This window comes from Nesoenas mayeri (assembly GCF_963082525.1).
Source record: "Nesoenas mayeri genome assembly, chromosome: 8".
Lineage (NCBI taxonomy): Eukaryota > Metazoa > Chordata > Aves > Columbiformes > Columbidae > Nesoenas > Nesoenas mayeri.
In genome coordinates this window covers 5,360,331-5,465,816 of record NC_137554.1, presented here as the reverse complement: position 1 = coordinate 5,465,816, position 105,486 = coordinate 5,360,331, and the positions used below count along the sequence as shown (strand labels likewise).

The 105,486-nt window shown below is 41.5% G+C and overlaps 4 protein-coding genes across 5 annotated transcripts; 2 read left to right on the top strand and 2 right to left on the bottom strand.

The window, feature by feature from the left end:
• Positions 1–27,849: 27,849 nt before the first annotated feature.
• Positions 27,850–32,249, top strand: RNF2 (ring finger protein 2; the record flags this gene model as incomplete). The annotated part of the gene is made up of 6 exons (XM_080348639.1): positions 27,850–27,936; positions 28,268–28,428; positions 29,257–29,472; positions 30,040–30,312; positions 31,408–31,579; positions 32,148–32,249. 6 exons carry the CDS (start codon positions 27,850–27,852, stop codon positions 32,247–32,249), a joined length of 1,011 nt encoding a protein of 336 aa, XP_080204765.1.
• Positions 32,250–36,449: 4,200 nt separating this feature from the next.
• TRMT1L (tRNA methyltransferase 1L) lies at positions 36,450–52,299 on the bottom strand (the record flags this gene model as incomplete). 2 transcript variants are annotated; one of them, XM_080348378.1, is made up of 16 exons in its annotated part: positions 36,450–36,868; positions 36,965–37,091; positions 37,301–37,360; positions 37,850–38,013; positions 38,773–38,851; positions 40,339–40,529; positions 41,221–41,433; positions 42,239–42,485; positions 43,196–43,275; positions 43,791–43,911; positions 45,508–45,637; positions 45,972–46,036; positions 47,017–47,130; positions 48,510–48,620; positions 49,363–49,512; positions 52,176–52,299. In XM_080348378.1, the coding sequence occupies 16 exons, from the start codon at positions 52,297–52,299 to the stop codon at positions 36,553–36,555; spliced, it is 2,292 nt and encodes a 763-aa protein (XP_080204504.1). In that variant the 3' UTR covers positions 36,450–36,552. The 2 variants fall into 2 exon arrangements, with proteins under 2 accessions (XP_080204504.1, XP_080204505.1); XM_080348379.1 differs by having other exon boundaries at positions 48,558–48,620.
• Positions 52,300–52,536: 237 nt separating this feature from the next.
• Positions 52,537–84,894, top strand: SWT1 (SWT1 RNA endoribonuclease homolog). Its single transcript, XM_080349108.1, has 19 exons — positions 52,537–52,644; positions 53,352–53,426; positions 56,315–56,373; positions 56,868–57,621; positions 58,569–58,634; positions 58,760–58,816; positions 59,410–59,539; positions 59,673–59,774; positions 61,224–61,412; positions 61,936–62,029; positions 64,008–64,144; positions 64,964–65,112; positions 66,400–66,538; positions 67,627–67,772; positions 68,004–68,215; positions 69,859–69,987; positions 80,336–80,402; positions 81,253–81,317; positions 83,790–84,894. The coding sequence occupies exons 2-19, from the start codon at positions 53,361–53,363 to the stop codon at positions 83,893–83,895; spliced, it is 2,667 nt and encodes an 888-aa protein (XP_080205234.1). The 5' UTR covers positions 52,537–52,644; positions 53,352–53,360; the 3' UTR covers positions 83,896–84,894.
• A 656-nt stretch (positions 84,895–85,550) lies between these two features.
• IVNS1ABP (influenza virus NS1A binding protein) lies at positions 85,551–94,821 on the bottom strand. The gene is made up of 13 exons (XM_080348501.1): positions 94,581–94,821; positions 94,075–94,244; positions 93,915–93,990; positions 93,052–93,225; positions 92,588–92,713; positions 91,096–91,203; positions 89,054–89,180; positions 88,226–88,450; positions 87,977–88,098; positions 87,678–87,804; positions 87,459–87,590; positions 87,146–87,319; positions 85,551–86,735 (listed from the first exon to the last, which is right to left on the bottom strand). Exons 1-13 carry the CDS (start codon positions 94,791–94,793, stop codon positions 86,482–86,484), a joined length of 2,028 nt encoding a protein of 675 aa, XP_080204627.1. The 5' UTR covers positions 94,794–94,821; the 3' UTR covers positions 85,551–86,481.
• Between the last annotated feature and the right edge of the window lie 10,665 nt (positions 94,822–105,486).

Below are 105,486 nucleotides of genomic sequence, written 5' to 3'. Positions count from 1 at the left end.
GCTGAAGGCATTGCTTGCATTGTTAGTCCATGGTCCAAAACAATATACGACAAAATATATATATATATATATATATATATATATATTTTGTGGGTGCCCGGTGATACCTTAAGATTAAGATTTTTCCCTGGTGGTGGACAAAGGTCTTCTTGCCAATAGGTTTTCACAGCAGTGAAGCAGACGTTTGAACGTGTGAATTTAAACATAGCCCAGTAAAAGTTTAGCATCAAGTGGTAACCTGTACAAATGGGTGAAGGGCCGCAAAAGTCCGCCAAGCGTGGAGATGTTTCTAAGAAGCGTGCTGTATTTCAGGATAGGACGGGTCTAAGTAGCTGCTGCTCAGTGCAGGTCAAGTAAATGCTGGATTTGCTGTTGCAAAAGGAATCGATTGACCCTGTCTGACAGTGCTCCTGTGTCCTGCCCCCTGAACACAGCCCTGAAAACAAACAGAGCCAAAGTTGTGACCTACCTGCGTATTGTCTAATTCAATATTTTGGGGGCACAGACAGCCAACGCTAAATGTATCAACTTAGAATCTCTGGAAGTGAATTTTCTAATTTAACAAGGCAATAGTTCACTGTAGAGACTGGTGTTGCGTGGCTGCAACTGAAGTGCTAGTGTGACACAATAAAAATAAAGGAGGCTATGCAGTTCCTACTGAGTTTGCTTTCACACCTCTAATTAGAGAGGAGCGATAAAGATTGTACTCCTAACGGATCAAAGGCTGGAGTTGTAGACAGGAATCAGATTTTGGGTCAATATTCATATATCCTGGCTGTTGCAATGAATGTGGAATGAGCTAGCCAGCAAAATCATAGATGTTCAGGTGTCCATAACCTCTCTGAGGTTATGCAAAATACAACCTCAACCAAAACTTTAAACTAGCTGTTCTGGTCCCCTTTTCTGAAGATGTTAGCACACCAAAAGTTACTCCTTGCTATCTGGCGCCCTCTCCCGCCCGTTTACTCATGTTCTGGTTACACAGAGATCTCCCACAACATCCTCCTTGTCTTCCCAGGAAGGTCCCTCAGCAGAGAAGTCCCTCTTGCCCCAGCAAGCCTTACCTCCCTGTTTTTCAGATACCTCGGTTGTGGCCACTCATTACACTCCGCAAGGCTCCGAGGCAACCTTAGCTTTGTTAATGAAGACTTACCAGGCAATTAATTCTCTTTACAAAGCAAAATTACTCCTAGCATCCTCAACTTACCGTGGTCCAGCTCTCTGCTGGTTGTCTCTGGTTTATTGACAATCATTACCCTTGCCACAAAATGCACTAAACAGTGTTGGTGTTTTTACCTCCACAACAAAATCCTTCTCCCTCTCCTGTCTTTCTCCTAATCGAGTCCAGCTGAAGTTGAAGCAAATAGATCTGAGCGCATCTGCCTCCTCAACACCATCAGCCTCCTTGCTACTCCATCTCTGTAGTAAGGTAGCAGTAAATACACAGCAGTGACTGTCCCTGCACTCGGCAAAGGCAAGAAAAAGCAGAGATTTTGCGTCTTTACTCCAAATCTACGTGTTTTACATAGAAGGCCCATTGCATCTGCAGCAGAAGTTCAGAGAGGTGTGACTTGACCCCCCAACAGCAGGTTCTCTGGTCATCCAGCTGCGATTAGAACAATCTGAAGCTGCAGCTCTGAGATGGAAAATTTGCTCCACATATGGATCCTCTTCCACCTCTTTTATCTGGAGACAAAAATCCACTGTCCCAGCTCCCACAAAAGGCAGGGAATGGGGCACAAACCCCGAGGAGCTTAAGAATTCATGAAAGAGGAAACAATAAGGGGATAGCACTTTATTACCACATTTCTACATCCTCCTCTCACCAGCTGATGGCCAAACCACTTTCTCTTCCATTTCCTTCCTCGCTGTTGTCTTTTTTTACACTGCCAAGTCGTTCACACCACTTCCTCACCCTCGCTCAGTGTTCCAAGGATTCTCTTTATCATATTTTTCTAGTTTATCATCAAAAAGCTGCAAGAAGCTGAGAAGAAGATAAGCTGTCTCTTAGAGAACAACACAGAGAACGCTCGGACTTCTGGCTAATGCTGTGCTGCAACATTGACTGGATTTGGTCCATACATTTTAGAAGGATTTTTACTTGTAGCCCGAGGATGTTTTCAGCAAAAATCCATAGATATTGGTCATTCATTTGCTGCTTTGAAAAACCTTTCTGCAGGGTGGCCTGTTTGATTATTCTCTGATCAATGGCTACACAATACTACTGTAAATTAATTCACAAGAAAGCACATTAAAAACTTATTTTCAGCTGGTTTGTGGCAACGGGTGCACACTCTATAGTTTCATCATCCAAGAACTCTGTATCACTGACTTTTTTAGGCACAGTTTTATTTCCTATAGCCTTCTTGGACAAAATGAAGCTCCCTAAAAATGCACTTGTAGCTGTTGATTGTCTGACTAACCTACCGTGCAATGTTACATCTCCCAGGTGAATAAGATGGTGTGGCCCCAACTCTTTCTGCTGGAGGTGTTTAGGACCAGAAGATTTGCTAAGCCTGGAAGTTTGTGAAAGCTATATCTGTATTTGTGTTGTGGATTTAGGTTTTCCTACCCCCAAAACCTCCTGCTGCACACCAAGCCACCAGACTTCTGCAAAAGAAACCACTGAAAGCAGTGGGAAAAGGAACCCACAAAGTTTCATGAATTGAAACCGCCTGTTTGTGTGATTTACTGCAGCATACCTGTTCCTCAAACACAGGAGGCAGTTCTGTAAATACAAAAGAATGTAACAAATCTTCCACCAATGCTTATCCTTGTGGCACCAAATATTTTGGTAGCTACTGACAATTTCCTCCCATGACCACGTAGCTTCTGACTAAGGACGCCTGGAACGGGTTTCAAACACTATTCTTTAAATCACTTCTAGAGTTTGAAGCAGATTTGTTGCAATGTTTCCTAACAAAGTGTTTATGTTGTTGTTAAACCATTATCAAAAGCACTGATTTTTGTGGTTCATGGGAAAAAAGCCAACTTTCTCCCACCTGCTTCCACCAACTTCACAGTGTTTCAAAATGTTTAGCTTTGACCTCTGAGAAGATGTAGTTTTCAAAGTGACTACTTTCTTTTTGAAAGTAGATGTGATATATGCATCTTAGTCACGTAAATACTATGGAATCACTACCTGAACAGAATCATTATGTTCTACTTTCTTTCTTCCCTCCTTCCTTCCTTTCCTTATGATTTTTTTTATTCCAAAATTGTAACTGAAACAGTTAAAACCAACCAACCAACCAACCAACCAACCAACCAACCAACCAACCAGCCAACCAACCAACCTACCAACCTACCAACCAACCAACCAACCAACCAACCTACCAACCAACCTACCAACCAACCTACCAACCAACCAACCAACCTACCAACCAACCTACCAACCAACCAACCTACCAACCAACCAACCAACCAACCTACCTACCAACCAACCTACCAACCAACCTACCAACCAACCAAACTACCAACCTACCAACTAACCAACCTACCAACTAACCAACCTACCAACCAACCAACCAACCAACCAACCAACCAACCAACCAACCTACCAACCTACCAACCAACCAACCTACCAACCAACCAACCAACCTACCAACCAACCAACCTACCAACCAACCAACCTACCAACCAACCTACCAACCAACCTAATGAATATCTGGATTTAAGAACTTACAATCAGGTTTTTGCTTTTCTGGTTAAATCTGTCGACTCACACCTTCTGCTGTTTCTCTTCCTCCGCTTTCTAAGCTCAACTTCAAATTGCATTGTAGTTCACTTTTACAAGTTTGGACCTGGGAAGAAGTGGAGACTTCAGCTTTAACTGACTCTATACATCTAATTTAGGTCTGACTCAGAGAACTAGTCACTCCCGAGGCACGCAAGCACAGACAGGACAATTCAGAATACCTAAAGTAGGTGCTTAGAGTGCATAGTGTGGAAAAAGATCCCGGCTTGTACGTTAAGAGTACCAAAAAACCCACCTTCTTTGACCTATTAGTCACCTTTGAGCACCCTCCACCATTCCTCTCTTCCATCACACTGCCTACACTGCTTCTAATTTTTATTGTCATTGTGTTCCCACTGTCGTGTTAATTAGATTAAGCCAGGCTCCCACTGAGACTGTAACAATGATAAACATTGTGGTAATCCGTCAACTCCCTGTGCAACCACTTTCCGTGGCTTTGTAAATGTGCTGCCCCAACAGACCACACCGCTGGGTAATGTAAATAATCTGCTTTGATCACACTTGCTCATATATGTGACAATAATCAATAGGGAAAATTAAATTCATAATGACAGGGAACCTGAGGCACGTCATCAGTCTTTCCAATTAACTAACCATGAAGAGGGTAATGGAAACAGAATAGTTTTAACCATGCATTAATACTGTTACTTTTCAACTACACAATGCAAATGTTGTGGGGAATTATCTCCTGTCAGAAGTTTAAAATGACTGTGCATTACAACCCATCGGTTTCTTTGTCTGGAAAAAAATGGCTTGTTCCATTTTTCCCCTCTTTGCCTCAAATAGTTTGTGGCCTTTGCACTGCTTGTTGTAAAGAGAATAATAAATTCTGACGACTTTTAACAAACCCCCAGTTTTACAACACTTCACTTCCAGCCAGTTAACATCTAAATCCATATTCTGACAGATTCCACCTGAGGAAAAAAGAACAATGCGAGAGCAAGCGCTGAACTGCCTTTCCTGACTTACAGTGTGAAGATATTCAGCGCCAAGGCACTCCACATTATCTGGCTGTATCAAGAAGCAGGGTGGGCTTCATAAATGCAGGTTCACTACAAATGACATGGAAACCATTATAACAAATACTAATATTTCTCTATTTCTCCCTGGCCTTATGCCTCATTTAACTGAATCCAAAAGGTTTAAGTCTTCTGCATCCAGCGTGCGTGCGTGTGTATGTATGGACATCTCTATATATAATCTGCTGTGTTCATAAACCTGTATTACACATCTCATTTCTCACTGCAAATTGGAACCAGATGTGTGGGGCTGTAGAGAATAGGTGTGAGCTGCTTTCCTCTAAACTGTTCCTGCTGCTCGTTTGGAAAGCGCGAATTTCCCAAACAGCAGAAGCACAGACTTTAAAAACAAGAATAACACACAGCCAAGATCTCACCTTCCCACCCCTCGGCCTGAAAATAATGAAAGAAGAGTAGAGGTAGAACCCAAAAAGAGAAATTATCTCTTCTTTAGACCTCTGCCCTAACACAAAACCTGCCCCCAGCACCTCTTGAAGTCCACTATGGATCCCTAATTCAGAATGGTGTTCAGAAGATTATCTGACAATTATTTTGTCTTCAGGTGTGGGAGGTGATTGTGGCAGGATGTAAACCCCCCTCTCTCCCCCTCCCTCCTTCAGTATGGAAGGAGTAGACACATCTCCCTCTCTCTCTGCTGTTTGAGGCCAACAGCTGCTTTTGTTTGGCCCCAGAGCCCCTGGCCAGGGCCGTCAGGAGAAGGGAGCGCCGAGGCGCCAGGAGCCACTGGGCACCTGTGGCCAGTGTGGGGGGTGTTTGGAGACTTCAGGGGCACCCACAGCCAGTGTGGGGGTGCAGAGAAGCTTCTAGAATGCCTACAGTCAGGTCTGATCAGCCTATATAAAAACGGGATTCTCGTTGAGACTCCACCCATTGTCGCGGGTCTCTCGGAGCACGAGCGAGATGCTGCCGCCGAGAGCCCCCCGGGATGGAGACGCCGCTTGCCTTACTGCCACGGCTGTGAGTAAAATAACCCTCGCAGGATTGTGAGTATATTTATACTTTTCATGCACATATGCACATGTAACTTTCCATGCACATTTGCACGCGTACTTTCCATGCTTAATACAAGCACGTGTACTTTCCGTGCACATTTGCACATGTAACTTTCCGTGCTCAATACGAGCACGTGTATAAATTATTTCCTCGCACAATCGTGAGTGTATTTTTCTCCCGTGCTTCCACATAAGCACGTGTAATATTCCGTGCACATTTGCACGCGTAAGTAAATTAACCCTCGCAGGATTGCGAGTGTATTATAAATTTACCCTCGCGGAATCACGAGTGTACACTTTCCGTATTCACCACGAGTACGTCTATCTCTTTAAAATAACCCCACACCATGTTCAGACAAGTGTGTATTCGTCTTAAACTCAGGGCTGGCTCCGGCATTGTTTTGGGTGAAGCCACACACTGTGGACCCCCTGTTGTATTAGTTGCTGCCCCTTAATAATTTTCCTCAACTGATATCCAAACCTTTATTTAAGTCACTTTGTAGTGCTAAAACCCTGTTTCTCACCGGTTTAATAAAAGTTGTTTTGGACCCTGTTGTCCCTTAAATTAACCTCGGGGTACCTCTGTGACAGTGATTCAGGAACCTGGAGCAAGGTGCTTAGGTTTGCACAGGTGGTCTGTAGTGCAAGTGGAAACCAGGCTGGGCCTCCTTGGAAAGCAACTAACTGCAAAATCCTCTTTAATATGTTGGACTGAAACATGAGCGTGTGCTATATATATATATATATATATATATATATATATGTACACCACCCCCCAATAAACTAGAGCTCAGACCTATGTGCCCCAAATTCAAAGGCTGCCCAGACTCCAGCAGCAGGACTCTGAGTGAACCAGCTCTTAAAAGGTTGATGAGAACAGCGCTGTGTTCTGAAGAAGTGAGCGGCATTGCTTCGGTGAGTCACACGCTGACTTGGAACAAGAAGACAGCTGTTATCAATCTATTTTTCACCGTTTCTTGAGGTCACTACTTAAAGTTCAAATAATGGAAAAACCAAATGAGTTAAAAGCAAACTTCTTTGAATCATATTTGAAACACGTTGCTCAGGGATAGTCTTGCAAAAATTAACCAGCCTCTGAAAAGTATGGTACAACTATCTGTTTAGCTTCTCCACTCATTAAAAATTAGAAGTTAGCCCGCACTTGATGATAGTCATAAAGGGACCGCATGCTTTGAGCAGCTACAAACAAAGATAAGTCTGTGCTACAAGAAATCCTTTGAAATACGGGATAAAGAGAGGGAGGGTGTAATCATTTGCTAGAACTGGTTCTTAAGCCAGGGATGATTAAAACTGTATCCTGCTTTCTCTTCCCCCTGCTCCCCCCTCTTTTTGCCTGCTTCTGTCCTTATCCTCGACTGTCTATTTAAAAGTATACTTCTGTTGATCTCGTTTAAAATGGCCTTATAAACATATCAGGTCAAGACATCCTCCCACTTATTTACTTCCTGCGTGCTTTTCAGTGCAAGCACAAACCTTCAGCAACTTCAGCACAAGTGCTCTTGGTTGGGCCATTCACTTCCAGGATTGTACTAATAATTGCAGAAAACCCCTCTATTTTTGCAGAACTAATAAGTGCAGAAAAAAAAAAAGCTCCATATTTGATTGCATCTGTTTAATATAGCTACAATTATAAATGTGACTAAACTTATTTGTGCCGTTCTTTAAAGAGACCTTTGCTGCTGCTGTGAAGACAGAGCATTCGTTCTGCTATGGTCTGATGTGATAAACTCCACAAGAGGGCACCAGATAGTTATCTCAAATATCAACCTGGCAGCTATTGTGAAAATGCTGTGACTTGCACCTAATTAGGTATCAATATCTGTATTAACCAGCTACGGGTTAGGCCTTCAATGTAGAAACACTCAGTGAAAAATTCAGGGTTTCCAGCTACACCACAAAGGAAAAGTTCATCAATGCAAGAGACAGTTTCATTATGGGTTAGTCTCCATCTGCAGAGCTATTCCCCCAAATGCTGCCACCTTCCGTGCTTCAGAGAGGCCTTTTACCTTGTATTTTTAATGCATATATAGTTATTTTTTAAATAATTTAAAAAAAAAAAAAATTCAAAACATTGTGTACAGAATTTCCCCTATGGGAAATCACATTTCATAGGTGTTAATCACACTTATTTCCTTACTGCAGAGGACAGAACGTTACAAACGTTTGCTGAATCACAAATTAAGAAGTCGTAAAAATGGTTTTAGCGTGTCCCTATTTCTGTTCAAATCACCTCTGTTAGGCGCTGGAGCTGAAATGTTCTGCATTCTTCTTTATCCTGAGACTACTCAGATCCTTCTAAACGTATGTGCAAAATGTCTTCAGCTATTTTGAGGAAACAAGAAGGTAAAAAAACAACCAAATAAAAGCACTAACAAATTGTCCTTCCCCTCAATCCACTTATTATAATGCAAAAGGTAAAGAAAGCAGTAAAAAAGGAGTTAGAGGAAAATCAGCTGCAGCTTGACACCTAGCCTGGATTGCATCTTATTTACTGAGAGAGGTGATGACAGGACCAGCTTCTGTTTCACTAAAGTATTTCAAAAAGTCATCCTCCTTTAGCAAACGCAACGGAGAAATGTTAACAGTCTTTAAAGCAGATTTACAATGATTCATTTGTAATTATTTTGAAACAACTGCTCAGTTGCAGAAGCCATGGGTAGCACACGAAACTGTGCGTAGCCGCTGGCCGTGACACCCGTGTTACGGGATGGTGGGACTTTGTCCCCAGAGAAGGGAAGAAAGGATTAGGAATCATTATTGCACATGGCTTGGAGAGAATAGAAGGTCAGCCCGTCTCTAATCTCCCTCAAAAGGGAACAGAAATGCTCAGTGGGAAAGGGAAAAGTTCTCCCAGGCGAGAAGTGTTAAGTCTCAGAGTAGTTACTATAGAGAATTCCTTTTCTGCTTTTGTTTCTAAGCATATTCCTAATTAGCAGACTCATTTGACTTAGTATTCAAGAGGAGCAACATCTTTCTTAGTCGCTTTTAACAAGTGATGACTTCTCTATCTCCCAGCCCTGGATTTCTGAGAATTCAATGGTATCCTTTAACAATTTATCTTCTACAGCCTGAATTTTGAATATCCATTAGCTACATGGAACAGGTCATAACGCACAACGCCCGACAAGGAAACCACATGTGTTAGCGTGTAAGCTGGACAAGAGGAATATTCTGTTCTCAGAGATGAAATCACTAGTGAATTCAAGCCAAAAACTTCCGCGTACTCTGAAATTACAGCTTAGGGGACAAGAAAGTAGGCTCAGACTGCTGGCTCCATGTGCAAGGACCTACACCAGGACGTAAAGCAGAACTGGTGAAGTCACGCCTATGTCAGGGTACCGGAACGGCTGTAAATACCATCAGAAAGTCACTTCTTTGGGCAGAAAAATGCTTCTGTCTCTTCAGTTCTCATTTTCTTGGCAGCGCATGCAAGAAGAAACAAGTATTACCTTTGGATTTACTGTGGCTAAACAATATGTTTTAGATAAATGGAATTAATTCTCTTCTCTTACCATATTAAAGGGATAAAGGAAATGCCGAAAATAAAGTTCCCACCCCATGAAAATATTTTAATAAGCTGTCTCGTTACCTGATTAAATAATTACATTCTTTGTCTCCCTGTTATAACACTTGTTAATATGCTGTCCTAGATATCAAAATCACAATTAACACCAGCCATTAAGTGCATGCTGCCCCACTCCAGAAGTCCAAATTAAGCATGTCTTTACAAATTATACCTCTAATTATCCAGCTTTGTTATTTCAGTCAAATGTCTTAATGTACCTTAAAGATATTTCACGAACTAAGGAGACATGTCTTCTCAAAGTATGAATATTCTGAAAACATTGTATTTTCGAGCACAAACCCTAAGGCTATAGAATTTGTAAATACTTTTTTTTGGTGAATTTTAAGTGAGCTGGGGTTTTTGCCTTCTGAAATGTTTAAGAATCTGAATTTCATATACGAATCTTTCATTGGCATAGCCTTTTCTGTAATTTGGGGTACTGCTGTTTTGAACTATCTCTCATTTTTTAACCAGGCAAAATCCTTTGGTCACTGCCTGAAACTTCATTTTCTGAAGTAGGTGACATTGTCTTGCAGCTGCTTCTGGAGTTCTTGGCTGGCTCTGACCTCTGCTTTTACTTGCTGACGTGATTACTTTCAGAACCAGAGTTGAGACGTTTTACCCTGCGCTTTCTCGTCTTTGCCTTCTGACAAGCAACCTGCATTACAGAACTTGACCTGATGCTGTTGCTATCAAAGCCGGTGAAAGATTTTACGCCCCTGCTCACTCAAAATCAGTTGCCGTTCACACTGCCTAAGAAGTGCATCAGTTAATTAAGGTTACGTTAGAGCCAGATACGGCAACATTTTTAGGATACATTGGAGGGGAAAACAAATTTTCAACCCTTCCTAAACAAGATCTACTACGTTACTATGTAGTCCCATCTCTGCTACTCCCAGCTCTTTTAGGACTTACAAACTGCTGTTATTAGCACTAACTTTCCCTCTTGAGTTAGTATTTGTTGTCCAAATGCTGGCTACATACTGGTTTCCAGCGCCTTTTTTGAAAGCAAGAACTTAATGATGGTGGGGCATGAATACTGAAGATCCTGGAGCATCTCATGCAAAACTTCTTTTCCAAGGGAATAAAGCTGATAGAATCCCTGATTTGTGCGCTTTGACCCTTGAGTAACACGGATTCTGCTACAATTCCCATGTATTCACATTGCCTCTGTGAGTAGTTAATATACCATGGTTTTCTCCTCCCCACTTCTTTTTGTCTACAAGTCTCAAAATAAAATCACAGTCTTTTAAAAGTTCTGAAAATACATTTCCAGGGTATTATTTTACTGCTCAATCCAGGAAATTAATACAGATTATGGCAGCGCTGACTGTTTCTGACACACATTGAATTACCTTCATCACATCTATAAACAAACATCCCAAATGCATGACCGCCTATGGAAACAGATAATAAACCTATGTCTCCAGATGTTTATTACTGCTGAGCAGAACCTACTACACCGTTAGCAAATATATCCGAAATCACTCCTTAAAATTATCTTTGGGATGTCAATTTGAATGCTGCATAAAGTGACACAATTTCTGCCTTGGCACAAAAAGTACCCTCTGTCACTGATTACTGTGGGCCTAGTGAACCCAGCTACAGCTGAGCAACTCTGTTTAATTTCCCTCCTCTCCCATTCATAACATCGAACATTTTTTCATTCTAGATCATGCAGCTTGCTTGCCTCTGCTTTATTTTTAAATGATCTAAAATGTAGCTAAAATGTCCGTTCTGGGCCAGTGTTGGTTTAGAGGAACAATCTCTGTGTCCTTTCTTCCTGCCTCGCTTGCATCTGCTCCAATCCTAAGGAAAGCCGCTTTGTACCGTACCATGTAACCTGCACAAAGTGTAAATGCCTCAGAGATCCCTCTTGCTCAGTTTGACAGGGGCAGTCAGCATGGGAAAAAGGATCAAGCATTTTACCGATGTCCGGGCACCACCAGTTACTTTACCTCACCTTAGCACTCCACTACCCATTGATTTTTCTCTTGCTATCACTTATCTATAGACTCATCTTTCTTTACTCTAATGGACCACAGCAGAGTAACACACCAAGACTGACATTTCCTCCTGCCTTCTCCTACTTTCTCTGTGTTATTTACAGTTCCCTGCCTCCAGACTTTTAAAATGGGAGTACTTTATTTTCCTTTTTTCTTCTGTCTATATATCGGTTTCTAAAAGGCAGTGAATGCGTGACCTTCAATCACTTTAACAGGTAATAAATATTTTACCTGGAAGGGGGGCATGGAAACAGCATGTCTCCGTTGACTGGAGTGATTTTCTTTACTATTATTTTGCTGCTGCCAGGAGCAGAATAAATGTTTCCATTACAGCAGGAACAGCGGAAAGCAGGAGCTGATGACAGCTTGTTCAGCTGTCACGCCGCGCCGTTTTTGATACCTGCTGCAGAGAAAGCTGCAAAGAACAAAAATTCTTACAAATACAAAGGTTTGAAATGCAGTATTATCCATATCCCAGGCTTCCTATGAGTGCAGAATCACAGGAAGATGGGATAACTTGGACTGGAGGTGACCTCAGAAGGTCCCAGTCCAAGCTCTTGCACAAAGCAGGTCAGCTCTGGGGCCAGACCAGGCTGCTCAGGGCTTGGACCAGCTGGGTCTTGGAAACCTCCATGGATGGAGACGGCACAACCTCTCTAAGCAAACTGTGCTGAGCATCCTTGTGGGGAACAGCTTTTCCCTGCATTCACCCCAAATCCTTCTTGTTTCAGTTTGTTGCACCTCTCACCTCACTCCCTCGCAACACTGAGCAAATCCTGGCTCCATATTCTCAATAACTAACAGTGGTACACAAACATAGGAACTTCTTCACTCACCACAGCACTGCAGACAATAAGTGAAGCAATTTTCACCAAAGGACACTTTTTGGTACAGCAAATAACTTGAGAGACGATATCTTCCTATCCTTGGCACTGAAGAACAACTGAAACATCAAGAAAATGTCAGTCATTAATTCTGACTAGTTTCATTCTAAAGAGTGGAACTTACCAGAATCTATCTTTCTGTTCTGTACCAGCTTTGAACATTAACATTTAGAGAGCTCAATGCAATCCACTTAAGAAAAATAATTCTTAAAAAAAATCAAGAACAAAAAAGGACTGTTAAAACCTGTCCCCAGTTGACTCCCTCTGAGATTTAGCTGAGATGTTTGATCTCACTTAGAAAACAGAGATGTTATTGCTGAACACCTTATCAAGCTTTAATTATATAGGCTGTGGTGCAGGTCACAAGGAGTGTGGAGGAGTGAAAACTACCACATAAAAACAGTAACTTAGAATGACCGGGAATAACCTGACACAAGCTAAAATTTATTTTAAAAATGTGAAGCTTTTCAAATGGGGAAAAAGTCCCAAGCAGGACTTTGTTAATATTCCAATTATGAGAATATTAACTGTAAAACTCTAGTAAAGCTTCAAATACTGCATATAGAATTGCTCCAAATACTCCATATTGAATCATCTCAAAGGATGTTGCTGTGTCATTAAAGACTGAAGTAGTAATTCCAATTTACACCTCACAAGGTGATCTCTGCTCACTTTTTACTCACACCAGATTTAATTACACTAAGTGAACTGCTGTATAAAACAGTTAATCACAAGACCAATAAAGGCACTGCCGGAGACCCAAAGCTCGTAAAAAAACTATCATAACATAACAAACGCTAAAATGTGGATACCAGGAGACAAATGCTTATTTAGTACAATGGCCCCAGAGATTAAAGATGTTTGGAAAACGTCTGATGTGAACTGTGGTGTCTGCAAGATGAGCACAATCAGGTCTTGCTTCAGTTCCTGGCCCCTGTTTGAGGAATATAAAGATAGGACAGAGCACCTTGATGTTGGGCTTTGTCTCACAGCTTCCAAACAGCGGGCATGTCCCTCTCTTCAGAAAGGCGGCCAGGAACGAGAAGCGGTGAAGAGCCACAGAGCTTGGAGGCCACGTTCAGGGAGAAAAGCCCAGCAAAGGCCAGACAGAGGCCATTGGTTCGGCCCGCTTGATCCTGAGAATGGTGGACCCGCTCTTGCGCAAAGACAATTTAACAGCCTCGCCGCATTGCTTCACCTGGTGATGAGGCACAGGCACTGCCCAGGGTCAGCCTGGCCACCGCCATCCCGTCTCCGCCCTCACGGAGGTACCAGCACCACTGGCTCCACACAGGCAGTCGGGTTGGGGAGGCGATTTGGAGTGGAAAATACAAGACAGCACTGACCATCCAGCACGGCGTCACCTCAGGGAGCATGGCCACCCCCACACAATCACAGGATCCCGGAATGTGAGGGGCTGGAAGGGCCCTGGAAAGCTCATCCAGTGCAATCCCCCCATGGAGCAGGAACACCCAGATGAGGTTACACAGGAAGGTGTCCAGGCGGGTTGGAATGTCTGCACAGAAGGAGACTCCACAACCCCCCTGGGCAGCCTGGGCCAGGCTCTGACACCCTCACCCCCAACAAGTTTCTTCTCAGATTTAAGTGGAACCTCCTGTGTTCCAGTTTGCACCCATTGCCCCTTGTCCTGTCACTGGTTGTCACTGAGAAGAGCCTGGCTGCATCCTCCTGACACTCACCCTTTATCTATCTGTAAACATGAATGAGTCCCCCCTCAGTGTCCTCTTGTCCAGCTCCAGAGCCCCAGCTCCCTCAGCCTTTCCTCACACGGGAGATGCTCCACTCCCTGCAGCATCTTGGTGGCTGCGCTGGACTCTCTGCAGCAGTTCCCTGTCCTGCTGGAACTGAGGGGCCACAACTGGACACAAGATTCCAGGTGTGGTCTCCCCAGGGCAGAGCAGAGGGGCAGGAGAACCTCTCTGACCTACTGACCACCCCCTTCTAACCCACCCCAGGTACCATTGGCTTCCTGGCCACAAGGGCCCAGTGCTGGCTCATGGTCACCCTGCTGTCCCCAGGACCCCCAGGCCCCTTTCCCCTGCATTGCTCTCTCCAGGGGCCGCGGGCTGAGGTACCGGGGGGCGGTAGGGAGCTGGGAGCCCCCCCGCGCTCGCTGCCGCACGGCCGGGCGGTGTGGGGGGGCAGCGGGAGCGCTGACAGGCGGCGGGGCGGGGAGCGGAGGGATGGAGGAGGGCGCTGGGCGGCCCGCTCTCGGCAGCCCCATCCATCCGCGCTCCCCCTGCCCAGCCCCGGCCATGAATATGTAACTCCCCTCTCATTTCCCGAGCTCCATTGCGGAGGCTGCCGCTCGCCATATTGTGCTGCTGGGGCTGCGGCGGCACCGCCGGCGGGAGAGGGCGACGGCAGCGAGCGGCGCGGCGGCCTAAGGGGAGAGCCCGGTGAGCGCGGCGCGGGGGCCCGGGCGGGCGCGGCCGTTCCCGTTCCCCTCGGGTCTGTCCCTCCGGAGGGGCAGGGGAGGGCAGCGCAGGGCGAGGAGCCTCCCGCCGCAGTGGGTGCCCCGGGGGGCGTCTGGTGCCGGACCTGAGGCGGAGGAGGGGCCGCCCCCAGCCCCTGACAGGCCGGGGCCGTGGTGCGGGGCCGCTCCCCCGTGGTGCGGGGCGGCGGAGAGCTCCGCAAGCCCTGAGGGAAATACATCTATCTATATCTCTACGCGTTGTGTATCTCTGCTCTGGAGGCTGCAGGCAGAGGCACCGTCCGCCGCATTCCGTAACACCACACAGCCAGATGCCTCCCTGGAGGAGGGAGAGCGGGTGAACAGCCACAACCCGTTACTGCTGTTTCAATAAATTTCCCCGGCTTAGCGTAGGATATTCAGTATGATTTATTGCCCTGCGTTCCCCGCCTTTTGTTTCTCCCCAAGCCGTGTCACCGTGTCACCGAACGGCGTTTGCGAGGCGTGATGCTGATAAACTGGCTGCTGTGCTGACAATGTCATCGCTCCCAACCGGGCAGCAAGTGCAGAAAGACACTGTTGGCGGCTGAAGATGCGTCTCCTCCCTTCACACTCGCTCTCGCTGCTTCCCATAGGAATTTAGAACCTTTTTCTTGCCAACTTCTACAGTCTGTCATAGCTGGCTCTTCAAAATAATTTGCTTTTCTTGGATCCCACCCCATAGCATAGTGTATATGTAAAATGGACACTGAGCGAGATTACTGAGATTTTTATTAAGCTGTTTGTTTTTCAGACACTCTTCTATGGGAAATAATTGGATCCGGTGCCTCATTCCATAGAAATCCGATGGAGAAAGATGATTTCCAGTAGGATAAGTGATAATCCACTCCTGTTTGGAGGTGGTTATAGCTCTGTGTAATAACTATGCATTTCACGCAGGCTTTTAAGGATTAGAGGAAATAGCTTACATTTGAAAAAACGTGACTGGTGCGCGGGTGACATTACTTTTGCTTGGGGAAAATTCTTTAATCAAATATGTCATTCATTCAGTGACAAAGACTCGATTTGTCATAGGAGTTCCCCGCAGAGGTACTCTCATTTCTATTCATGTATGTTTTCATTAAGAACTTTTGTAATGAGATAATTTGACATTTTTATATATCGTGTCGAGCTCAGAGCTGTCAGCCAAGACAGAGGCTCTCACTTTGACAGCAGCAGATATTGATAAGCAGTATATTTTGCATTAAAAGATGTGCTGGTTTGAAGGATTAGCTTTGTCAGATATTTGGAGATGGGGAGGCATTTTCACTGGACAGATGTGGTACACTTCAGTGATGATGCTTAAATAAGTTCAGACCATCTTTAGACCTTATTGGCCCTGGAATCGTTATTTACGGTGTTTAATAAATGCCTTATTATTTTCAGCATTCAGCTTTGTAATAGTAGCGTAATGCAGATTTTTTAACTTCTTCAGTGGCTAAAATGTTGACCTTTGGCTTCAAAGCTTTGAAACACCAGCCCTGCTGCAGTTGCCAAGAAAAGCTCTGCTTGTCATGGCTTAAACTTGAAATAATGTGCAAGTGCCAATGAAATAAATTGCGTGGGATGCTCCCTTTATCAATGACACTTTGTTTCTTAAGTGTGGTGCATGGTAATATGTTGAGTATAGAGACTTGGTTGGGCATCTTGGGTGATTAGAGCAGAATTCTGGTGTTTTCAGGGCTGTGCTGTCAATTAAATAGAAATACGGTTGGCACCTATAGGAAAGCCATCAGTCTTACATGAAATAGATGTTGGGATATGTGAATTTATTCAGCTTTAACTGTTTCTCTTTCCCTTGCTTAATAAAAATAATACAATGGGGGAAAGAAGCCGTGGGGAAAAAGGAGCTTCAAAAATAAGTCATAAGTCTGCAAGTGTTTTCTTAGAAGGAGCACTGGATCTACTGTTACTGAAGCACTAGTTCGAAAAACATGCATGAAAGAAGTAGCAGAGTAAAGGGATTCCTTCCGCTTTTTTTGCTTTTGCTTAAATACCCTTAGTCTGTTTTTAATGACTAAATCAACAGTTTAATGATGATGCAAACAGAAAAGAGACTGGAGCAGGGGTGTAGGTGAGCCTGACCTTGGTCCTGCTTGATGGTGAAAATAACTGGCCTTTGAAGCCGACCTTAAATTCTTAATTTTCTGAGGAATGAGCAGCGTTCGGTGTTACGGAGCTGCTTAGACTTGCTGCAGTGGAGAAATATTTGAGGAATTATCCATTTCTGCCTCCCCTCCACTTCTGGATTGTGCAGCTCTCTTGTGAACACCTGGGACTTAGCAGCAGTGGTCTGCTAACTAATTAAAAACCTCATCCATTCTTTACTCTTTACCACTCAGGGGTAAAATGAAACTGTTTTGGCTGATTACGGAGTCTAAACTGTGTAAGTATTGCTCCTGTAGTACTGTTTACCAAGTGTACGGTTTTATTTGAGAGAGAGTCTATAAAACACAAATCATTGTTAGCTGTCACCCGGCTTTAGAGAAAAGCTGGGTGCCAAATTAACAAATTTGTTTCTGTATATTTATTTTAAGTATTAAGTCAATCATACATAAGATTGCTTGAATCTTTCTTTTTGTCTCTCAAGTGTTGTGGGGGAGGTTATTTTCTCTTATTAATAACCAAGCTGTCTTGCGTTCTCATTAAGAAAACTGGTTGTGGCTGACTTCTCTGTGATCACTGCTAAGTGGATGAGAAATTTTTGTGGCTATCTAACATAGCTCTGGAAAAACTGAAAAAAAATAAGCGTATTTCTTGGTTTGATAGTCTCAGAATTTCTCCCACAATATAAACTCATTAGAATATTACTGCGTGCTGCCGTTTCTGTTAGTAAGTGTGATGGATAGTAGTTGTATGCTGAAGGATAACAAAGTGGCTCACTCGATGTGATCCCAGTAGGCCAGGGCGAGCAGTACGCCTGATTTACAGTACATTGGGCTTGAGCTTCTACGATGTTTCTTAAAATTGACTTAAAAGCACCTTGGATCCCAACAACCTTGGGGTTGTTCAGCCTGGAGAAGAGAAGCTCTGGGGAGACCTTATTGCCGCCTTTCTGGACTTAAAAGGGGCTGATAAGCAAGATGGGGACTGACTTTTTAGCAGAGCCTGATGCGATAGGACAAGGGGTGATGGTTTAACCTAAACGAGGGAGATTGGGGCCGGACATGAGGAAGGAATTTTGTGGCAAAGAATTTAACAAAGGAAAAAAAAGTCTGATTAAAAAATATCCTAAGGCAACAAGTGTCATTCCTGAGCTGTTCGTATGTATTTAGTTGCTGTAACAGATTAAACTTTTCTGGAGTTTGAAGGTTTACTTTTGTTTGCTCCCAAGAGTTTTCAGTCTTTTATCCCTCTGATCTGATACAGTACTGATGTGCATTTTAGGCAGGATTTTAGAAAGGCATTTTTGCCTTTCTCTATCACAGCTGGTTATTAATTCTGGAGTCTAATGTTGATTTAACTCTAAGAGCTTGAGAGCTTTGCTAAGAACTACAGTACCGTGCTTCATAAGCTGAGAAACTTTGCATAAAACTTAACCAATAACACAGAAAATGGCAATTCTGCTCACTTACCTACAGAATTCCATTGAATGTTGTTACTTCATAGGGCTGAATTACAGCTTGGTAATGGCTGTTTTCCATTTTTTATAAATTGTTGGCAAAGGTCTTTGGCAAATTTTAGGTCAAGCGCTTGTCTGATTTATTGGCTCATGTGAGGAGTGAAAAGATGCTTTTCCTCTATCAGTTTTGTTTTTCAGTCCTGGCAGAAGGTGCTACTGTTGTATCACATTTTAGTGAAAGGGCAAGCTTTAATGATTGATCTTAAGTACGTGTTGCATTAGAACAGTGGGCAGTGTTTGTGATCATGTTGCATATTCCAGTTTTTGCAGCTCAGGAGGGTATGATATGGGATTGTGGAACGCTAAGGACCAAGGTTATTGACAGTGACAGAGTGGTCCAGGAGGCAGTGTCAAAAAACCTGATGCCCCTTGCTGGGAATATGGAACTCGTTAAAATAAACTCGAGTTTGAGTGTCGGCTGTGTAAGAGCAATGTACACGGACATATAGTGCTTATATGCCATTATATTTTACTTCTAAGATCACATACATCTGTCATGTCCAAGAGTACGTGACTGTTCTTAACACTCTGATACCCTTGAGTATGATCAAAAGTTTAAATTGATACTATCTTTTTTTTTAAAGCTCTTCACATCTGAAATGGGCGGATTCTCTCTCGCTGGTCGCTTCTGTTAGCGTTAGATTCATTGCGTTTTTCTATAGGTGTACATGTGTGTAGCAGATGGTTTGTAGGAGGTCACTAATGTTTTGGAAGGCCAGGATGAGCAGCTTGGTGGCCAGACTGGAAATGCTGCCAGGGATCAATTAATCTCTGGTCCAGTTAATGGTGAGTGGCAATTAACTGGAAGATCCTGTGTCTTTGCACCAGGCAAAACCACTTTCTTCCTCAGGAGAATAAATACAGTGTAGAAACTGAAAGACCTTGTGCTAGCAAGCTGCTGTGTTTCAGAAATGCCAATAGAAGTTTTATTTCCCCTTCTCTTGTCAGACGTTATCTGAGCGGGAGCCTGCTGGAGGTTTCACGGTAATGGCATCAGGTGGCGTTACTTGGCTTTCAAAGGATTTATTTATTTTTCGCATTGAAAATAAATGCCTTTTAAGTTTATGGGGCAGGTTGTGGGAAAACTGGAGTTTGGGACTAGTTATCAGCAAAACGAACGAGCCTGATTGAGAGGGACAATCACATCGGGAAGACATATGAAGTGTTAGCGACTGCCGATGCTGTTGAGCTGCACCGGTGCCTCAGGTTTCTCTGCATTCCTGGGTTTTACTGGCTGCTTTAGGACATTTTGAGTCTGTGGTCTTGAATTAATTATACTGTTTTTTTCTCCTTTTTTTTTTGGTCCTGACTGGTAGTGCTCTGGGGCAGAAATGAGATTGATTCTCTTTAACTGCTCTGCATAGGCTGACAGACTTTGGATTCCTCAGTTTGAACATCTGAAAATGAAGAGCTTTATAACACTTTCTTTGGGAATAAACACGGCTTCCCTAGTCTTCATGTACTTCCAGTGTGGAGGTTTGTGAAATAGCTTCTGATGTAGTCGAGTGTCTTCTAGATTAAAAACTTCATTACTGAAAGTAATGGGATAAGAGGAACAAAATATGAGTCTTTCTAGAGTGACCTTTACAGTGGGTCTCAGTGAGCTTCCCATCTTGAGAAATCTAGACTCGATTTTTAGTGGCAAATGAGAGAATTTGACAAGGTATTTTACAGCTGATGTGCTTTCCAGTGAGCCTGAAGAAATGCATATGTATGGCTTCTCCTAATATACATTCTGATGACATAATACTATAAAGAAAAGGAGAACATGTCCTTTTTTCATACAGAACAGCCTGGTTTTATATTTTAAATGGGGAACTTGGCACAACTTTGAGTGTGGGGAACATCTGGCACTCATGTACGCACAAATAATTTTATTGTATTAGTAATTTTGTTGTGCCAGCTGATCACTTATCTAACGTTCAGTGGGAGTTGCATGTACTCATCTGACAGTGAAATTTGTGTTTAATTTTAATATTGGCTTTCTGGTTTAATTATAGTTAAATTGTTTTCTTGGCCATGATGTCATTGATCAAAACATTTGAATGGTAATCTCTTCATTCTGTAAATAAAAGTAGGAGAACAGGATGGCAGGGAACAGGACGTTGCTCAAATGGTATTGTCAGGGTGGTCGTCACTTTGTGTCCATCGCTTACACTTGAAGGATGGCGTGATGCACACTGATAATTGAAATTAGAGTGTCCTGGAGCAGGGCAGAGCTGCTTTGAGATGTTTATCACATTAAACATCGACCACACTGTGCACCACAGTCAGACTGCTTGCATTAATATACATGATTGTTTATGGCCATGTGTGGCCTCGGGGTAGTCCCAGCCAGTCTTTATGTTCATACATTTTTATTCAGAGTTAGTTTCTGTTTCTTTGGTTTAGCTCAAACACAGGTTTTCCAGGTTTGCTCTTGAAGAATGAAACCCAGCAACAGTTCGAGATCCCAGGATGATGCCCGGACAAGAATCAGATTTGTGTCCTATTTTCCAGCAAGGCTCTTGTCCCTGGAGCTGCTGGTGAGCTGGTTTCATCTCTTTCACAGAGATAGAGAGTAACAACAACTCATAGCTGTGTCTCCTCCCTCACTTATTTCTAATTCATTGTGTCTATCCCACAAATACAGTCCAAGGACGTGTTTGTTCGCAAGCTGATATACCTTGAGGGTGGAAAGCACGGTGTAAATACTCATTATTTGTTATCAGATTTGACTTCTGGAGCATGTAATTGCTATTTGAAGTCTCAGTTTCATAGTTTGTATTAATTCGGCATCTTTAATAGTCTTTTAATTGACTTTGATTGTGCTTTGCAGATGGTAGCATTTTAGTTAGTGTGTGCAAAAGTGTTTTAAACACTGGCTTTGTATAAGCGTTGCTAACAACTCCCTTTTAAATGCAGTAGGCATTTACAAAGGAGCTCTATGACATTATGATAGAGTATTAACTCATAAAGTATTTGGTAATAATTTTGAAATTAGCTCATTAATGTACTTCTGAGTGTTCTGGGATATCAGCTGAAACTATTCACTTGATAATATTTGTTTTGTAATCTGTATCTGATCCTCATGAGTTTGCATTAATCCATCACCACTTACAGCTCTTTTCTAACAGCCACGGGTGTTAAATTTGGGCAGATACCTTCAGCTCTCGAGAGCTTCAGTAGATGGTCAAAACCTAAGGCATTTTTGCTTACCAATTTATGTACAGAAGAGAGAAACTATATGATCCGAAAACATTTGTGTGATATTTTGGGGCTTATATGTTATTTTTCCAGTTTAGACAGAAATACCTAGTTGTGAATTTTACTCCTGATTCCACAAGTTCCCAGAAGATATATAAGGGGAGTGTTCTTTTTCTTCAGCATGTGGTTGGTTATATCATGTGTTTATGGAGGAAACTCCCAGCTTAAGCTGGATATTTTCTCTAACATCCTGCGCACCTAAAGGCTCAATTCCCTTGTTGCTGTTTTCATGCAGTTCAAACAAATGGATTCTGCTTTGTTTAAAGCTACTGGTCACTGCAGTCCCCAAAAAACCTACTGATGTTTCTTTTGTGGGTGAGGAGGATGTTCATATTGAGCCACAGAGGCTGTAAAAGACATGGGGAGTAGGAGAATGTCCTGCTCAGGTTTCTTCAGCTTTTTATGGCTGTGCTTTATTGCCCCGTTCGTAGTCGTTGCCGTTGGCTTTTCTTGGCTGTGTCACTTTCTATACAGCAAAACTAAGTATAAATTTGTCCAATAGCAAGATACCCCTGTAATTAGAATAATTTGGGTTGGAAGCGACCTGTAGAGATCACGCAGTAGAACCTCCTGGTACGCAGGGCCAGTTAGATGAGGTTGTTGGTGACACCAGTCGAGTGTCACTGTCCCCAAGGGTGGAGATCCCACCACCTCCCTGAAGTGACCTTTCATTAGTGATCCTCTCATTGTGGCTTGATGCTTTCAGCATGGCAATAGTTTCCCTTGTGAATTTTACCGCTCGATGCTCAGCAGTTTATTTTGTCCGCCCGTGTGCCTTTTGTCATGGCCAACACCTTCTTGTTTTCTTTTTGGTAGCTTAAGCAGTTGTTGCTTGAGGTCTGGCTCGTGGTACTCGTCCACAGGACAAGCTCCTAAAGAGTTTAAATCTGGTTTTAATGACTATCAGAAATGATGATGGATGCCAGATCATATCTCTCAGATGTCTGCGAGCCTGACAACTCAAACCTTGCACGTTGGAGGTGAGCTGCACTGCAGAGACTCTGTGTTTGATGGCAACTCTGTCCATGGGTCAGTGAGCTGGAATTTGTTGTTAGCACAGATCCAGACTGCTTGTGTCAAGACAACTGTACATGTGGCTAATATAATACTGAAGTCAATTTGCAAATATAAAGAAGTGAAAACCTTCCTTGTAAGGGATGTTGTGACACTGAACTTGATATTCAATGAACTTGACAGGACAAGGTCTGAAAGCTGAATGAAATAAACCCACTTTAGTAAGACCTTCCTCTCTCTGGCTTATCCCCTTTTGAGATCAGTTGTATCCTGATGATAGCGAGTGCAATATAAACTTGCTGAGAGATGATTTGACGCGTGGTGACAATAAAGGAGCACAGGAGGATGCGGGGGCACGGACAAACGCGGTGACATCCTTGTTCAGAATCATTGAGCGGTTCATTGCAGAGCTGGGAATAAAATGAGCTCCAGGCCAGGCCTGATTTGGCTGCATCCCAGGGATTCAGAGATCCGGAAAGGAATAAAACTTCAGGAAAGAGTGAATAGTAGAAGTATTAGATTGTAATCTAGTCCTAGTTGCCCTAAATTACAATTGAACATAAATGAATTATTGAATCGAATACTTTGTCAAAACATTCAATTTGTCCCTAATGCTATTTACAGTATTGGAGAGAGTAAAATGTAGAACTCTAATCCTGTTAAGCTTCCAGAGTAACTGCACCACGATACCTGTTCTTAAAAGAACTAATCCTTTGGAAAGTAAAAATGGAAATGGTTGAAGGTGCTGTTGAACTTGGCGCACCAAACAGAGCTCTAACTCTCCTACTGTTTTCAGTCTAAATATTTACCTTTTAACACTTGGAACAAAAATGAATTGATTTCTAAGGGTTCAATACTATGCATGTATTTTATTTTTTGAAGAGCCTGATGCTTTTTTTTTTTCCTTAAAAGTGTTTTTGAGGGAAGTATCAGAGCTCAGTAGACTGGTTAGTGTTAAATAGCAGCTCGTACGGTATGGCCAGAGCTGAGCTGGCTTTGTGGGTTCTCTCTTGCAGCTGCTGGGTACCATTCCACCCTCTGGTCTCTTTGCCTGGGCTAAAATAGGCCCTGCAAAGTGTTTTGGAGAGTAATTCATGTTGTGAGGGCTCTCTGGATGTCATCTGGCAGCAAGTCCCCCACTCCCTGGTTAAAGCGGGGCCACCATCATGGTTAGTTCAAAGCTAGACCTAAGGAACTGTTTAAATTGTCACCAATGACAAATTTTGAGAAATAAGGCTAATTTAGGGGTGGTAAATCTCTGGGAAGGTGAAGGGGAGAAGAGCAGGAGCAGTGTCACACAGTTCCGAGCTGGTCCTGTTGGATTTTATTTCCACTGGCCAGTTTCAGGACTGGGATACCCGAATACCCAACCTACCATGACTCATCACGATATTTTAGCAAATATTTAAGTGTATTTCAGTATAAAAGCTTGTAAAGCGTGTTGAAAGGACTTTCCGGCATCAATTCCCCAGTCAGCAAGCAGGCAGGAGATCAGAGGCTCTTTTCTGATCGGCTTTTCCGTACCATTATTTTTCCTATAACTGCCTCTTTTCCAGCGCTTCAGGAACAAGACTTATTTTGTTGTTATGTTTTTAAACCCCAGCTGTTAGTCTTCAATTTTCTTTTTCTAATATATATATATATATATATTTAAGAAAATCATCTACAGATGGATGAGCACAAAGAGCAACGTTGTGTAAGCCCCTTTTTCCAAGGAAATCAGGCTTTAATAGCAAGTGTTTCAGATGAAGCGATGCGGTGTATTTTAGTGAAGCCGGCAGGCTCGTCTACCGGCTCTCGTTAGGGAGCTATTCAACTTGTGGGTAAAGCTGCCTTGTGTAAGAATTAATGAAAACTCTTCAGAACAGCACAGGTGCCTTTTGTTTTCTTTTGATTTTAGTGTTCTGGCAACGTGGAGAACTGAGAAACATCCTGGGTACAAAGAAATACAAATTTACCCCTTCTGATCATTTTTAACAATCTCCCACTTTTCATCTGCCAGTTTTCTTCTCTAAACAACACGCAGCAACTCGGCAAGTTTTATGGCTAAATAGTAAATGTTAGCCTGTTTCTCTATTTTTTCAGGGAGTGAGGAGGAATCAAACCTGGAGAGATTCATAACGTTTGTGGCTCTCAGCTCTGTCATTCATTCTTGTGGCTCTATCCGCCAGCCCTTGCGTTGATAGCGACAGCTGTGTGTACTCTGCAATTACCAAGTTTGTGCTTAAATTTCACTGTCCTCGAAGACTGAGTCAGTCAGAAGGATTGTAGGGATCCTTCTTATATTAGTTAGGCTTGATTTTTGGTTTGGTTTGGTTTTTTGGACAAGAGTTTCCCTCTGGCTATAGCATAAATCACAACTAGTTGTGGCTCCAAGAGCTGACAGGAATGTGGCTTCTCCCCATCATATCACCCCGGTGTCATGTCACTGGTTCCTTATATCCGGAGGGCAGAGACAAGGCCAGAAAGGTAAAAAACGATGAAAAGTCTAAAGTTGTGGTGTATTAGAAGTTTTTCATAAACAGGGGTACCTGACTTTGCGTTGTTCCCAACGTTAGCACGTGTGACCTGCAAAGAAGAGATCCCATCTTCTTCATTTATAAAGTGGAAAAGATCTGAGATGTTGAACAGCTGAAAACTCGAGTAGATATTGCGATGAAATCCACTTTGTATCTTGAGCTGGAAGAACAAGCATGAGAGAATGGATATTTAAGACTTACAAAAAAATGCTGCAAGGGGTGCAGAGGGGTAGTGAAATACGTCTGTGACTGTCCAACTGATTTTAAGAATGTGAGATTTCAGTGGAATGAATTTCCAGACTGAAGAATAAATGTAAGGTTTTATATTTATACTCTATCTTCTCTCCCCTTGCCAGTAGTAGTTAACAAAAGCATGTCGTTCTCTTCATCCAGAAACTTTCCACTTCTATATTTTCCGCTCTGAACCAAGCATCAACAACAGAAAACAAAAATCTTTCTTGGGCTTATTAAAGACTTTTCCTAATTTTGTAGCTTTGGAAAGAATCAGCCATTCAGATGTCAGTAGAGCTGCCCAACTTTTTGCTGTTGAACCTGAGAGCAAGGGGCTGGTGCGATCTCCTCCTGCTTGGTCATATGGCTTGACTTGAGTGTTGGCCAACTCTAGAGGTTCTTCTGCCCTCTGTTCCCCGAGCGAATGGAGATCAGCCATCGATGAGAACATCTGAAGAGACTGGTTTTGATTTTGAGGCTGCTGAGTTGGTACGTGGTGCCTATTAGATCAGTGCAATTTTAGGTCAAAATGGCTCTCCTGATGGTTGAGTTTGACCTTTGATACCGACACCAGCTGCTGATGTTGCCGTATTAGGTTTCAGCAGCGTGAAGAAATGTAATACAACCTGATGTCCAGTAACGTGCTCAGGAAAAGAAGCCGCATCCACCTGCATTTTTCAGACCCAAATATACATCTGGAAATTGTAGGGGAACAGGGGAAAAAACAAGGAAGCTTATTCATTGATCATCAAGCAGATTAATGTGATTTTTTTGTGGTTGATTCTTCAGGGTGGGAAGGGGCTTTTCGGCATGTTTGAATTGAGAATGTGTCTACTTTTCCTCAAATTTTGCCTTCGGACATAGCAGAGAAGCCGATCGAGTGGACTACGTGGATCTCTCCAGCTTCCAGGCCAGCGTTTGTCCTCTTTCAAATTTGAAAGGGCTATCGCTGCCGACCCAAGGGTCTTACCCGAACGGCTTGACTTTCTGTACGCCTAGAATTACCTTAAATAGTTGTGGAAACCAGAACACAGAGCAATACTATGTCCTTTCTTTGCCACTTGTACACTTTTTCAACATTGCTGCTTTGCAATCTGTCATTTAATACCATAATTAAATCTGTACCTCTGGATAACTTAAATTGCTTTTCTGATCCACACAGAGAAACACGTCTCTTGTGACAAGTCATCTGTATCGTTAAGGCACAATATCTATATATTGTCAAAATCAGAGTCGATGGTCTGTCATCTATTTCTTTTGACGCCTTTTTGGACCTTTATTACTCCTTAGACATAATAGTGGACGTGGCCACTTCATGTCAGGCTTTTTTTCACCCCCTTCCTTTTTTCAGGAGAAAACTCTAATTTCAGTGCCTGGATAAAAGTTGATCTAATCATCTTTGCTGCACTGTTTCTCTTGCTTTTCCCTCAACAATTAATTAAAGCTTAGAAAGTAACCTCGCTCTCCGGAGAGGGTGACCCTTTTCACATGGAATTTGATGGATTGGAAGCCGGATTATGATGTACCTGGTAGATATCAATAGGATCTGCATTTGGCTGCGGGTTTGAAGGTCTGGAAATACAAACCTCAATTAACAAAATAAGTGTTACAAGAAGCACTTCTGCTTTTTCCACCCAGTAGAAATATCTGTATCTATAGAAATATCTTGCCTCTTCTGTGGTTACTTACACTCTGGCATAAGTTTTCCTGCTTCAAGGCAGCTATTTCTGGAGAGACAGGGAGGTCTCTCCCCTCTCCTCCAGTGTGCAAATACTTTCTGCTCAGAAACATCGTTTTCTTCTGATGTTTTGAGCATTCTTTCACACATCTGCAGTGACCACGCGTGGTAGTTTTGCCCCATCACATCCAACAATCCCACAATTTTGATGGGAAAACAACAGTTTCTTCACATGGTCTTTTTTTTTGGGTGGGAGAGGGGTTGTTTGATTTATGTTTGTGTGTTGTTTTTTAAATGAAAAGGTGATGTGTGCTTTTACCTGCAAGCAAATTCTGGTTGTGGAGCAGTTATTTCCATTTCCAAGACCGCTTGTCTGCCACTGCTGACACAAAAAATGAGCAAAACCCTGATAATCCATGTACGATTTAGGTAAAGCGGACCCGGCTTGACCCACATGCAGGTTCCCGAGTGGACGTTGATGGACATTTTCCGCATAAGGTGGCACTTGCAGCTCTCGCACCACGCAGCCCAAGTTTTCTGGCCTTGAGTTTCGTGTCGCTTCTGTTTAACAACCTTAATTGATGTTTGCAAAGCGTTCATGGCTCACCGACTCCTTTAGTTTCTCCAGAGCGGCACAGAGCGTGGGATTATCAGTGTGTGGGACAAATGTACGTTGTCCCCATTGGTGGCACAGGGACCGTGTGTCTCTGTGACCCGGGGACACCCCGCTGGCCCCAGGAGCCCTTGGCGAGGGAGCTGGATCCTGGAATATGCGGTTTCTCTCTCTTTTTGTCCCCAGGCATGTCTCAAGCCGTGCAGACCAACGGGACGCAGCCTCTAAGCAAAACATGGGAGCTCAGTTTGTACGAGTTGCAAAGAACGCCTCAGGTAAGCCGGGCTCAAGGCCTTCACGGCACAGCTTTTTTAATGCTTTCTAGAACTCAAAGCTTGATGTTTAACGTTTTCTTTTCCCTTTAGGAGTGTTAACTGCCTCTTTTAAAGGATACTCTTTAAAAAAGTCTTCCCAAATAAAAACCTGTCTTATAATATTAGAAAAATAAGCCGTTTTGATGTTTATTTCTTTTTTCCTTCCTTTAGCAGTGTATTTGATGTGGTTGTGTATGCGCATTCTGCCTTTTTACCGTCTTTCTCCTTAAAAGCACGGTGAACCATGCAGTCTAAATTCCATTAAAGAACTCCTTACCTTAATTAACGCTAGGAAGCAATCACCGATGGCTTGGAGATCGTGGTGTCGCCCAGGAGCCTGCACAGCGAGCTCATGTGTCCCATCTGCCTGGATATGTTAAAGAACACCATGACGACAAAAGAATGTTTGCATCGCTTCTGCGCCGATTGTATCATCACAGCCCTCAGGAGCGGGTACGGAATCATTACTACAGGGAAAAAGGATTTTACTCTAGACAAAGCTTTCCAGGCTTTGCTACTGAAACAACCTAAAGCATAAATGATTTTTCTCATATTCTTCAATTACAAGTTCACCTTTTCCCCCAGGCGATAGAACTCTGAGGTCACCAACAGCAATTAAGTCAATGAGGGATCTATTTCTGATAATGGCAATTACCTCTGTATAGAGGTCACACCTTATTTGCTGTGCCTGTGTAAATCGGACGAGTAATTAGCAAAAATACATTAGAAGGCAGCAACAAAACCATCAGGAGTAGACACTGGTGGTGCAGCCATTGACGCCTCTCACAGGAAGATAAGTGTGTGAACCTGACATTTCAGTTCAAAGACAACAAAATGGTAGGAAGGACAAGTTTCTGGGTTTAATTTTGCCAGGAATTAGTGCTTGAACTACAGAATAGGTTCCTTAATCTTTGTTTTATCGTCTGAGTGCCAGCAATACAATGCCTTAATGTAATTTCCACTGGATGTGCATCATTTTCTAGGTGAGAATCCAGCCAGAGGGTTAAGGGAAGAACTGGGTTGTGGAGTGGAACTCCTGAACTCTTCAGTCTAAATACAGTTTCCTTAAACATATGTTAAAAAGAAGCAGGGAGATACGCTTGGGGTTTTTGTTTCAATGTCTGGAACTACCTGGTCTGTCAAAAGACGGAAGCCTCATTCCAGACGTACTCTCAATATCGAGTCTTGGTGAGCGCTTTGACCAAGAATTGCAGCATTAGGGCAGACTTTGGTTATTGCCGGAGAGCTGTAACTGTTTTCTCCCTTTTTGTTGATATCCAGCAACAAAGAATGTCCCACGTGTCGTAAAAAGCTCGTTTCAAAAAGATCCCTGAGACCGGATCCCAATTTCGATGCTCTCATCAGTAAGATTTATCCCAGCCGCGATGAATACGAAGCTCACCAGGAGCGAGTGCTGGCAAGGATCAGCAAACACAACAACCAACAAGCTCTGAGTCACAGCATCGAGGAAGGATTAAAGATTCAGGCCATGAACAGGTATGTAACCCACCTCCTTTGTCCATGTGTAACCTTCTCTTCGATAGTAAACTGCAACACGGCGAATCCTGTACTGACGTATTCCCCTTAGGTGCAAATCAACGTACGTAATGCCAGAATTCAGGTTTTAGTTGCCAGTTAATTCACAAGGTTGGAATATGGGGAGTTTAAATTCTAAGGGTGACCTAAGAGAGTCAGCTGGGAAAGAGGCCCCAGACTTTGTGTTGTGATGAAACACGGTGTGATTTATATTTTTCATCACAGGTGGATTCACATTTAGATGAAAATAAAGGTCTCAAAAATAACTGTCAGAAGTTAAAAATTAGCTTAAAGGTGTTTGAGGGATAGGAAAAAGTCTGTAGTCTTGTCTATGAGTATCTTTTTATCAGAAAGATAGAATTTTTTGATTTAAATTATAAAATCTCTGAAATGTTTAGTGCTTGTGTGTGCCCAGGTCTAACTTATGGCACGACAGAGACCGGGAGCGTTGTACCAACCGCGTGGGCCTGTACACTGGGGAATCCTGAGTGTGGATTAGCTGATTTCTACCCATTTCTTTCTGCTCAGGTTACAGAGGGGCAAGAAGCAGCAGATTGAGAACGGCAGCGGCGCGGAGGACAACGGCGACAGCTCGCACTGCAGCAACGCCTCGACGCACAGCAACCAGGAGGCAGGACCCAGCAATAAAAGAACCAAAACGTCGGACGATTCAGGGCTAGAACTGGACAATAACAACACAACCGTGGCCATAGACCCCGTCATGGACGGGGCGAGTGAAATCGAGTTGGTCTTCAGGCCTCACCCCACCCTGATGGAGAACGACGACAGTGCACAGACGAGGTAAACACCCGCTTATGGCTCTTCAGGTCCTATCTGGATATTCTGCTCTTCTTTTTCTGATGCTTTTGTTTTCTGTCACTTCTTGGGCTTTGAAAAATCCATTGACATCGGTTGTACCACATCCTGTTCCTTCACATGCACACTTTCCCCCTTTCCATTGCAAGTCAGGTCGATACTCAACTGTGATAAAAAATACTCTGTTGCAGTAACAATCTGCTTTGATTTAATCACAAATAAAGATGTTGTTAAGGGTTTCTAGCATTGCAGTTTCCCAAGATAATGGTATATTATCAACCCCTTTCTACTTATAATAAGATTCTTTAGGAGTAAACAAACCTTGCATAAGTGCCAGCAGTTTTTAGAGCAGCTTTGTGTCAAAGGGATTTATAGGCTGGAAGCTTTTCCTGGCATTTTTTTCATGATCCAGTCCAAGCACTGACTGGAAATTTTGGATTGCAGCAACAAGGAGTCTTGTGGAGTTCCCTCTCATCTCTTCCTGGCTTTTGAGACATCTCCCTGTAGCGCCTACAAATACATTCTAAAGTTTCAGCCAGCTTTTCTTTTTGGTTTGGAATTGCAAAGGAGTTCCGGGGGTCATTCTGAAAGGCAAAGAGAAAACCAGGCTTCTGGAGAGGCATTTGCGTCAGCCTTTAATTCTTGCGTGAATAACTGAAGCGAAAACAGATAGCGAGACAATACAGAAGAGCGATGAGGCGCAGAGTGTTGCATGGGCAGCTGTCCCACCGTACGGCTTTCTGTCCGGGCACGTGAGGCTGTATCTATGCTCACAAGATTTCAGCAGCCGTGAGTAGCTCTGAAAAGCCCTTGCCATTGGGTTTTTCATTTTGAGATGACAGGGCATCGCTGTCTTCTCTCTCCCAAGAGCAGGAGGGCCTGTGGGACAAGTGTCAAAAGGACACTTTAGAAGGCTATACTTGGATAAGCTGCTTGCATGTCTTGGGGAAAAGCAATTAATATTCTCGTTTGTGAACTTTTCCAGGCCTTTTCACACTTGATGCTTAATATTTAGGGGCGTTCCAGATGGCTTTTCACCATACGTACAACTCAAATGTCTTATCGCTGTTGTTGCTGCAGATACATCAAGACCTCAGGCAATGCCACTGTTGATCACTTGTCCAAGTACCTGGCGGTGAGGTTGGCTTTGGAGGAGCTTCGTAGCAAAGGAGAATCCAACCAGATGAACCTGGACACGGCCAGTGAGAAGCAATATACCATTTACATCGCTACCGCCAACGGGCAGTTCACGGTGAGCAGTGCAGAACTGAGCTTTGATATGTCTTTGATACAGGTCTGATTGAAATACACGCAGCTGGACTTTTCCTGAGTTGGCTTTAGGGGTAAAATTCCCAGCACCAGGTTGTGCATGTAGGAGCAGATCAGTTCCTCTGCAGGAAAACACATTGAGCAAAAACTCGGTTAGTAGAAAAACAGGCACATAAATTACTTGGGAGAAATCCAGCAATGCCAGTAACAACCAGCTGACTTATGGCGCAATTTTACAGTTAAAATTGAAGAGGAAAATTATTGTCTGAAGAGCGGGTAGCTCTTGCACCAGAAGTGTCTGGCGTGCGGTGACGTTTCTCCTTTTCTGTGTGGGCTTTGAATATTCCCCTGTGAGCCGCTGTGGGTGCACTGGGGGCAGATCCCTCCGTTCAGCTGCCGAATTCGGAATATACAGATACAAAGTGGCACCGTCGCAATGGGATTGAACTCCAAGCCTGATCTTACACCTGGGCATTTATCGGAATGAAATAAGTCTTGTGGATAAAAGGCAGATCCTTTACATTTCTCTCATTTCTGTTTTGCTGTTCTAGGTACTGAACGGCTCGTTTTCCTTGGAACTCGTCAGCGAGAAGTACTGGAAAGTGAACAAACCCATGGAACTGTACTATGCACCCACAAAGGAACATAAATAAGCTGTGCTGGAAAACAGAGATGGGACTAACTCTTTTATAGCTACAACTTTAATATTAAAAGAAGGCACCACCCTTATCTTCATGGACAGCACATGTGATGCCTTCAGGCTCTCTCAGTATACTTATTAATACGGTTAGACAGTATTCTGGGTTGTATTTAATTTAGTCTTTGTTTTGAGGTTTTGCTTTGTTCCCTAGGAGACTAAATGACCTTCTCCAATGCATTCCAGTGGTTGACATGCTTTTTTGTTCCTAATGCATGATAACGAGTGTTCCGGTTTGGAATGTCTTCATTTTGTCCAGGTAAATCTGGATTTCTCGTCCATATGACACAGTCACAGTGGCCTCTGGGAAGTACTGAGCATTGGGTGGCCAAGTCGGTCTGTTCAGTAGTCACACATGCCAAGGGCTGTGTTCAGTGTTGTCGTTTGCTGATGGTTATCCGTATAGAAAATTGGTGGAGGATTGATTTCCGAGTCTTGCAGCTTGAGGTTGATTCTCTAGAGAAGATTGATAAGTCATTTTCTTGTGAACAAATAGAGCCGTAGTGAGAAAACGGACACTTTAAAACCTTCCTGTTTACTGGGCTGAATGCTTCAGTGCAAGGTGATTTGTGAGTCTGGCTTGCTTTTCAACACATATTTCACTCGGAAACCTTTTAACATCCCAAACCCATAACCCTGTGTAGAACACGCCAGCCTTGCTGCGCGCTGCAGCTTCCCAGCTGCGCTGTTACCCTGTCCTCACAACCTTCATCATTCTGGACATTTTATATCCCTGCTCTATTTCCTATAATAACAGATTTTTATTGTGAATGTATTGGAATGTTCTGTAAAGAACCCCCCGAAAACTTTTTTAAAAGCAAATCCCCCAAAATTCCAGCGCATGGACATAATAGAACGTCCAAACGCTTTGCTTTATGGAATTTGTGCCAGCCCAGCTGGGAGCTTATCGGGGCTCCAGTTTGAGGAGGGAGGACTCCAACCAGAAGCTGCTCATAGATTTAGTTTCTTTCCTTTTTTATTTTTTGCCATAGCTTTAACAAACGTGGCTTAGCACTTTGGAAGACAATTTTAGTACTTGACGAAGTTTACCATTTAGTGTCTTAACTTTAGGTTCAAGTTTGACGGACTTGGCAGCAGGCGGTTGTGTCTGGTCCCGCAGCTGCTGTCGGCACCTGAAGCAAAAGAAGTTGCTATGATAGGTGAGAAATCTTACAATACACTCTCCAGCAGATGGTGTTGCTGCTGCTTTGTCTTGCCCGTAGTTAGACTGGTTTTGGTACAGAAGTGTTCAGATGCTTGGGGATGCTCTTAGGAAGGAATCGTCCTTCTGTCGCGTCCGTCTTTCCAGCCTGGCACTTGTAAATAAACGTATCCACTCCGGTTGCTGTTGAAGATCAGCTTGATCCTGATGTGAAAACTCCGCGGTTTTCTTTGAGTAACTTAGTTATTTTCTCTTACTGGAAAGACTTGGGTTTTTCTGTGACATGAAACTGCAGTTTTCAGCCCCCAGAATGCAGTGGGGGCAGTTTTTAAGGCAATTCATGACTTTCTGGTGAAATGGTGCATTGTATAGACTAGTAGTGCATGTCCACTAAATATAATCTGGGGGGTGGGGGAGTGGTGATTATAAATGCTTTAAAATTGATGGGGAAACCTTCTAGCTTAGTCGCAGCATCCCTTCCTGGTGTGATTGCCCAGGGGACGTCCAGTCCCTTCGAGAGGTGTTTGTGAGGCCAAGAGGTCTGTCTAGGAGTCTGTCTGTCACTTTGTCCCCAAGTTCTTTAAGAAGTGTGGGAGAATGTGAAGCTTTTATTTTCATGTTGTAGTGAATTTACTGAATATTTATGTTCTTTAAATATTATTATATATATATATATATAATGTAGTTGTTTGATTAAACCATCGATTGCACTGTGACTCTCTAGTGCTATAAACTATTTTGTTTTCAAAATGACTTTACTCTTCCGCCTTTTAAAGCCATGTTATTTTTTAAGTACATAATGTGTTAGGTACGGGTAAGCCTCATAGCTCTAGTATCCAACTGAAGTGACACTGAAACTCTTGAACTGACAATAAAAGCAAAAGTGTTTTAACAAGCTGTTGGGAATTTCAGTGCTGCTTCCTCTGCTAATCCATAAAAGAAACCCTTTGGCCAGTTTTGGAAAGCCAGAGGCAGACAGAAGACATCAGCTGCCACAGGTGCTGCTCTCAGATCCTGGAGCCTGAGGAACAGGATGAAAAGATTTTCACAGCATTTGGGTTAAACCCAGTGACTCCGGTTGCATTTAATTGTATATTAAGCAGCTTCAACAGGAAGGAGCGTAGGTTAACTCCAACACCTCACTTGGGTTGAGGTACGTTACTAAAAAGTGAAGTCCTGTTCTTTGCTTTATTTCTACAGTTATTATATTACAACTGTTAAGCAGAAGGATGTAACCCTTCTAGCAGACTCTGGAAATAACAACCAGAAGCCCCCAACCAGCAGCCTTGAACCAGCACTAGTGTTCTGTTAATTCATTATTGCAGGACTGATGTGACCCAATGAACAACCAAGACAACTATTGAACAGAACAAGAATTCTCACAGGCCTGAGCTACAAATCCCCCTTCTGGTCACTCACACCAGGCAAAACTCCTTGTCCCTGATTGTATAATGGAAAAAAAACCCCCAAATTATATGGACAAGCCCAACCTTCATTTTCTCAGCCCCTCCCTGTACACAGGAAGAGTCGCTTTGACTTGGAAAATATGCACAATACCTTCTGTTACTGAGGGGAGAGATTCCTCCAACAGGCTTGAGTTAAACTTCCTTTTTAGCTTATTTTGTTCTAAATGGAATGCTCTTTTGCTCCAATTAGCCAACTTAGAGTGCTTTTGATCCCACTTACAATAACACTAAAGCGAGCTGTGTTAGCTGCCGGCAGAGCCTTCCAACAGGCTCTCTGCATCAAACAATTATTAAAACTTTTGTTCAGAAAAACTAAGGAACACCAACTTTTCCTTCTTCATTTTAATTTCTAATTTGATACCAAGTTACCTTTAGAAAAGAACTAGAAGCACTAAATTTTCAAAGGAAACTTAGTTTCATGCTGTATCACTGCTGAAGTGCAAATATTATCCCTTTAGTGCTCTCCTCTTTATTTTTAATTAGGACAGAATGAAAGGAACTCCTCAGTCCTGAAGTGAAGATGGTCTAAGAGGCAATAACTTAATTCTGGCCCAAGGGGAGCTTAGGAAGTTGTGCATGACTGGGAGTGTACTGGTCATGTTCCTCTTGGTTAGCACTCAATGAGAAGCAATAATCTCACCATGAAGTTTCAGAGAGAGATAAATCACAATAATAACCCCTCGTGTTCTGCTCGTAGATAAACCGAACACCTGGGGCCAGGCTGAACACCAAACTTGGGAAAAACTGCAGCAACTCCTTCATTTGTGAGAGTTGTTCCCAATTCAAGTGACATATACAGAGGTGTCAGAACAAGGTTTGGGGAAAAGAAAGGACGAAGTCAAGTTGATTTGACTGGAATGCTGCCATGTATTTAAGGAACCAGACCCAACTCCCACCGCAGCACCTCTTTGCTCGTTCACAGAAGAGATCTTATAAACAACTAAGACTTTAATGACAGATTCATAGCAAAACGTCACCTGGACTTAGGGTGTATCGTCACTGCTCCTTTTTGCGGTACCCAACCAAATGTCATCTCCGCACAAACGCCTACCAAGGGTGACAAACAACTCGCTAAGGTTTGGATAAACTGGAGTTTCAGGAACAGTCATGGAACCATTTCTTTCTGCTCTCACTTGAGTTAGGTCCTTGCTTGTAGGTAGGACTATGAAAACAGAACCGAACGCCAAATTACACGTGCCATCTAGAGCGAGCAGCACACCAAGGAAGGCTTTTCTGGATTTTATCCTGTCTTATTTTAGCATCTTAACTGAACTGTAGCCAGTCAGGTGTTAGGAATGATTCATTTCAGGAATACTGTTGAGAAATGCTGAAGACATTCAGCCCCATCCACCCTGCTGGGTTATGTGCTGGCAATAAGGCGTTACTAAGGGCTGGGGAGCAGCCACCAAGCCTCATCGCCAAAGTGGATGCAAGAAACTCCCTCTGAGACCTTCCCGCAGCAGCAGTACCTTGACCACACACGCTGTGAACCATTCTAAAGTGTCTTTTTCAAATTAAAATAGCAGGCAGCTCAAGTTTTCTAAATCCAGTTTGGTGAGAAGTACTGGCTTACTGAAACAGGGTGCGCTCGCAGTCCGTAACATCCCGCTCTGCAAACAGGCCGGGTTGTGTTAATCAGCCGCGCAGGGAGCGGGGCAGTCTTTTGTCAACAAGGCAGCGGCGACCGCGGATTTGTCGTCTTCCAGAAACTCGGCATCGTCCACCTTGCCGTCTGCCTTGCTGTGAGCCTGTTCTCCTTGCTGGATGTCCCCGGGTCGGTGGCCGGGACCCTCCGCCTGGCCCCCCGTGTACGTGGGGGTGCTGTACTTCATCAGGACGGTCTTAAACTGCGCCAAGGGCGCGTTCGTGCGAACTCCCATGGGATCAAAGTGGGTTCTGCTGACTCTGTATCCCGCTTCGGAGAGATAGTTTAAAAACTTATTTAACCTGGAAAAAAAAGGCATTAATGCTAATAAGGCTGATTCAATACAAGTTATCAGTTGTCACAGTAATATAAGACTGGAGCTTAAACAAAAACCTTACTTTGGCATGTTCATTCCTCTAATACTGTGTCTGTGGATATTGTAGTAAAACGCAGGGTGCTCAGCACTGTTCTCAGATTTTTGGCGCTTGGCTGCATTTCGAAGCACTTCATCACTTTTTCTTTTTCCTGAGCCACAAAAAATGCCAGTGAAACCAATGAATACTCAGCAAGACCACAAAAAATGGCAGCGAAGCCAAAGACAGGACACACAAACAGCCACATAGCAGCTACACCTTTGTGTCTGATTTTATAAGCTAGAATTTTGCAGGGCTAAAATCCAGGCTGAATTTATTTAACGTGCTATGATTGTTAGATATTAAAAATGATCTACTTACCATGTATCAAGTAGGATTCTGCACAAGTATTTGCTGTTTTAATATATACGCCACATTCTTCTAGAACACAAGAGTCAAAATTAATTGTACCGTGAGACAGGAAAATGGCAAAACAGGAAGAAATAGAACCACATTCTGGCCTAAAGAAGTGCAGGAAGGAAAACTTTCACATACTAACTTGGAATTCAGAGGCGATATTCAAAAATACTATTTAATGAGCAGAACAGCATTCCCATCCTGAAAGGCATTTTTCTGGGCCCCCTGATTTGCAGTGCCTGCGGAATATGCAGAGCACAACAACCCAAGTCCTCTCTTCTTACAGCACATCCTCTCGAGTCAGGATTGGGACACACCAAACAAACAGCAGACACTGCGTATTTCCAGCTCGCTCAGGGAACACGCTGGATTTCATGGCGCTTCACCCACTGCATTATTTGTTGTCCCACCCTGCATTCTGTTTTATGGACACACTAAGTTTTTAAAGAGCAGAATCTCCCTAAATCGCCCCCAAGCCGATCCCTTTTGTGACACGTCTGCCGTGGTTCTTACCTTGTTTGTTCTCATCAGAAGGGCTATGGGTAGAAAGTTTTGAAGTTGTACACTCTGCTTCGCAAACTAATGTCTTCAGAAGTGGCTGAGCTTCATCCAGACCATGCTGGACAGCCTCAACCAGCATTCTTCTGAGGAAGCCGCTGTTGAAGATGGACCCTGACCTACAAAACACAAGTGGAACATTAAGACTTCTTAACGAAAGCAAAAAAATTTGCTCCGCAAATCCCTTGCCCAAACTGATCAGCAATTACATTACACTGAAGCACTGCATCAGGCTGACTCTGTTCACAACTTGGCAATAGCAAATTGGTTTGCAATGACAGCAGCATTTGTATGGTGTTCAAGATCTCAAGAATGGTAATTCTATTTCTGCCCTACTATGTTGATAAAGTCATTTAGACCCCACAAGAAAAGCACTGTCACTTGTGAACCATTTTCATGCTGCTTTGACATGGTTAAAAGACAAAGATTTATTTGTCTTTCTCACAAGAGAAAATTCTAAGTATTAACTATTGAGCAGTGTAGTATTTACTACCATCAGCACATGTGAGGATTTATTAAATAAGTTCTCCACAAGTATAGAATAATAGAGAGTTGCTTAACATTTGGCAACTAGAGGAACACACAGCCAGGCTCCCCTGTGCAGGATGTATTACCTAAATTGCAGCAAATATGAAATTTAAAGGCAGTTTTTAATTTATTAACCAGACTGAACACTATGAACAAGAGCAAAAACTGAATACCCTACTAAATGCAAATTGATCAAACGTTTTCTGAACTCCTCCCAGTTGCTCTACCTCCTTTGGCAGCAGTAGAATATCCAGCAGCCTTGCGTTTTTATTATGAGACTGAGCATCTGACCTCCAGAGGTCCTTCCAACCTCGATTATTCTCCGATTCTATGTTGTGTTCTGTACTTACCAGAGAGGACCAAGAACAACTGCTGTCTTCCCGGGCATACTGCTGTGACAATCACAAGGCAGCTGCTGATACGGGTTTTCTACAACAGAAAAACAGGATTCAGAAGTTGTTTTGAAATAGTCAGCAAAGCCTGCCCTACTGAAGAGAGATGACATCAACACAAAGGCACTAAGTAAACGATTCATTTACTAATTATCCTGGTTTCAGCTGGGATAAGAGTTTATTTTCCTCCTAGTAGCTGTGTAGTGCTGTGTTTTGGATTTAGTAGGGAAAGAACGTTGATAAGATGCTGATGGTCTGGTTGTTGTTAGGTAGTTAGGACTTTTCAACCTCTCATGCAGTGCCAGGCGCACAGTGCCAAGACAGCTGACATGGACCGCCCAAAGGGACATTCCATACCATCCACCATCATGCTCAGTGTATATTTTGGAGGAAGAAGGAAGAGGGGGATGTTTGGAGTCATGGTGTTTTGTCTTCTCAAGTCACCAATAGGTTAGATGGAGCCCAGCTCGCCTGGAGCCAGCTCAACATCTGCCTGCCATGGGAAGGGGTGAATGAATTCCTTGTTTCTTTTGCTTTTGTGCGCAGCTTTTGCTTTACCTATTGAACTGTCTTTATCTCAACCCACGAGCTGTATCACTTTTCCTCTTCCGATTCTCTCCCCCATCCCACTCGGGGTGAAAAGTGGCTGCATGGGGTAGAGGTACCAGCTGGGGTTAAAACGTGACGCTAATGAAAATCTCTGCTATAACACTATACTTATCAGTTACTCATTTCTGTTCTTAAAACTTTATCCAAGGTTTTTTAATAATCTTTTAAATAACAAGCCCATTGCACACTCCTGCACCTGACTTGGAGCAGGACAGTCAAAGACCTCACCAGTTAATAGTCAGATATCCAAGAACCTGTAACTTTGAAACAAGCTTTTTCCTTTTATCTTCATTCAAACTAACATCTGGCTAGTAGCTACCTCTTAGCTTATTTTTTCTACTAACTTGTGTTTAAAGAGAGCCCACAGTCAGTTTTTAACCTGGAGGCTGCCTTGATTTACCACTAAGTGTTAGAATTATGCGTGTCTTTCCTACCACACCTGCTGAGAGATTTCCATCAGATGTGTGCAGGTCCTGCCCAAGGGCAGGGAGAATATATCCTTGTCAGAGGGAATGTGATACTGTTTAGTACACTGCATTTTAAGGTAATAAATGAACCGTAGAAAAGCTATCTGACACTTAAATCTATCCAGCTGCAACTGTGTGGTGGAGCCAAATGGTAGCTAAGACTGTCCCACTCTTTGTGCCTTTGCTCAAAATACAGCCCCATGTTTACCAGGCATTCCAGCAGCTTCAGCTAGTTGGTGTTGAGAAACAAATCCAGTATATTTACAGCAAAATTCATGCCGCCAACTCATCTAACCCACTACCGTAAAGCACCTCTCCACCTTCTCCACCTCATCTAGGTAATTATTACTTTACTAAGGGAGTGCCAATATAAGCAAGGCCTAAACAAACACAAACCAAACATACAGGAATCAGACCTTCCAGAAAGTGCAAAGGAAAAGCCATTTACCTTCTGCCATACTACCCTGTTTCTGAAAAATTCTCTCTTCGCACCACTGGCAATGGATGAGGTATCTTATTTTCTTTACTGAATCATCCGCGGTGGATGGTCCCCTTAAAACTCTGACCACTACTAGAACAAAATGTTCTAGAGCCACTGCGAGTAAAACTTCAATGGCTTTGTTACAGCGAGCTGCAGCTCTGTGAAGGAAAAACAAAACCAAATCGTACTCAATTTGGCAGACTCAAACTGCCACAGATACCTGAACCTGCTGAAAGATTCTTGAGCTCATCCACTTTCTAGAAAGAGATTCTAAAGATCTGAGGAAAGCGATCAGGACAAAACCTCATTTCTTAAATAGCTAGTTTTGTCTGCTTTCTATAAGGCTGAGAATATCTTATTTTACCTTATACTGAGAATATTGATATGCAAATGACTGATTTCACAAATTAGTAATCACATGTATCTTTAACCTCAAGCATGATGATCTAAAGTGAACATCAGCTTCCACCGAAGCAAATCTAACTCCAATGCTGAGCTAGAAGCCACTCAAGCAGTTTAAATCATATTTACAAAGTCCTACGCAGCACTAAAATGACCATAAAATTGATGGAGGAATAACAGAGTATGCAAATAGGCAAGTCTGGGTATTTTTACATAACCATCCCTCCCCATCACCAAAAAGCCCTCCCCACTGTCCCAGTCCCCCACCCTATTTATGCCTTTTCTCCCGGCTCAGTCTTTTAGTTTAAAAATCACCTTATCCCATAGCAGCACACAAATACAAAACATTAATTTTGTATCAAGAATTAAGGAAGTCTGGAAACCGCACATGCACAACCTACAGAAGCAGCTAGAAGCAGAATTTGAGCAAATTTGTTTTACCAGTACCTTGTCACAGCAGCAATTATCATTCTGGCTCCCAGTTCCTTGTAGTACTCTGTTCGGACAATGTTACACCCATAATGACGCAGGGCCACGTGTTGGGCCTTTGCGTACAGAGAACTGGTGTCTGTGGACGTCAGTGACACAATCCCGAGGTTTCTCACATTTCTGAAGGCAGAATCCAGGTAATTCACAGAAGTTCCAAAAGGGTCCAAATGGCTGAAAGGAAACGAAGCATCACTAAGTATCTATAGATGCTCAACGGTTTAGCCTTAAACTGCAGAAAACACTATTTTATAAGCCTCACTTATGGTCATAATTAAAACAAAATGAGAAAACAGGACTAATATTTACAGTACACCTCTCATTAAATACTCTGGAACTTTAAAGTATCAAATTGAAAGAGCTAGGGAAGCACTATGCTGGAAAATACACATCACAAAGCCAGATAGTGCTTTTTTTTGCATCCTGACCCAGGGACTCATTTAAGCTACAAGAATATTGGCCTGAGGCTTACCTTCAGCCTTAAAACAAAGGGAAACTCCCAAACCAAGAATGCATTCCAGTTTATGTACTAAATTAATACTCATTTTCAGCCTGAATACCTACAAGCTTATATCTAGACATTAATCAATCAAAAAAAAGAGAATCCAATCACTTATTTTGATGTCTGTATAGGTTTTGAAAGTATGCATCTATAAACCCAACTTGGAAGAATGAGTCTAGTTGAATATGAACACACTGCAAAATGGATTAAAACAGGAGGTGCAATGAAGTTCTGCACAATGACATGCAAAGGTATGAATTTTAAATTAGAAGTTCCAATTAAAAAAAGACTAATTTGACATTTCTCTTTCTCAAAAAATATAGAAAGAATCTGGCTTAAAATTTTCATGTACTATTATAGACCATTCTGTATGCCAGAAGGACTTAATATTTTCCCTAAATAACCATACACTGGGAGATGTGTGTGGTGTGTCATCATCAAACTAGGAAATCATTAACAGAAACATTCAAAACGTACATAAAATCAAATGCTCTCAAATGCATTATAACATTGGCGTCCATTCTTGTCACTTCAATGGTGTCAGTATTTTCTTCTCCATCTGCCATAGCTTCACCATTGTCTTCCTCCATAGAGTCAAGTTTCACCTTCATTTTGTTCAAGTGGCAGTTTTCCCGAATCATCATCACGGAATTTTCATTACAATCATTAATCGTAACTTTCACAGCACTCCTGAGATGCTTTGCCCACTGTAATCCCATGATACCTACAGAAAGACAGAATTGTAACCTTAGAACGGCTACTGCAAAAGCTGGCAAAACCATTAATTTTATAATAATTAAATAGTTAAACATTAACTAATATTTTTAGGCTGCCTCCAAATGTAGCTTTTGTTGTGCAGCCCATGATGACATAGAAGTGCAGGACAGGATGTGCTTGTGGAGTCCGGCCTCATTCAGAATGGGGATTAATTCACAATCAAGAATTTTTATGCAAAAAAGCTGAGCAGTTACTGTTCTCAATTAAGAGGCAGCAATCCAGATCTCTTTGGGTTTTTGTTCCAGAAGGCTAAATAGACACTGATATAATTACATCTAGTTCACATTCAGAATTTTGTAATCATTTAAGAGATGATCCTGCTAAAGACTCTTGGATTCATCACCATTTTTAAACCACAGGCTGATTTTACAGCCAAATTCCACAACCAGAGTCTCACAAGATCTGTGACCTTGCCACAAGTTCAGGAAGATGCCATTAAATGATGGACATTAAAGCAAATAATTGTAAGGAGACTGCTAAGCTTTGACTTAACATTATTTACAGTCTTTAAAACACCTAATACCACGCTCTTGATGGCATTTTTTGTATGGAAGCCAATGGCCTCCCTTTTTTTGAATACGTCATGTCAGTTCCTACTCATTTCTGGAGCTTCATACTACTGGATATTAACCAAAAGAGTAAAGTAATCGACTTTACCAGTGGCACCAAAAGCATCCAAACATTCTATCGGTTTACGTTCCTCAGCTAGAACGGCTAGTGCGCAGAATATCAATTGCCTTAAAAATAAAAAGGAACGGTCATGGTAAGTTGAGAAAACATTTTTCCTTCTTTTTCTTTAGTTATTTCCCTTGAACATAATACTAGAACATTTAAGCCAAACTATGTTTTACATGGAAAAACTAATGGCTCCATGTTGAAAAACATCATAAATTACTGTAAAGCAATGAAATTCCACTTGTTCTTTGAGACATGGCCATGACCTTGGTTGCAATGGCCTCCCCCAGAGTCACATCTCAGCTGTCACAGGTATATCTGAGCTAACTTTAAACTCAGCTCAAATATTAACAGCACTGAGACCATGAGGGGTCAGCAGGGGCTGAAGCCCAGTCCCATGCCTTGGTGTCAACACTCACACTTTGCAGATGTGGTACAGACACGTTTTCTAATGAAAACTATTTCTCCTGCCCTCTGAACTAAAGTTTCTCCGGGTTTGCTTTTCACAACATACAAGTATTTTTCACTATGAACTCAGCAGCTCTGTGGTGCATCTTCCCACTCCCTGTTCTCTTACCGGTTGAGTTTCATTTTAGGATTAAAATAGGAATCTGTTTTCTGAGGTGTGGAGTAGTTGGGAAGAACCTGCACATCTGTGGCCAACTCCTTCAGCACTTCAGAAGACTTGGGAGCAGGAACTAAAAGAAAGCAGTTGTGGGGGAAGGAAAGAGTTACTGACAACTGAAAATAGCATTAGCACATTTGATAAATTAAATTAAAAATTTGCTCTCATATAGGAAGAAGTCGGGGTAATGCTGTAATCTAACTAGCACACGGATCAGTTAATAAGTATGTGGGGGTAAATAAGCAGACGATTTATCTTCTAGTCCTACAAGTAGCAGATAAGGATCAAGCTCTACTATAATTTTTTCCCATAAAACATCAGATTTGTTTCTCAGTTGGGCTCCTACATACTTAGAAATTTCAGAAAGTGAGCCCCTGAGCCTGAGCACATTTGCTTTGCATGTTCTAACATAATACATTGCTAATTAATTAAAACACTAATGACATAGTCCTGAACGTGTATCAGTGAACTGCAAAAAGCCCTCAAAATCCTTGATCTAATCTCTGTAAATTATCAAACAGCTTCATGAAACGTGTATAGACAGCACAAGCAGAGGGACAATTTCAACAATTAAGCGTGAAAAATGTTCTGAATTTCTCCTCTGCCCATGAGGACAAGTAGCCACAAACATTTTGTTTAAAAAGTGCCAAATAGGCCATTCTTTACTAACAGTTCTGAAGGGAACCATACAGAGATACACGTATTTCACAACCTCTGTTAAAGGTTAAAGTTATGGAATTGAAAGTCCATATTAAATTAATGTTCAAAATTAAATTACTAAAAACTAAATTAATTTCACTATTTTAATACATATAATAAAAAGTAAGTAATTGAATTAATACATAAATAATAAAAATTAAATTTATGGAATGAAGTTGAACGTATAGTCTATGGTATGGAGGGTACTACTATCAGTTCTTAGACATGCAAACTGACTCCAAGACACTGAACTACCGCTCCCAACCTGCTTACAGGCAACAGCAAGTGTGACCCTCATAGCTCCCAGTCTCACCTTTATTACATTATATATAGGTAAAAATCCATATATCTACACAGAGACAGAAAATAAATCAGATCAATTTTCAACATCAATAGTCTAGGGTGCAGGAAAAGGAAAAAAGTTTTGCACATCAGCTAATCAATAATGTACCTTTTACTTGACAGCTATAGAGAACAGACAATTTGCAAAAATAAAGAGTTGGCATTCCAATTATTTAAAATGCTTCCCACCACCTTGATTGGTGTAACCACACTGATGCAGTTTGGATAAAAGACAAAGGATTTTTATATTGCAGAGATTTCCTCAAGACTGATTTACAAACACACACACAGCCAAATACATAGGCATTAAACTCTCTACACAGATTTTTGTTACATGGCTTCCACGTCCTCCATTCTTTTGGAGAGAGAGAAGCCTACATTTGCAACATTTAACTAATTGTGAAGGGAATATTATTTATCAATAAGTATAGCTAGCCAATGCAGAGGTTATATCACAAGGCCGCTACACCTTTGAGGAAAAAAGTGTTCTGAAATATTAAGGGCAGATTTTACAATAGTAAAGCTAAATCTGTTCCAGGATTTTTCTCATCTCTCTCACTCATTTATTAGAGTTAACTCCACATGCTAGACAGTATAAGAAGATTGAACGTTTTACAGAAGAACACACCTGTAATAAACCTTGACTCAGTTTCTCCTTTATTCACATGACGATTAATGTGACTTATCATGTCAGTTCTTCGCGTGATAGTTGCTGAGCAGATGATACAGTGGTAATGGGCTCCCATCTTTGAAAGTGTCTGCAAAATACAACATGTGTAATTTCAGAATAAACACAATCAAAGCAGAGCAAGAGCTGAATATAGGCAGATGAAGAAGTCACCTGTTACCACTAGCGCATACAAAATACTTTGATTTTACAGCCAGAGACTGTTAAGTGATACCCCCAGAGCCACCCTCTGCCGATGCTCTATGTATTCCACATGCAGGGAGGAGCAGACACATCCAGCACCTCAAATACTTACATTCTGGACTGATAAACTTATGCTGGATAGCAAGATGTATTTTGAAACTAAGTAGATGGCAGAAGTTCCCCCCAAAATACCCATTTCCCAGGCTAACAGCATTTTTTACCTGCTCTCCAACAAGGTTTGGTTTTACTGGATGGCAAGGTAAGTGGCAGATGCACATTCTGTACCCTGGAAAACAAATTATTGTCACATCACGGCACAGTAAGTCAACAGAATGCATGTGTCCTACACCACATACTCTGATTCAAAGTGTTCTGCATTTTCATCGCATGGTCTCATTGAAGATTCCCAGATACTGCCACAAGAAAACGTTACCACTTATTTCACAAACTCACCTTCTGCAGAGATAAATTAATCAGCTAATTATACATTATACATTTTTAAAACTCAGAAAAAATTACAAACAGGCAATTCATTTTAACAAATCTGTGAGAAGCTACAGTGAGTCTTCAGGCTATATGGTATATATGTTCAAAAATACTTTGAGTATCTCACAAAAGTATTGTTACCTGGCTAAAAGACTCGTGTGAAGAACCCATATATTTCATGGTTTACAGAAAAACAAAACTACCCCCCCAAACAAACCACAAACACAAAAGACATCTGCTAGCGCACACAAAGCCAGAACTCCGGTTGGATCATTTTTAAATCAACCTTCATCTTGTCCATATTCTGATTAGTTGTTTTATTTCCTGCAAACTCGTATTTCTGGTTCTTCAAAAACACATGCTGCTCACTGTCTTTTCCTTCTTCAACTTCCCATAGGGATTTTAATGCATCTTACAAGCAGATCACAGAGTTTATTAAAAACCAGATAAGTGACCATACTTGTGTGTATTTTTCATTATATACATATTTTAACTTTTATTGTCATTTTCATGACATGCCAAGCAATTGTTGTATTTTTTTTTAATTAGAAAATGCACAACTGTAACTATTTTGGCCTTTAAAAGAATACAGAGCTATTTTACATTTACATCTTACATCCCAGTTCAAGATTCATTATGTCAAAATGTGGTTCTAATTCAGAGCTGGTAACAAGATCCTTAAATCAAGAGAAATTTAAAAAGATGACACAAATAACAATGTCCTACAACATGTTCACAATTTCTTCAAGTATTTACTATTCAAATATGATTGTTAATTACCTTCAAATTCAACAGAAACTTTCCAGTGCAAATTCTGAAGGTGACGATGGAGCTTAGGACCATAACAAGCTTTTAATTTCTCCTCGGGACACAACGGACAAGGCTTCTTTTCATCTGAAAATACAAATAAACAAAAAGTATGAGAAACGTATGAAATGCAGCAAATACTCATGTTAACAGAGATGCATATCAAGAGAAAAAAAGAATGAAGGTGCTATCAATGGGAGTTAGAGATGAAGTCACCAACTTATATTCTATTTCAGGTGCACAAAAACATCACATTTGTTGATTGCCTCTTTCTACTCCATAGAATATAGACAGAGAATATAAAATATAGACAATAACCACTATAACTTTAAAGATCATTAACTTCTACAACCTCAGGTTTTGTTTTCTAGTATTTTTTTTACTCAAGCAACATATGGCTAATAGAACTTCTGAAGAGTGCTGCAGAATAACAATTTTATAGATGATGTTGAGACTGGCAACATTTAGAAAAAAAAATCCAACTGAATCGGTTAGAACAAGAAATCTGTCTTTCCATATCCTGAATCTTTTAGATAAAATCAAAACTCGCTATTGTGAAATGCCGTAGAGCTGTACACAGGAATTATGTATCAGAGCACGCATACATCTGCTGCTGGGTCGTAAACTCCTGAACGGCAAATAACCTTTCATGCAGAATTTAGCAGAAAAGCTTCGATGTGTTTGAACAGTACACAGTGAATTTTTAAACATGCCACACAACATGGGGATCTATAATAATAATGACATATCTTAGGCATGCACAGCAGCAAAATTCCTTTCTAATGACTTCTTTAATGAGTGGATTACTACATCCATGCAGTCCCACGCCACTGAAGCCAAAAGAAGCAGCCTACAGCTCCCCAAATAAATCTCTAATGCTGACCAGCCTCTTTTATTGACTTATGATTTACTGAGTATCAAATGCATGAGGCGATGGTAATAAATACAAGTCAGTCCAGTAACACATGTGGCAGAGGAATGCTACATAGACGGCACAAGAAAAATACTATTGAGAACAAGCAAAGGAATAATGAGTTTCTTACCACTACCATGGATTTACATCTAAATCAGCAACAGCTAAAAGTACCAGAATTCTGAGATACCTATGATCTATCTCCTCATTAAAAATGGAACAAACTCTCTACAGAAAACATTTATTTCAAATTTAAACACTAACAATTAGCTTCCCTGTTAGCACGGCACTTAAAGTAAAATAAAAATGAGACTAAACTGCTGATGGACAGCTAGAATTAACATTTTGCTGATCCATGCATGCTGCCAACATTAGAAATGCTACAATGCAGAAGATGAAAAGGAATCATTAAGGCCTTAAATTTAATGAAAGAAGCACAACAACAAGAAGGGGAACAAATAATAAAGGTATTTATTTGTCAAACCCCTAGTCTTCAAGCATATTAAATATATACAGTGTTTTAAAAATAAAACCTGAAAGAAAAAGTAAATACCTGTAATGTGCTGATCTGTGTTCTGGGATACTGCCATGGTAAACTCACCTTCTTTCAGATCAGCTAATTTCTCTAGATCAGCAAGATGTCTTTGAATTGAAATATGTTTCTCTAAAAAGCAGATATATTTAGAAGTTAGACATTCTTAGTTAATAAATGAGTTTACTGCTATTTTTCTACCCAGCATTTCAAATCTATTGCTGACACACAACAGATTTCTCAAGCTGGAAAGAACTTCATCTGAAAAAAAGCTGAAAAGAGCAAGTCACATTTGCTCCTGATTTTACTGCTTGGCATTGGTAGTTAGAGCGAATCAGGCACAAAGCAGTTTAAAAACATCCTATGAACTCTCTGAAAAAAACTAAAATCAGCTAGAAGTGTGCCAATTATAAGTAACAATTATTCACTGTACAGCTGGGATACATCACATTCTACCAACTTTTTCGCCCCCTTAAGAGTGTTTAACCTTTAAATTTACCACCTGACTTTTCAACTTATCAGTCAATGGGAACAGTGGAGAAATTGCTAAAAGCAAGAGAATTAGTTTATATAATAAGTCACTTTTATTGATTTCAGCACACAGAACACTCCAGTTTATAGTAATACTGAGTCTGTAGCGATTTTAAACCTCTACAATGTTTTTACAAGAGGAGTCTTCAGGTTTTCTGATGTGAAACAATGATACTCATTGATCCACGGGCTCAGGATAGAGAGGTGAGTTTTAAAGCAGCTTCTAGCAAGAGATTTCCTCTGCTCTCTGTGGTGCTCTTTGCGTCAGAACCAGATGTCCCTTTACCTGTCCCCCTCCTTTCCTTGAGCATGCAATAAATATTCTTAGACTTTATTAACCAACCTCTGGGATAGTCTGATGATACATCCAAAATGGTGCTGTCAGATTCCCTCATGGATTCTTGTTCCATTCCTTTTTCTTCCGCTTCCAATTCTGACTTAACTTTCACATCCAGGTTGTTGCTTTTCACTTCTCCAGAGAACTCTACACCATCTTAACAAAAATCAAACAAAACAGTGAAAGTGTTGTTGATACAACTGAATTATACAAATATGTTCATTTGTTTCCAATAATTTGGTGTTTCTTACAGGCCAAAATAACTACCAGTGCAAAGGAGAAAAAAAATTGTATGTTTGAGAATAATATGAGATTAATTATTGCTCATCCTTGGAAATCACTGTGAAATAATGCCATCCTGGACAGACAAAACTATTTGTCCATCTGTATCATCAGATGTCTGAAGTTAACAAAATAATATTTACACTTTATTTTCTGACAAAATGCAGTGCTAGCATGACAAAGCAGGCAAGGAGGGGGTCCAAATACTCATAACAACATACTGACAGCTAAGAAAATTGTAAATTAAAAGTTTAGAACCGTTTGTGAGTAATTGAGCATCTTGAAAAAAGAGGAAAGGAATCTGCTATCCTCAGGAGCCATGATGAGGGTTAAGTGCCGGTGCCATGAGTATTTTGCAAATGAATGACTTATCTGAGGTAGTGCAGAGAATGGGCCACCTGAAGAATTCCAGATGAATGACTTATCTGAGGTAGTGCAGAGAATGGGCCACCTGAAGGAATTCCAAAAGTACTTAAGAAGACAAAAAATAGTCAAGTGGTGGACTTGGGAAAAACACCCTCATCTTGATTTCACAGATGAATGGATGGATGGACTCTGAGCTGAGCATCAGCAGTCAGGACCACCACCTTGGGATCTTAAAATCCAGTTTTGGTGAAAGGAAGAGGTGTGAATCCTCAGAACAGTAGGTCATTCTCCCCACCAATTAACACTACTGGGAAAGCCACATATAGCGAACCGTATTGCCCCTGAACCCTCAAGCTTTAAAGGTAGAATCAGGTAAGTTTTTTTAAAAAAAAAAGCTATGGCACCACTTCTTAGCTATTGGGAAGCAACAGAGCCGGCTCTAACTTCTCATCCTGGATCCAACAGATGTCTATAAAACCATGAGATGCAGAGAGAGCACTCAAGTCAACCACTCACTGTCTACTGAACCTGGGATGCACCAACCAGAGATGTCAGAGCTGGAAAGTCAGAGCAGAAGAACATCGGTTTACACAAGAAAGCTGCAGAGCTCCATGCCAAGGATGGTGCAGGTCTACAAGTGCCCAAGTCAGAATTTTACAGAAGAGAAATCCACTATGGGATTTTAAACACAAACCCAAGCTCAAGAAAACAGGGGGTCACAAACTATTCATTTTTGTGTGTGTGAAGGCATTTCTGGAGGGTGCATTAATACATAGTTGCTGTGTTCTGCCATCTACTCCTGGCCACTAAAAAGATAAAACAAGGGCTGGAAGGATCCTACAGCAATTCTCACAATTCCCCTGGGGTATTTTTGTTTGTTTTCTTTTAAATATTGCAGCTGGATACAAATATTTGCTGTTATAAAGAAATAAAGAGGAAACTGAAGTAATACCTGAAGGCAGGGGGCTAGACGAATTGTTTGGAAAGACAATTCTAACAATTTTCTACCTACTTTAAAACACATCAACACCAGCATCGCTACTCAGAGAGCATCGCTGTATTTCTCACATTTTTAAGCTGAAAATTTGTATTAATATTTTCCACCTACTCCTCAATTAAAGTGTTGCAAGATGCCTGGTCATAGTTTCTACAAACTTTATCAGCAGAAAGAAAATTAAAAAGCGAAAGGATTTTTAGTAAGAGATCCATAAGAAGAATAATGATTAATTATAACTATATGTGCTGTGAGGAAAAACTGGTAACACTAATAAAAACACGTAAGTGAGAGCACAACAGTGACCAAAATCCACCCGAGCTGGATTATCTGCATCTTCACAACAAGTCTACAGTTTAAAATGCTTGAAAAAAAAAATTATGCATATATATGCACATAGAGCTTGTATACATATAGGAAGAACGGTAAGCTTTCACACTAAATCATTAACAAAAGCTATCAAAGCAAGATTGCAGGATTTTTAAAATACACATGAGGAATCACTGATCGTGCACAAACATAATAATGCTTCAAAGAGCCTAAAATATACTTTTTAAGAGTCAGTTTGCTTCAACTGTAAGATTACAGCAGCAAATAACATCAGTGCCACATTTGGCGCGGCTGGAAAACCGATTTAAACACATTTGGCAGAAAAGAAAAAGGCGAGGAGAAAACTCAGGGGGCAGGGGCGGCAGAGCAGCCAATTTAAACACATTTGAGAGAAAAAAACGAGGAGAAAATGCATGGGGCAGGGGCCGCATGGCTCCTACCGCCGCCAGGTCTGTAACAGGACCTTGTGAGACCGCGGTTTGAGATAAAAAAATACCTTTAGCAACCACAAAAATCTCTCATTAGATGCAAAGGGAGAAAAGGGGAGACACAAGCCCCATTTCGCTGTTGCTAAGGCGGCGGAGGCTCAGCCTCGGAACACGTGTGGCCCCTCACAGACGGGGCAGGCTGAGCCTACCTCACCCCGCCGGTCTCTCAGCGCGGGGCGGGAAGGCGCCAAGGCTGCTCGGGCCGCCCGGCTGTACGAGCTCAAGCCCCCGGTTCCCTCAGGGCGCTTCTCCCGCCCTCCCCATCTGCCCGGCGCTCCCCTCGGAGGAGAACGGAGGAGCCGGTGCCCGCCACACCGCCCGGTCCGCCCGCCCGCGGCCTCCCCGCGCCCGGCCCTCACTGAGCGCCGCGGTCTCGTCATCGCCGCCTTCGGGCTTCTCCTCAGCATCGTCCTCCCGCCCCGGCTGCCTCTGCTCGGGGGACAGCGGCGCTAGCGAGGCCTCCGCAGCCGCCTCCGCTGCCATCTTCTCTACAGGCAGCCGGGAAGCGCGGACAGAAAGACACCCCGTGGGGCCCACACGCCTCTTATGTGGGAGCGAGGCGGGCGGGGGGGGGGGCAGGCGGCGGCGGCCCCGCACGTAGGGCGGGAGGGAGGCGGTTCCGCGCCGCCTACATTTCCCAGAGCGCCTCGGGTGAGCTGAGGGCTGTCCCCAGTGAGGCTCCCGGGTGTCCCCACAGCGGGGAGGAGCCGGGGCCCGGGCGGTTTTTGGGGCGGGCAGCGCCTGACTGGGAAGACCCTGGCCCGGGGTGCCCCTGAGGAGCGTCCGAGGTGGAGCCGCTGCCCGCGTCGGCTTCAGCAGGGCGGTGAGGTGGGGCCCTCGTTGTCCTGCTGCCGGGGGTTAAGGAGGGAGGGGATGTGCTGGCAGCTGCTGGGCGGGGTCGAGGGGAGTCTGGGGGCTGCGCTGGAGGACCGGGGGGCTCAGCCCACGTTTCCTCACGCGTGGGGTTGGGGCAGGAGGCTCCTGCCCCCTCAGTCACAGCCGTTCCCGCCGTCACTCCGCCCCGGCTGCTTGAAGAGCTGTGTGTGTGCTCAACTCCGCCTTTCCTGTGGAAGGGCCGAGCTGTTGCTGTGCCTCACCTGCTCAGGCGGGTGATCTGGACTCCAGACATTCACCTCTGGAGCTCTGGGAGCTTCTGGTGAAGGTTTTTTACAGCCCCCTGAAATCTCTTCTTGTTTGTTTAGCTCTAAGGGCCAGTTTGTGTGTGGGGGTGGTGTAGCTGTTGAGAGATATCGCCGTGTTTATTACCTTCCCTCAGTGAAGTGATGAATTCTATAGCCTGAAACTCGACGTTTGTATGAGTAGCCATTAAAAAATGTTTGTCCCTCTTAGTCTTTGTTTGCTGGTACAACATAAATAACATTTAAAATCCACTGTGGTGCTGTAATCTGAAGAGAAAAGGGAGTATTGGAGTGATTTTTATTTATTTATTTTCTCTACCCAGTTAAAATTATTTTTATACCAGCTGGAAAACAAAACTTGAAAAAAAATAATAATTGCAGTACTGTTTTTCGTAGGATTTCAAGATGTCTAAAAAGAAACTGAAGAAGTTAACTGGGAAGGAAGACTGTTTGGATGGCCGGGATGACAAAGTAGGAACAGCTGTATTATTAATATTACTATTACTTTAATTCAAACCTCCACATTCAAGAAAAAGGCATGGATTATTTAGCAGGCTTGTGATACGAGGATTAATCAAATTTGAAGATGGTGTCATTAAGAGCAGCGGGATGGTTGAATTGTTCAGATGACTGCAAGTTCTAGCCTGGTAACTAGCTTAGGTTTTTCTCCAGAGGCTATGGGTAGTGTGGGTATCAGAAAATATGAGACTTTTTTGTTTTAACGTATCTTTCTGGTAGAAGACATGGACCTTAAAACTGCTGTCAAAACGACTACTGTTTCCCTGGATTGTTCTGTGTCTTGGATCACAGATCTTAATTTTCTGATTAATCACAATTTGTGCTTACTTGAGCAAGCAGCTCTCATATATTTCATCTTAACCATTAAGGTGTGAGTCAGTGACCAAAATCAGATGTAGATTCTTAGTATACTCTGCTACGTATTTGTGTTTAGTGATTAAGTTTTCATGGGACCACTTGTAAAATGCAGTTGCTACAGGGATGATAATCTTTCTGGTCATGCTTGTATGTAGCTTCCCTTTTTTTTTTTTAATTGTTTGTATAACTTTTTGGGAAGTTATTTGCTGCCAGTGGCATAATGCACATCTAATAAATCAGTAGTTTAATAAATCCATACTTAAGTTTGCTAGATTTTTTCACTTGGATTTTGTAAGGCATATATGAAATATGAGAGCTTTTAAGTGTCTTGTCATAAATGTGTTAAAAAAAAGTTTGGAAGTGTTTATAAATGAGCATGATATCTTGGCAATAGAAACTGAATTATGCACATAAGGAGCCTTTTGCTCGTGAGGAAAAAATTGTTCTAAGACAAATGCTTGTAACTATTTTTCTCCTGAATTATTATTATTCAATATGTCTTTTAACATTAACTTGTTCTAAGGTGGGGTTTTTTTAGTACTTCAATACAAAAGGTAAAAACATGGCTTAAACCCTCATACTATAGCTGTATTGCTAATGCCTATACCCATTTAAATAATAGAGTTTTAACTGTTGCGTGATTTCCATCTCTGTGGGACAGAATTAAATATTGCAGACGTTGACCAGTGCAAGCAGCAGTGAAAACCCAAACTATTAATAGCAAAAAGATAAGGAAATCTCTGAATAGTAGCAAGTGTTTCTTCAGTGTGATCACAGAATGGATAAAGAGGTATCTTCAGCTCCTACAGGTGAGAGTAAGCCATCTAAGTAACATAGATTGTGTCAGGGCTTTGGGGCTTTTTATGTGGTATAAGCATGGCCACATGTTAGAGAAAACTCGATGCCTGCTGGCTTTTAATATTTTGGCATATAATTCTGTAAGCAAAAGGACATTTGTCACAGTATGAATTAGAATAGGTTTAAACAGAGCTGTCTGGGGGACTAAAAGCACTGCTTCTTCTTGATAATGTTGCCCACATAATGTCAGATGATATGATAGCTCTGGAGTCGTGAACAGAACACCTAAAGCGGTCTGCTCCAAGGTGATATTTACCCCAAACTGATAATGGCTTAGCATTACCTCTTAAGATATCATTTTGTAATAGTCTATGATTATAATTTTCCTGTTGTATTGCTAGTATTGATCCTGAGTGTGTAGTTCACTGTTTGCCAGTTAATTGGGTTGTTAATAAACCAATAAAACACTTTGATTCCTATTTGATTATAATCATGCAAGTCGAACAGCTCTTCCCCCACCAAGCTGCACTGGTACAATACTCAGTGGCAGGAGCCTTCAGCTGCCTCCTAGGTCATAATTTCATTGGGTTTGCTGCTTTTACAACTCCAGAACCAACAACAGGCAGAAGTTCTCCAGATTTCCTTAATTCATTAGGACTCCACTGGTTTCTGCAGCCCTTTTATTTTTTAATGAAGTACTTTCTATTGGGGAAGTAGAATAGCTAAGGCCTCTCGTATTAGGGAAATCTCTGTGGCAGTGACCTAATGGCCTCACAGAGTCAGCATGACCCAGTTACCAAAGGAGTAACTTATTTGTAAAAGGCAGTACTGCCTAGAGCTTCCTTATCTGAAGTAATCCGTATGCTACCATTCCCTGTTGTAATTTCCTACACCCTGCTGTAGTTTTGGGAAAACTGAGTCCCGTAACCCAAAGGTATATAGAAATTTACCTGCCTCATTGCGCAGAATTTGTATCAGCAGAGTCTCATTTTGCTGCTCCGTGTTCTCTCCCATAGCTGCAATAATAAACTGCTTTTCGTTCTGACCTGATTGAAGTCGCCTTCTAGTTATTCCGCAACATTAACACAACACAAATTGCAATATAGGTATGCCAAGCAGTGATATAGCTGCTTTGTAAACAGGGTCTGTTCAAGTTCTTTGTTTGGGGACTATCTTTACTCTTAAGCAGGCCTATGTAACTGTGGTTTCACACTCTTCTACTAATTAGTAAACCTGATGAGAATTAACAACACATCTCTTCAGCACAAAAGCCTCCCATAGAAACAACCTCGTCTTTGGCCTTACCTAGGGGGTAGTTGGAAGCAGTCTTCAGGTAACTTTCTTCTCCCTAAGAATTGTTACAAATATGCAAAAATAGGTATTTTACACACCGATTTACTTGTAGCGTATATGAAACACATGAATCCTCAATGTGCTTAATTAGTTGAGCTTTCTATATTTACAACCAGGACTCTGTGCCACATTGTTTTTTCCTGTGTGTTGTTCTTAAATGTAACAAAATCTAAACACTAGGTCATAGCAAGGTGTGTGGCTGCTTTTTTCAAGATTAACTTAAAATCATAGTGAATCTAGGATGAGATAATAGCTTGTTCCATCCTATGAAGATTTTAACTGCAGTTTCCTCTATAAGGAAAAAATCACTTAGATTTTTTTTCTTCTTTTAGAACTCTGAAGACACGAAATCTTATAACCATACTGTGAAAGGCGATACAGAGCTTCAGAGGTAAAATACTGAAGAAAAAAAGTTTGTGTTAAATTAAATTTAAGAAATTTGTTTGACTTGTTACCAAATAAAATACTTTAACTGATGAAGTGTTGGCGTTGCATTAATGAGTGGATTCTGTCTAAGCCAAGCAGTTTGAGATAGTTGAGAAGACATGGTCCGGAAAAATACTCTCTAATAAGATGAAACTAGACTGATAGTGAATGCAGAAAAAGCTTTTCTCAGTTTTGTAATTTAAAACAGCTGTGCAACTGGTAAAAATGTAAATACTAAAACCACTGTATCAAACTATTTTAAAGGATGGATGTTGCTGCAAGTTCATATTTAAGAACATAGCAAACTAGTACTCATGAATAGTTAGCTGTAGCTGCCTAAATCAAGTGCAGGCTTTTTTTGTGGTTATTTTTTGGGGTTTTTGTTGGTTTGTTGGTGTTGTTTTCCTATTACATTAATTGAAGTAGATTACATTACTTTTTTTGGTAATATTTCTATAGGTTCAAAATAGAGAAAGACGTGCAAGAGAAGAAGCGAGACCAAAGTTCTAATATTTCTCACAGTACTGACGGAAGATCCCAAAGAAAATCTCCAAACAGAAGCAAAACCACAGGCAATTCTTTAATCCAAACTGAAAAGCAAAAGAAAATAGTGATACAATTTAAAGCCAAAGAAATTAAACATGGAAAAAGTACACACACTCCTGATGTAGTGACTTCTAGTAGGGAAGGTCGTAACAAGAGTCGTTTTGATGAAGCAGAAGGAAAAAGACTGTGGCATAGCTTTGCACTTCAGAGGGCGAAGGCGATGAAGAAAAAGACAGAGAAAGCCGAACTCTGCAAACTAAAGTTAAAAGCAGAACAAACGATGTTGGAAAAATTTAAGTTGTCTGCGTATGATTCACATGTACCACGTAAAAAGGCAGATGGATCAAAAAAACGGAGTGAAGATGTCAGAATTCCCAAAAAGCCATATGACACCTCTACAGGGACTGTGGATGACCATAGGTCTTCCACTAAGAAGTCAAATACATTATCTAGAACTTGGGAAGAAGAGTATGAAGAAGAACGTGAGGAGTTTTCAATGAAAAAACGGCATGTGAGTAAACGCACACCGTCACGTGCTTCAACTGAAACACCGGAACGATGGGACTTCAGTAAACGGAAAAAACAGCATGATGGTTCTGGTAAAGCTGCTGCTGCTTCAGGAACTGAAGAAGGGGACTTTGAAGCCACAGCGTCATGTTTTAAGCAGGTAATGAGAACTCTTTGCATTGTGCTAGTAGATCTTTCAGGCTACTTTCTGAATGGCAGGCAGTTTTTGGGTGAGCAGGCTGTCTTCTTACAAATTTATAACACGATTTCTTAGTTAGCCTGATAGATTTTCCTTGAACGCAGTGTAAACCATGTTTCTCTGCCAAATCGTTAAACAAACTAGAAGAATAAAGACCTTGCGTGTTAGGACTGTGTCTGCACAAATGCTTTTATAGTATTACTTTGCTGCTGGGGGTGCGCAATACTTCAGTTTAGGTATGAATCAACAGAAATTTTTTTTAACTCATATTGTCATATCATTTTCTGAATGAATAACCGGAACCAATGAAAATAGCGCCTGCCAAACAGGTGCTTATTGCTGACAAAGTGGTGCCAGGAGAACTTGCAGATGTTGAAGTAAATTTGTACATTTCCTGCAGAACTTCATCTTTGGCTGTGATGGGTTTGTTTCCAAGTTCTGGCTTGTGTTTGGCTCTGCACCTCAACTTTTTCTGGAGTCTGGTTCCATCTTCTTTACATTCTTCCATCAGATATTTATAAATATTGATAAGATTCCCCCTTCTTCAGGCCAAACTATCCCAGCTCTTTCAGCCTTTTGTATGACAAACTCCCAACTCCTTTAATCATCTTAGTGACCATTTGCTCAGCTCACTCCATTAACTTCACATATATCTTGTACTGGGAAGCCCAAAGCAAGAATCACATAATGACAAACCCACAAGAGACCGGAATAATAGGCTCACTGTGTAAGCCACTATATTTGTTTTAAATGAAAGCCATCCTTCTAAGCCCTTTTGAAATGATACTGTAGACATTTTTTTATATTCATGATGAATTATGTTTGGTACCTATTCATTTTACTTGGGAACATTCAGTGTTCTCGAAAAGACTGATAACTGTCCTGCTTCCATTCCTATTTGTTTCTAGACTTTTGAGGTCCCGTGCACATCTGACTCCTACCAAGACAGTGAGGACATAAAGTCTACCCAAAAGGTTAGTGATGTACTTGTCTAACACTGAAGAGCTATATTCCAAAACTCTTGACATGGGGTCACTTGTTCCTCAGTCTTTCTTGATATTTTGTAGTATTGGGATGATTTTTAAAATTCTTCCTACAGAACTTTGAAGTCTTTCCCCCACTTCAAGGCAGTCAGAATCCAGAAGCAGACCAAGAGGTTAGTAATGCACTTCCAAGTTGTATTAAAAATTCATGGCACCGAGTTTGCGTCACTGGACAATTGTCACTTTTCCTAGTATTTTGCCTTGTTTGCTTATGATCTACACTTCTAAAAATGTGGAGCATTTATTTTTCAAATACTAAACAAACTTGCTAAAGTGTCACTAATCAAGATCTTTCTGAGACGGAAATATTGTGTTTCTCTTACCTGCCTCAATGTAGGAGCCTTCATAGCTGCCTACATCCTCTAGATATTTCATTTTCCACCCTCTAACTTGTAAGTTGGAAAAGAGAGGAAACTGACAGTCCACATAGCAAAAAACAGAACAAAGTTTTTGGGTACCAGGTAGAAAGGACATAAAACAAATCTTCCTTCTAGGCTGTATTTTGGACAACTTTTGTGGACTTCTTATAGTGGAGGGGTGTGCAGAAGGTTCTTACAGCTTTACATTTTCTGCACCAACTTAAAAGTTTCCTGTTTCATTTTTAGTTAGTTTTAACACAACAGCATTAGTATAAAAGTATATTTTTGGGGAATAATTCATAACGGATTGCTTACAATTGATATAATGCATTTTTTTTTCATCGTAGATGCAGATAGTTGAAGATTTGCATGTTGCTCGTGTTCAAAAGAGGATGGCGCTGCCTGTCGTACAGACTTGTGGAGAGCTTACCAGTATGGAGATAGATCTTCCAGAGCAGGATTTAAATACTTCTGCTGGTATGTCAGGATTTGATGTTCTTTGGTATCTACACACACGTTGTTATTACAGTTGGTTAATACTCTGAGTAGAGAGTACACAACTGATTTTTTTCACAACTGTTTTTTTGTTGTGATTTTTTTTCTCCCCCAGAGGCTTTTACTTCGGGCCTGAACATACTAGTGGTGATTGACACAAATATAATGATTAGTCACCTTGAGTTTGTCAGATCCCTGAAATCTGAGGACATACCAGGTATGTGAATATGTGATGATCAATAAGACATTTTAAGAAAAAACCAGATGTTGTAAGAACTCCAGGCTACTTGAAGAAAAACAAACTTGAGCTTAAAAAGGCAGCAGGTTTCATATCGAGGCCACTTCTGTGAACGCAAACAGCCTGTCTCTTATACCTATGTACCTATAGAGCATCATGGTCGACATTCCAGGAATGTGTATGAATTCTTAGAGGTAAATAAATCTTACATACTCTAAGAACATACTTTTAAGCATTTAATCTGATACTAGTGGCAATGGTGTTTTCTATTCTTTTTGCCATTTTTTTTCCTAGAAATCTAAAAACACTTAAAATCTGATAAGCAGTCACTCAGTGCGTTATTTATGTCTTGGTAAAAGTCACAGAATTCATGAGATGTGTGAGTGATTTCTCAGGAATTCCACTTGCAAACCTTGGCTTTGATGTTTGGCTTTGATGTTTGTTGTGAGGCTTTTAGTGATTTCACGTTAGCAGGATTAGGATCATGCATGTCAGTTGTTGGTAGACATTTGGAATCTATTGGAGTATTTAGGGTCCTTTGATTCTTTCAGCTAGTGAGACCACTTATTCTGGCCACCTAGAAAATAACTTTAATAAGGGCCTGAGCAATTTTCAAGAGTGTGCCAGACTGTATTTCTCTTTCCCATGTTAGGAACTGTGCTGCATTGTGTAATACTGGGAGCTGCAGTCTCAAATGCCTTTTTTAGAATATTGCAGCTGTCAATTTCTGGTCCTACACTAGGCCTGTTATGCAAAAGGTTTGGAAGATTGCTCATTCTGCATCTGTTTATTACAAAATAGGTGGATATAGTGTATTTTTTTCCAAAATTGACTGTACAGAACAGTCATTAAGTTTCTGATTTGCTGTGTATATCGTATATAATAGTTAAGTTCAAACCATACCTACATCCAAATAAAACCATAGTTCAATGTTCACGCTTCCTGTTCCTTGCTTAGGACCTCTGGTTGGCAATCAGCACCACTCATCACCCCTTTTCTTTGACAATTGGTTTTGTACAGTGACTGTTGGTCATTCAGGCATTTTCAGCCTGTTCTTTCAGCTGCTGTCACCGTTTGCTTTAACATCTTACACTCAGTGTGTGACACGACATTAATTGCTGCAAATATATTTTACGACACTGCTGCACGCTGCTGTCTGAATATTCAATTGATTAAAATTGTTTATTCCTTTTGTTTGTCTATTTGGCGCTTTTACATATAACCAGTGTAGTGCCAGTTTAAGGTTAGATTAGAAACAGGGAACTTGACCTTTTTCAGTTGTTTATTTTTTAATATCAGATACTCTTGAGCACGGAACATGAAAACTACTGGCAAAAAAGATACATGGAAGCTTATGTAATTATGATATTGACTTTAAAGTTAAATGTAATAATTTGCATGACTTTTAATTCTTTTTCTTCCTTGCAGGGGTTAACAGACTTGCGTTAATAATTCCCTGGGTGGTTCTACAAGAGTTGGACAACTTGAAGAAGGAGAAAATGTTGCAGCACGTGCGGGACAAAGCAATCCCTGCCGTCCAGTTCATCTACATGTGTCTCAAAAACCAAGATGCAAAATTATGGGGGCAATCCATGCAGCTCGCTTCTCAAAAAATATGTAATACATGTGCAATCAATTTGCTTTGGGTACTTAATCCTTGCAGTACACTTAGTGTGAACATTTGCACTAAATTTTGAGTTTAATACAGTCTTTACTCTGCAGTTTGCTAATTAAAATTAGCTAATAGCTTGCAGCAGCCTCCAGGCTTTAGTGTGCAAATACTTTATTCACATTAGTGCTTTGCTTGCTGTTTTGTCAATTGTTTCTCTCTGAGGGACTTAATGAAAATTTATCTAGTTACTACTTTTGCTTATGAGCTAAGGATATGTTGTGTGCTTTTGCTTTTGACTTGGTCATCACAAAATCTGACATAGTGAAATTTGTGTGGCTCACTTGACGTTTTCTGGCAAAACCATGGAGTAGTATGAAAGAATTCAAGGCTCACATTTGTGCTTAGGTTACAATTTGTGTCCTTGCTTGGGGAGTGTTAAACTGAAGAACAGTACCATGACTACACTGAAGTATTTCTTACATTGAGTTCTTTTTGAAGACATCAGCTCTCTCTTCACTCAATTTGCAGATGGCCTGAGTGACGAGAACAATGATGATCGCGTTTTACAGTGTTGTCTGCAGTATCAGAACCTCTTTCCTCAAGCTGTCGTCGTACTCTGCACGTGAGTTCCTGCATGGTTTTGGGTCTCTTATGAGGCTTCAGATTGTCTCATGCCAAATACACTGTTTTCCAATTGGATCTTCAAATGAAACTTACTGTTTCTGAAGTAAGCTTTTTGAAGAGCAATCACCTTCTTAAAAGCTAGAGCGGAAGGATAGAATAAAACACAAAGACTGTGGACTTAAATCACCTTCATGTATGTCAAGGGTTTTGATTGCAGGGTGACAATAAAACTGTGGCAGATGTATTGTTAACCCCTTCTCCCCCCACTTCTTCCTCCAGCCCCTGCCTCTCCCCCCTTCCCACTAAGGACAGGTGATCGGGAGGGAAAGGACAAGGGGAACAGAGTTGGAAAAATTAACAATGTTTTACTAATGCTACTAATAAGAATAGAGAAAATAATACAAAATATACAAAACCAATTTTGAAAGTCTCAGCAACTGCAGAGCCGGCAACCAAAGTCCTGGACTGGACTCTGCAGCCAACTGGAGCTGGATTCAGTCTGTCATTAGGCCTCAGTTCGCAGGGATGACTCTCAAGATCCTCTCCTAATGTCATCCATAAGCAAAAGTGATGAGATCCTTGTGATCTCCCACTTTTATATGAAGTATTCACGTGAATGGGATGTTATACACAGTTGGTCAGTTTCTTGGTCACCTGTTTCTTGTTGCCCCTCTCCAGCATCCATTCATTATCATAACTTCACATTCCATTGCTATGTTTACCAAAATGTGTGTCTGGTTCTCCAGGAAAATGCAGCTAATGTGAAGCTTTAGCTGACAGGCAAATTCACTGAAAGAGAAACTTGTTTTTAACAAAGCCAGGACAATGTACTTGAGGCCTGAAGTAGAATTAAATTTACTTAATATTCAATTTTAAAACTTTTCAAAGCACAGCATTCTCAGATGTTGTTCTGATTTCTGATGAAAATATTACTGGAGTTACAAAATAGAAAAGTTGTATTAATTATTGAGGTTCAGTTAGATGCTTTGTCTCTGCTCACCTGATTGAGAACAGTGATAAACATTGTCAGAGATGGATCTTAAAAAGAGCAAAGATGGAGATAAACTTGCTTCTGGTTTGGGAAGGGTGATGGGCCATGTGGGTTATTTTTAGGAAGAGAGGAGATAGAGATGGATTTGTCTCTGCTCTTGTTCTGTGAGGATAACAGCTGAGTTTTAAGTATTGATTCTGGGTTTGACACAAAGCACACGAAGCTGGTTTTTAAAGGGCCGATATTCCTCGACAGGGACTGTGAACAGCTTTGGTCTTCGCTGAAACCCGTGTAGGTGCAAGAAGCGTGGTGTTAAGAGCCCAGATACTGTTGTTTTGTGTAAGGTGGCGTGTGTGGGTTGGGTTGCTGTGAAAATACTATTTTGGTCACGCTGTTGGTAGGACTACTAATAATGATTTGGGGCTTCTCTGAGTAAAGAATAGGAAGTGACCTCAGAAGTGCTTTTCATCCAAAAATCCCTTTATCCTTTATCATTGTAAGCAATGGAAAATTTTGAGAAAGTACTAGGTCCAACTTTATACTGCATCCTCCTAGTAGTTCTGCTAGAGCAATATATAACTCGACAATTATTTGGCCAGTAAAACACTAAAAAAAGGTAATGAAAACAAGGATTAATTGTACAATTGGATCAGATATTACTGTCTTAGATCATTGCCTTGTTTGTGTTCCAAGGTCATAGCAGCTAGGTTTCATTGCTGTAGTATTTATATCCATCTTTTCTTAAAGCAAAACTAGAACCTGAAGCATTTTTCAGTATGTTTCTATTTGTTTCAGAATAGCTGCTTTAGTTAATTTTGTGCTTTAATTTTTTTGAACTGTTTCTAATTTCTTGAGAAAGCAAGCTTCGTATATAATGAAGCTCGCAAGATAAGCTTACTGAAGACAAGGTTCTCCTTGCGTTGGTTTTATTACTTGCTATGCAATAATGTCGATTTTATGTCAACAATGAATTCTCTTCTCCTAGGGATGATAAAAATCTATGTAGTAAAGCCATTGTGAGTGAGGTCAAGGCATTCTGCAAAGCTGACTTGGTTACTGCTCTGCGCAACCTGAACGTGAACAGGCACCAGAACTGTGCTGAGCTGCAACCATCCAAGTGTGGTACGTTTGTGTAATGTGCACAGACACTTGGTGGCTTTTGAGACACGTAACAATCAGTGGAGGAGTGGGAGTATGGTTTCTACATAGTTTCTACTCTAACTTCATTTTTCAGATACTTTTAATCCTTAGGAATGGGGAGGGGGCAGATTTTTTGTTTTCGAAGATTGATGGCTTTCTAACAGTTTGAGACCCTAATTAAAACATCTATCTTTTAGAGTTCTAGGAAATTAAAATATGACTATTTTTTTTTTTTAATAGAAGAACCACAACATGAACATTCTATGTTTATAATAATCTAACTTCTTATGACTGAAACTATTTTTTTCCAGATGATTAGTTTGGGTCCTGTTTTTAGCAGTTGTAATATTCAGTGTGCTGCGATCACACCCATACATACTATGCTAATACTTTTCCTTGCATCCCAAAGAGTAGAACTTGATCCTTGGGTTGCCTGTTTGTTTTTCCAAAGCTATAAATATAGCTTACAGTATTAAGAAGTGATCTTCTTATATTTGCTGATAACCCCACTGGCTGTATATAATCTAAGTTATTTAAGGAAAAAAGGAAATGTGGAGTAAGATCACAAATGAATAATGCTCCGGGGAAATAAGTCTTTGGTTGGTAGCTCATAATTAAAAATACCCACAGTACAAGTGAGTATAACTAGAAATTCTTGAAATGTAATTAAATGTAGCATAACACAAAGTTTGAGTGCCATCTGTCTTTATTTATGGGAACAAGTTATTTGTGTGCTATCAACATAAATTAGATAAGAGAAACATTTGCACTAAGTACCTGTTGTTATCATTGGTTTGACAGATGCAGAATTGGAGAAAACAGAAAGAGATGCTGGTCTTACTGCGCGATTCCCAAATATGCTTCCAGACCTTGAAAAGATCTTAGGAGAAGCTTTATCTTGTATTTTGGAGACTGAAATGAAAATCGCATTTGGAAACCTATGGATGGAGGTGATTTCTTTTGTCATCTTGCTTGATATTTCAAGTATTAAGAGGTTTAAGTGTCCTTGGTATTTTAATGGTGTTAGTACCTGTGCTAAGCCAAACAGCTAACTCACCTAATTCTCTAATCTAACAGTTCAGAAACAGTGAACAGCCAAGTGTTCAAATTTACTATTTCTTTTTATAACAAGGTTATTCTATTTGACCAGTAATGACTGTGCAGTATTGGACTAGTATTTGAATAAAAAGGTAACAGAAGTGCCGGCTGTTCAGTGTGAATTTTGGGAACTCTTTGTATTAATTGCATTAATTTTCTATTTCAGCTTCTCTAGGATGGTTAAATCACTGCATTGTAAATACGTCCTTGCAGAAATGTTTCCGTCACGTTTGATATAATATTGAGGCACTGTTGTTGCAGGCGCTTCTTCCCCTTCAGGGCAGCTGGTTTTAGATATCATGTGGATAAAATTGTTCACAGCTCAGCTGGTTACAGTGCAGATATAGAATTACAAGGGTGTTAATGAGAAGCTCCAAACACTCACTCTTTCAGAAGTATTGTTAACAGAAAATAAATATTCATGTATAAGGCACTTTCAAGTTACCTGTGCTTTGGTTTAGATTCCATTTCATAGCTGGTAAGGGCCAGTTAGAAATTTGAATGTATTGCAGACAAGCTTCTGTGGCTTTAAAAAAAAATAAATCTGCATAAGATGACTGTTGTTCCACAAGACAATTTCAATTAGCTGATAAGCTTTGAGGCACTTCGAACTTAATTGATTTCTGTTAACATATTTTCAAGCTCTGGTTTCACTTGGTGGTAATAAATGTAAATTTTATTACAAAATGCATATGCTATTTCATGTATATGTACTCACAGCTAGGAGAAATGTGTTTATTTGTACTTTAACAATACTAGAGAATCAAAGGTGAATTTACTGTTGTTCTGGATTTGTGCACAAGTAATACATTAAATAACTTTAAGAGATAGCGCGAGAGTATTTGGTGTGTTTGAGGAAAAAAAGGAACCAAAAATCACAAAAATATTGAAAGATTGTTATTGTACACTGAACAATTCTATGTGAGCATCTCTACTTAACCCATGATGCTGTTGAATCAGATGTTTTATTTATACATGAACTTGTTAGATCTGTATATAACCTTATTTCTGAGGAATGATTGAAATTCTGCTTCAGCAAGCATAAATCATAGCATTTTTGAAGAACAGAGCAGTTGTGAAATGCGTTGGAATATGTCTATATATGTCTATGTTTGAATGTATAGTGTATTACCTTTCAGATACTGTATCTGAAGCCACCATGGACACTAGCAAACTTGCTGAAGTGTTACAAAAAACACTGGATGGCTGTTTTTGGTTATGTTGTGCCAAGGAATTTACTTTCAACCGTTGAGTGCCTCTATAAACACCTCTGTACAGGTAAGAATCTCTGAGAACCTAAACTATAAACTTGTAAGAAACTACACTCTTCTGGTTTTAGTACTTAAAGAAGTAAATAGTTTGAAAAGGTACGTGCTCTGTGCGGTCAAATAGTGGCATGTTCTCTTCTGCTTTTTTTGCTCACTTAAGGTTATCTAAGTGGAGCCTTGGTCAATCTTACCTACTTTTGTACTGGTCCACAGTTTATTTCCCAGATGGGCCCAACACTGGTTTTGTAGCCTTAAAGCCAGAATTGAACTGAAATTGATGAAATATGAATTACATTTAAAAAAAAACCAAAAAAAGCTTGTGTCATGATCAAGTCTGTCCAGGCTCTGGTTCTGGGGGCTCTAAATATCACCTGAAAAAATCACAAAAAATGATTTCTGAATGATTTTATTTTTTAACTTCAGTATTATTCTGCCTTTTTCCCCCCTGTTTTTTAATACAAAGACAGTAAAAGCAAATGTCTGGATGCTATCAGGCACATAAGACTTTATTTCACACATCTCTACACACCTGCAAAAATCAGGGGAAAATCATTTAAACTAATATATGGTATATTCATGGTCACCAAAGTCTCAGAATTGTTTCTAAAAAGCAAATAATCTTTCTCCGTCCTTTTGCCGCTATGTTATGTGTGGCAAAATGATCTGCATTTGCCAAATAAATTACAGGGGAGTTAAGACAAATTAATGTAATAGATGAAGGCAGGGAGGTTTGTTTGCAAAAAAAAAAAGCCAACAAAAAAATGGCCAGCCCTTTCATTTATTTAAAGATGTCTTTAAGAACTTGAATTTAACAGATATCCCTCTTTTGGGCTATTGCTGTTCTACAGAATTATTTCAGATATGCCAGCTGATCCTCTTGCCAGATCCTGGGCTAAATTTGGAAGACTTGATTAAGTGAGAAGTCTTAACCTCACACGCTTCTCTTGAGACTGTTTCATTTAATGCTTCTCAACCTTTTCCAAGACTTTTTATGCGCTTCAATTATTCCATATATTTGTTTATTCAATTTGCCTCCTACAACTGATAACTCCTAACAGTTTTTTTTTTCTATTTTCTGTATTAATTTCTAAATATCAGGTAAAACAGTTGACTCCTCAACAGCAGCTCTCTTGCTCCAGGAATCCAAAAAATTGTTCCATGCTTTCAGTTCAAGGTCAGACTATGACGGAGTTCTTCCCCAGGCTTACGCTGAAGTGAATAAGCTGCACCAAACGCTTACAGAGGTACGGGGAGCTTTAGTTTCTCCATGTTCATATCACAAACCTCACTTAGTTTTCTCAATTATTCCCATAATTAAAAAAAAATATTGCAGGAGATGTTGTTGCTAAGGGTGTTTTCAAAATGTAGCTTTTATTTTCATGTAGCAAATATCTGCCTTGATGTTGAAGTGTTCAAGTTTTCTGAAGTTGGGAACCAAACACATTCATTATTTGTTTGCTGAACTGTTTTATAAGGTGAGGTCAGGCTGTGAGCAGGATTTATCAGAAGACATCATGGTCGTTTCAGAAAATGCTGCATGTGAAAAAATGGAAGCCATGGCACCCAATCTTCAAAATCCTGAAGAAGAGAAAAAGTTACATCCGAGCTTTCATGCGGCTCAAGAAAACAGGCACCAGGAAATCTGGTCAGTCCTTGAAGGTGTGTGGAATACAATGAACTTGTACAGGTATGGAAAGCTAAAGAAATTCCAGACTTCTTCATAACCTTATGTAATTTCCAAATGCACTTTAGAAATGGCTTTCTTCCTCCTAGTTTAGAGAAGAAGCTGTTAGTAATTACTCAAAGTTGACAAAAAAACCCACACAACTTGTGACACAGAGAAGGTAGGAGTGTGCAGATTGTCACTTGGGTGCAGTCAGTGATCTCTTCAGTCTGCTGCTCTTTTTCTGGACAGTGGCTGAAATAAGTTGCCTTAGAGAACTATGTTGAAAACTCTATAAGAGCCACAGATCTCATCTTTATCTATAAAAAAGAGGCACTCAAGTTTCAAGTTTTCTTGTGGGTATTTTCATTCCAAATCCTGTGGAGGTATACTATGCAAAATTGTTTACTTTTAAATCAATTTGAAATACAAGTTTTCTTGTTATGCAAACTCCTTCACTCTGTAAAATTCACATGTAGAATCTAGTGATGAATTTCCTTTCTCATATCATCTCAAAATGGTATGAAATTAAACCCCTCTCTGTCTGGTTGTTTTACCATTGTTTTAATTTTGATTATTTTTGAATAATCTGCTGGAAGATGACTGAGATGCCATACTTTTGGATGCTATCACCGAATCTGAATAGATACCGTGTTTCCTTTTTGTAGTCTTGGCCTGAAATCTTTTCAAAAGAGAGACTCTGAGTTATGCCAAGCAGAAAGGAACTCTCTTTTTGGTGATCTATTAAGGACTTAATAAATGGTAATAAAGGGCTTAATAAACAGTAATAACAACTCTGCCAATATGACTCTACACAGGCATTTGAATGTACTATAGAGCTGCACCAGCAACTTCTGGTTTGCACGAGTGCAAATTAATCCGAATTGAAACTGGTTTCAAGTTGACTTAGTGTGGTGTTCAAGTCAGCTGAGGATCTGAACCAGAGAACAATCTTAACAGTTTTCTTGCTGGGATAGTATTGTGAAGATTTCATACAGGCATTGAGGAGATGCTCTTTCAAATGTAGCATTTTATAATGGAAATCCAACTGGTTCTCACTACCTGCCAAGGCCCATGCTGTGAAAAGAAGATAAAATCTTGGAATCAAAGCTCACTTCACATTCTTTTTGTTCATGTCAATAAAATCCTACTAGGGCTCATTCTTCATGGGTGCGCTGCAGTGCATGGTCCCAGTGCAACCATTGCAGGGAAAATGTCGAGCTCCTTCCAGTAAATCTGGAAAATGAAGCTGCTTGGAAAATTGCTGGAAAGCGCTATATTATAATTAATATATATCATATTATAAAAACTAATACTTTGTTTCTTTAAGCTAAGAATACTCTTCTAAGAGAGGCTTACTCAGGCCATGCATGAAGAGACTGTGTCATTCTCAAGATTAATGATAAATACTATTAAAGAATACAGTCACCGAGGAAAATTTTAAACAGAAGTATAATTGTAGGTCACGCTCTTTCTGCTGTTTATTCTAAGACTATTTTGAATAACATGGTTTTAGTACAGATTTACATTTGACCTTGTGTTGTTGCGGTATGTTGGTTTTTGTTTAATAGTCGAAGTACAATGTGTACAATAGGTAATGGGTTTCTGTGAATTTTGAGGATTTTTATTGACTGCTTTTCAATGTCTCTTTTTCTTTTGAATATTAGTATTGAAATTTTCCAGAAGTTGGACCCGAACGCAATAACTGTGACTGCAAAGTCTTCGTTTGAAGAAGCTTTTTTAGGTCTGCAGAAACTCTTGGCAGCTGTGAATGATATCCGTGAAGGAATTAGTAGGTAAGCATTTAAGCTAGTGATAGTAACAGTCACATGAAGTCATAAAACCCACTGATATCTCTTGATGCCAAACCGCAGTTTATTATGTGTTGCTTAGTTACATGATTTTTAGTAAAAACCTTGGTATTGAGGCTACCTAGAACCATTTCTGGTAGGAAGAGCATTAGAAATGCTTGCAGACACACATATCTCTCGCAGTGCGTTTTCTCTTTTATGTCTTGGGACTCTGCTCAGAGTCACTGCAGCGATGACATGATGAGCTAATACCTTAGCTCCGATGGCAAGAGCTTTGAATAATTCAGAACATTTGTTTTTCAAATGCGAGGCCCACAGGAACTGGGACAAATTTCTGATTTAGTGAAGGACATAAAGTTTTGGGAATTCACTGTTACTGATTCTGGAGTGTTCCTTATGAGTCAAAACCTATATTGAAGCAGTAACAGTGTCAATAAATCAGCTGGACTCATGAGTTTAGGAAGGATAATGTTCCTTCTGTGTTCCTTCTTTTTTTAAAGAGTACAGAATAATAAAAATTATTCTTTGGAAAGAATAAGATATCTCCTGTGTAGTGTTAGCTTAGTCCTTTTTTTTTATAGCAATGAAGTTTATTCACTGACAGCAACAGCCAGAGGAAGAATACTTTAAATGGTTATGATTGTGGCATTCCTCAATTTCCCATTTGCTTTAACGAGTATTTTTAGGAACATGTTTGTAATTGTGGTTAAAGTGCCAGCAAGCGTCGTGAGCATCCTCAAGCGTGACAGGCTGTGAATCCAAGTGGCTGGAATAATTTGATTTGGGAAAACACAGCACTTCGCACCCTTCTTTTCACAGAATCCCAGAATGTCAGGGGTTGGAAGGGCCCTGGAAAGCTCATCCAGTGCAATCCCCCCATGGAGCAGGAACACCCAGATGAGGTTACACACGAAGGTGTCCAGGCGGGTTGGAATGTCTGCACAGAAGGAGACTCCACAACCCCCCTGGGCAGCCTGGGCCAGGCTCTGCCACCCTCACCCCCAACAACTTCATATTTAAGTGGAACCTCCTGTGTTCCAGTTTGCACCCATTGCCCCTTGTCCTGTCACTGGTTGTCACCCAGAAGAGCCTGGCTCCATCCTCCTGACACTCACCCTTTGTATATTTATAAACATTAATAATGTCAGCCCTCAGTGTCCTCTTGTCCAGCTCCAGAGCCCCAGCTCCCTCAGCCTTTCCTCACACGGGAGATGCTCCACTCCCTGCAGCATCTTGGTGGCTGCGCTGGACTCTCTCCAGCAGTTCCCTGTCCTGCTGGAATTGAGGGGCCACAGCTGGACACAATATTCCAGGTGTGGTCTCCCCAGGGCAGAGCAGAGGGGCAGGAGAACCTCTCTGACCTACTGACCACCCCCTGCTAACCCACCCCAGGTACCATTGGCTTCCTGGCCACAAGGGCCCAGTGCTGGCTCATGGTCATCCTGTTGTCCACCAGGACCCCCAGGTCCCTTTCCCCTGTGCTGCTTTCTAATAGGTCATTCCCCAACTTATACTGGAACCTGGGGTTGTTCTTGCCCAGATACAAGACTCCACATTTGCCCTTGTTATATTGCTTTAAATTTCTCCCCTCCCAGCTCTCCATCCTGTCCAGGTCTCTGATGGCAGCACAGCTTCCAGTGTCAACCACTCCTCCCAGCTTGGTGTCACCAAACTTGCTGACAGTCACTCTATTCCCTTTTGCATAGTAACAATGCAGATAGGTTAGGAAACTGTGAAATAGATGCATCCCTGTACGTTAACAGTCTATCTTTTAGGTAAGTGTTGAGTTAAATTCCATTTCTGCCACAGGCTTTTACAGCTTTGTTAGAGATTATCTAATAAGCGCATGCTTTTTTTTTCAGATAAGTGGGGTTTTTTTATCATTCTACCATAGTAGTGAGCTTTTAAACTTGCATTATCAGTCCTTATCGAGGTTCATTACAATCTCTTCTGATGGATCACTGTCCTTATGCTACAGTTATCACAACGGTCCTGCTGAGTATGGATGTGTGGTTATCCTGGTTGTGAAGTGTGAGGTCTGACCTGTCAAAGCACTTCAAAAATCTGTCACTTGGGACTTGAGCTCATTTTCACCTGTAACTGCTAGAGTATTTATTTTTATATATATATAATAATTACGGTAAAAACATGCAAGCATTTGCTTCACTTGTTGCCACTCCCAAATAAGTTTTCATTGCCTATTTTTTTATCATGGTCAAAAGAATATTTCCTGAATTAAAGTGTTTCAGAAATACATCTATTCTGTAGGTCCCAAACAAGCTTCAAGATACACTCATGTGAAGTGGTGTGTTCACATGAGCATGAAAGACCATCCTGCAACAGTAGTTATAGGCCTGATTTTTTTTCTGTCCAGCACACGAATAGTGGGACAAATCTATTCAAATAGTTGTTGTCTTTCAAAGATAAATGATCTAAATAGTATGAAAGCAGAAACAGAAAAATATGGGTAGAGATGTGAGCTAGAGCAGCTTGGTGGTAATTGATTAATTTTCATTGCTGATCGCTTTAGTATTCCCAATTGAGATTAGACTTTAGTAGCGGCAATGTCACGTTTTTCTCCGAAGAAATTGCTTTAATAAAACAGGTTACTGCTGAACTTGGTTCTTTTCATTGCGGTCCCAAAGTTCTTATATAAACTGACAACCACAGGATTTTTTGTATGTGGTGCATGACATTGAATGGGAATAGGGGTGATTCAAGGTGATTTGTGTTGCAGAGGTGTTTGTTAACACTTTGTGTGGCTGTAACAACAGACATTTTTAAAATGTCCTTCAGTGAAGGCTGTTTACCTCCTGTATTTCCCCTTATGGGAGAGCTCTGTAAAAATACAAAGGTCTAACAATATATCAGAAAAATCTGTTTTATAAAAGATGTACTTTCTTAATTAGAGCCATGAAAATATCTGAAGCAAAGGTAAATGGGATTCTGTCATTTGATTTTGTTTCAAAAGAGGCTGTTTTCTGTTCCACGTGCTTACTGTGACACTCAATAACATTTATGAAATGGCTTTAACAATTCCTTTCATACTTCAAAATTTTCTACCACTAAACTTTATTTATGCAACCGGGATGATGCTCGGAGAGGAGTAATTTCCTTGCAGGGTTGTGTTTCCCAATGCCTGCCCTGAGTTTGTCATGCAGTAGGAGGCATCATGGAGCAAGAAATTGAGAGAGACTAGCGTGTCACCATCTGTTTCAGTGTTGAGTGTAGGTATTGAAGTTATTTTCAGGCTTCTGAGTAGGTTTTCTAGAGGGTCAGTATTTATGAATCATTGTATGTTTACCTATATTACTGTGTCTGAAGTTTTCAAAAGAAGAGAGAGGCTCGTTTTGCCCAGGTCGCTCAGCCTTTCGAAAACTGAACTCAGAGTATTATTAATTTTTCTTGATTTTTTTAAACAATTCCTTTCAGTGGCTTAGACTTAATTCAATGCTGTGATGGCAGAGAAAAAGTAGCAAAAAATCCTAGCTTGAATATTTGGGGGTAATACAGCTCTTAGTGATAAAATACAAGTGTTTTCTGTGTTCCTTCTGTTCCTTGCTGTTCAGAACAAAGAACAGAGCAACTGTCTTGTGGAAGTTCTGAAGTTTTACAAATAAGTTACGCTACAAGTTCCATTGCATTAAAAGTTCCGATTTTCAGATTGTTCAAGACAATTAGAAAAATGCAATTACACTTCTTGTGATAAATATGTGTAGTGATACCCTTCCTCATAACAATAAAAATACTACAGTAGTGGCACTGCTACAGCTGCTCAGACTTGATGAGCAGAACACGGTTATGAAAAATACAGATATTAAAACAGGGAGGGGAAAAAAGAGCTATTCCATGGGTATAATATATGTTGATGTATATTACATTGACTAGGCATGAACAAACATATATATTTCAAGTCAAACTTGAAAACCATGGCATGTTTTTAAATACTTTTGGATTGAATAACATTTCTGACTAGTTTTAGTGGCAGTTTGTATTTATGTCGTATTATTTAGGCTGGGTACTATTTGGAACTAGTTAATTAGGGGCCCTAATTTAAGCTCTCTTAAAGAAAATCTTTAAAATAATTAGCTTTAAAGTAATGTCTTGGTTTCTTAGTAGCTCTTTGAGGCAACAGAACTATTTCTACAAGTCAAGGTTGTGCTAAATCTCTCATCGCTCATCAAAATTCTTCCACCGATTCTGCTGGAAGATGTTTGGGTCCACCTTTGAGAGAAGTTTCAGTGCTTAGCACAGATAATTAACTCTAAGAAGTGCAGAATGCCTTGCAGGGTATCGCTGGGGGGGCTATAGATAATTGACATACATTTGACTCTGTACTTTGGTTACATCATAACTTCTCTCTGCTTTCTGTATGTTTCTCTTGTAACCTGTTGAAATTCTGATTCTAGGGTTGTTACGCACCCTCAGGGAATTTTACCTGGACTCATGTTTCCTACCTAAGTTACTTTTAGATAAGAAATCCTAGTTAACAGAAAAGAAAAAGTTTCATCTTTGAGTTGACATAATTATTTCTAGTTTAATGTTTTTTTTCATCTGTTCACTGGGAAATATTTTGTTGTTCATCTGCCAACTTCAAAATCACTCACAATTTACAGCATATATTCTTAGATATAATCCTTAGATATTTATACTGATATATTGTTGTCTGTAAAAATATTTATCTGTTACTGCAGTAAGTGGCCTGAATTCTACTTATATTACCTAAAGGGCATTTCTGTCCAATTTGCAATGATGAAGTGTTTGGAAAGCACTGATTTAGATGAGGACTCTGTAAACATTTGTAAATTAAAAGTATAATATTTAAGATCTTCTCAGTAGTGCAACAAAGCGTTCGTGTATTGGAACTGATGACTGAATTGAATGTTTTTGGGTTAACTTAGCGGAGTGTTTTGACCACGCGCAGTCAGATTGGCACCGTTTTTTCCTAGTCGTACCATTTCCTGCGTGGATTCTTTGCCATCTCCTGTTACATTGGAATTTACCTACAGCTTTTTCTGCTGCCAGCGCCCACGTGTGTCCTTTACCCTTCTGCCTAATTTAATGAGAACTGTACGGAATTAAGTTTCAAGACCTCTGCCTCTCAAGTACCGCTGAAATTGGCCACTGCTTAAAAAGGCGCAGGGCGGAGATGTTGCTGTGGCAGCTGTTTAAGCCTTGGTGCCTTTAGAGCAGTCTAGAAAGCAGAAAAATGGGAAGAAAGGAGTTAATGTTGTAAAAGCCTTTCTGACCTTGCAAAGCTGGAGAACAGGCATCTGGACAAAGCGGGCCTAGGATTTGGCGTCCGAACTGCTTCCACAATGGAAGCTGGCATGAACTTGAATTGATTTGGGGAATAAACCCCTTGATTTCTCAATAGGTTGGTGTTGAACAAAACTCTGCCGTGTGTAGATCATGGTAACAGCAGTTTGAGCCCCTTATTGCAGTACTGTGTAATGAGCGATGGTTAATAAGCCACTTAGAAGCTTTGTTTTTCCATTTGTCATCTATTTTATTTCCCTGATCTTCTGGCAATGGGGCTTTTAATGGGTCGCGTTGACTTTTTTGCGGTTCAGTCATACGCCTTTTTGATGAACCGCACGGATTTATTGAATTAAAGCTTTGTGACAGTCTTATCGGTCTGACGCCATGAGCGATTACATGGAGCTGGTAAAGAGGAATGGCTCAGTGTGACAAACGCCGAGCTACAGGGATCTGGCCAGATTTGAGAGCGATTACCACAGAGTCGGGCACGAATTTATCCACATCCTTCACTTGTTGCTCAGTTTTTCCATGTTTGTGAGCAGCCAGCACACTGAGCTGCTTTCACTGCCACATTGCTTCGTGGGGTGCTGTTTGTTTGTTCATTAGTTAATTTTTCTTCTATTTGAGAAGTTAATTTTCCAATCCTTTCCAAATAGGCTTTCATTATTTCCCAGGTCTTCCCTATGCACAAGCGAGGAACCAGACCGTGAGCTGTTTTCCTGTCCACTTCCATTCTTGGTTATTATATCTTCCACCCTGTGCATGCGTTAGGCATCAGAGCAGTGTCAGCCTAAAGCAATGTTCATAGTTTGGGAAGCCCTGTTGCTTAAAAGATATAAATCATTAGTCTGACACTTTCCTCACGTACTGAATATTTCCAGAAAACTGCGCACAAGGCTCCTGTAGCTTTTAGCTTGATCAATACATTGCTCAGAACATGATGTTTGGATTAATTAAGAGTTGAAGCACGGGATTTTGGGGCTGTTTGTGGTTTGGTTTTGCGTGGCCGGAAAGGCAAAATGATTCAGTGGGTTTCCACCCTCTGCTTTTGAATATGTTTCATGTCGTGTTGAGATAAAATAAAAAGTGGTTAATATTGCAGAGGTCACAATACTGAGGTTCAGGTTCTCGGTAGATGAGTTTTGCATAAGAGCCCATTTGCTTCATGTATCATGAATTCAGAGGGTGTTCTCTAGACATAGTTCGATAGCCGAGGCAGACTTTTTGTCACCAAGAAGCTTTGATGAAAATGAGATCAACTTGATTTAGTAAAATAAAAGACACAGAGTCAATGTGCATACGAACGTGTTCGGGTTCCCACTGGACATCTTGTAAAATCTCTACTTCCCGTAATACGGAATGGTGGCTACAGGGCATGAAAGAAACATCAAATGACCGCAGCGGTGGTGTGAAATCAATGCCCTGCAGACAGGAATGTGTTGCAATTTTCTACAGAAAAATATATTTCAAGATTGCAGCTGTATTCCAATTCCTTGTTAGTTGAAAGCAGCAATAAACATGTCTTATGAATGCTGACCTGGTAAGAATTTGTGGGGGAAGTTACTGTACAAGCTCTTCTCTCCCCAACTTCTTTTCAGTACTCCATGAGTAGCGATGGTTCCTCCTTGAAAACAACAAATGTCTTTTATTTGACGATACTGTAAAGCTTTGAGCCAAATGCCAGACTTCTCCTTTCACCTTATAAACTCAGAAGCAATTGCTGTAATAATCCAAGCAAACTCCATCAAATAAGTTACAGGATTTAATGTTAAGTTGCTTGTATGCTTATTTACCTACTTTTTAGTTTCTTTTTTTACTGAAGAACTGGAAGCATGGCGGGTTTGTCCATCCACCTGAGGTCTGGTAATGCACAGCGAGCTAAACCGATGGTGTTAGCAGTTTGTTAGCACACCAGGGTCAGCAGCACGGAAATGAGTTTTCAATTTGATATATGAAGAAATGAATGTGATGAGTGGTGAGGATTTGAGTGCATAGACTTGGAAGCATCAGTGGACTATTGTTAAGTCTGTGGCATCCTGAGTGGTGTCAAGGCTCAGAGATTTTAATAAATTGTTTCTTTTCTCTAGTAATCAGTGAAAAGTGCTCTCTTCAATGAGAAGAGATCAAATACAATCTATGTGCGATGCTGGTGCTTTTGTGGCGTTTGGTTTGTGAAAGGAAAGGGAGTGTGGGTGGTGCGTTGGCTGAATCACACTCACAGCACAAATAAAGGTCTTTGCAAAACCAGGGCTCTAAAAATGACCTGGGAATTACAGTCTAACAGTGCTTTGAAAATGACTTTTGAGCCGGTTTTCTTTAAGTGTGGCCTTGCTGAGAACAGTGGAGTGAAAGTTGAACTTTTCCAGTCGCTTCTTGGCTTAGAGGCTGGAATCGGGGACAGCAGCAGCTGTGCGGAGACACCGTGTATAATCACAGAATCATTTACATTGGAAAAGACCTTAAGGTCATTGAGTCCAACCATTAGCCCAACCCTGGCACTAACCCGCATCCCTAAGAACCTCATCTCTATGTCAAAGGGAACAACAGCACCAATTTAATGATCCCACCTCCCTCTTTGCTCTCAGGCTCTTCCTTCACCTTTATGTAGCTTGTACATACGTTTTTCTTCCGCAGGATCGAGAAGCCCGTAATTATTCCAGCTCTTCCTTCTCTCACCAGCCGTCCTTTCCCCTGCTCCATCCTTCCTATAGAAAGCATACCTGACTGGGTTCCCTGCAGCAGCTGCCTTACTTATATACATCCTTCCATATACATCCTTGACACAGCAAGAAAAATACCATGATTTTGCCTCAAGATATTGTGTGGCAATATTGTGAAGTTAATAGTCAAATCTTCCCTTTTATGTTTAGTACAGTTCTGCATTCCTCTGTAGGAAAACAACCCCACAAGCTTTCCTCCTTTTGGCATGAAACAGAAGGCAGAACGGTACGAGAAGTCATTGGCAACAGGAATCCACTCTTTCCCAGGCCGGGATATACTCCTTGATTTATCACAGTATGTTTGGGATTGGAAGGGACCTCAAAAGCCCATCCAGTCCAATGCCCCTGCTGGAGCAGGAACACCCAAATGAGGTCGCACAGGAACATGTCCAGGCGGGTTGGAATGTCTGCACAGAAGGAGACTCCACAACCCCCCTGGGCAGCCTGGGCCAGGCTCTGACACCCTCACCAGGAACAAGTTTCTTCTCAAATTTAAGTGGAACCTCTTGTGTTCCAGCTTGATCCCATTACCCCTTGTCCTATCATTGTTTGCCACCGAGAAGAGCCTGGCTCCATCCTCATGGCACTCACCCTTTATATATTTATAAACATTAATAAGGTCACTCCTCAGTCTCCTCTTCTCCAAGCTAAAGAGCCCCAGCTCCCTCAGCCTTTCCTCATAAGGGAGATGCTCCACTCCCTTAATCATGTTTGTTGCCCTACGCTGGACTCTCTCCAGCAGTTCCCTGTCCTGCTGGAACTGAGGGGCCACAGCTGGACACAATATTCCAGGTGTGGTCTCCCCAGGGCAGAGCAGAGGGGCAGGAGAACCTCTCTGACCTACTGACCACCCCCCTTCTAACCCACCCCAGGTCCCATTGGCTTCCTGGCCACAAGGGCCCAGTGCTGGCTCATGGTCACCCTGCTGTCCCCAGGACCTCCAGGTCCCTTTCCCCTACACTGCTTTCTAATATGTAATTTCCCAACCTATAGTGGAAATGTTGCCGACACGGTGCAACAGCTAAAGCCGCCACGTCCTGCGCGGATGGAGCCACTTGGTGGGAATTGCGGCTGCGATGGGCTCCGAGCTGCCAAAATTCCTGGCGTTTCCAGGGGCGTTTGCCAAATTGCCGCTGTCAAAGCTGGTGACAGCTCCCTCGCTTGGAGGGATTTTTAGGAAAAACGAGCCAATTGGTCCTATTTTTGGTTTGTTTTTTTCAGTTGGCAGGTTAAGCGCTTCGGTTTAAGGCAACCAAGATTCTGCGTGCGTCTTCTTATGAAGGGGGAAAGAATGTGTGGCTAGTTTTTGTTACAGTGATCATTCCGATGGACAATCATGATGAAAACAAGCAGCGGGCTCGCTGGTGATGATAAATCCTGTGGTGTGGTGCAGTCTTCCACCTTGTCTAAAATACAGTGTCTTATTTAACGGGCTTTTTTAACTTATTCTCTCAGTTTTCTTTTCCACTTTGTAATTAACTCATGTATAAAGGCTTACAGCTTGCGTGGAGGAGGAGGGGAGAATTTGGGCGCTTTCCCATGGGAAAGTAAATAGACCTTCCCAAAAGGAAGACGTTCTTTTTTACCAAATCTAGTCATTTTCTTAATCGTTATTTACATACTTAAAACTTCACATGAAGCAGAATTTTATGAGTATTTCTTAATGTATATGAAGTGTTACGGGGTTTTTAATGTACATCTTGTAACGTTTCAGAGGGTTGCCTGTTTTCCTAGTGAATGCAGATTAGGTTACACTGAGGAATAGCTAAATTATACCTGCTTAAATAGATGAAGATAATTAATTTTTGAGAGAATCACTTTCCTAATGGATGATAAAATACCTTCCTTCGGCTGTCAAACCCTGTTTTCGCTTCTCAATATTGGGTGGGAATTGGTTATTAGGAGAAGTAGCAAAACCGGTGTGGAAATTGTAGCGTTTGAACTGTAAATTCAAACAAGTTAAAGCTTTAGCTGGTGTGTTGCTTCGCTGCTGCTGCTCTGTGTTCATCCAACAGGCTCTGCTTATGGGAAACAAATGGCTTTTCATTATTGCTGCTCTTCTCCTCCTCTATATACAGAAATTGCTCAGAAAACCAACAGCTGAAATTTTAATTAGGGAAAAACCTTTGCAGAAAGTCCGTCCAGCAAGAATAAGCTCATTTATTTCTTTTAGAGGAGTGGAAAAGCGGGGGGTGAAAGGGAAGATTCTTCAAAGATCAGACTTTTCTTTTTGGTTAAAGGAATTAGATATATATTTGTTATAGTGAAGCACTTCTGAGTATTTTAACTCATCCATAGAATCCTTTTATATTTGTTTAAAACCAAAAAACCCCCCAACTTTTCTCTTTCAGAATTTTGGCCCCAACCAGTAGTTTCCAAGATATTGGGCCCCTCTATAACTTCCTCATAAGCAACGAGGTATGAAGTTTTCTTTAATGTTTTGTCAAACACGCTTCAGTTACCGTTTCTTATTTAAAGTAGTTATGAAGTTAACTGTCTCGTCATCGTGTTTCCACTGAGCTGGAACTTTGAAGAATTGCTCTTTATTATTAGATGTTGGACATAAATATATGTATTTTTTTGGTTGGTGTCTACCCAAAGTTATTTGAATCTCTACCGGTATTTGAGTTTTCTGAGGGCTCATGTTGTGAATGATTCGCTGTGGGGAGCAAAAAACCCTGAGGCCGAAGGCACCTAAATATCATTTTAAGAAGCGAGCGAATACATTGGATTAGGTGGTTCTATTGAGAATATTGGCTGCAGTTCACAGGAAAAAACAAGAGAAATTGAAATTACCAGTTATTGATGAAGTTTTAACTCATTTGTGCTGCAATGAATATTTGCAGTAGAATAGAGGTATTTTTCCATGTAGTATATGACACATTTCAGATTGTAGTCCTCTCTATACATGAAAATACTTGGGTTTTGAGCCTCTACATATAGACTCTGTTTATGGAATTAACACGAGTCAGAACTTCATTTGCTGTAGAACTGTAGGGTAAATTGGGAGGGCAGGAAGAATGAATTAAGGGCTTTTATATTTGTACAGAAATTATTAGAAAATGGAGCTGGAGTGTGACACCTATCACTCCCATTATATACAGTAATGATTGTTAATTTGTAATATTTGAGTCTATAGCATGATTTTTTAATGTACTGTCTCAACTTAAGAGCCTATTTGCTAATATATTAACCAGATCTGTTATACCAGCTGTCTAATGCGATACTTGGTAAATGGCTACGTTAACGCTTTGTTCTTTTGTTTTAGATCAACAGCAGTATAAAATTCACTGCTGAGGAGCTTTACGAGTGCGTTTCACAAGAGATCTATCGGTAAGCTAATTACTCACCACACCAGATGGCTTTTGAGACAATATTTTGAGACAATACTAACCAAAGTACCATCAGAGAAATCCTTTGGAGAAATACAAATTGCCACTGTAGGAGGGGCAGAAGGAAGGTGAGTGGGGGTTAGAGCATGAGGTTGCATTTAAATGCATTTGGTTAGAGCTGAAATTCTCTTTTGGTGATGAGGTGCTTGTTGGAAAGGAACACATTACTGTGAGAAACGTGGCTAAAGTGGCTATTTCCACTTCAGGAAGCTTTTGTATAGTTCAGTTGTTCTGTTGCACAGCTGAGTTAAAAGGCTTTGAAACTATTAATCTGAAAATGAGTGTAAATATTTTCTTCGATGTTCCCATTATATGGATATGAATTGTCTGGAACATGCCAGGATATGAATCTTGGTTCCATCAGCTGCATAAAAGGCTTGAAGATTATTGTAATCTGAGTAAGCAAATGATTCTAAAAGCCTTTGCTTTGCCTGGATTGATAGTGATTTCTCAAACCTTCCATGAATGTGAAAGTGCCAATTGCCAGGTCAGGGCAATTAGTTACCTAAACAAAATGCCGAGACGCCGTGTAGAATCACAAAATCCTCACCTGCTGACTCTTAATTGAAATGAAGTTTTGAACAGTTCATATCGTTTAATAAATGACAATTTGATGGAAGGGGTAAGTGGTAGAAAGACTTAATCAGGCTTTGTTTCGCAAGGCTCTGATCTTGTCTGAACTAAGAAAATACATTGGAGCACTGAGCAGCGTTGAAGTAAATCACTTGAAAGCTGCATGGGACTTTCACGCTGCTCTTCTTGCTCTTGCACCTGGTTGCATCTGCCTCACAGTGTGGTTTTGAGGGCGCAGAAACAATCTCCCTTGACCTGTTGAATGTAATTTCTAGTTACTGCAGTAATTAGATTTGAATTAACCCGTTGCACTGTTCTTAGGTATAAAAGTCCGCATGTAGTATCATCCTAGTTACCACTTTAACTGTTACTCAGTGGCCACTGGAATAACACAGGGAGAGTTTTAACTGAGGGGAGAGTCATGAAATATTCGCATCTCAGCTGCGATTTTGTGCTCATGTTTAAGGCTGCACTTGTGTGACTTCTCTTGCTTTTGTGCTCTTGTTTTGAGGAGCACCTTTAAATGGGCTTTTGAGCAAGTATCTTTTGGAAAAGCAAAGTTACAGCGTGTTTGCTGTGTAATCAGCATTAAATTCCTCTGGTGAAACAAAAGTCTAAATAATAAACCGCTGTAGTCAAGAGGGGTTTTTTTTTGCCTGTAAATAAATGTATAAAAGACAGTTTGAACTCAACCTTCCAAAATCCGCATTCTGTCAAGAAAGCTGATAGAAGAGACTTTTCAATGCTGATTATTTATTAAAACTGCCTCTACATAATGCAATGACAAGTAAAAAGGAGCTCTGCCTTTTTGCTGAGTTGCAGCTTGGCTACTTTAAGGTGTTCATGGAAAATCCAGCCTTTGCTGCTGTTTGGATTTTATGGAAATGGCCTTTTTGATCATACACATCACCTTTGCACCTCTTGCACATCATGCTTGTACAAGCAAGATCATAAAAGTCTGTGCTAATTGTTTAAAATATAGATTTTTACATATGAATGAGGTTGGTTTTGAAACTTGAAGAATTCAGCTGATACACTTGTGGTTGATTTTATTGTCTTTTTTTTTTCCTCCCCAACAGCAATAGCAAATATGTTGGGAAAATTCTCTAGCTTAAGTACAGAAATGAGGATCTTTTTTTTCCCCTCACTATTTACCATTTAACCAATTTTACCATGGAATTCCAACTTCAAACAGGAAAACAGGAGCGGGTATTTTAACAGTTATCCTGCTGGAAAAAAGGCAAACTGCACAGGGGAGATGGTCAGAGTGTGCGAGCAAATAGAAGTGCAGCACGACCAGCTGTGGTTTGGTGTCTACACGAGTCTGATGAAAGTGGATGTGGGGAATGACATCCTGGATCTGGCCCTTTTGCCAGCATTTGTTAAAGCCAAGTGCGAGAGGTACAGGACAAGCTGCACGTTGAGCTCGGATTAGCCCAGAAGTCTCTGTCCACATTGTAACTAGATAGAACTTGGTAAATGTTTAGGAAATGTGGAGTTGACACGCAGCTTAGACACATTCAGTACAAAAAAACAGTAATGTTTTCTATCCGAAGGCTCAGTTTGGAGTTGACTGAACTGATGTTCAATGTGGCTCTTAGATTGTCCCTTTTTCAAGATGTTATCGCAGGAGGCAGTTGGGAACACGTAAGGCTCAGCCAGCTCTGGCATAAACCCGGTATTTTGCTGTGAAGATCCAAATACATCTCAATTTTCAGACATATTTTCTGCTTTAAAGCCTATTAGAATCCATTTGAGTTTTGGTTTAAGGGACTGTATGGGAAGGTTCCGTGAACTAGGTCACTGGTGTCCCGCTAAGCTGCGTCTTGTCTCTCCGCAGGGAGCGGCTGGAGGTCGGGTGCTGCCAGCTGGCGCAGCTGGAACGCGCCATTGAGCAGTGTCACAGCGCGGCACACGCCGAGGCCAAGAACCGCGGCTGCCTGTGACACCGGGGCCGAGCTTTGGTGCTGCCGAGCTCGCCCCTGCCTTGTCCTCATCCAGACGACGTCCGACTCCTCGGGGCTGAGCGAGGGACACACTCGAGAAACCAAAAATCTGCCTTTTCTCTTCTCAATGGTGCCGTTTTATACGTGAGTTGAAGGAAAAACCCAACTAGTTGTTCCATGTGTACATTAAATGTGAGAATTTCTGCCAATGGGCAGGTAATAGAATTGTCGGTCTCTAGCGATGGGCTCTGGAGTGATACAGCTGGTTGGGTATCCAGCAGATGTGCTGGGCTGCTGTTCTGAATTCCAGATGTTGTGTTAGGAGCTACGTCCTTTAACGCTTGCGTCGGAAAATCCTCATAAGGTGTTTATTTTGCTGGGACTTGAGAAGTGACAAGTGAGACTGGGGGTCTGAGGAGAGCAGCTGCAGAGTCAGCTGCCTGGGATATGGACACGAAGCACTGAAGCGCAGGTGCAATGTATGGATCCTACATAGTGCACTATATACTGAAAAGAGGATCTAGAATGGGGAAAGAAATGGATTGATGCTCATTTTTAAACACACAAAGCAAAAAAGACCCCACTGCCATGCAGGCATGTTTGTCCTGTACCTCTTCTCAGTGGAAAAAGATGTTTTTGTTAAAATACCCACTTGAGCTTCATCCAGCAGGAGCCTCTAGAAAGTTCCTTTGGGAAAACTCCTCATCCTTCCCCTTTGCCACCTCCCCTTGCAGAGGGAGGAGCGGTTTCCCCTCTGTGCTTCGGTTCTGGTTGAATGTACCAGTTGTTGCTTTCCCAACCCACTTTAACTCCATGGAACTTTGTAAAAGCCATTTTCAGTGCTGCTGTGGCCTTTACAGCTACCTCTTCTGTGTATGTACTTGTACAGAGAGACGACGGGCAAAGTTCTAAACGGTTTATATTTTGATATTGACTTTTAGATGTATTATTTATAAAAAAATCTTTTATTGTTAAAATCAGATTTATTGTTCTAGTAAATGGCAGTTGATTCTACGTGGCTGTTTCTCTGAATAGCTCGGTTTTCGCTTTGGCCTAATTACTGTGGATGACAGTTTAATGCAGTTCTTGCCCCCAGACGCTTGGAACTCAGGTGAGTTGGTAGAATTACTGTTGGAGCCAAAGGGATTTTTCCATCTGTTATCCCACAACTGTGGGCTAAGTATGATAATGCTCAACTACACTGATGGTGGCAACTCAAACTGAGGAGGCTGGCTCAACTTAAGCACAATGTCTGGCTTAGCACACTCTACTTTTGGCAGACTCAGACAAATACTTCGTATTTTCTCATACAAACTCAGTTTTGTGTCTTAAACCTACAGGTGTATGAAATGTCTATTTTTACATCGCAAACTTTTGTCTTGGTAAAGAAAAGACACATCAGAGCCATCCGTTGGTGCAAGGATTTCCCCAAAGGTACCTTTAATGTGTTTGCAGCAGCAGCAAGCAGTCAGTGCGAGTTTTGGCACCAGGAGTTAGATGTGCAGCACTACACATTAGACACCGAGTCGTCCTACCCAACGTTTTGTCCATAAGAATAGAGAAAGTGAACTAAAACATAGTACTAGGAACACATACAAAATCAAGTTAGTTGTGTTCTATGACACATTCAGCTGTAGTATTAGAAAAATAAACTGAAGACAGTTACTAATCAGACGAATACATTGTCATTGCCAACTGGCAAGAGTTTAAAAACCAGGAGAAAACCCCCACATTTAAGTTATTGGTTTACAAACATTTGCTCACCCAGATTAACAAAACTGCTGTACAGAAAACACCCTCTGCTGCCTTCTCAATATAATTGGAGCCAAAATATTATTCCCGTTTCCAATCTTTTTCTGTTCAAACTCCATTCAGTGCTAACAAAGGTGTTACACAGAGTTGTAACAGTGGAGCAGCCGCTCCCGGCCACTGCTCAGTCAGTTCTCTCACTTAGTCCCTATGAGCTCCAAGGTTGGTTCTTTGCTTCAACCACCATTTATCTGCCATTTTCACATCAACAGATAAAATACTCTGCTGAGTATATAAAAACTGTTATAAAAAGGCAATCATAAAAGATAAGGTACTGGCAGGCATGTCAGCTTTTTTTAATAAAAAAAATAGCCATTATATCTATTTAAATAAGGCTTCTTGTTACAGATTGTTCCAGTTACTGAAGGAAAACAAGGCCCGATCAAAAAAATAACCGTCCCCCTAAACTTAACGCTTCCTGCCCCAAGAACAACATCCTACAGGAAAAGTCATTTAATGTGCAAAGTGACAAAACAAACAGCGGGGGAAGCTCCTGAAATGATATGCCCCGTCTAGTTTCTCTTGCATTATCTTCAAAATCTTAAAAAACCAAAAAAAGCAAAACTGAAAACAAAGTTCTAAAATACACAGAAAACCCTTCATCTCAATATTCTTTCCAAAACAAATATGTACAGCATGTTATAATGCAATATGCAAAAGCTTTGTGTTGCTATTGGCAACATCTACACCCTCCCCGCCCCTATTCACATGTGTACCTCTACTCAACCACAATTACATCACTAAGCCTGTTAGTTTGAAAAGGGGAATTTAATTCACTTAAAACTTGGAAATTTTTGTGTAGGGGCTCCATTCATTCGACTCAGGATTGTAAACTTCAACCGTGTTCAAGAATTCATTGCCATCGAATCCCCCAACTGCATAAATAGTGTTGGCCACCGTGGTGATGCCGGCGTTGCTCCTCGGAGTAGTCATACTTGCCATCATCTTCCACTCGTTCTTGGCGGGGTCGTACATCTCCACGCAGCTCACCGCGTGGGAGCCATCAAAGCCTCCTCCAACAAACAGTTTTCCTGTCAAACGCAAACAAAAGTGAATGTGTCGCCAAACGCAGCCTCCATTTGCAACGGCAAAACTAAGGAACTTGGGGTTTTTCTGCCAGAAATCTTTGTCTTAGTCAAGATCTAAACTTACAGAATTGACCTGCTTTGGGTCTCTCAATTGCTAGAGGTGACTAAAACTTAAATCAGTGAGCACAAAGTCCAAATTCAAATAGATGCAGTTCTAGAAGATACACAGTGCCCCAAAATAAGACATTTTTGTTTTGCTGGTTACAGTTTTAATTAAACTGGAGGCACAGCCATGTTCTTACTGCGCTGTCTCCTCCCCAAGCAGGAACACGGCTTTGTACTCCCCTTGCAGCACAGCTTAACACAAACAGTTCATCGAGCACAAGTGAGTGCTTAAGCCTGCAGGCACCTACCGTCACGAACGGCCACTCCAGCTCCCCGCCGAGCCACGTTCATGGGCGCTATCAGGGTCCACGTGTTGTTCTCAGGATTGTAACGCTCCACGCTGTTCAGGCAGTTCCACGATTCAGCTCCTCCAATGATGTATAAATACCCCCCCAGCTCGCACACCGCTGACTGGTGTCTCCCTACAATCAGACACCAGCAGTTACAGCCCTACAAAAACACCAAAATCTACATTTTTTTAAAAATTTGGTTTGGTTTTAAACCTGCAGTTTTGCCATTGCCCTTTTCCCCCCTCCCTCTCAAACTACACAGCACACTTACGGATATTAAGGGGAGCACAGCTTGTCCAAGATTTTGTTACGGGATCAAACACGTCACAGTTCTTAAGTCCCTTTTGGCCGTAAGGATCTGAACCACCAACAATGTACAGTTTTCCATTCAGGGCACATACTCCTGTTCACACAGAAAAGAAAAATAACTAAGCTAATAAATTAATATATATATTTTTAAAACAACAGTGATCAACTGCAGACATGTTACCTGCATTGCAGCGGTTGGTTCTCAGCTCCGGAACCGGAGTCCAATCATCTATTTCTGGCTCATACATTTCTCCACAGCTCAAGTCATCCGAGTGACCGTTTGACCCACCCACAACATACAGCTGCCCCTAAATGGAAAAAATAAAGTACCTGCTTCAAATCTATGTACACAACAACTCAAACCATTAGCACTTAACTACGGTTAAGCAAATCCTGTTACCATTTTGTCAAGTTTGACATGTTTGTCCCACCTGCATTGACGTAACCTCACATTCCACCCGATCCGCCCCCACCACCCACCATTAAAACCGCCATCTGGAACCGAGCTCTCGGCGTTCTCATCGGTGCGAGGAACGTCCAGGTGTCCTTCTGCGGATCGTAGCATTCCACTGTGCGCAAGCACTCCTCTCTGTTATAGCCACCTGCAAGCCAAAGGTTAGAGGAGGTCACATCTCCAAACACCAACTGCTTTGACGCTGAAGAGAGTTGAAACCACCTTCCCCCTCACCCCAACCGCGCAAGCTAAAGAATTATCATCATTTCTTGTACCTGCGGCAATGAGCTTGCCGTCAAGTTCAGCGGTGCCCAGTCCGGACCGAGCGTACTGCATGGGAGACATGGGCTTCTCGACGGTGTCATTGGGCTGCGGCTCGAAGCTCAGGCTCTTGAGCAGCCGCGGTGTGCTGGTGGGAGAGCTCTGAGGGCTGTTGCGGCCGTGCAGGAATATCACGCACAGCACTCCGTCCAGAACGGCCAGACACAGGTAGGTGTTACCTGTTGTCAGGAGAGACCACCAAGAGAATAGAATTTCAGGTGAATGCCATCTAGGGTCTCCTGATTCTGCTGCTCCCCTTGTAAGTGTGAAAACTTCATTATTTTTTTTCTGGTTATCGGTTCCGAGTGTTAGCCTAGTTACTGAGAAATGTGACTTTTAGATCATTTAGATGATGGTTGGACTAGATGATCTCCAGAGGTCCTTCCAACCCCAACTACTCTTTGATTCTGTGATTAATATAGTGCTCAAAAGACATAAGACAGCAATATAAAGACACGCTAGGGGACAGTCTTCTCGAACGCACACAGCAAACAGCTCTGTTAATTAATTACAGACTGCCTATTCCCTTTGATTATACACAGTGTGGGATCTGGCATGGCCCTGTTGATGCAGACTCAAGATGTAAGTGATCCTGCTTTGGCCCCAGATAGATTAGAAACATCCCACAAATTACTGGGCCAATCAAATTAATTCATTTGTATAATCAGTAAGAAAAAGCACTTCTGCATTTCTTACAAATGTTGAAGGAAACCCCTCAGGAGAGGTGGGAGGTGCATGATACCAGACGCATCGTTTAGACAAACCCCACTCTGGTTACTCACTCGAAGTTCTCTCTGAAGCAATGATTTTCCACTCATGCTTAGGACTCTGAACAGTAGCATTTGGAGAAGGACTTCCAGAGGAGCTGCTACTGATCTGCTTGTGATCATTCTCACGTGGTGGCTTCTTCTGCAAAATCAAAAGGCAGCTACAGAAACCTAGCCAGAGACTACACTCCTTCTACATGTGCTCCTCTGAGCTCATACCTAACTACTCAACACTTCTCTACCACCTCTGCAGAGTGTCATTTATAGCACAGCTACATTTTTGACAGAGAACATCCTGCCTACTCAGCAACAGTGGCCAAAACCCACCCTGCACCTCCTCTTGTTAACTCGCTTCACCCTGTGACCGCACCTTCACCCTGCTGCTGTCTGACCAGAAACCATTTCGCATCCCTCCAAGAGATCTGGCGTTACTAGCAGGATTTCCGAAAAACCCGCATCCCTTGGGAGAGAACTGATCCACAAAAGAGAAGCCTCACTCACAAGCTCCGCTTCTGGCACTGGAGTTAATTACATAACGCTATTTGGAAGTGAATTAACTATTCTCTTCATTCCCTGAAGACAAATTAATTTCGCCTCAGTTCCCCTCTGTGCTCCGATTAGCTGTTTCTTGGATGTTACTCCCCTGATACTTCCCACTAACAGGACATTTCTGCTTGCTTTTCTTCTTCCATTAAATTTACCCTGTAGCCTACATTATTTTGCTCAATGAAGAAAAAAAACCCAAATTTCACATTTCAGACTATGCCGCACAGTTAGTTGAGTTGTTCAGGCTTTTTCTGTATCTCAAGAACCAAACACAAGTAGTTAACATTCTGTCTACCCTGTTTAACAGAGAAGTTCTGGACCACAGTACCAAGTTTGCGATGCTCGCACATTTCCCCAGAGTCTGATCTCCAGAAATACATAGTCTAACTCATCGGTAACCTCACACGGACAACTGATTGCTGTACGCAGCTCCCCACGACACCCAATTCCTTTCTGGATAGCACTGTTGTTATTTCTGAACCTTCATCCAATTAAGAGCTTAGATCTCTTTCCTTAAATTGCCTCAACAGTCACAGAAATTACACACAACTACTGGCCTTGTTTCTAAAAATGTGCAGGTCTGGAGTGGTATCCAAAGGTGGTGAAGTCTGGGAAGGCTTATTAAAAATAATTAAGAAACTGGAAAATTAGCTGGCTTTTCATTTTTCTCTCTTTTCCCCTCTAAAATCCACGTTTTGGGATGAAGAGTGTTTCACATAAACATTTCAAGAAACATACATCCGTATCAGCACATTCCACTGTTAGGAGTTAAAATATTTAATATCTTTGCTTCTAGCTTGGTGAATTTAAACACCCTTAATTTCTATAAACCAACTGATAATTTACATCTATTAGCCCTTTTTTATTCTTTGCTTCTTCAACAGCCTCCATTGTGCTACATTGTGCTACATTGTGCATTTTCAAGTAGAAATATAACTGGCTAGAACTGCAAGAAAATGTTAAGAAGTAATCTCAAACAGCACACAATGTGCACACAGTCAAAGCATCACTTATGTCTAGATCAGGAGTGATCTACTCCAGCTTTTTTAAATCTCTCTCGCACATTAGCAGTGCAGCTGAACAAAAGAAAACAGATGCTGGCAGCTGAAGGATTAGAACTTATGTCTGGAATCCTTTTCCGTGCCAGAATTTAACAGACGCGTAAGCCACTGTCCACTGCAAGCCAGGCAGCGCGCTATTCCTTAGTCTCTCAAGTATCTCTGCAAAGCCCCAGCTGACTTGCTACAGCTTTTCTACCTCTTCCTTCTGCTAACAGCCTAGGAGTTCTTTTGAAGCCAAACCTAAAGCATTCCATTTTGCAAAGGCTCAGTCTTAAAAAACCAAAACCAGAGGTGGTGACTAAATGGTCACCTCCAGAAGGATCCCTTCTCGCCACGTGTTTCTCCATTAAAGCTACAGCTGCTTTCTCTGCTCCAGTACCCGAGGGTTCAGGTGTGCTGTAAACTGCTCCAGTCTATCTGGGGTTACCTCAGACTGTCTGCAAGTTGTACCTGCACAAACTGAATGTGGTCATCATCACTGCCATACACCTCAGCCTGTCCATCTAGCAGATTTCCATCAAGCAGCTTGTGATCAGCTGAGTAGTACAGCGTTTGAACCTGCAAAAACAACAACAGAACACCCAGGTGGCTACCGGCTCCGTTGCTCCCGAGCTACAGGCACATTACAAAAGGCAGTCGCCAGCATACTTCTCGTCAGCTCATCTCAATCTAGCGGAACGACAAAACTAAAAGGAAGCAGATGTCATGGTGGCAAATCTTCGAACACTGAGTGAAGGCTCCTTATTTCTCAGCTTGAGAGAAATCTTCGGTTTCCAAGGACTTCGGCTGCTTTTTTTTTCCAGCACAGAAACATTAGACAAGCGAGAGGCACATTAATTTGCAGAATTTACACAAATTCACAATCTCATGCAAGCATTTTCGTTAGCCCCGCAAACAAGTTTTCTGCTTTGAAAAATACACATATTTATCTCCATCAAAAAAAGTTAAAGAGAAGCCAACAGTGGGCTCTAAAAGAAAGGGACGGGGACGAGGGCAGACAACACAAATATAAGTTCTGAAGGAAACTGCCGTCCACAACTACCCATCAGATGCAACTGTTTCAGTGAAATGCACCTGGGTTTCAACATGATCAAAGCTCTTTAACTGAGTTATCCCAGGAGGAAATGAGCATACATGACAGTATCAACATGGACTTTTTGCCTATACAAGTGTTGCCGAAGACGTATCGTGCTTGTAGTAACAAACTGGAAAAATTTTGAGGTTTCACGGGTTTTTGTAAAGTCCATTTTCTCGAGCCAATTGAAAATTTAGATTCCCCGCTCATTTTGCCATTAAAAACTGCCCAGGCTACATCTAAGTATTAGTATTCATGAGTAAAGCCATTTAATAACACACAACTTAAAAGAAAATGTATCCTGTAAAGGAGTAAGTAAACACCATTAAATCATCATCATCGTTCTCTGCCCACAGCGGATTTTCTTAGGAGAACTGGGGCAGGACTGCTGCTTCTGTACGTGTCAATACACTTGAGGGCTCTTCTTGGTTCTTCAGCCTTGGTATCCTAGTTTTGTTAATAAACCTATGGGGAGATAAACCAACGGGGAGGAACAACCATTAGAAGCTTTTACCTACTTTGCATTTACAAGCAAAACCTGCAGAGGAAAACATCAAGAAGTCTACGGCACGTTTCAGTTACCACCTCCCCAATTCTAAAGCAAGGTACACGCCACTTTGAGGTTACTATACAGCACGTAGTGAGCGAAGAAGGAAAGCGCAAGACCAGACTGAACAGTTCATTCAGCTCACCTGAACACCCCCCCTGTTTCTCAGCTTAGGGGTACCTACAGTAAAATTTAAATTCTTTAGGGTCATAGTTAAAAAAGTGAAAAAAATAAAAAAGAAAAGAAAAAGGGATCATCCTTCACATCGACTTTGTTATTTTTTTAAGAAGATGTTTAATCCCATTTTCTTAAAGACTAACCTCTTCCATGAGATCTTCCAGGCTGTCTCCATTCTCCCAGATGCTGCGCTGTACCCAGTTGATTACCTTTGTGTACAGTTTGCCGTTGCTGGGTAGGCCAACATTGTCCTCCAGCATGACTTCGAGCTTGAATTAGAAGAGGAAAAGATCATTTACTCTCTTCGTATTTGTAGCGTACTGCACTTTACACAGTGAGCATCACTCTACCGCAGAGCTAGAAAACACCACCTAGGAGGACCTTTCAGCCTGTGCCACTGAAACAAGGAACCACATTTTAAGTACAACTTATTTTTGACGCTTATAAAGGATGACAGTACGTGTTCTCTACAGTCAAGATTTACAGTAGTATAAATATTACACAGATCCAAAATTTTCACCACGTCTTCCTGCTCCCCAAAAGGAGCCCCTAACAGTTGCTCCTTCATTACCACCTACCAGAAGAAAGGCCACAAACTTGAGCTAACCTTTAACCGTGGGAGTTTGAGAAATTCTTCCTGTTCTGAAATCTGTAAAAGATGTTCCTGAATGTAGCCATCAATCTTGTTCAACAAACGCGAGTCTCCCATACAACTTGCAAAGTTCCGGTAAGAGATGCAGCTCTGAACGTCCATCTTGGAGAGCAAATAATCACCACAAACCTTTTAAGAAAAAAGGCCGCGTCTTAATTTACAAGTCGACAAGATTTTTGTGCTTCAATTATCCACCTCAACATACAGCAGCAGCTGCTTTCTAACTGCAGAACAGTGACTGTTGTCAGCCCTCTCACAGAGCTGTAAATGAAATGTTGCCTTCCGTTGGAATATGAGCGTATTAAAAGCCACGCACATTTGAAAGCTATGCACAAATACACTGACCCCACGCTTTCCGATTTAACGCCTGTTCAAAACTGCGGATCCACAGCCAAGTGAAGAATCCTAATTCCCCTGGCAAAGGTATCCCCATCTGTGGCACGAGAAGATACTTCTCAAGTCAAGCTCTACCAAACGTATGTTCAGGAGTATGCGGATTATTCTTTTTTCATACTGCCACAGATTTACAGGTTTAATTACGTTCCACCACCGCTCCCACAAACCTGATGATTCAGAAGCCGTTTTGCTGATACAGGTGCACAAATACAAACCTTAAACTTCAGAGAACCCTCCAGCATGAAGGTAACACAACTGGGAGCAACACATACCGCTGTCACTCCAATCAATCCAGTGCTAATGAACATCAAAAGCAGCTTATCCGCTGAGCACTTTTTCAACAGAATCTTCATTTTTTTGGTCTCACTAACACAAAAGAGCATAATAGTGTCAGCCTGAGAAAGCAGAGCCCAGAACTGTACCTGCTTAACTCTCTCCATCTTCAGCTTCTTTGCTGCAGAGTACACATCCTTCACCAGTTCCTTATCAGCTTTTAACCTAGTAAAGGCAGAAATTTGTCATCAATATTTGTTTTTTTAAAATTAAAATCTACTCCCTCTAGTTTCTATGCAGATTACTTACTGAGCAGTGTAAGCGTAATTCAGCAAAACTTCCACAGCTTCTGGGTTGAGATCATCGAATTTAACATGGGAAATCCCATGAGAATCGCTATCGCTGTTGAAGATTTCGAACAGGTAGGGACTGCAGCAGGCCAGCACAGCTCGGTGTGCCAGCATCTCGTGTCCGCACACCTTGATTTAAAACACAGGTAAGAAACCCACATGCTGGTAAGACTTCTTTTGAAGCACATTTGCGTTATACTAGTATAAAGGCCTACCCAACTGAATGTCACAGTTCAAATCAATGTTTCAAATCGATAGTCTCCAATTTACATCAGGTGAAAAAAAATGTTAGCGTCACTTCTCTCAAAATATATCTGGCTTTTTTTCTTTTTAAATGTACGCATTTTTCAGAAAAAACAGATTCTAAAAATCTCATGCCTCACCACCACTAAGGCACATGGCATTACACAGCGTAACAAAAAGCCCCAGCACGTTCAACCATCATACTCAACGGAAAACAGTTACCTGGAGACGGACATCGCAGAACTGACCACTTTTACGTAAGGCATTTAGTTTGGCAACAGATGACTCAATGAAGTTTTCATCTTCAAACATCAAATATCCATTAGGAATCATTTTGGTGTTGGTCTGGCTGAAAACAGAATGCGTAAAGTTGAGAGAGACAACATTTTGCTGTGGTATAGAAGCACTATCCACACAGTGTTTGCAAACAAACATTTATGGGGAATTAAAAAAAGAAAGATCCATCCCAAAAAAAAAGCCTAGAAGAGTACTACTGCTGCTAAGTACATGTGGACAGAAACCCTTTGAACTGGCTAAATTAATGACTTCATTCAATATTTTAGAGTAGCTGGAAGTCATGAAAGAACATTAGCACCAACAAACCAACAGAATCAAATACATTCTGAACAACGACAATTTATTTTAAGTTGCCACGAAGCTAAAAGAGCTTCCCCTGAAGATCTTGCCCATATACAAACAGACCATCCCAGGTACACTGGACCAAGACTGGAAAAATAAATCGAGGAAACCAACATTTGAATTTGGAAACTATTTTTATAGGTCATTTAATTGATTCTTTTTTTAGCTAAGCACTTGGAAGAAAAGTTCACTTTATAAATAGGAAGCTAATTAAGAATAATAAAATACAACCCTGAGGTCACCTAATGAATTTGAAATAATAATTAAACAACTATATATATATATCAGATTTCTGAGTTTGAGCTGCTAATATATGCAAAAGTCTACTTTCCTCATCAATTTGAGAAGAAAGAATATGTGGGATGCTACTAATGTTACCAGCAACAACTTATAGTTCTGCCTGAAGTTTAAGAAAATTCTGAAGATCAGACTGAACGAGAGAAGTCCCCAAACAGAAAAAGCAGATAACAAAAATCAGTAATAGAAACAGCAAGCCCCTCACAAAATAATTCTAATGTTAATCTGTTCGTTTTAATTTTCCTTACTACTGAAAGCATTTGACCCTAAACTGGCAACAATAATCTTACTTACAGAGATTATTATCCATTTGTATAGACTTTCGCTTGCTGCGTTTTATTTAAAAAAAGGACAGCAAGGTTTTAAAGTCACAGAATTTCATCAAAATTGTTAACTTGTATACGCAGCTAACAGTATCAACTTACCTAGCTAATATATTCCTGTCAATTTTGAACTGGGAGATCTTAAAATAATCCAATGGTATCACTGTGTTAAACCAGAGCACTTGAGTTTCAGTATCTTCTGGTAGGGAAGATGTTTGTTGAAATGCAAAAGAACACGTGTCTTTGCAGCTGCAATAGGGATTCCAAAACTATCAGGCTTGAAGATGATGTAATAAAGTCCTTAAGAGCTATAGACATGAATTTCTTCTGTGATAATCATGCATCATAACCTGCAATAAAGGAGAAGATTTCAAGTAAGGACACCAGACAGTGCTACCCTGTATTTCAGATAAAACTTTAATAGTCTCTTAAAAGTTCCCGACCCAATTCAACAAGTGTTTCTTCACAGAAATAAAACAGCCTGAAAAATTCCATACTGACACCAATACATTCTCGTGCCTAATGAGAGGTCAACCACATCAATTTTTGTACCCCCAGAGACAAGGGAGCAGCTGAATTAGTGCCTAGAGAAAAAGGTGGAACAGCAGAATTCCATTTTTAGGCAAGCACCAACTCCAACCTTTGGTGCTTCCAGTACCTCATCATTACTGCTCGCTTCCACAAGTGCAGAACTCTCATGTAACACAACAAAAATGACTAAATCTAAAAAAATAAACCAATCCACATGCCTCCTACCTTTTGCTTTTCCTGTACTCATCTACTTATATCCTTCTTCTACTGAATGCCTGAAAGGGACTGAAGATGGATTAAGCACACGTCTGAAATGACTGGGCATCTCTCCAGTCTGCGGTACCTCCACAAAAATGAAGAAGTCGAGAAACGGCTATTTCGATGATAACCTTCTTAGGTAAAAAATAAAGTCTCTTTGCTACCCTGGGAACAGAATCTGTTAAGTTCTGGTCAAGCCCTAGGGCAGCTTTGCTGGGATTCTGTGTGTGAGGAGAGCCTTTATGTCGGGCTTTTTTGGGGAGGGGAGAAGGGGAAGAACAGCAGTGGGGAGGGAACAGGCAAACACACACCCATTCTGGAACTTTCCATGACCCTACTGCCACCTCAGGAAAACATCAGTCACTTCAGTTCCAAAACTATATTTGTATCTACAGATAAAATGCCACATGGGCAACCAGGTTTCCTAAAAATAGGTGCAGCTCGCTTCTCCTCGTCAGAAATTAAAAAGTCACCTATGCTGACTCCGTAAATCAAACATATGTTCTTTTTATAATCCCACAGGCAAGTTATGAAATGCATCTCAAGCTCTATTTACCAAATATTATTTAACTGAGTATTTGGAAGTCAACACTTCTCTTGTTGGTACAACTAGTATAACCCTTTCAGTTTCTAAAGCAAACAAAACATTTCACTTCTGAAAAAACAGATTCACCTCATCTGAAACATTCAGTTTTTCAAAGATGCAGAGATATTACTTCAACACAAGTGTTGCAATGAATTAACTCTGAAGTTATAAGAAGCTACCAGAAGTTACGCTTCACCAAAATGAATGTACAAGGCAATTATCACTCAGAGAATTCTGATTTCCATCATTTCAGATTTTAAAAGTTCCAGGTGAAAAGTCTTGCACCAACCTGCTCAATTCTGAGCAGAAAACCACACATCAGATTATCCACCTCGCTCACACAGGTTTTGTCTTTCCTTTGTGCTTGGGGTCTAAACCACACATTCTGCTTTTATGCATCTAATAGCATTGTCTAATCTGAATACCTAGGAATTTGAATGTCTTTTTTACTGCCCCAAAGTTTCAATACCGTTGCGTGTGAACCATGGATAATATAACTCAAAGTGGCATTAAACAGCACAAGCATATTCATTACATTCTGCATTTTTTGGTTAGGTATACTACTGCTAGAACAAAAGCCAAATCAGCCAAAATTCTATGAAAAGCCAAGAACACTGCATTTTCTGTTTTAAATATTACACGTAAATAGGTACTGCAAACAAATTCCTTTCTTAAGCATCTAAATAACTTTTCATTACCTTCCCCCCTCCCTCCACTTATACACCCTTCTAGCTCACCACACCAAGAACTGTCAGCAGCTTTTTTGTACAATTTTCCGGGATTTTTTTAAAAAACCAAGCATGATGGTCACGGTTTTAATATTAAAGCCTGGAGGCACCCCCTCGCTCCAGAGTTGATCACAGCAAGTGTGGTGGTGCGGATGACGGGAGGCCAGAAGCCACGGAATGTTCACGTGGTGCGTTCCCATGCAGAGGAATGCTGCTACTCAAACGTCTGCCCAGTTGCTTGATTTAAACAGAACTGTGTTCTAATAATTGTGTTTCCTAAACACCTACTGTTATGCACAGGCTTTTTGAATTGCTAGTTATGTGTACCACTGGACCATCAAAGATTCATGGCTCATAATACACTCAGAAAAGAATTCATTGCACATAACTGACTCCACAAGAGAGATTTCCCCCTTTTAAACTCATCTATTTCACTGTATATACACTTAAAGATGCATTTCAGAAGACTCACCCAAATAATAATGAAACTAAGTCTTCTCATCCTTCACTACCCTATTCTCTTACGTGCATCTTGCAAATACTACTGAAATATGATTAGCACAGTTACAACATCAAATAAATGTCATAACTAATATACTTTATATTGTGTATTATGTTTAGAATTTAGGATCTGTTCATCCCATTTTTTTTTTTAAACAGTTGTTCGGTGCAGAAAAGATTCCGGCATTGAAAAATCCTGCTGCACAGTGGTCACTGTTGAATTTCTCCAAGATGTAAACCCCATGATCTGGGACTCTCCGCTGCAGAGCCACGAGCTGCGGTCTCAGGTCAGGTACCAAAAAGACGGGTAAGAAGTCACCTTGCCCATGACCTAACAACACAGGTAGTATTTATCTTTCCTCTCACCTGAGAACTCTCGTCTTTAGTACCAGCTGGTGCTTTCTGGCTGTTCATAGTCTAGTTCAGCAGAAATGTAGGTCACATCTATGACTACTCAGAGTCCATTACCTCTATCAGAAGATAAAACCAGACGCCCTCAACATTCTTCTTTCATGCAGCAGCATTTATTTATGGTAAAAACACACGACATTTTCATGTCTGAGTTTGCATTTGGGCAAAATATCATGGACCAAGACATGTATTAACACACTTCACACCACTGAACACCTTCAACTTCTTTACACCAGTGATTTAAAAATAAGAGTCACAGAATTTAAATCAATTTTGTTTCGCATATTTACTTTTCAGTTGTCTTCCCCTAAAGATTTAGTCTATTGAGAAACATGACTTGTACACACAGTTTTTCTGTTTCCCTGCAAACCAACCTCAGCTGTGCTTCCCCCACAATGGGGGAAGGAAGAACCGCTTCCCAAAACCTTTTCACACAGCCCAGGAAGATGTACTACTTGGTTTGTCCTCTATCAAGAGCAAGCCTGGAGAGCTCTTTCAAACACACATTTATGTATGTAGGCTTAAAAAAATTATGAGAAGCAGGTTTTACGCTTGAATGTTACTGCTCTTGCAACTACAACTCAGCTGTAACACACCATTTACTCACTTCCAAGGCCATCCTGGCCCTTACATCCCCTTTCCACACCAATTCTGTGTTTCCTCTCCTTTTCCACCACGTCATACCTTTTTTGTTGTTGTCATGGCCTTTATCTACAGCTGCTTCTTCTGCCTCACATGTGCTCTCTTAAAATCTTTAACCTTTGAAAGTTCTTTCCTTTTTTCCCCCCTTCACACACGTTTCTTTTTTCTGCTAACACACTTCTTCAAACATTTGTCCCACAACCAGCAAACTGGTGGGTTTTTTGCTTGTGTGTTGTTGTTGTCTCCCACCCCCACCCTGGGCAGTTTTTGCCCTTTCCTGCCACCTCCTGCTCCTTAAGAACTCAAGCTGAGGAAAACAAAATGAGACCTATTTACAGTTTCCTAACTGGAAAATATCCCCACGCTGTTGCGTCCTGTGCTCCAGGAGTCAGGCTACAAAATCCGCTTGCTAAAATTAAACCAATCTCATCAAAGCGCCACATCCTGCCTGGTTCCTTATTCTGTAGATCCCTGATGGAAGAGAGTTAGTGTGATGTCTACACAGCCATCACTGGAAATAAAATAAAATAAAATAAAATAAAATAAAATAAAATAAAATAAAATAAAATAAAAACAACCTTCATAAGCCACAATAAATACGGAGAGTGGCGTGATGCTGAATTTCCACTTGTCTATCACTGCTCAGTCTTGCTGTCCTTTGTAAATAAACTGGACACCTTGCTTCTCACTTCATCAATGTTCTTCCACTACATAAAACTGTAACCAGTTCAGTTTGGAGTCTTGGGAGTAACAGTGAAGACGTCAAGGAAAAGGTATTTTCTACCTTGAAGCACCTCTGAAATATTCTAAGAGGCTGATGGAAATTGGGGAAAACCCCCCAAAACCTCCTATCCTGGTCATCCACACTCAACACCTTTCTCCAGATGCATCAACAGCCCCTGGTTTCGCTGTATTATCTATCTCCTATTTTCTAGAGCTGCTACAGACGGCAGGGAGGGTCACGACAGCACGAAGCTGTCAGAACACTTTATTCAGCCCCAAGCGGCTACAAAGTCCGGGATTTTTGCGCTTCTCTTTTCCCCACGTTTAACTACAAAGGCTTTAGCAAAGGTCCCCCTGGAACAACACCCACCCGTGGGGGAAACACCTCATTGCCGGGGCCTGAGGACACTGCCGGCAGCGCCCCCACATCCCCGGGCGACCGAGAGGGAACCGGCCATGGCCACCACTTCGCCTTGGCGAGCCCGGCAACTTGGAGATCAACGAGCAACCAAGAGCCGCGGAGCCACACGGGATCCTGTTCCTCCAGCCGAGGGGACAGGAGAGCGGGGCACAGGCCGGGGCGCCGCGGCCACAGCCCCAGCGCCGAACGGGGAACAAAGAGCGGCGGGGCCGGGGAGGCGCAGGGCCCGAAAACCCCGGCCGCCCCCACCCCCCATCCCGCTGGGCCCCGCCGTACCTGGTGCCTCCCAGCGCAGACGATGCTGTTCATATTGGGAGCCTCCAGGCTGAGGGGGAAGCCGACGCGGAGATGCAGTCCCAGCCGGGCGGGAAGACGGAGCGGAGGGCGCAGGGAGAGCCAGGCGAGGCGACGCAACGGCGGAGGGCGCGGCAGGAGCGGGGAAGCGCGGACACAATTCCGAGATCCGCCACGGCAGCCTGAGGAGAACCGGGCAGCCTGAGGAGAATCCGCCACCCCGCCTGCGCGGCGTGGCGCGGCTCGTACCCCTCCGCCTCGTACCCCTCCGCCTCCGCGGGGGCGGGCGGCATCGCTCCGCCGAGAAACGAGTCCCGGCCGCGCCTTCCCTCCGCTCCACAGAGCGAGGCGGGGGCGGGCAGCGGGCCGGCAGGGGGCGCTGCGAACGGGGCTGCCCGCCTGAGGGGACGGGAAACCCGGGCGGGGCTCAGGGGACCGAGCCGGGGAAATCCGGGGCTCATCCGCCGCGATTCTACAAGTGAGTGCCGCCGCGGTCGTTTACACGTAGCTCTAGGCCACAAGCCCTCCCTGGTTCCATGGTTTTATTTTTTTTCCAACGTGGCGTTGGTTTTTCTCCTCAGCGATGACTTCCTCTCAGCGCTCGGGTCTGTGGTCCAAGGTGTCGTTAACTGCTTAACCAAAAAAATATCATATTTAATGCTGCAAATGCTCCCTGGCAGCCTGTGCTCCGTCACCCCCGGATTGTTCCAGAAAAGGTGTTTTCCCATCTGGATTAAAACCACCTCCACACACAATTTCCACAATCAATCCTATCTTGCTGGGCAAGGTGGTTTTAAAATATCCCAGCTGATAAAGGAGGGGTGTTTAGAGCCTTTGTTATGTGTTTGCATGATAGAAGGTGCAAAGGGTTTCTAATTCATGGCTGGGCCCCAAGTGCTGCTGCAAAATAAGATAAAACATGGAGCTGGGGGAAGCCTGAGGGTCCTTCCCTGTTCAAAACAACAGGAAAGTCACCTGCAAGGGCTGTTGAGCGTTGGAACAGCTGCCCAGGGCAGCGGTGGAGTCACCATCCCTTCAGGGGTTTAAAAGGCACTTAGATGAGGTTCTGAGGGACATGGGGCGGTGCTGGAGTTTGGTTATGGTTGAACTCAATGATCCTGAGGGTCTCCTCCAACTGTAATGACTCTGTGATTCTAAGGCAGCAATATGCTTCCACACACTCCTTCCTCTTGTTCTTTCTCCTGATTTGGAGGCCACTTTGGTAAGAAACTGGGAAACCTATAGATTATGTTATTAACAGATCCATCCTCAGTGTCTCCGCTGTCAAATGCGTGTGAGGTGCACAATAACATTTACCCTTTTCTCTGACACTTCCAGAATCTTGGTGGAGAAGCATATTTCAAAACACTGGAGTTGGACAGTTCTGAGGTTTCAAGCAGAAAGCTCTTCAAAATACTGAAAATAATGGTCTCAGCAGAAGCGAGCGGAGGCGTTAAGCCATAGGTGTATTCCTCGCCTATACATATCCCTTCATCTCTGGAGATCATATATGTGATAGCACTGAGCGCTCTCTTCAGCTTCTCTTCTTGCCAAACAGAACCCTTTCAACTTCTTGCCTCTCTCTGACACATTTATATTCCTTTCATTTTTTGAAGTCACCAGCCACACCTCAGTGCCTGCCTTCCCTCCCTACCTTCTTTTTGAATGAAGCTTCTTATTAAGGCCATGCTAATCAGAGGCACTTGTGGTAAAGCTGGGAGGGAGGGGGAGGTGAAGACAAGCGATAGAAACTATGATCAAATAAAATAGTGCTGGGGATGTTCCTTCATTAAGTAGATCTCAGGATTATGCAAGCTGCTGTTCCAGTATTCTTTGGAAAGGAAATGTCTTTGTGAATCACCATTCATTTTAATAATCAGCCACAGCAGGTGACGTCAAAGAGCATGCAGAGCATCCTCCCGACAGCACAGGGTGAGCGGATGGGTTTTCCCAGTTCTTTTTGCTTAGGTCGCTGTGGCAGGGGAACACATTTGGTATTTTGTGAACTGTGGCTAGCTGGGAGTTCAGGCAACACCTGCTTTGGGCAAGTTGCATTCTGAGCACCCAAACTCATCTCCCACCGAAAACAATTGTTTGTTGTTGTTTTTTCTTTGCTTCTCACTTTGTAATCAATATGAAATTAGTTTGCGCCCTCAGACACGTGCTGTGAACTGTGGAGTTGTCATATGCAGGGACAGGAGTTGGACTTGATGATCCTTGTGGGTCCCTTCCAATTCAGGACATTCTATGATTCAAACACCATTGTTCCAGCTGAAATGTGACTGTATTTCTTATGATGATGGAGAAGACTTCTACAGCATGCAAATAACGTTAGTCCAATATGCTAGATACTTTGCAGTCCTTCCCAGTGAGACCTCTGCTAAATCTTAGTGGATTTTTAAAGAAGAATACTTAATTGAAAGATGACAGTGTGATTGAGTTGATAGCGAACGACTGAGTTATTGGGAGCTGAGCCAGAATCACTAGTTAGCACAAGTGCAACCATCAGAGCAGAGGTGATGTTCGTTAGGGTCTTTGATCTCATGGTTTGACAACTATCCTTCCATGTAACAGTGTTCCTAAGATGTAGAGAGCACTTCTTTAACAAAACCACTTCTCTAACAACACTGGATTTAAAAATTTAAAAAAAAATATATAAAAGTTATGCTTTTAGAGGCTCTGGATGTTCTGCACTCCGTCTTCCTCATTAATGAATGGAAAGCCCTCTTGCTTTTCTTCAAAATGGGGTGATACTCCTAAATCATGTGGTTTGTAGGTGTCCGTGACTGTGCTGTGGCTCTTCTGCTGGTCCCTGTCTTATTGTAAGTGCCTCCAATTGTCTAATCTAAAGATCCAGTGTCCAAAGGAAAGGCTGCTTTTGTTATCTCTGGATATTACAAGGGCCTAATGTTATAATATTCAACTCTACTTCCACCAAAGCTTAGTCATGAAGACCACCTGACAAGGGAAAATATTCCATTTGGTGAGAGCAAAATATGTGCCTTGGATTGCTGCATTAAAAATCAAGGAATTGTAGAAAAAAAAAATGTTACTCCTAGAAGAATAAGACGTGTTTGCGCATAAGCCACCCTACAATATATCTTTAAATCTAACATCACGTAGCGTTTCTCTTTGGACACAGGTTAGTACAGCTCAGCAAAGTGCAGCACCTGCGGGAGGTACACGAGCGGCCAAGGATCTGCTCCATGGTTTTCTTTTAAAAGGAAAATAGTTTTTATGAACAAGGAAGACATTTTGTGAAACCAAATATGATTTAGATTCTCCATAATTATCACATATACCAGTCTGCTTGTTCCATAATTTTTCCTTGCTGTGTTTGGGAAGGATTTTTGGTAGTTTGTTATAGTTGCAGAAATCCTGCTGTAGAACATGTTGCCTTGGCTCTCAGAGTCCTCAGCAGTGACATTTTATTGGTGTTTGGGGTGTGGAGGCTGCATTGGAATTAATGTGTTGGATTGTTTCCTGTAAATTCTGGTGCGTCGTTTGCCATCTGGCTGGCTGGTAGCAGCTGTTCCGAGGAGGGTAGTTCCTCTCCTTTCCTCGCCCTGTTCTTAGGCAAAGCAACGCTCATCTTGGATGAATTCTTTACTTAGGAGCAGAGATTGTAGGCAATTTAGATGCAGTACATAAGAGCATTAAAAGGCCTAATTTCAATAGCTGTGGCCGTACATTTTAAAGGCAGGCTCTCTATCAAGTGTCTGTTCATTTTTCTTTAAGTGATGTAAACAACTTTCCTCCTTGGTTTCAGGAGACACCATTTTCCACCACAGTGACTTTCTCTGGTTTCAAATCGCTTTGTGTTGGACAGAAAACCAGAGGCTGTCTTCCACACCAACGTTATAAATCAGGTCTTGTCTCAGTTCCATTAAGCAAACAGAAGTGTATTTAATTAATTCCAATGGATTAAGTCCATAGGAAACATGCGGTGGCTTCTGACAGAGCTTCTAGTTAATGTCTTTAAAAACCCTCTTCTACCTGTCCTGCCATCTCAACAATGCAGCTTTTAGAATGAAGCATCATGAGAGCTCCCAGCTGCAAATGTACCTTGCATAGAGAAAATAGCCACAATTTTTGAAAAATTATAGCTCTTTGAAGACAATTCTCATGGTGCAACTATCAGCCGACCCATTCTGTGCACAGAGGTACTACCTTTATCTGTGTTTACATGATATTTTTCCTTGGCCTGGGACAGTTGTGCCGGTATTTAACTCAGATGTAACACCAATTTGAAAGTATGGATGTGTGTATCTAAACTGTTCACAAAGCAGTACCTGTCCTGTCTTTATTCCCCGAGCAAACAAATCAAAAATTGATATTCAGATCTAGTTCACCAGCAAATGCGGTGGGACATCTTACAGAGACTTTGCTTCAAGGCTGGTCCTTTGGACTGTACATGCTCAAAAGCTTCCAAAGGGCTGCGTCAGGAATCGGCCTTCAAAAAAAGTCTCTAGTTTGTGGCTTTCCTGTAGAACTTGAAATTTTGTTATTGCTTCTTTAGCCCAGTTAAAATTAAATGAACTCTCCCGTGCTTTCTGGCTGTATTAATTTATGGTTGCTTGGCAGTGATATTTACAAATATATTCTACTTGTTCCCTATAAAAACACTGACTTATTCCCATACACCTGTATGTCTTTATTGCTTCTGTAAGGACATTGTTTCTTTGGCTGAAACACCCTGTTCAGAGTGTTACAATAAAAGGCTATAAACCGGTTTGCTCTTAAATTGTTTGCCTTCGTGACCCTTGCGCTTTCT

Coding starts and splice junctions, on each gene's coding strand:
- IVNS1ABP (XM_080348501.1), bottom strand. CDS start 94,793: ATGTTTGTTTGCAAACACTGTGTGGATAGTGCTTCTATACCACAGCAA. Junction 89,181..91,095: donor ACCACATTCAGTTTGTGCAG/GTACAACTTGCA, acceptor TTGATTTTGCAG/AAGAAGCCACCACGTGAGAA. Junction 86,736..87,145: donor TGGAGTGGCCGTTCGTGACG/GTAGGTGCCTGC, acceptor TGCGTTTGACAG/GAAAACTGTTTGTTGGAGGA.
- SWT1 (XM_080349108.1), top strand. CDS start 53,361: ATGTCTAAAAAGAAACTGAAGAAGTTAACTGGGAAGGAAGACTGTTTG. Junction 59,775..61,223: donor GAAATCTGAGGACATACCAG/GTATGTGAATAT, acceptor TCTTCCTTGCAG/GGGTTAACAGACTTGCGTTA. Junction 62,030..64,007: donor GCTGTCGTCGTACTCTGCAC/GTGAGTTCCTGC, acceptor CTCTTCTCCTAG/GGATGATAAAAATCTATGTA.